General features: G+C 38.1%; 3 protein-coding genes and 1 long non-coding RNA gene across 5 annotated transcripts; 2 read left to right on the top strand and 2 right to left on the bottom strand.

Annotated features, from left to right (window-relative positions):
- Nucleotides 1-1,688: 1,688 nt before the first annotated feature.
- Nucleotides 1,689-52,831, top strand: pdzd8 (PDZ domain containing 8). Its single transcript, XM_053510163.1, has 5 exons — nt 1,689-2,745; nt 25,660-25,773; nt 28,534-28,636; nt 49,264-49,426; nt 49,665-52,831. The coding sequence occupies exons 1-5, from the start codon at nt 1,925-1,927 to the stop codon at nt 51,932-51,934; spliced, it is 3,471 nt and encodes a 1,156-aa protein (XP_053366138.1). The 5' UTR covers nt 1,689-1,924; the 3' UTR covers nt 51,935-52,831.
- A 7,406-nt stretch (nt 52,832-60,237) lies between these two features.
- Nucleotides 60,238-85,639, bottom strand: slc18a2 (solute carrier family 18 member 2). Of its 2 annotated transcripts, none has more exons than XM_053510141.1 (16): nt 85,552-85,639; nt 84,875-85,085; nt 79,739-80,069; nt 75,436-75,494; nt 74,269-74,352; nt 73,925-74,017; nt 73,656-73,745; nt 72,833-72,876; nt 70,741-70,801; nt 69,335-69,430; nt 68,564-68,642; nt 66,581-66,632; nt 65,791-65,854; nt 63,829-63,948; nt 63,111-63,244; nt 60,238-60,980 (listed from the first exon to the last, which is right to left on the bottom strand). In XM_053510141.1, exons 2-16 carry the CDS (start codon nt 85,005-85,007, stop codon nt 60,876-60,878), a joined length of 1,545 nt encoding a protein of 514 aa, XP_053366116.1. In that variant the 5' UTR covers nt 85,008-85,085; nt 85,552-85,639; the 3' UTR covers nt 60,238-60,875. The 2 variants fall into 2 exon arrangements, with proteins under 2 accessions (XP_053366116.1, XP_053366115.1); XM_053510140.1 differs by having other exon boundaries at nt 84,875-85,060.
- Nucleotides 85,640-86,627: 988 nt separating this feature from the next.
- Nucleotides 86,628-88,394, top strand: LOC128536204 (uncharacterized). Its single transcript, XR_008361882.1, has 3 exons — nt 86,628-87,295; nt 87,674-87,766; nt 87,886-88,394. It is a non-coding gene; the product is annotated as an uncharacterized LOC128536204 (long non-coding RNA).
- A 6,312-nt stretch (nt 88,395-94,706) lies between these two features.
- On the bottom strand, nt 94,707-110,672 carry kcnk18 (potassium channel, subfamily K, member 18). Its single transcript, XM_053510164.1, has 3 exons — nt 110,447-110,672; nt 108,826-108,963; nt 94,707-96,891 (listed from the first exon to the last, which is right to left on the bottom strand). The coding sequence occupies exons 1-3, from the start codon at nt 110,670-110,672 to the stop codon at nt 96,068-96,070; spliced, it is 1,188 nt and encodes a 395-aa protein (XP_053366139.1). The 3' UTR covers nt 94,707-96,067.
- Nucleotides 110,673-120,230: the final 9,558 nt, after the last annotated feature.

Here is a 120,230-nt window from a genome sequence, read left to right as displayed (position 1 = left end):
ACATTATCGCGCAATGCACTCGGGGTAGTGGTTGCCATGTTTTAGGACATTCTTAAAAACAAATCAACATTAGAGAAAAAAATCGGGACGGCACCAGCCGAAAATCAAGTGCAACATTCCTTACAGAACAAACGAGTGTTGCATTTTCAATTTAGCCTTTGTGTTTATATGTATATTTATATACTTTTTTTTTGCCATTTGTATTTTACTTGCTTTTTAATCTCAATTTTCATTACTTAAAGGTTACACTGCCACTTTGCTTCTTTTATGCTCCTGTTTGTATGACAAACTTTACTCACCACTAATCAATATTCCTTTTTTTAAGTAACACAAATTAAGAGCTGAGGTGGTTTTGAAAACCTCATACCTCATACGTTGATATGCAACATATGAATGCCACTATTAATGCAGCATGTAGTGCATCCATCTCTGATCTCCTGCCAGACTGCAGGTTGCAGGTAAAGTGTTGTTCCCTCTGAGAGCTTGTTTTCTTTGTCCCCTAGTTAAACTGCTCGCTGCTTTGACTTGAAGTCAGGATGACACACTTGCATTTAACAGGCTGATTTGCCTAAAACCAGACAAAATTGGCATATTTAGTTATGCAGCTATGCAACCAACTAGTCATGCATAGCTAAGCAGGAGCAAACCTACACCAGGTTTGTGCGGTTACAGATGATGTGGTTGATAGTTAAATGTGTTTAGATTGTTACGCCCATTTTTTCCCTGTGCAACCGGAATTCCACTCTTTTTTCAGCTTTTTAGCTATGAAAATTAGCTATTTAAATCACACTTTAAATGTGATACATCTTCCCTGATTGTGAAAAATGGTAATGGCATTTGATAATATATTAGGGGAAGTGGTGCCTCAAACGTTAAGGCTCTGGGTTACTGATCGGGAGGTTGGGGGGATTCAAGCCCCAGCATTTAAACTTTTAGGCATTTGGCAGATGCTCTTATCCAGAGCAACTTACAAAAGTGCGTTGAAGTTCCCTCTGTCATTGGATTCATCCTTATACTGAGTTACTATGTTACTAACTATAAGTTTTATCAGTCAAACAGTTTTTGTTAACTCAAATATCTGAAAAAAAAAAACAGATAGGTCTTCTGCTGTACGCACATCCAGAGGAGGTTAATTCCACCACCTAGGTGCCAGAACAGAAAACAGTCTAGATGCATGCCTTCCTCAATCCCTTAGAGATGCCATTGTTGAGCCCTTGAGCTGTATTTGTGCTCTGACCCCGGTTTCCTAACGGGGATATGCGAAACTAAATCAATCCAGTGTGTCATGAGGTACATGCAAGAAGAGACAAATTTTCTTCAATAAAAAAAAATGTCATAGAAATGTAGAATGTCCTAAGGTTCAAGAATGCCTTGCATTCTGACGTCACTGTCCTGACAGGAAGTCATGTTCAACTGAAAGAAAACAGTTTTCCTTAATGGATTTTCTCATCCACTTAATAAACATGTTTTGAGTTGGACTTTTATTCATATCATGTTCTAAATATCTTTTTTTTTTTTTTTTCAAATATATCACCTTTAAATTATAACAAAACAAATAACCAAGCATGAAAGGCGCTATCTCGGACGTACCCACGTCCTGACGTCATGTCGATGACGCGTTGTCCGTCTGTCCAATCAGGGCTGGCCCGAGGAGTCCAAAGGCTCAGTTTCGTATCGAGTGCTGCTTCCTACACCAGGGCACTTGTGCACGGCCCTTACAGCCCCTTCGTAGCGCCCTAGGTGTGCTTCTGAGGGCGATTTGTACTCGGGCGCAGGGAAGAGGCAGGCGGATGATATGGCAGCTTTATGAGCGACCAGGTGGAACTCGCTTTGTGTTGGATTCGAATCGACATGACGTCAGTTTAACAAGCGGAGAAAATAAGAATTATAATAATATCAGTCAACAGATCGAGTTGAAATAAAAATGATTTATTTGATCCTGATCTCGGCGTTCGCGGGGGCGGTGGTGACGCTGCTCCTGCAGCTCGCGGTGCTGTACCGGAGGAGCCCGGAGCCCGTGGCGCGGACCGTGCAGTACGTCAAAGCGGTGCCTGATCCGGCACTCAGGGATTACTTTACAAATCCGCAGCCGACGGACGGTGCGTGTGCCGGGCCTCTTCCTTCCCCTCCTCCTTCTTCACCTTCTCCTCCTCATCTTCTTTCTTCATCTTCTGGACAGTCTGAACCGGAGACGTGCGGCTTCCTAAACGCGATCTTCCTGTTCCTGTTCCGCGAGCTGCGCGACACGCCGCTGGTGCGCCACTGGATCACCAAGAAGATCCGCGTGGAGTTCGAGGAGCTGCTGCAGACCAAGACGGCGGGCCGCCTGTTGGAAGGGCTGAGCCTGCGCGACGTGTCGCTCGGGGACTCCGTGCCCGTGTTCAAGACGGCGCGCCTGGTCCGGCCCGTGCGCCTGGACGACGGCGGCATGCCCGACGAGCTCGGCTTCGAGGTGGACCTGGAGTACGCCGGCGGCTTCCACCTGGCCGTCGACGTCGACCTGGTGTTCGGCAAGTCCGCCTACCTGTTCGTGAAGATGCGGCGCGTGGCCGGGCGCCTGCGCCTGCGCTTCAGCCGGCTGCCCTTCACGCACTGGTCGTTCGCCTTCGTCGAGGACCCGCTGGTCGACTTCGAGGTCAAGTCGCAGTTCGAGGGCCGGCCGCTGCCTCAGCTCACCTCCATCATCGTCAACCAGCTCAAGAGGGTCATCAAGAAGAAGCACACGCTGCCCAACTACAAGATCAGGTCCTTAAACATGCTCACTTTCCTCTTTTATCCCCAGCACTGTAACGGTAACATCAGGGTTACAATGTATCCAAGTAAAAGGTACATCAGAAGACAAGAACAGTTACAGTATAGCACTTTCTGTGTGTATATATTTAATTCATCATCATTATCATCATCATCTTGCAGGGGGCCTGGAGAGTTAGGGCACGAGGTGGGGTACACCCTTTTTAGGGGCCAAATCCATCACAGGACACACGCACTCATTCATTCGCTACAGGCAATTTGGGAACAGAAATGCATGTCTTTGGAGTGCGGGAGGAAACCGGAGTACCAAGGGGAAACCCTCCAAGCATGGCTAGAACATGCAAACTTCAGGCACACAGATCCCAAGGCGGGAACTGAACTCAGACCCTTAAGGTGCAAGGAGACAGTGCTAACCAATAATGCCAAGCCACCATGCTGCAATAGAATATAGTGTAATATAGCATAATGATGTTGTTAATCTTTCGGCTGCTCCCGTTGGGTGGTTGCACCAGCAGACCTACCGATCTACTTGGGACAGGTTTTATGCCATATGCTTTTCCTGATGCAACCCTTGTGTAGTGTAGTATTGTGTATTATAATGTAAAATAATATAATACAATATAATATCGTTTAGTATAGTGTAATATAATATAGTGTAGTACTGTTTAGTGTAGTTTAGTACAATATAGTATAGTAGGGGCACTGGTAGCTCAGTGGTAGGTGTTTCGCCTGCCATGCGGAAAGCAGTGCCCAATCCCCCAGCCACTGGATGCAGTGCGGGTCCCAAGCCTGGATGAAATGGGAGGGTTGCGTCAGGAAGGGCATCCGGCGGAAAACCTGTGCCAAGTTGCTGTGCGGACCGGATTGACCTCCGTGTCAACGCTTTGCCGGGAGCAGCCGAAAGACCAACAACAATACAATATAGTATAGTGTATATACAGTATAGTGTGTGTATATGTATGTGTATAGAGAGAGAGATAGTGTAGTTTAGTATGATATAATTTAATATAGTGTAGTATAATACATTATAAAGTATTGTTTAATAGCGTTTAGTATAATATAGTATAGTGAAGTATAATATACTGTACCAAAATATAATATAGTATAATACCATATAGTATTTTACCATACCATAGTGTTTTAAATTTTTTTTTTTTTAAATAAATACCATGCGTCCATTTTCCATGTGAAGGATAGACATTAACGATACAAAAGACAAAGCAAATGCCTAAAAAAATTTGTGTGTGTACATTTGCATAGGCATACCACAACTTCCTTATTACATAACACATAACTTAAAAACTGCTACACAGAAGAAGAAAAACGAAAAAATATTTTTGTAGTTCTAGGTCCAATCCACACTCCTACTGTATACACTCGTTACAACATTCATTAGGATTAAGATTACACAAATGCTCTTCAGGGGCTCCCTTTCCTCTCCTTTCTTTATGGCATGGAGTCAATAAGATGCTGAAAACATTCCTGTCCATGTTGACATGAGTGCACGACACAGTTCCTATGGTGCCTGGAAAGCCCACTGAATAATGCTGAACTTGCTGTCATGTTCATGAAACCAGTTTGAGACAACATTTGCTTTGTGACATTGTGTTATTTTGCCTGAAGTAGCAATTAGAATACAGGAAATTGTGGCTATGAAGGATGCAACAGTATTCAAATAGGCTGCGGCATTCAAGTACTGACTGATGTGGTATTAACGTAACCAAAGTGCTGCCAAGAAAGCCTTCCCTACACCAGTACACCACCTCCACCTGTCAGAACTGTTCACGCAAAGCAGGTTGTGTTCATGGATTCATGCTGTTGCTCATCTGTGTGCTTCAGTAGGAATCGAGATTGGAAAAACTTAACCTAGTTTGATCTGACTTCTCCAGCCTCAGCACCCTTGGGTACCAATCATTGTAGGATGGAGATGATCTTTAATGTGTGTCCTTCACCTAGGAAAATGCATGTAGGGTGTAGCTTTAATCGGCACCTTAATTGTTTAAATTATGGTACGAACTAATTGACAAAGAAAGTGCTAATTTTTTGCATTTTTTTTCCTGGCAAAGGGAAAAGTTTTTTTTTTTTTTTCAATAGAAACAAACACTACACTCTGAAAACAAATAGTTCCTGGAAGTTATCTCAGCTGTTCTCTGGAAAGCCTGCCTGGCAGCCTTCAGTGTTCTTGACACATAAGTGTTTATTGAAAAACTAAAGGCTTGAATAAGAACCTAGCGAAACCTTTATTTTCATAATGTTGTATTTAAACTGGGTTTTGCTTCCAATGACTGGGTTATATATAGAAGAAGCAAGTTAGAGAGTTAGTACTGGTCTCTACATTGAGCTTTGTCTAAATGGGTAACCCCTTCCCATACGAGTTCAAGAGAATTAAAAGAAATTCTTAAAAGAACAAGAGGGTTCTTCACACACTGTGAAATAAGCACTATTAGACATCAGCACTACCATGATGATGACATCATAGCCATGATGTCATCGTGCTGATGTCATAGTGCTTGGGCTCTAATAAAGATTGTAACCTTAATGGATGTGCCGCCATCGTGCTCTTGAGAACCTAGTGGATATAGATTTATGACATACCATAAGATTGCTTTAGGGTTCTGGCTTTCTAAACTGGTTCTAACTGGAACTGTAAATATAGGTTTTTTTTTGGTCTGGGGAACCCCTGTTAGGGCCTGTGTGGCTTAACTTTAAAGGAATCATTACAGCATTCTTCTCAAAAGGCAAATTCTCATGCATATTTCACAGTGTCCTCCTAATGTAGTGGCGGAAAGCATTCAGTGACACACCCTTGGGTTATTCTGCAACAAAAACATTAGCATAATAGTCATTCTATTATAATATCTCATCAGTGCACAAACTGTATATTAAAAGTTTCAAAGTAAAATAACTTTAAATGTCCTATAAACTTTTTTGTTTATGATTAGTCAGGTGTTTTTGGAGCCTTAGGACTTGCCAAACTGTGCTGATTAACAACTTTTCGAACTTTTCCTCCATGTTTTAGCTGAGAATGAGATCTTCCGAGACCCGCCGTCTGTTTTAGAGCCGGTCACTCCAGATCTTAATAAGCATCTGAGAAGTTACACTTTAGCTGAGGTTTTAAAACAAAAAGTTTCTGTTGATAATCAAGTTGTACATGTTGCCTGGAAGTTGCAGTGTCTCAGGGTCACACCTCGTCAGAAGAGTTGAGTTTTAGTATGGCTTTCGGAAATTGTGAAAATAAGGTTATTACAGGTCGTGGTTTCTTACTCGGTTCCTTATGACTGATACAAATATGATTGGTATACTTCACACCAACACTATATGAAGTCTTTTATTACTTCTTACGCCACAGCAATTTTCCAGTTTTTATTTATAAGGAGTGTTCAAGCCAAACCAGGACTTTTGATAGTGTAGAAGACAGTTTTGGGAGTAAAAACTCCCTTTATTTCTCTATATAATCAATCTCCTGCTACACTAATGCACTTATCCCAGTGATTCACTGGTGCCTGGATTTTTCTGAAAGTTATCTCAGAACACATGTTTGGCGTGACACATGTCTATGTCTGAAATGACGGCCTCCCAGGAACCCAAAATATGTGGAAACGGTTTGTATAGGAGTGCATGTGAGATGTTCACGGGAACAACTGCAGCGGGCTCCGAGCCACTTTAACCGGGATGGACATTAACAGACATATGGCTTTCTTTAAAAAGTTTGCATTATTTAGATCTTTTCCTGCGCCTAAGAGTCTCTTCTCCGTTCTGTCCTCTAAGTCTTTAGTACATGTTCGATGAGAAATTGCATCACAAGTCCCGGTTTGACTTGAACGCCCCCTGTGAAAACAGTGCTGTCTGGTCCACAATTTAGAATATATATATGGTTAGATGTTTTCTTTGTTAGATAAAAGCATTTAAATATAAATTCCATTGTTAAAAAAAACTATAGCATATTAGAAGGTACATTATTATACATATGTGCATTATTATTGTAGATAAGCACTGTCAGAGCTTAATGCAGGTGTTACGCCTCACACGCCAGACGTAAATCGTCTTAAAGCTTAAACCATGCCATCACATCCAAGTCCTGCATAACTTTGCGGCAGAAGCCTGGTGAGATGAGGACAGTATCGGATCATCGCCGTCATCTGATAGTCAGCTCTGATATGAGTATTGTAATAAAGTGGTTGAAATGGGATCATCACGATAGAGGTGTATGGTCGTCTTGATTCCTTTGCAGGTGTACATGCACGTGCATGCATATATACAGTGCATTCCCTATAAACAAGGAGACTACAGGAATGTAAAGGAAAATAGGCCATGCAAGAGATGCATAGCTGGACCCAGATGATTTGCTTCATCGTCCCCCCACAGGCTAGGACGCATTTCAAACAGCTGTGCGTGTCCGAAGATGCATTGTCATTTTTCATCTTATAAAATGTTAAAGATATTTATCACCCTGATGGAAGAAGACCAAATATGTCCAGCCTCACTGCTTTTAGTGTCAGCATATACGCTCTTTCTTTGTAGCCAACTGGGATATTTTTGTGTTTGCCCTTTGCGATGGATAAACCACAGTCTAGGAGAGACTTTTTGTTGTGTCTGCATAGAAGTGGCCAAAAGTATGGAGACAAAAGTGAAATTCAGTCATTTATTACGTTCTCCAAATGGTTTAAACAATGACAAGATTAATGACAGCCTGGGAGCTCGGAGAGAGCTCATTGGCCGAGCTCACTTAGCGGGGTTGGATCGGAGGCACATAGCGCTCTCGCATTAATCACGGCTCTACAGCCAATCATGGGCGTCTGTGAGCTCACACAAGCAGAAGGAGCCGATAGCGCTGTCCTCCGAGTGTGTTCCGCTGTCCCCAACAAAAAAAATCTCTCCCATCCAAAAAAATAAAAATTTTATCAATTACAAAATGGTAAGAATAATTTATTTTCTGCAATAAAATCGCTATACACCTTGTTAGTCCTTTGGCTGCTCCTATTGAGAGGTCGCCACAGCAGACCATTCGATCTGTACACAGCTTGGCATGGGTTTTACACTGGATACTTTTTCTGATGCAACCCTCCCAGTTAATCCAGGCTTGGGACCGGCACTGTATCCAGTGGCTGGGGTTTGGGGCATTGGGTGGGAATCGAACCAAAACTGAAAACACAATAAATTTGGTATTTTGTTTCTGAATATGTTGTGTTTTTAGTTTTGTTATTCTGTTTTCGGATTTATTTTCTTGCGCACTTCTCGGCCGCCCGTACTTGACTCCATGGCAGGCAAGAAACCTACTGCTGAGCCACCAACAATCAATATTCAGTCCTTTATTCATTAAAACCTGCTGGATCCGACTGGACATGGAGTCAAAAAGACGTCTGCAGTACTTGATTGCTTCCTGAAGATCATGGAGGCCAGGGGTGGCTCAGGGGTTAAGGCATTGGACTGCGGTTCGGAAGATCCCAGGTTTAAACCCCACAACCACCAAGTTGCCACTGTTGGGCCCTTGAGCAAGGCCCTTAACCCTCAACTGATCAGATGTATAATGAGATAAAAATGTAAGTCGCTCTGGATAAGAGCGTCTGCCAAATGCCTAAATGTCAATGTGTAGAAGATGGTTTCTTGATCGCTCCTGCGTTCTTCACCATTGTCCAAACGTTTTCATGACCCAGGCTATGGCTCCAGAAGCTAAATACCATTGTTTTTCACTAGATTTCAGTTAATTAGCACAACTCTCCAGCAGGTTGGCTCGAACTAATCGGTAAAATCAGCTGTTGTGTTTTACAGAAACAGCTGTAACACATGGCATGTGCTGTCCTAATATTTTTGGCCTCCACTATAGAGCTTCATAGTGTGGAAGGACTTGGTTTTGGCGTCGTTTACAGTTTGTCAGGCTGTTTTTCTGATGATTGTGTTTTCTCGGCAGTCCGCTGCAGGTCTGTGTCAGGGGTCACTGGGTTTGTTTGTGTTACACACTGGGCTCACACTGAGTTAGGATTAAAAGTGTGGTCTGTGTGGGTCAGTGGTCAGTCTGAAATCACTGGGACGGTGGATCCTGGGAACACTGGCAGAAGATTGGATGCTAGGTGATCACAAGACATCATGCAAACACCAAACACTCCCTGACGTCTAGAAGCAGTTTAGTGTGAAGAATACACCTCCCTGCAGGGTTTGGGAATGTGAGAGGCAACTGGAGGAAGCCCTCAAGGACACTTGATGTAGAGTCGAACTGAAAACCGTGGAGCTTGGAGCTGGCAAGAGTGAAAACGAAACTTCCCTATTGCCGAGGTGGAGTTATTGTTCCAGTAAATTCCACGAGCTCATTTATAGAATTATTGAACTGGGATAGAGAAATATCCACCCTGGGGACATGTTTGCTATTCTATCTCCTTCCTCTCGCCGTTCGCCCCTGTATTGACTTTGCTTGAGTGTGTTAAGGGCATCAGCGGGGCACTAGAACAGTACTTTTCCACCGAGATGGTGCCGGTCCTGGACCGAGACACAGAGGTCCAGATAACTTAAAAATCTCTGTAGGAAGCTGTTTCTTTTTGTTTGATGGTCAGGTTTAGGTTTCCCTATAAAAAAAACAAGTTGAACAGGTTCTGATTTTGGGAACATACAGGATTTTACTATTCAATATTTAATTATTCCGTACAGATCGGTGACATTATACTATATTGTAGGAAGTACACGCAATATCATATATCCAATACGTTTCTCATGTTAAGTGTTTAAGTATGGATTGTTGAGTCACATTTGGGATATTTCACATAAACGTGCAAATTTCATGCAGAATTTCGGCTAAAAAAAAGAATAATATTGAGCTTGAACTCATTTAGCTTTGATTACAATGTGGTGTCCTGTGTGAAAATGATTCCTCATATCTTTAACAATTTGAGTCCTGGATTATACCCGTCCCAGGACTAAAAGCTCCATAGATGTGATAACCTGGTCATTTATTACATTCAGGTCATCAGCTGATTTCATTGTATTGCTCCATAATGTTACGTAGCCTAGACCTGAGCAACTGAAGCAACCCCAGATCATAACGCTGCATGACGAGTACATCGCTTCATGCGCTGACCTTCTTAACCTGATGCACACATCACTCTGGAATGGGCTCAATCTAAACTCTTTAGATCACATGACCTTTTTCCATTCTAACCCCCATGCTCCATGGGTTAAGATGGGTTTAAGTGATCTCGGAACGTTTACGAATCTGTTCGGCCACTTAATGGTTCCTGCTATCGCCTTGCACCTCCAGGATCCGGGTTTGATTCCTGCCTTGGGTCTTTGTGCATGAAGTTTGCATGTTCTCCCCGTGCATGGTGAATTTCCTGCTCAGGCTAATTGACATTTCCAAAATTACTCAAAAGTACGAAAATGTATGAGGCTTGTATGTGTGCCCTTGGATGGATTGGCACCGCGTCCAACCCAGCGCCTCGTGCCCAAGTTGTAAGGGATAGGCTCCAGTCCCTCCATGACCCTGTATAGGATAAACAGTTGAATGAATGAATAAAGATGTTTTCATAGAGGCAATGTTAATACAGTGCTTTTTGGAAGGAGTCTCCAGTGTCGGTGGTGTGTTCTATAACAGCGAAGTTTTTCAGTACTTTCAAGTTTTGAAGGCGGAGTATATTGTAGTTTTTCGCTCACACGCAACATTGTTTTCTCTTGCAATTTAACGATTTATACAGTAAATGAGTGAAAAATATGAAGTGCAAGTCTTTATAAGTTTTTAATGATATGGAAAATAATTAATACCAGGGCGGTAAGAGAACTACCAAGCTTTTATGAATTTCTTGAGTTGAATGCTGAAGAACTCCAGTTTCTCAGATTATCATCACACTTCCATCCTAACTGCTGACTCCGCCCCCTCAGTATTATTTCACTGCTATTTCTTATCCATCTGAATGTATTTTCAAGGACATGTTTTTTTTTTTCCTCAACACGCTGAACGCATATCGCATAGAAAATCGAAGCTCTTCATCATGTTCAGCCTCTTCAGAGTTTATTATTAGTGCCGCGGGAGCTTGAAGAGGTCTTTAACAGGACTGACCTTTGCTAATGGTTATCTATGTGGCCAGACTGCAGGCTGCACCAGAGTGTAGTAAAATGCAGGCATTACGAGAGGGACAAAAGCGACAGTTTTATATCGAAGGTCTTGAGGTCTTCATGCATATTTTTTTTTTTTTACGGTCTGATAATTTCACTTCTTCTCTGATGACGTGAACACTCAGGGTGGACACCTGCAGTCCCAAAGCATTTTTATAGGCTTTATTTTTTATTTTTTTTTACTTTATAGGCGGAGAAGGACTCCGAGCGAACATATAGGTTTGTAGTAAGGTGTGGCCATGTACAGGTTAAACGGTGTAACAGGATAAGAAAGTCGTCGCACGGACGTCGGAAATGTACTGCTACACCAGTTTAACAGACTTGTCAATGATTCCATACTTTAAAATTTAAAATCAAATCTGATCCCCTAAAGAACTCTTCGATTCTACTGCGGGAAAAGAACAGGACAGCTTTTTAACTTTAGCAAAAACATGACTTGCCCAAAAAGAGGTATAATGTAAAAAAAAAAGAAGAAAAAACGAGGGTTGTTCAAGTCAAACCGGGACCTTTTGTTTGTGTTTCTCTATATAATCTCCTGCTACACTAATGCACTTATCCTAGTGTTTCACTAGTGCTTGGACACCATCAAGGTAGAAAGTTTCCTCAATACGCCGGAGCTTTGATCTGACCAGTCTGCTTCACGTCTGAAACTCTGGCCTCCCAGGAACTCCTGACAGATTGCTCTGACATATGAAGAATGAAACAATTCCCTTTACATGGAAGTGTTTTAGTTCTTGCCCAAGACTCCACTATATACAATACATACAGTATATACATGTACACTATATACATACTCCACTATGTACATTTGGCTGATCCTTTTATCCAAAGTGACCTACATTTTGAAAAGGAATTGAACTGAGTGGTGAAGGTAAAGTGTCTTTCTCCGTGGCAGCCTGGCAGAGCTGAGATTTGAGCTGATCTGTGATCACATGCAGGTTTAACCACTGAGCCGCCACTTCCCTCGGCTTTAATAAGACTTTCTCTCGTGACTTCTTTAAACAACACGTCAGTGTTCTGGTTGTAGTTTCGAAGTAGAAAAAGAAAAAAAAAAGTTTTTTACATAGTTTGATTGTTTTCATCACATTTCATCTTGGGTATTCATTTGTCTCTTTCTGCTCTTCAAGTTCTGCTTAACAACTAGCATTAGAAATGAGTTTGGAGTAAAAAAGCGGATATCTTCTCCGAGCAAGGAAACGTGTTGAAATCTTGTGGTGATCACATGCATGTTTCAGAGGTAATAGAGACGCAAGGTTCAAAATACAGTTATGTTTTAATACATTATGTCATTAAAGTTAAGTGTGTGTGTGTGTGTGTGTATAGGTGTGTATGTGTGCGTGTATATACAGTGGGGCAAAAAGTATTCAGTTAGCCACCAATTATGCCAGTTCTCCCACTTAAAGAGATGAGCGAGGCCTGTGATTTTCATCATAGGTATACCTCAACTATGAGAGACAAAATAATAATAATAAAAAAAAATCACATTGTTAATGAATTAATTGGTTAATTTTCTCTGTAAAATAAGTATTTGGTCACCTACAAACAAGCAAGATTTCTGGCTCTCACAGACCTGTAACAACTTCTTTAAGAGGCTCCTCTGTCCTCCACTCGTTACCCGTATTAATGGCATCTATTATCAGTATAAAAGACACCTGGCCACAACCTCAAACAGTCACACTCCAAACTCCACTATGGCCAAGACCAAAGAGCTGTCAAAATTGTAGACCTGCACCAGGCTGGGAAGACTGAATCTGCAATAGGTAAGGAGCAATTATTAGAAAGTGGAAGACGTACAAGACCACTGATAATCTCCCTCCATCTGGGGCTCCACGCAAGATCTCACACAGTAGGGTCAAAAAGATCACAAGAACTGTGCGCAAAAATCCCAGAACCACACGGGGGGACCTAGTGAATGACCTGCAGAGAGCTGGGACCAAAGTAACAAAGGCTACCATCAGTAACACACTGCACCGCCAGCTTCCATCTAAAGTTTCCTAGAGAGCATTTGGATGATCCAGAAGGAGAATGTCATATGGTCAGATGAAACCAAAATAGAACTTTTTGGTAAAAACACAACTTGTCGTGTCTGGAGGTGAAAGAATGCTGAGTTGCATCCAAAGAACACCATGCCTACTGTGAAGCATGGGGGTGGAAACATCATGCTTTGGGGACCAGGACGACTGATCGGTGTAAAGGGAAGAGTGAATATGGCCGTGTATCGTGAGATTATGAGTGAAAACCTCCTTCCATCAGCAAGGGCATTGAAGATGAAACGTGGCTGGGTCTTTCAGACCAACGCCAACGTAAAAAGCATTTCAAGGTCCTGGAGTGTCCTAGCCAGTCTCCAGATCTCAACCCTCATAGTTAAGGTATACCTATGAAGAAAATTACAGGCCTCTTTCATCTTTTTAAGTGGGAGAACTCACACAATTGCGATCTTGAGTGTTAAAGCATTAAGATATAATTCGGCTCAATTCAAATACAATAATTTCCATAGAAAAACGTCTGCTATTACATCAGCTGTTCAATATTTAACATGTATCTTGTTAAGAAGAGAGCACATTAACCATGCATCTGTTTTAGTTATCCCCAGCATGGCAGCATCACGTTTCCTTTCTGTATGCTGAGCTTTATTCAAGCATTGACATTCCATGTGCATTTCCATTCAGTTTTCTTTCTCTCTATCTGACCTTGCGTATGAGATCAGCGCTCGCTCGCTCCAGATAATATAAGCTTAGTGTAGCCGCAACCTCCTCCCATCTCTGATAACACACACACACACACACACACACACACACACACACACACACACACACACACACACACTCTGATTCAGCATTTAACTTCTGACTTTAAATATACAGAACACTGACCTAATGCCGCTTAAAAGTTTTGGAGGACGCGGACACACACACACACACACACACACAGTTTTGCAGCCATCAGCTCACTGACGCTGCAAAGATTTATCAACTTGTCATGAGATCAGTTTCACTGCTACTACCCTCTTCGAGCTTTAACATTCACACAAACAGAACACACTCGTGATCATCATAGCCCGGTAGCACAGAGTCGCATTGATTTAGTGTCTAGAGGTTTTTTTTTTTTTTTCGTCTTTTTTTTAAGTTAACTCTAAGACAGCCTGTGACATTTTTGACCTGAAAACAATGAAGAGTCCTGAACAGCAGTTGTTTCGGCAGTCTGGACCAGAAAGCAATACACACACACACACACACACACACACAATCAGCACCGAGGTGATCCCAGGCTTACGACTGAGAGCTTTAAGACAACAGACCTTTCTCAGAGTGTGTTTGGCAGAACTCGTAATGACTCGAGTGTCTCCAGTGAGTTAATTAATTACAAAGAGACGGAAAGGCGTTTTGTGTTCTTTGATAAAAAAAAATGCTGTCAGTGTGCAAGTTTATACTAGTGTCTTAATTATACACACTTAGGGGAAAGAAAGGTTATTTTCTTCCGTTCTCAGTGAGCGAGTGTGTGTGTGTGTGTATAGCTCTCTGCAGGAAACCCAAAGCCGCTTTCACACCTTTTAGTCCAGTTGCCGAGTCCAAATCAGAGCGCCATGTGTTCGCTGTTCGCTTTGTTTTCTCACTGCACATTATTTAGTGAGTAAAAACAAAAATGCTAAAGGCTGAGAATCCGCTTTTAAAATGCGCATAGAATCCAAAACCTCCAGAACCCGCCACATTTCTTCTCGTTCTTTTGGCTCAGTTGGAGATCAAAGCTCCAGCTTGGAGCTTCTGGAATCTACAGAAAAATGTCACCTGCGAGCCAAAAAGCTCAGCATGTTGTTTTTTTTTTTTTTTTTTTTTTTGCAGTAACATTTAAAGCTGCTTTCACGCTAGAGGATCAGAGTCCAGTACATTGTAGTGTAGTGTGAACACTCCATATTAGAGTATCACTATAGATGGGTGTACTGTACCATGCGTGAGTCCACCTGTAAAGCTGGTCTCCACATATCTCATCTTGCTCATGAATCCGATTCATTTTCCAGATCGAAAGCCTACTATAACAAAATACAGAAGTTTAGAACGCGTTCTCATTAAGGCCACCAGCTTTCTCTCCAGTCTGCATCAGCACCGATCTTATCCTCTGACCTGCACAGTCATAGCTGATAAAGTAAGAAGGCATGCGGGCGCAACGTTAAAGTGAAACCTGGCAACCTAAAACCTTTTTCTTTTAAGCCACACAGGGTTTTATGTAGACAAGTAGCAACTGTCGGTTTTCCAAAGGACTCTTTTGTTCTAGAGTTAGAAGGCAACAATATAGTGTTTAAAAAGACACAGCTGGGTCCATAAATTTTGGAACAAATGTTTTTTTGGGGGCAAAATTCTGCAAAACAAGCGTCATTTGACTTCCTATAATCATGGGTTCATCTTGTCCCGCCCCGTTAGGTCTCTTATTTAAGAAAAACAAAGCATGCATGGACTGACTTGAGATGATTGACACCTCTGAGATAGATGATTGCTGGCTTTGCTAATCCAACTGTGTGTTTTGTGGTTAGTAGAAAGCCTGCAAAGGAAAAACAAGACACATTTTACAGTAAAGTGAAGTGAAGTGAACCTTATGGCTGTTTATTTATTAATTTTATTATGGTGTCCGCTCCATAACCTCTAGAGATGTCTCTTAATTTCCTGAGTGGAGTTATGCAGTTGGGAATGTATACAGGTTCACAAACCAAGGTACTGATGGTTCTTGATTTGATTTGCTTTGCCGTGCCGTGTTTTGCGGTCTCGTAGGAAAAGTGGTCTTTAGGCGGCCGTTGGATTAGATCTCGTTGCACTGAGCACTTCCTCAATTACTGCAAATCGCCCCAATCCATGCATGCACCCTGGCTTCAAACATTCATCGCCTTATCTTATAGATACATCCTTCTTATTCTTACAGATGCATTATTTTTAGAGATCTTCTGCTGTATAAAAGTGCTGCATAAATTAAGTCCCTCATTAAATAATACGTGCAAAAATAATAAGTTTTCTAGTCAAGACCGTCTCGCATCGAGAGGAAATTTCGAAGAGGCTCCGCAGTTTCATTTTCCGATCAGATAAGGAGCGCGCTTATGTTGTAAGGAAACACAGACGTGCAAACAAAACAGGACACCAAGATAAGATAAGAGGAACGACAGATGGATGGAGACGTAACCCTCGTTTGTTCGTTGCGGTCGTCGCGGTTATTTCGAGGCCTGGCTTTCATCCTCGCTTCGGGGCACGAGCATCGTTTCTTTGTTTCTGCAGCTAAATTAGTAGATAATAACAGAACCCTACACTGGACATTAATAAATAATTAAAGCAGGGAGGTGTGTGAGGGAGATAAAAGCTGGTTCTCACTAGAAGGGTGGAGCAGCTCGGTTTCCAGTTGATGAGGTCATGTCTGGTGTGTGTGTGTGCGCGAGTGTATATGAGGGAGAGGGAGAGCTTAAAGAACACGGTGATGGAGTGTCATTAGGGTAAAGGAGGCTAAGGCAGCCTAAACCAACAAGATCGTGGTGTCAGATTTATCGACGCGAGTGCTTTTGTTCTTAGGTCTTATGTGTCCTACTTCTGAATGCAATCTTGTGATTTCTGAGCCATAGGATGGTGTAATGTCCTGATCAGCCACGCCGGCTTGTTGAGCTGTTCTACTGGTTGGTTTAAAATGTAATTTTGTGCTATTATCCAGGCTTAATACTTTCCTGGAACCTGAAAGTTCACTTTATGCTTCCAGTATTACAATATAAAGGTTTGTAGCCTGACCTCCCTGGTGTCCTCCCACAGTCCAAAGACGCGCTGTAAGCCGATGGGCGTGCCCGAATTGCCCGTAGTGAGCAGATCGTATTTTGTAAACTCTCTCTTCGGTTTCCAAATAGGGGCGTGATTGTGTGAACCATCAACACCACCGTACCCGTGTTCATCACTAGACCTCGAATCGGTTGTGCCCCATCTTCTTAATGACACATTTATCACGTTAATGTATTTTTATTGGGAATTTATTTGGTAGACCAACACACAAAGTGGCACGTAATTGTAAAGTAGAAAGAAAATGATAAATGGGTTTCCAAAATCTTTCCGATATAAAAATGTCCCACTTTACTCTGATACCCCTAACTAAAATCCAGTGAAACCGAATTAGTAAAAAGAATCGACCTCTGTTTGTACATTAATCTAGCTATAAATACCGCTGTCCTGTGAAGCCCTCAAAGGTTTGTTAGAGAACATTAGTGAAGAAACAGCATCATAAAGCCCAAGTAACACACCTGAAAGATTAGGGATAAAGTTCTGGAGAGGTTTAAAGTTGTGTCATGTTATAAAAAAATATCCCTTTGAACATCTCACAGAGCACTGTTCAATCCATCATCCAAAAATGGAAAGAGTATGGCACAACTGTAAACCTACCAAGAACATGGACGTCCACCTAAACTAACAGGCCGGGCAAGAGGCCCATGGTAACTCTAGAGGAGCTTCAGAGATCCACGGCTCAGGTGGGAGAATCTGTTTCCAGGACAACGATTAGTCATACACTCCACAAATCTGGTGTTTATCGCATAAGGAAATCCATTGTTGAAAGAAAGCCATGTTTGCAGTTTGCGACAAGCCTTGTGGGGACACAGCTAATGTGTGGAACAAGGTGCTCTGGTCAGATGAGACCAAAATTGAACTTTTTTTTGGGCCCTAAATGCAAAACACTATGTGGCAGAAATCTAACATGGCACATCACCCTAAAAACACCATTCCCACTGTGAAACATGGTGGTGGCAGCATCATCATGTTAAGCTGGTCTGAGTTGATAAGAAGATGGATGGAGCCAGATACAGGGCAGTCTTCCAAGAAAACCTGAAAAATCTTAAGGCATGGGTGGAGATTCATTTTCTAGCAGGACAACCATACACACAGCCAGAGCTACAATGGAATGGTTTAGATCAACGTCCATGCCTAAATCCAAATGAGAACCCGTAGCAAGACTTGAAGGTTTGCTGTTCACAGGCGTTCTCCATCCAATCTGACTGAACGCGAGCTATTTTGCAAAAGAAGAAGACTGGGCCAAAATCTCACTCTCTAGATGTCATGACTGTGGTGGAGGGAGTTTATCAGAGAGGAGTGTAAAAGAAAGATGATGTGGATGGATGTGGGAGTATTGGTGAGGTGTTGGTGTGCGTGCGTGTGGGTGGGTGGTTGTTAGCAAGTTGGCCAGCAGGCTTGGGATAGCAGTTTAAAGCTCTTCAGCTTCCATTAGAGTTGTCATGGCTTTGTAGATCTGTGTGTTTTAGTATTTAAACGTCATCCAGTGTAGAGGAGTGTGTAATAACGCAGCACCTGCTAATATCACATAGACCATGGAGTTGTATCGCACTAGATCATTCCTGTACACACACACACAAACACAGTGGCAGTTGGGGCGGTGGTGGGACTGTGTGTTAAGGCTTTGAGTTACTGATCGGAAGGTCATCGGGTCGAGTCCCAGCTCCGCCCGGTTGCAGCTTTCGGGCCCTTGAGCAAGACCCTTAACCCTGACTGCTCCAGGAGGCTGTATAATGGCTGACCCTGGGCTCTGACCTCAGCATACTAACAAGAAGCTGGGATATGTGAAAAATAAAGGCTGAAATTAAAACACACACACACACTTATTTACTGCTCACTACTTAGATATACACTGCATATTTCTTCCTTTTTTCTTTTTCCTCCGTTTTCTTTAATTCTTTTTCAATCTAGTTGCTGTATTTTATTCTTTGTTGCTGTTTCTTTATTTCTGAGCGACGCATCACAGTGTATTTTCTTTCTTTAATTCTTTTTCTTTGCTTCTGTTGCTGTTTTTCTTTCTGTTCCTGTTTTTTTTTTCTTTCTTTCATTTTCATTCACTGTTGTACTCTCGTCTTTGGTTTGTAATCTTTTTGTCCACATGATACCCACAGATGAATAGATACAGTATGTTTCCTTTTTTTTTTCCCTTTTCCTCCTCTTGTTAAAGAAGTGACACACACACACACACACACACACACACACACACACACCACTCGCTGTGTCTGGTACATGTACAATCCCCATACCTCATTCCAAAAATCATCCTTCCAGCTGCTCGGCTTTCCTGCTTCCCATAACAGTGGGATCAGATCTAATGGCTCAGTGTTGAATAGACAGACGCAGAGACTGATAGTGATACCCTTAGCATAGGGAGGGCAAGTTCGGGTCAGAGTTCTCTTTCACTTCCTCTCTGTCTTTGTGCGTTCTGTAAGGATATGTCTGCATATTGTTCGTTTCTTATGTTTTATTCACCAAAATCGATTATGTGGCTGAATCTCAGCAAGATGATGAATTTATAAGTTATTTATTACTAGAAATGATGTTGTTTATATTAAAATCTATATCTAAGATGTTATAATATCTGATAATAGTAAGAGTATAATAATATCATAATATAATAAAAACATAATAGATCTATATTTGTTTTTTAAATAGGAAAAAATCTATATAATTTTGTTAAGCTATTTATAAACAGATTTTAATCACAGTTTAAAAACATGGATGATATTTGAGGAAAGTGTATTGTAACTGATATTAAATACACTGATCAGCTCTTATATACAGTATAGCGATGAATGAATAAGCAGTATAAATGAGAGAGAGTGCTGTTGTACTGAATATCGGCACATGTCATGCTTATAATCAGCACAACAGCACTACCTCGAGTGGGATATTTCTTTTATTTAACAGTTCCACAAACAGATCATTATTATTATTATTGTTATTGTTGTTGTTAATAATAATAATAATAATAATATTGTTGTTATTATTATTTTGTTTAAATTTACCCAGTTAGTTAGCTTCTCCGACTACCTGTGAAACATATGATTATTACCCGAGCTCTCTCAGGGGGGAGGGATGAGAGGTACTTGCGCTCCCACATTAATTACGGCTCTACATCCATCAGGGGCGTCTGTGAGCTCGCGCACGCGGAAGGAGCGGCTAGCGCTTTCCTCCGAGTGTGTTACTCCGTCCCTAACGGTACATGAGCGAGCAGTTAGAAAAGATACGGGGCGGTTGACGTCACACAGTTCGGAGAAAACACGTGATAGTCTTCGCCCTCCCGGCTGAATGGTAGTAGCAGCCTTAATGTGGGAGCCCCCTAGTGACGGGGAGGAATTGGCCACGACTAAATTGGGGAGAAAATTGGAGAAAAAAAAACACAAAAATGAAAAAATAAATAAAAAACAGAAAGCTGATGTTCCACACACCAAGTAGTGCACTTGATTAGGGGTTAGAGAGGGATTAGGGATTCAACATTGCTTTTGCAGGTAGCTAGGCGGTATACCTCGTGTTAGCCATGAACAAAGCAACACGAGCGGTTCAGAGGTGATTCGGAACGACTTAGAAGGTGTGTAGTTTAAGAAATGTTTTCTTGTTGAAAGTGCTTCTGTGAATGGTTTTAAATGTGAGTTTTGGCAGGCAGCTGCTCTCCCTTCAGTACCGGGGATTGTACAGACCTACTTTCACCCATGCTGTGACCGAAAGTTAGCGTAATTACCGTTTGGTAGAACAGCTGGGGCGCAGGTTGTTGCGGAGAGTTAAACGTCCCAGTGCTGTTATCGGCTGTTATCACCACTCGTCCCGTCCCGTCAGATTACTTTGTCAGTACTAAATGTTATATTATTTTATTGTTTCTCTCTTTGTCTAAAGCAGAAGAGCTAAATGGAGTTTTTGAAATTTCCAACAGTCGTGAACGGGAACTTGACGTAATATAATAGAGATATGCAATGCCGGAATGTTCAGAGAAAGACTGCACTTAAAACTACCGCCGTGACTTCACACAAGTCCTCATTGTGTTGCGTTAGAAAATCCTCTGCGGCCTCATGTGTCCGTGTCCAACAGCTTCTGTGCTCATGTAGAATATGTGCTGATCTGGGGTCAGGGATTAGGGTCCAGAGTTGTGAGAGGTGGTGTTGTAGAGAGAGGTAGATATTTGTGACTATGCAGGATGCAAGCTGATCTCTGTGTCTGGATCGAATATCCGTGTATTCGCTTGCATGCGACGCCTGTAATCCGATTGCATCAAATACGCGCTGCTATTGTTGCTGCTGTTCTGATGAGACGCACTAGCAGACAAAAGGTCCACAGAGTGATTCATGCCCTCATTAAATCAACCCTGAATACGTTTTGCATGTCCTTTGCTAGGCTTTATCTTAGCACTACTTTTTAGATAAGCAAATTAAGCTAACCGTACTAGCTAACGCTCAAATGAGACACCAGCTACTGTATCGTTCTCCAAGCTCGTGAATGTCTTTAAAGAGAAGTACAGGCAGGCGTGAAGGATCTGAACTAGCTGATCTGAGGTCAGGTCATCATCTCCAGATAGAAACTGACCTCAGGGGTTTGCTCTGTGGAACATGTGCTAATCTGAGGTCAGACCTTGGGCTAGGGAAGATCTTCTGCATGCGTATGCGGAGGTCCTGTGGGATAGACCTGTTGTGTTGAGGTATATTTGTGGTTTGGATGGATGTCAAGCGAGAGGAGGATGTGAGCACGCTGGCCATAAGGCTGCTGTTCCCGGTGTTCTATACATGATCGAGATTGAGTTTATTTCTTAATACTGTAAGAGCAGATCATACTGAGGTTTGGGACAACATAAAGCTAAATAAATAGAGGTGTGAAAAAAGAATTACAACCGTATAGCTTTCACCTGCGGATGTAGTACTATTAATCAATAATTCATTAATTAGGAGTTTAACTGATGATAAATCGGCTAAGTGATGATGCTTTATGCTTTATCTTGATTTCTTTCTACCTTCTGTTCTAAAATCTTTTTTTTCTGCTAATCTTTTTTGTTCTTCCTTTTTCTGCTGTTTTCTTTTAGCTGATCTTTTTCTTTCTTTCTTTTTTTAGCTGTTTTTTTTTCTTTCTTTTTGTTAATGCACATTTTTTCTTTTTTGGACTTTTCTTTTTTTGTTCCTTTCTATCTGCTGGTTTTTCTCTGTCTTTCTTTCTCACTTTCTTTTTTTAGATGTCCACTTGAACATTACAGATTTCAATACAGAATCAAGATCTTCTTTCTTTCTTTCTTTCTTTCTTTCTTTCTTTCTTTCTTTCTTCTATCTCTCTATATAGCTTTTACTTGTTAAAATAATATTCAGTTATCTTTAATATTAAGAATTATTATTCATCATTATTATAAATTGTTAAGAATTTAACTGACTATCAATGGATTAACCAATAATGATATTTGCTTAATATGTTTTGCGTTATATTTCTCCGTAGCTCCTGTTTCTATTAAAATAATCTATTAACCAGAAGAGAGTGCTATTGCAGTTCGGGTGATTGTTTTTTTTTTTTTATGTGCCTCATTAATTAGTATTTCAGCATTTGTGCTGCTAGAATAGTTTGAACAAAACTTAAACTTAGGAAAAAATGTACAGGTTGTTAACATTACTAATTAATGATTAATTGATTATAGATTGTCGACGAGTTCAGCCCAGCTTTACCGAACGTCAAAGTACAAACCCTGGACTTGATCTGCGTTATTGTGTGGCCCGTATCCTGAATGCGTTCTGATTTAACGTTAGTCCCCTACAAATAGTCCTCTGATTTTTAAGTAGACTGTAACGAGCACCAAGGACGTTGTTTCTAGGCAACATGGGACACTCCGTACCCAATTACGAGTCTTTCGGCAAATCTGCAAACGTGGCTTGTGTCATAATAAGGTCTTAATGAAGAATGAAAGAAATTCCTTTTTTAAAGCCTTGGGGAGACAAAAAAAAAAGTTGCAGTGATTTTCTTTTTAAAATGAAGAACTGCAGTTTAGATTTCTGCTTTCTGTTTTACCCAAGTGTATTTTACTCCTGGAGCTTTTTAAACCACTTTATGTAACGTGAACCATGAACGCCTGCACTTAACAGGACAGACACACACTCACTACTGTACTGTATACTGTATGCTTTATCTTTAGTCTTTATCTATATTTAGTTTGCGTTATAAAGCGTGAGTGTGGGCGCGCGCGTGCCAACCATATGCCTAACCTGGTTTCGTCTGATGTCTCATATTGGCATGTGGTACACAGGGCCACTGATCCTCACAGCTCTCTGCTGCCCAAACTACATCCCTCTCTTTCTCTCTAATCAAGACTCATGCGTCTGTCCTCCTGTCCTCCTGTGCTCTTGTCCTCCTGTCCTCATCTGAAAGACTTGCAGCTAGAGTAGACTTCACCCCCGAAGTACACTTGTTTGGATCGCAGCCATGCCATGTGGCAGACCCGGTTAGGGGTTGCTCTGGACGATTAGTCACTGTAGTGTGAGAAGCCTGAGACACACACGTGGTGCATTACTAGGAGGAGGAGTACAGTGTGTTTCTGGAGTTCTAGACATCATCGATTTTGGGGTGGATGATACGACACAAATCCATCATATCCGGCGGAGAACACGGTTCACTCATTAAACTCGGTGTGTTTAGATTTTTTGAAGAGCTGAATTAGTGAGATTTTAGCCAGAGCACATCAGTATAATATCGAATGAGAATTGGTTAATCTGGCAAGCAGTGTTATATCTGTGATTTGTTAATGGTGAGTACAGGAAAGTTAACCCTTTAAAGGTGTGTGTTTGGGTTTTTCATGTGGGCTTGGGTTTGTGTAAGCGGTGGCATGGATGTATCCATCCATCTGTCCCTCTCTCCCCATGGTGTGCCCTCATCCCCCTTTTTCTCCTCTCTATCTGTTTCTTTTTCTGACTTTCTCTCTCTCTCTTCATTTCTTTCTCTCTCTGTCTCTCTCATTCTTGCTTTCTTTCAGGCAGCCTGTCTCTCCCTCTCTCTCACCCTCTTTTAGTCTATGTCAAAGACTGTATCTGTCTGTTTTTTGTTCTTCTGCATCTATCTCATTCTTGCTCTCTTCCAGCTTTTCTGTCTTTTCGTGGTCTCTCTCTCTTTTTCTCTCTCCCTCTCTCTCTCTCTCTCTCTCTCTCTCTCTCTCCCGGGTTTATAAATGTCTTTTTTTTTTTTTTTAACACAGCCAGTGTCTTTTCTTCTGAAATCGCAGATCTCCAAGTGTGACTCACACAGCTCCCATAATGCTTTGAGAGCAGCGAGTCTCCGGGTTTCAGACTTTAAAACCCCAGGGATGAGCAGAAGCAGACAAAAACCCAAATCATGAAGCTCTCAGACACAGTGCGTCGTAACACAAAATGCATCTGACTGTAAAATCTGATCAAATTATGCTCTGAATACATTCATATAATTTTATTCAATAAATCTTTTTTTACTCAAAAAATCAAACAATGTCTTGTGCACGCCTTTTCAAATTTCTGTCGGCAGATGTAATAAAATATAATCACAAGTTAAACACGACACTAAATGCATTCCGGGGTTTACATAGAGAATCTGTTTATTTGCTGCTTGAGTTTGATGAGCAAAAGTGCGTTTTATATTGTACAATCAATCAGACAAGCGCTGTATAATAAAAGCTCCGACTCTGAATAGAAACGAGTGCTCTGGTGTTTAAAAGTGACCGCTTTGATTGACAGAACAATACACACTGGAATGTGGCATTTTGGGTGTAACTTTAAGGTTTGCAGAGAGAAGGTGTGTATTTCAGGGGATGGTTATTTTAGAGTGAAGCTGTAGCGCTCACCAGACGGCACGGGGTCTGGAAGTGTGCAGTGAGTAGTCCAAAGATCCCCCCCGAGTTTCTCCCTAATTTAGTCGTGTCCAATTCCTCCCTGTCACTAGGGGGCTCCCACATTAAGGCTACTACTACCACTCAGTCAGGAGGGCCGAAGACTATTTCTTGTTTCCTCCGAACCACGTGACGGCAGTTTTGGAGCTGCTCGCTCACACACCATTGGGGGCGGCGTAACACACTCGGAGGACAGCGCTATCCACTCCTTCTCCTGAGCTCCGTGAGCTCACAGACGCCCCTGATTGGCTGTAGAGCCATGATTAATGTGGGAGCACTGAGTGTACCTCTCAGCCCTCCCCCGAGGTGGGAATCGAACCCAGACCCTGGAGGTGCCAGACTGTCGTTCTAACCACTAAGCCACCGTGGCACTTTATTAGTTTTTTTTAGTCATGCAAATTCTTTTGTAGATGCGTTAATTGTGCTTTTGTTCTCTCGAACACACTCTAGGATGGCCACTGGGTTGCCAGATGACGAAGACAAAATCCTACTGAGCAGCGCTAAAACTTCCTCCACTCTGATAAAACCGATGCTAAATATCTGTATTAGAACTCATAATGTAGCTCAATTATATATGAAAATTCTGATTTGATGATGATGATGATGAGATTATTATTATTATTATTATTATTATTATTATTATAAGTCATGTATTATTATTTTTATTATATGAAACATTTTTAAAAGGAAGGTCAATGATTTTTTTCTGAACAATTGTGAAAAAAAAGTTTTAAATAAAAAAATAAATCATGCTTTTCGTTATCATTATCATTAAACAATATTTGTTAATCATAACTTTAACAAGTATTTAATATATTTTTAATGGATTTTTTTAAAACACTGGACATCTTGATTGTTCTTTAGTGGTCAAGAGTTCCCTGCTTTAAGTGTTCTTTAAGTTCTATAAATAATGCATGAAAAGCGATATTAATTGTCAATCTTTTTTCTTCCCCCCCCTGATCTGTAAAATGATCGCCTGGCGCACCGAGCTAGCTCTAGGACGGAGGATGATTAATGTTGTTACATTTAGTACTGAATGAACTCTAGTTTAACATGTATAATGAAAATAATTGGTATTTTGAGCAATGGAGTTTTTCCTCATCATTATGAATCATATCGTGCCACGGAAATGACTTTGATTTGTGATTTCTGTTTACTTAACAGGTACAAGCCGTTCTTTCCGTTCCAAGTGCAGCCGATGCCTGAGCCAGACTTCTCAGTCCAAGACGAGCGGTTGGTGGAGGGACGCCTCCGTGTGACACTTGTTGAATGTAGCAGGTAAGTGTGTGTGTGGGGGGGTCAGGGGGTGTGTGTCACAATGTACACCGAGATCAGGCTGGAGCATGCTTATTACAGTCTATTTCTAATGTCGCCTGGGCGTTCGAATTAAACCGGGACTTGTGCAAAGTAGCAACGCAGTTGAGAGTAAAAACTAGTGCTCACTAGTGCTTTAAAACCGTCAAGGTAGAAAGTTTTCTCAGTAAGCAGGAGCCCTGATTGGACTGGCTGCTTCACGTCTGAAACCCCGGCCTCCCAGGAACTCCTTTAATGGCCATGAGGAAATGGCTTGGAGCGAGGTCAGGACTGTACGGGGGATGTGGCAATAATTTAAGTGATCATGATAACAGGATGTGAGTTTGTTGAGGATGAGGATTTGATGCAGGAAGCACACACAGCTTCTGAAGAGTGCTAACTAGATTTATCACGTATCACTCAGTCCAGAAGAACCAGCGTGAGATCAGTGACTCAGTCATGACGAGGCTTGTTGAGTGTGTAGGGTTGATATTTCTCCACTGAGTCAAGAGAAGAAAAAAAAAAAACCCAATACACTTAGGGTCCTGGTGTTCAAAGAAAATAATCGATGCCAATGAAACATTAGTCATACTTTTATATTCAGTTTATATTCGGCTTCACTATTTTTCCTTTCCCATGAGAGAAAGAGAGAGAGAGAGCTTGTTTTTTTGGTTGTTTGAGAAACTAGGAAATCCTGTCTTGGAAGATTTTCCCATGGTGGAGGAGCGCTGACCTCGGCCACTCCCTTACAAACTAAATCCTGTTGGTTTTGCTTTACTTCTATATCCTTTTATGTTTTTTGTAAATTTTCCTTCATCTTTTTCTCTTCGTCTTCAGTGATGATTTTTTATGTAGTGAAATTTTATTTCTAGAGTACAATTTTTCCCCATGTTCAGTTCATGCAACATAAATTTTTAGTTCTAAACAAGTTCTTTATTTACATACTGCTGACTTTAGACTAAATAAAATTTAACTTTACGTAAATGCAAATCTCGATATCTCAGAAGAGCTTATTTCATGTTTTATAAGGTCAAACATGACCCAGTCAGGATTCCCGGAAAGAACTAAACCGATCACTCCTGAGTGGCGTCACAAACGCGTTCGCCCGTACCGTCCTGAAATATGACCTAGGAGTTCGGTTCCTGGGTGATGCCACGCCCATCCGTACCCAGGAATCTCAAAAACGGATTGGCCGTGCTCTCTCTCTCTCTCTCTCTCTCTCTCTCTCTCTCTTTCTCTCTCTCATCAATCACTAAACATCTGTAAGCTCATGCAAGTGGAAGGGGCGGATAGCCCCCCCCCCCAGTGTGTTACACAAAATAAATGATTTCCAACAATTAAGTAAAATGTTAATATATTACATTTATTTTTGCTTTTTATTTTATATTTTAGTTTTTCAATATTAAATAAATCTGTGTAATAATGATGTGTGCATGATGGACCTGTCCATAGTTCATATTCAGATCCAGCTCTGTAAAATGACACAAAAGATACTTATTCTTTATTATTGTTTTTTTAAGAGTGAAGCGAAATGATATAAATGCAAAATGTTTGCCATGCTTTACATATTCTTAAAAACGTGCATGTTCAATTTTTACTGAACCTCAATAAAACCTTCCTCGTTCAGACTCCTTCAGACCTGAGCCAAACATTTACACGTCTGTTCAACTGTGTAGAAAATATCAAATAAATGTACATTATTGGGTCTTTTATAGTATTTCATAGGATTTAAAACCTGTACAAAAAACTTCACTGTAATACACGGCATATTGTCATTGTTTTATATAGAGAAGTGATTTAAAGCGCCCGTATTTATTCCCCAGGCCTGATTCTCAGAGCAGCTCGTTTTCTCTGGACATCCGGGGCTCGAACCTCGTCTCTGTCTCTGTTGTGTTTCGGTATTGAGGTCGGCTCAGGGCCACACCTGGGCTTTCTAAGTTTCAGCAAGTTCATTTAGTGTCTGTAGCTCAGCCATAACACACACGCACACGCACGCACGCACGCACGCACCACTCGCTGTGTCTGGTGTATGTAATTGGCCATTTATAGACCTGCTTGTGATTAATGCAGTTAGTTGAGCTATTAGGAGCCTGACCTAAATCTGATACACACGCTGTGATGCCAGGGATCGTGTGTGTCTGTGTTCTGTTTGTGCGTTTGTCTTTTCGTGTTCTTTTTTGTGTGTGTGTGTTAAGAAAGTGAGTTAGATGGGTCACAGTGCATTTTCGAGCATACATGAATCAAATAATTCAACAGCAATAATATTTTATTTAACAAAATTGGTACAATAATAAAAAAAAATAATAAAAAATAAAAATATCACTTATTAATAGCTGCAACAATATCAGTAACTGCAATATCAGCAAACTACCAGGAAATCTGCGCTGAGGTGTTCTTTCCACTAGAGGGCGCCAGCTGCCCAACATGTCCTAGTGAGAGCTGTCACTGCTGCTTTTAAAAACACAAGGCGTTGAAGCTCCAACAAGACAATCACTTTAATTTGTGTGAGTGGAGGAAAAGTGCTTCTTGGAACGCCTTTAAAAAAAAGTGTCGACTCGATTCGAGACAGATCCGATTTAAATCCCACACGTCAGGCTTTCAGACCTCGTTCCGGTCCTCTGTAGTTCATTACCTCATTTGTCTTGGAGATTTATTTACGTTAGATCAGTGGTGTTGTGTTCGTTCTTTAAGGGATTTGCTTAATAGATGTTTAATCACGTTGCGCTTCTCGTTCTGTCTCTTCAGGCTCTTTATTCTGGGCTCGTACGAGCGCGAGACCTACATCCACTGCACTATTGAGCTCAGCAGCCACGAGTGGCAGGAAAAACCTCGCAGCTCCATCAAGAAGGTATGCATCTGTCTTACTGTATACACACACACACACACACACACACACACACACACACACACAAAAAAAAAAAAACACATTTAAAGACATAAATAAAAAAAAGAGTTTTAAATTGATCAGAATTTTTATACGGTATGTATATTGTGAAAAAGTATTTGCCCCCCTCCTTTTTTTCTTCTTTTGCATGTGTGTCACACTAAAATGATTCAGATAATCAAACTCATTTAAATATTACGCAATGATAACCAGAGTACATAAGAAGTACAGTTTTTAAATGATGGTTTCATTTATTAAGGGAAAAAAGCTGCTCGGCCCTTTGTGAAAAAGTAATTGCACCCTTAACCTAATAACTGGTTGTGCCGCGCTCGACGACAACAACTGCAATCAAGTGTTTGTGAGGTCTAGCAATGAGTCTTTCACATCACTGTAGAGGAATGTTGGCCCAATATTCTGCAGAATTGTTTTAATTCACCCACATCCGAGGGTTTTCAAGCATGAACGGCCTGTTTAAGGTTATCTCAGTCGGATTTTCCAAAACCCTCTAATGTTTGTTTATTTGTGAGTCGTTCAGAGGTGGACCCGCTGGTGTGTTTCGCATCTTTGTCCTGCTGAATAATAAATGAATAAATTAAATCATCTTTTAAAAAACTGCATTTTGTATTTACTCGGGTTATTTTTGTGTAATATTATATTATTTCATCCGAATTATTTAAGTCTGGCAAATATGCAAAAAAAAAAGAAAATCAGCAAGTGTGTGTGTATCTATATATGTGTGGGATATGTATATCCCCTTCATATTTTTATTGGCCACATACACAACCAGACACAGTATGATATTCATTGAAATGCTTACACGACTGTTTGTGACCTAGAAAAAAAAAAGGGGCAAAATACCAATAGAAAAGAATTTTAATCATAAAATCTACAATATATAGTAATTTGTTATAATGAAATAAAATAAAGTAAAAATGTGTAAAAAAGGTAAAAAGTATAAACTGTATAAATAAACTGTATAAAGTATATGGCATGTGCATTGTGTGCAACATATCTGTAGGCCAGAAAAAAGCAGCACATTATATAAAAGGGACTTTTCTTCAGAAAACAAAAAGGAAAGCCTCTGGGTTTTGCTGCATAAAAAATGCAGCAGGTGCGTCAAAGTCCTGAGAGGGACCGCGTCTGGTCAGGTGGGATGATTAGTAAAACTCAACAGATCATTTCATTATAAACTGCACACACACACACACACTGCACATGGGAATGTATTTTAAAGCATCTTTAAAAAGATCCTGTGATTTAGTGAAAGAGGGGATGTCATAATATCGTCAATTTTTTTATTATTATTTATATATATATATATATATATATATATATATATTCTTTTTTTTTATTAAAAAATATATATATTTATTATTTTTTTATCACTCCATGCCTAGATCTAGAGCCAACACAGAGCCAGGGATTTTAAAGGTTTGTACGGGTGTAAGTTTGATTACAGTTACAACTCGGATGTTCGCTGCCAAACAGCAAATCAATAGCCTGGTGTTTTACAGCAGCGCTCTCTTTTCAGGGACTTTTTCTTTCTTTTAAAGAGCAACGGGAAACTTTTACTAATTATTGCAATTTAGAGGAATTAACATTCCCCCTCTTTTTCTTTCTCTCAGCCAATACGCGTTTGAGAATTAAAATGTCATCTTTAATGGCGTAATTCTTTCCGCCATTTGTTGAGCCGCTGTTAAATACGCCTTACTTATTAAACAAGTTAAATATCAATGATCATTGATCAAACATTTTGTTTTGTCTCAACCACCTGCTTTTTTTTTTTTTTTTACACACAAGTGATTTTCAAGTTTCTAATCGATTCAAGTTCCTCAAACTTAGTTAGGATGTGATGTGACGGATCCATATCTGAATGCCCGGCTCCCAGTTACCAGACCAGTGTTGTGGCCAATATATTAAGCACAGAGCCTAGTGAGTGTATCGTGCTACAGTATGATGTACTTCTGCTTGATGTGCGGCAGGCTTGCGCTGTCAATCAGGTGTGCTTAGTAAAATATTAATTATTTATTTATTTTTTGTAAATCATGATTAGGATTCTTACAAGATTGTTGTTGAATATTTCTTTTTGCATAATGCTTTTTTTTAATGTATATTTTGACCAGGATAAAAATGTAGATTACTCTTAATGGCTCGAGCTGTAATATTTTTTTACAGCAACAAGTATTTTCAATCACTTGTTGCATAGAGATTGTCTGTGATGTGCCTGCAGAACCTTTTCTGTCCACCAGGGGGCAGAAGAAGCATTACTGAAATGTGTGGTGAAAGTTGTCCTGTGTGTCTATAATGAGATGAGATGTTTAGGTTAGAATGTGAGAGGGCGCGCACACACACACACACACACACACACACACACACAAAACCAGATGCTTAATTAAAACCATCACAATGGGTTTTGTGTATATTACAGATCGTGTGTGTGTGTGTTTTTCCATGGGCTCTTCAGGTAACAACGAGAACATAGAACATAATAGGCCAGTGTTATCACTCTGACGTTGAGGTGTGTGATGTGTGAGACATCAGTGTATAGCTGCACATCACACATGGAGTAGACTGATCCAAACTCATAACATGGCATGTACAGTACAGTACATGTGGATGCAGGTGTGTGAAAGCTGCGGCTTTGATGCGTAGATGCATACGATGTGTGTGTTTGTGTGTGTTTTATCACACACCTATAGAGTGGAGGAATCAGACTTCTCAGCAGGGCCTCAAACACAGGATTACAATATGCACCATCTGGAAAAGGTCATTCTCTCTCTCCCTCTCTCTCTCCTCATCTCTGTCTCTTTTCTGTCTTTACGTCTCATCTGCATTTATTCCTTCCTTCTCTCTCTCCCTCCCCTTTTTCCCCTTTATCTTTTCTTCATCTTTTATCTTTCTGTCCTTACACAATGCATTCATTCTCTCTCTCTCTCTCTTTCTTGCACACTCATTTTACCTGTGTTTTGATGTCTCTCTCCTTTATCACTCTGTTTTGCTTTCTCTCCATCTCACTGTTTCTTGCTGTCTGTCCATTTCAATTTTTTTTCGTTTTATAAGTTTTCCTTGTCCCCGCCTTCCAAAATTTTTTTTTTTTGCCAGTTCTTTATAAGTAACTTATTGTGCAGCGCTCTGAAATAATTCTCTCTCTCTCTCTCTCTCTCTCTCTCTCTCTCTCTCTTTCTCTGTCTGGTCTTTATACCGTATGTGTAATGAGCATTTTTCTTTTGCTTTCTTTGTCCCATTAATATTTTTCCTTCACTTCTATCTTTCTCATCGTCCCTCTGTCATTTTTTTTTTCTATTCCGTCTTTGATCACCACTTTCTTTTCTTTTTTTCCCTTATTCTGTCCTGTCGTGACTTATTCACAGTCAGCGTGCATTAAAAAATATGTTGTTCTTCAGGTTGGTTATCTGTGCGTCATCATCGTCTACCTGGACGCCTGCCTGAGCTTTTTTCCTCTCTCGTCACTGATCTTTCCTTCCTTTTATCACAGGTTTAAAAACGCTGCCTGAAACTCATATGTGCTTTATACATATGACCTTTGACCTTTGCTAAACCAGCTTGATGACGCGCGTCGTTTCCGTGCACATCAGTCATCACCCCGAATGTGTGGAATTGTTGGAGTTTATAGTTACAGATCTAACGCAGTAATGTTACTTAGTTACTAATAAAACATTCGTCCATCAACATTGATTCATCCATCATGAAGGAAGCACATGTATACAATACAAAAGTATTTCCAATAAAATAGTCCGAACATATTTTTATTAATTTTTTAAAACGGCAAAAAAACACAAAAAATTAACATTTAAATGTTTTAAAATCTCATGCTTTACCATATGCATGTGTTAGTTACGGTATTATTAATGATCTAATTGAATAGAAATTAATCAATAATATGAAATTAGACAGCATGTAAGTGAGGAATTGTTCGTTACCCTAATCAGTGTGTGTAGAGATTATATTATATATTATATTTATATTATTATGTTATATTATATTTTATTTATGTTAAATTGTTTTCTTCTTCTTATTATTATTATTGTTATTATTACCAATCCTATATGGATCTTAGATGGTGAGGGGGGAGTCTAATGAAAATAATAATAATTATTATTATTATTATTTTATGTTGCCAAGATTCTGTTTATTTACTTATGTTTGTCTACCTATCTATCTATCTATCTATCTATCTATCTATCTATCTATCTATCTATCTATCTATCTATCTATCTATCTATCTATCTATCAATGCTTGTTTATCTATCTATTTATTTATTTTTGTTTATTTATCTATTTGTTTGTCTGTCTGATCAACTTGTATTTTTTTTTTATTATTATTATTGTTTTTTTTAATAATCTCTATTTTGTTCTGTACGAGCGTTCCTGCCCTGCCCAGTAACCACTGCCCTGATTTTTCTAGAGATTAAAAAACAACAGCAAAAGAATTAAAAAGAAATAAAAAACAAATCTAATCTTGGTGAAGAAAGCACGTACACACACACGTACATATGCGCACACCCTCCCTTCTTTCAACATATTGCACTATTAGCAACACACACTCCAGATCACACATGTGCTGCACACATGCACTTATTCTGGTGCTGTAATTCAACGGTCTTAAAATTAGTTCTTTCTACTAAAGCATTGATGAGGCTTGTATCACACACACACACACACACACACACACACACACACACACACATACGGGGTATATATTTACACAGCTGCTCTAATGACTGACTGATGCTCTGTCTCATTACAACTGCTCATAGACTACGGCATGAAACAGACCAGCACAGACAGTGTGAGCAAGATGAATTACGCACAAAAATTTGAACATTTACATACGTTTCTATTTCTTTAATGAGTAATCACGGGTCTCGGAGCTCCCCCTGAAGTGCATCTTAAGGCTCCAGCTGAAATACCTCTCAGATAATGCATTATTTTTTGTACCTAAATCTCCCTTTACTTCACTCCTCCCTAAAGCATAGAGCGTTTAAGCGTTTAAGAGCTACTGCTGAGCCACGCCCGTCCTGAGAGTAGCAGAGCTGAGTACCAGGCTGGGCGAGGGGACCTTCTTATATAAAATCCCAAAAGCCCATACCAAAAGCGCTGAATTGTTTCTTCTTCTTCTTCCTTGTTTGGACACATCTGAATAACTAAAAAGTGAATTTTACATACTCTTATTTAAAAGTTTGATTTTGCAGGAGAATATGATTATTAGAGATGGGGAGAAAATCAATTCAGTTATATATTAAATTTTTCTGTGGCAATTCTTACATGAGCACACTGACCTCAGAGTCCTTAATTTTTTAAGGCATTTTTTACATTTTGCATTTAAGGCAGTAAAATTTTGCAACTCTTCTATGATCCTGCAGGTGGTGCTCTAGATGCTCTATAAACTTCACAAAGCACAGCATTCTATGTAATAGGAGCAAAATATTTGCTAAGTTTGTTTAGAATTGTAACAATCTGAAGAAGGAAAACTTTTTTATTTATATTTTTTACATAAAATACATCTAATCACAATACAAATCAAATAATACTGTATCGGTATACATCCCAAAAGGTAATTATTCAACTATATTGACAAATACTATCCTTAAATACTTGTATACAAGTATAATATATTAATATCTATTAATAATAGTAACTTGAATAGTAAATATTAATGTCAGACACTGCATGAATGTAAAAGCCTTAGCCTCAGGTTAAGGTTATGTCCTGTATGTGTGAATCAAGTATACACTGTTTCAGTATGCTAAATGTGATTAGCTAATTATTTGAACTGTATATGGTCTTTTTATAGCCATTTACTAACACGCGTTCTTATTTCCTCTTCCTCATGGCCTAGCATTAACTAACAGAACAGTTAGCTTCATTCACCAGCTAGCTTATGCTCAGTGTCCGTGTATATCTGTTGCCTAGCAACAGTGCTATTAGATCATCCATAGATTTTATACCATTCGTCTGTTTTTGTTTGTTTGTTTGTTTGCGTCTTGGAGCTGTGGTTGTGGTTTACTTGTTTATTCGTCTCTTTAATTCTTGATCTTGGTTCATGTGCTTGTTTCACTCCTCCGTACTTTAGAGTTCCGGAAGAGTTTGTTTTGAGTTGTGCTGGTTTATTTGTTACTCTTCTGTAGTGGAACATTCTAGAAAGGTCTGTTTTGACCACCCAGAGCAAAATGTTGTTACTCAGAATGAGCTTTTCCTTGTCTCATGAGCTGTCTCATTACAAGCTCGACTTTGCCTTTTCTATTTCTCCTAAACCCGACTTAGGAGAAACAAAGAGACATAACTGAGACACAAAGCGAGACATATCTTTGGAAAACATTTGAGAAATCTAAGATGTACATGAAAAACAGAACTGCATTTGAATGAGAAACAAATGAGCCATATTTAAGACCATAATGAGATTAAAGTCAGATATAAATGAGATGCATGAAAGTTACAGAAAGGCCACAGTATTGTGACAATCGTCCAGTGGAAAGAATCGGTCAAAAAGAACGGGTCAGTGCCAGGAAACGTTCGCTTACCGGCTACATCAGTCTTCTCTTGTGGTGGACGTCCAACAAGTTTGTCCAAAGTCTGCAACTCCTGGAGTTGCTTAGTATCTAATAGAACAAAAAATATATATATTAAAACATTTGAGATTTACCTAAACACCATTCATCTCCTCCATTCCCAACTTTCTGAAGGTTGAGAGTTGGGCTTGAGCTTACTCATGGGCTGGTGCCTACCTGACTGATGATGTGCTGATGGAGACACCGGAACATTCTCCTGCTGTTTCTTTGTTGAGATTCTTGGTCTCCTAAGGTGGCATGCTTCTGAAAAGAACCCAGTTAAAGTTAAATGTATATAATTACCAAGATAACCTTTCCACAAACAAACAAACTGGTCTTTATTTATAGAATATAATTAACCCATCTCTTCAAAGGTACATGTTCAGGTAACTACTGATAAACACTGAACACTCTATAATAAATAAGCTGGTCTTCAAAAATTGATCATGCAGTAACATTACCATAAAAAAAAAATGAACAAGCAAGATTTCGAAATAAATCATTTATATATTGGTTTTTGTAGTATTTGTAATTGACTTAAGTTGTTACTAATCTACATATCTTCATTTTAGAGATCCAACCTACGACCCCCCCCCCCCCTCCATCTACCTGAACATGAAGAGTAAGATGAAGTATAAAAAAGTGCTAAACACATTTTAGTGTAAATGGCACTGTTATTCATATTTCGGAGAATTAGAGGTAATGAGCCATATTTGAGACACATTTGAGAAGATTGAGAAAACAGCTAAAATCTCATTCAAGTCTCAAAGACGGATCATTTCTTCATATGCGCCTCGCACACAAGACAAATATGAACCATCTTTGAGATTTAAAATTAATGAGCCACATTTGAGACACCTTTTGAGAAGAGGCAGAAAACGCCTAAATCTTATTCAAGTCTTAAAGACGGCTCTTTTCTGTTTAGGAGACAAAGAGGAGATTAACATGAGATCTCAGCTAGGAGTTTCTTTGCTATGGGCATGGTTGTGGTTTGTACGTTTACCTTTTATGATCAGAGTTCTCCAGTTAAAATCTTTAATATTGACATCAAGATTTGTGCTCCTCATTTATTTGTTTATCTTTTCTTTAATGGAATTCTTAAACACGTATTTTTGGAGATCTGTGGTTCTAGTTTGATTTTTAAACTCTTCCAGAAAGATTTTTTTTGTTTTGTTTATAGTTCTGGAACTATGGTTTATTATTATTTTTGTTTGTTTTGTGTTCCAGAACTGTGGCTGGTTGATTCGTTAGTTGAGCTTTCTGACTCCAAGTTCTCGAATTATTTTGTGTAAGTTGTGTGTACGTATGAATTCTCTCTTTGAAATCTTTGACTTTTTTTCTGTAGTGGAGAGAACTGTTTGTTTGTTTATTTGCTTGTTTTGGGTTCCATAACTCTGGTTCTGGTTAATTTGTTCAGCTCTTCCAGAGTGGAGGGTTCTAGAGTTCTGCAGGTTTTTAATGCTTCCTAAATGAAACACGGCTGTTATCTGGTTTGTGTGAATGTTCCTTCATTGCAGATGTAGAACATTTACGGAGTGTACAGTATGTCTGTGTGAGGTCTTTAAGGGCAAATCACCACCCGTGAGAACATCCTGGATGGACTCCAGGAAGTCTGTGTGTGTGTGTTTGAGATGAGAACGTAGGGCTCTGTGCATGACTGTGATGTGGGAACCCAGCTCTGTGGTGGCGATCTTTTCACCTTTCATGTTGGACATTTCGTCCTTTTGATTGATACCCTGTACGCTCACACACGTGCAGAAACAAGAGTGTATAAGAAAAATGCTTGATGCTGAAACCAAAAAAGTCTTAGTGTTCGTGCGAGAGCAGCCTGAAGTGTGTGTCTTTGTAGGTCTTGCTGCTTGGACCCTGTTGCTGCCTGCCTCTGCTGTGTGTTTTACTTTAATGTGTGTGTGTGTGTGTGTGTCCTGCTGCGTATCGATTCCCTCTTACAATCTTTTTACAGCCGATATAACAGGTACATGATAGGACACATGATGTCTTTGTTACTCACGTTCCCTGATTTACAGGCCGCCTCGATCTTTAACCACAGCGTGCGATGGTTAAAACTAAATTAAGAAGTTAATATCAAGCAGAATTAATAGTTAATGTCCAGCATTCCCAGGATTTCAGCAAGGTCAGCTGCAGGATGTTGATAGAGCTTTAAATTAGATTAAGAACATTTAAATGTTTTCTAAATCCTATAAAACATATTTCACTCTATTTGTTAGGAATTTGATTAAATCAGCCGTGTGTATGACCGATGCTGTGTGTGGTTCCAGTGTGGCGGAGCTGAAAGCACGGCTAGCGCTACAGGCTGAATGTCAGGTTGAGTGAGCTTTATGTACGTCTGAGTGGCTGAAGATGGATCCGTTCATCCCAAACGCCCGGCTCGGTTAACGTCACTCCTGACGTAACACGCACAGCAACCTAATCAGGACTGGAAACACATCTGTACACTGCCTACCAACTGAATCGAGGTGGAACACCTACAAATCAAATCATCCGTGCAATCAAAAATAAATTCGCCAATCAGTACACAAACCCGACCTTTACCGTTCAATCTCGGAGAGAAATAATATATCTTTATAAAAATCAAGGCAAAAAAAAAAAGACTACTTTCCAAAATATATCGAATATTGTTACCATCAGACAATACATTAATCTACCAGACGCTAATACTAATTGAGAATCAGAGTCCAATTGGGAATCTACATCATGACAAAGTGCCAACCAGCAACACATACGGTATACAGTTTGGTACTGCATAGATCATAGTCACTTCACTGGATGGAAATTGTTTAAAATGGGATTCATTCCAGAAATGTGTCCAGGTTAGAAGCAAAACAACCCAGACACACATCTCCACGCCATCTGGCCTTGCAGTCCAATTAAAGAATTTTGGGGACACTAACTTTCCAAAGTTTTGGGGTGTCGCACCCAGTGTCCCCCTCCCCCTGTATACTTGGTGAGGTACAGTGCAAAAGTCTTAGCCTTAAAGTCTTAAATTGTACCCGAGACCAACTGGGCCAATTGGCCCTTACACAAAATATTGACTTTTCCATTAATTATTGTTCACTGGGCTTTATATATTTTGGTATTATTTATTTCGAAGGCGTCCTCAACATGAAGGGATCTATTATTATTATTATTATTATTATTTTCTCCTTTTCACCCCCCAAAACCTTATTATTCTTAATGGAAAAAAAAGAACCTTCCAAAGAAAACACCAGCACAAAACTCCAGAGAGGCGCAAGGCTTTATCTCACCGACCTTTCTCTCACACAACATGCATGTTTGAGACTGTGCAAATGGACTTTTCCGACAATGAAGGTGATTTTAAACCAAGAATGATTCATTTTATCTGTGATCTAGTTATTTAAACCCAACAACAGGTCTTATTTTATGTCGGTTCTTTTAACTGTGCTTTATTACGTCTTTTGCAATCCTTGCTACACGCCCAGATGCGAGTAGACTGTGTATCGAGGCATAATAAGTACTTGATATAAACTTGTACACTTAAGTTATGCTTATGGCTCCTGTCAGAATCCTGTGTTTCCACCAGCTGTGTAAGGCAATGAAGGCAGTATAACTGAGTTTGAGGAGCGCGTAAGGAGCAGGTTGTATTTTTAGCTGATTGCTGTTTATGGCCGATTTCTCCGACAGGCAGCTGGTCTCTCTCTGCCCTCTTATTGTTTGATCCAGGCTGAAGTGTGCTGAGACTAAATCTCATTTTTATGCACTTTATTGCTTTTTGCTTGAGTGGAAGCGGGGGGCCTTGGATCTGCTGCTGGAATGGAGAGGAAGATGGGGAGGCGAAAGGGAAACGGGAAGAAGATGGAGCTTCGTGTTCTTTTGACTGTGATTGACAGATGATGCTGATGATCCGATCATGGATGTGGAATGTTATCCGTGGTGAAATTCTGTGGTTTTTGATTGAGGCTGTGGTTATCTGTGAGGGTGGGATTTGATGTGTTATAAGAGCCAAAGCCTGTTTCTCCTACTCTTTGCAGTTCTATCAGCTTCAAATCTTCTGGGAAGGCTTTCCACAAGCTTAAGGAGTGTGTTTTATGGGAATTTTTGACCATTCTTCCAGAAGCGCATTCGTGAGGTCGGACACTGATGTTGGATGAGAAGGCCTGGCTCACAGCCTCCACTCTAATTCATCCCAAAGGTGTTCTATCGGATTGAGGTCAGGACTTTGTGCAGGCCAGTCAAGTTCTTCCACACCAAACTTGCTCGGCCCCTTACTTCCTGTGAAAGGAACTCTTGATGCTTCAGTATACCAGGACATTTTGGACAAGTTCATGCTCCCAACTTTGTGGGAACAGTTTGAAGATGGCCACTTCCTGTTCCAACATGACTGCGCACCAATCTTCTTCTCAAACTTTCCATAGCCATAAGAGTCACATCTTCGTTTAGGAAGAATCTTTGAATCGAATACCCAAAACTTTTTTTTGCAAATTAGGCCACAGGTGTGTTAACTTATCTTCGTCACCACCACAATCTTCACCAAGTTCACGATTGTACTGTAGTCGTGGTGGTGGTTGTCCGTTCCCAGCGTTGCAGGTGTTGCAGGTGCTTCCATGATATTGCTCATTGCTGATTCTACTGTAATGATGACGCAGGCCTTCAGTGCTTGGCCCGTGATGGTAAACCTGTTTTTTTGCCAACCTGTCCTGAGTCAAAGGTTGGGTTTTCCCAAGTTTTCAAAGTTAACCCCAAGTTAATCCAACCGTTCCAGTGCATTTTCCTGAGTCTCAAGTTAGGTTTTTCCAAGGTTTCTTATCAAAGACAGTGAAATTGCAGAAATAAAACATTGTAAGGTATTTGCACGTTTCTTACGCTGCCAAGCATTTCCTGAAGATAAATGTCACCCCTTGATTAGACTCCGCTTTAGAACAAGACCAAGATTTGCCTCTTGTTGTGAAGGTACGCAAGTGACAAGCAAGAGGGAGCTTAAGACGCCCCGAAATGGACAAATTAAATGTCACAGCGATAAGGAGATGGAGCATCTCTTTGCTGTCCTTTTCTCAGGAAAGTGAAGTGCTCAGGATAGCTGATAGCGGGAGCTCTAATATTCCACCTACACACCTCTCTGCCTTCCCCTCCTCCTCTTCTTCCCCTTGTTTGCTCCACCAACCGTATGCAGATGAACGCTCGACTCTTTTACCTGGCGAACAACAATGAGGACACTAAAAATGGATCGGTGGCTAAAGGAGCTCTCCAACCTCCAAATGTAAATTAGAGGGGGGTGTTTTTTAATATTCCCGTCTCCATAACGACCCCTGCTTTTGTGCGACGATCAGTGAAAAGAGTTCTCTCCCGTCACAAAGCGGAGCACCAACATGAAAATTCAATTGGTGCGCAATGAGACCTGCGTTCTTGCCTTTGAATTGGTTCTATTGGCTCTTCTTCTTCTCGTGAAACGAGGCTGCTCATGAAAAGAAATTAGAGAACAAGCACAGCTCAAAGTATAATATATGTGATATGTTTGGTTTTGTTTTCTTGAAATATCAAATGTAATTATAGGACGTGAGGTCCATTTGGATTATATGAAATGCATCAGTGGCTGTGAACGCACTCGTGTGAATACTGTACTTTACGTGTGTTTTTTGGAGAGCAGGATGAGATGGAGGAGAGGACCATGTGATTGAATTAAGCACCGAAAAGGAAAAGGCAGCACTGACATCAGTCAATTTGGCACGTCTGACTCGGACCAGACACCTGAAATATGACGCGTATTAATCCACTTCCTGCTTGTGCAAACTTCACTTCCTTCACATGGATAGTTTCAAGGTTTATTTAGTTAGTCTTTAGGATTAAACTTGGATTTATGTCTTTCCTGCCAGTTATCTAATTTACAGTTAGGGATGGGAATCAACAAGGGCTCTTTCGATACGATGTTATCATGATACCTATTCCACTTGTATTGCAATTCTATAAGTATCACAATTTTTTTTATATTTAAATTCCCCCACAATTTTTTTTTTTTTTACTGACTTTGTTACGATTATAAACAAACGTAGCAGGTAATTTAAAAATAACACACAGGACACTGTGTTGCCTGGCAACATGTAAATAGTTTAGAGTGCACAACCTGGGATTAGAGGATTATAGAGGACCTGCAACATTTTTCCACTGCAAATGAAAACGTATAAAAAGCAAATGAAAACGTTTAAAAAAAATTTTATATTTTGGAGTATTGGTGCTAAAAAAAAGTCTCACCTAGATGAAAAAGTCCATTTTCAGGTAAAATCATACACTTTGCATAATACTTAATGCTTCTCATCTCCCGATCCATACTTCTTTTTTTTCATTTTGTAAATATGCACACATTTATATTTTTATCAGATAAAAAGAAACACATTTGCTAAATACAATTTCATGCCCATTTATGTCCGTAGTGTCTGTAACTTTTTTTTTTTTTTTTTTTATTCTAATCTTTCAATGATCTTAATTGGCCTTCAGATGAAATTTGGCCAGTTAGGATTTCACATGAAAAGACATAAACCTGAAAAAGTGTGTTATTTTTCAAATGCTAAATCGTTACGATATTGCAACATGAATTTGACATGGTTACGGACACTACAGATTTTTTGCTTTTTAACCTTTATTAAAAACTAGAATGCTTTAAGCAAAAATCTTTACACGTCATATGTCTAGAAGCTTATAACAATAAGGGATCAAAAGAAACATGTAAGCAATTTGGATTTTAAATTATTGTTTGTAACGGGACATTATAACGCTGAAAAATGGCCATTCTGGGGGGGCGGGGGGTGCATATAAAATCATTTAAAAAGATGAAAATTTTTTACGGAACCAATATTGGTTTCTTCATATACCTTTTACCTTGACGGGTTTTATTGGAAAGTTGTCAAAACAAATGTATTTTTTTGTACGTTAAGCATCTAGGGAAAAAATATCGACTAATTAAGTGCATGTAAACAGAGTTTGACAAAATCAGATTTTGAGAGAGCTGTGTTTTTTTTTTTTTTTATTGCACAAGGAGAAATTGGAAGCAATAGCGGAAAAAAGTATTTGTCTTTGTTCATTTCCTTTTTATGTGGGCAGCAAACATTTGTGCCTGTATTTGATGTATAAAGCTTTTAACATGATGTCTGCTTTAGGAACGTCTATTTAAACGGATAATACGTTATATATTGTTTTGCGTGTTTCTTTTCATGTAACGTCTGTGGGTATGTATTTGTTTGAGTGTATGTGTGTGTGTGTGTGTGTGTGTGTGTGTGTGCGCGCGCGCCCCAGGGGGACTGCTACCCTATACCAAAACACTAATCTCTTTGACATGTGCCAGATGATTAGATTAAGTCCAGCGCACTGAGAAAGCACAAGAGACGTTTTTTTCTGTCCTGCACTGCCCTGCTACATTCGTCCAATCAACCTGACCGTGTGTGTGTGTGTGTGTTCGTGTATTTTCCGGACAGTCTCCAGACTTACCCAAACCTGTCTGAGTTACTCTCATAAACATCACTGCCATAAGTAATTGCCAAATTTGTGTTTAAAAAATAATATATATATATAGGTGTGTGTAGACGATTGGACTGTAGCTTTGTGTTTTGTTTCTTGGGCCGCTCCTGCCTCCCAGTATCTCCTGAACTGAAGCTGGGTGTAGCTCGAAAATCTATTGCTCTTTTTTTTTTATTATTATCTTTTTTTAATATAGTTAATTTGTTCATGCAAAACGTATAACAATTTCTGCGATGAAGTTCAAGCCAGTGCACTGCTCTTTTGTCTCTTTTGTGTCGGTGTGGTTTCTCATCAACACCCGAACAAGTGAGCAAGGCATGTGTGTTCCTGCGATCGATTTTAAACCGGTTAGTTTGTCTCTTTAGCTCAGACCTCAGATAAACCCTGCTGCAAATAAAGGAATAAATGGACAGATTTGGAGGCCGAGCGAATAGAACAGGAGAATTACGGGAAGCCATGGAGAGCTGTGCGCTTTCATTGTATTACAGCTGAATAAAAATGTTCAAGCTAAAAAAACTTTTTTTTTATTTTTTTGGTGCTCTTTGTTTTTCTTCATTTGTACCTTCTTTGCTTTTTAGACATTTCTTGTGAATAGGTTTCTTGTATGTAATTTATCAGAAGAGATTCATTAATCTTCTGTAACAGTACGTCTGACAGTCAGGCAGAATAAGGCTCATTGTTTCGTTGTTTAAAACATTGTAAATCACCTCCAAGTCACCGAAGAATTACTGAACAATAATGTATGTTCATTAACAGTAATGCTATTTGTTCTTCTTGATCTTTTCAATCTTCTGCATTAGATAAAATTATAAAGAAAATATGTATTAATTGTCTTACTAATATACATTGTTTTAGTAATTATAATATAATGTATATATAATATAATGTATGTTCCAGATTCTAATAATTTGCTTAGAGTTATAAAAACCTGTAATAAACCGATCTTCAACTTTATGAACCTTAATTTTGCTGAGATAATATTTCTAATATTTTGTCTTCATTTTTGGACTTAAACGTTAAATCTTTTGGATTAATAATGATGATGATGATTATCATCATCATCATCATCATCATTATCATAATAATAATATGAAAGATGATGATGATGATCATTATCATCATCATCATCATTATTATTATTATTATTATTCCAGTATCCGCTGAAACCAACCAGAATATACCTGAAGTAGTAGTAGTAGTAATAATAATTATAATAATAATAATATTATTATTATTATTACTACTACTAGTTCAAGTCTATTGGAGCGTAAGATGTTCACTTTATGTAACACAACAGTTAAAACACTCAAAACTAATTTCAATTTCAAAAACACTCAAAGTAATTTAATTATAATTTTTTAAATGCGGGGCGTTCGAGTCAAACCAAGACTTTTGATTGAGTAGAATACCAGAACATAAATCTGAGAGTTTCTCTATATAATCTCCTCCTACACTAACATACTTATCCCAGCACTACATTAGCACTTGGATAGCATGAATTATTCCTCAGTACACCAGAGCCATGATCGGACTGCCTGCTTCAATTCTGAAACGCCGGCCTCCCAGGAACTCACTGAACCACCACTGGCCCACTGCCCTCTTGTAAACTGTTGATTTTTAAAGATCAGCCGTTCCACTTGCTTAATGTTCACAGGAACGACTGCAGGGATCATCATTTAGGATGTACGACCTTCTCTAAGATGTTTTTACCATTCAGATGTTTTATAGTACCTGCGGCTAAGAGTCTCATCACCGTACTGTGCTTGGAGTCTTCTGTACACGTCAATCACTTTTACGCCACCAGAAATTTCATTAGGGTTTAATGCTTTATAACCTGTAAGAAATACAGTAGAATCGCTTTAAAAAATCGATTCCGACCTAAAATCCAATGAAATAGACAGTCTACGTATGATTCACAGCTGTTCCGCTTTATTACAGCAGCGCTCCCAGGTAGAATAAAAAGAAATTTAGGTTATAAAATTAATCGGCAGAATGTCAGTTTGATCATTTAAAAAAAAAATTAAGCATCAGTGGGGTTTCCTCTCATTTTATGTATCTTTTCTCATAGCCTTTTAATTTCTGACATGAAATTAAAAGAGAATTTGAGAATAATGTTTCCTCAAGCCGCTGTTTGTTCAGTCGGGAGCGCTGCTGCTTGTTATCCAAGACTCATTTCCATCCTTGTTTAAACTGATCAAGCGGCTGATTCGCTCTAATGTTGACACCCGTTTATCAGATGAAGGGCTGCCTTTTGTGCTTCTGACTTTATCGAAACTGTCAGATTGAAACGGTCTAATCTCTCCTCCACTGTGCTCACAAACACACACGTTGCCTTTGTACCAGGTTTGGTATTTGTATGTCTTTCTGTTTTTTTATATTGATTGAGATTATCACTCGACCCCAAAAATGACACTCCCATATCCTAATCTCTGTGTGTGTGTGTGTGTGTGAGAGAGAGAGGAGAGAGAGAGAGAGGAAAAGAGCAACAGGTGTACACACAAGACAACTGTCATCTGCATACAATGGCTTCAATGGCTTTCTGTCACCATGCACAGCGGAGCGTGGGCTTTACGCAGAAACGCTCCGCACACGCCTGGCCCTGGTGCGCACAGCTGGCACGGGCGCTGGCAGGAACCGTTCCGTGACGTTGGTACTGTATGTTTTCCTAGGTTTAGAGAGAGGGAGAGAGGGAGAGGATGGCTTGCTTGGGCTGTCTTGAGGGTAATTTGTCAGTCACCTCACTCTTCCTGTCGGTCTGAGTGCACAGGGACAATTGATGCTTCTGCATTCGGTTTCGAGGCAGTGTTCGTCCAACCAAGCATGCACTGTGTGTGGTGTTTTAGAGTTTTGTGTGCGAGAGAGAAAGGGACACAACAAAATGTTACTGCTTGTGAAGTGCGAGACGAATAAACGACGTGGTTCTACATGATGTCTCACAGCTCGACATGATGTACACTTTAAAAAAAAAAACATTTTTTTTTATTGTTATTGTGGTGTGTGTTTGTGCTCCTTTTACTGGAATTATGCTTCTACTTTATATCTTAGTCAGGAACAAATGTCTCCACTAATATGGGAGTGTTGACATCATGGGGTAATTTTGTGTGTGTGTGTGTGTGTGTGTGTGTCTGAGTGAAAACAGACCATTTTAGCATCATTTCTGTGTTTATGGATTTGCTAAAAACAACCTCCTTATTTTCAAGGTGTGTGTGTGTGTGCACATTTAACTCCGTCACCAGGGGTTTTTCATTTTGTTAAAAGCACATGACCGGGGTCAATATTCAGTTTTTTTTTTATTGATATATTGTTTTGTCATGTGGGCAAGTGGTGTGTGTGTGTGTGTGTGTGTGTGTCTAAATTGACACATGGGTCACATCATCATGAACCAGCCAGAGCAATGTCAACATCCGTTTACCTGCACTGACACACTCACACACACACACACACACACACGCACACACAGACAGATACACTCACGCACACAGCCACCTTTGTTGTCGTGTGATTATCCTGGAGCGACTCAGTCTCCCAAATCATCCGTAATTGCCACTCAGTGTCTCTGACTTGTTCTTGTGCCAGGGAAAAATATCTGTCGATTCATTTTTCCCTCTCACAGGCAGCATAGAGAGAGTGTGTGTGTGTGTGTGTGTGTGTGTTGGGGAAAAATAATAAGTGTTCTTATTTTCACTTTGTTTTTCACATTTCCGTAGGTTTTCATGGGATACTCTTTTCTTCTATCAGAGAAACAAAAGGTTCTGCTTCGTTCACAAACCTGACTTTGATCTTGTAGTCGTGATGCAATAAAAAAAAAAGCTCGCTGTAGATGGTAAAAGGCAGCTTCAGATGTAATGCGCTCCCTAGTTTACGCCTTTTCTAGTCGACACAGGATACAAGAAGTGTTTGCAGTAGTACAACGAGTCATGATCACAAACAAAAAAAGTCATTCAATCTTCCATTTCTTTTTATCGCTCGTACACAAGCTGGGACCCAACCCATAACTAGGACTTTTAAGAGTAATTATTTATACTTTTATGTAACACACCTTTTATTTCTCTAAATAATCGCCTGCTACACTAGTGCACTTATCCCAGCATCTCACTAGTGCTTGGACACCATCAAGGTAGAAAGTTTACTCAGAAAGCAGGAGCCGTGATTGGACTGGCTGTTTTACGTCTGAAACCCCGGCCTCCCAGGAACTCCTTCAATGGCCCAACCATGTGGAAATGGCTTGGAGCGAGATTAGGACTGTAAGTGGGATGTGGCAATAACTCCCAGCCGAGTTCCTGTAATGTGCAAGTAGTGTTGGTGACTGACTGTGTGTACAGATGCGTCTCCTCCACGATTTGGCGACGAATCATCTGGTGATTTTTCAAGGATCAGGCGTTCCACATGAACGACTGCAGTGAGCTTCAAGCCACCTCGGCCAGGATCGTCCTTCATGGATGTAGTTGAAAACGTTTACACTGTTTAAGTGTTCTACTGCAGCTAAGAGTCTCATCCCCGTACTGTACTTGAAGTATACTCTTAGTGCTAATCGGCTTAACAGCATCATTCACCAGAAATTTTCAGAAACCAGAATCACTGGTTTGACTTGTGCACCCCGTGTAAAATATTTGGTGATTAGTGATTTTTGTAATCAGTAAAAAGGAGAATAATGCAGTTGAACACAAGAAGATCTGGATGAAGGAGCACGCCAATGCTAAAGTTCTTACCAATGCAATGTAGCCCCCCATTGTTTTTGCTTTTGCAAAGTAAAAAAGTTAAAAATTGGGTTTTAGGAATTATAATTAAGTCAATGTGTCTTTAACGTGGGCATTCACTAAGAACTTTGTTTGCCTATGGTATGAGTTTTGGTATAGAGGCAGAAGATCATGAGCTCTAGGACTGAAACATGAAAAGGTAACAGAATATTCTACCCTTCTCCACAGTACTGTATATGCATGTCACTGATATTTCAGTAGTGACATTGAGTGCAACTTGTAGCTCATGGGTTTTATATATATTTTTATTTTTTCATCTGTTGTGTTTCAAAAACCCAAGATTCACTCAGGTTCTTCTGGGCATTCATCAGTGGCTGGCCGTTCTTCTCGCTGCTTGCCAGCATGCATAGATTGCCTGCTTTTTCATTCCCTGTTTAACTTGATCAGTGCCCTTCTCAAGATTATAACAAATGACAGCAACAAAATTACAGTCATCCATCTCCAAGCAGGCGTCAAGGAAGTGTTTTTATTCCCACCCACCAAAGGTAGAGGAAGGAAACTTACAGCAGGAGTAAGAGATAGCGGTAGCAAAATCGGACGAAATATTTTTGTTTAAACATAAGGGTTTATTATAAATATAAAAAAATACAGGGTATCCAAAGTATGGAAGCACCAGATCGAGAGGTACATACATTTGAATCTCAGATATGGTTAGCAGGAACATCTGCAGGTGCACCATGGGCTCTCTGACAAACACACTGCCTCAAGCCCACACAAGGATTTGTTGTAATTGTAGAGCTCCTTTCTGTAACTCCTGCTTTCATTGTTTTATCGCCATGATAGGTTTAGTACTTGGTGAAAAAAAAACAAAAAACTGCTTTACATTGAGGGGCGAGTGCCTTTCACGGTTTGGATCTTCCCACCATAATTATTATTCAGTATTTGCTGTTTGAGAGAAAGAAACGTGTCCACCCGCCCGTGGGCTTGTGACTACTGGGGCTGTCATGTGGGTCTGCTGTGATGTCTTAAGACAAGAACTGTCACTGTGTTCAGGCAGCGGGCAGAATGCACTTTCAAGTTGAGTTTTATATCCAGTTCATGATTTAAAAAAAACACGTCAAATCAAAGGATTTTTTTTCGGCTTTCACAGATTCTCAGAATCCCTGTTTTGGGCAAAATTTTATCATCATACGTCAGCGTCTGTAAATATAAACATACATGTTTTAATAATGACTTTCATTTAAATTGTCATGCTTATTGTGTCAGTAAGAATTAACTGTTCAGTTATAATACAATCAGTTATAGCAAAACATGGAGCCAACTGTACTGTAGTTTTAGGGAAAGTAAAATTTACAAGGGGTTGTAACTCTGGCTAGTTTGAATTGTAAACTTTTAAACTTCCCTTCAAAGTATCTTATTCTTGTCGCAAAGCAGCTTTACACAATCAAAATAATTATTATAGTTTGTATGGAATGTGAATGTGTATGAATCAAAATGGTCAGATAGTCCCGAGGGCGACAGTGGCAAGGAAAAACTCCCTGAGATGGCAATAGGAAGAAACCTTGAGAGGAACCAGACTCAACAGGGAACCCATCCTCATCTGGGTGATAACGGATAGCAGGGATTGATCTGCATTCATACTGTGTGTTAGGACGCTGGAAGTTTAGTATAACAGTTGATGTTAATTGATGTTAATATGGAGTCCAGGTAATTACTGGGGGCTCAGGTAGACTCGTCCTAAATTTGACACTGGTATGTCTGATAAATATTTAAAATGTGTTTAGAAAGTACTAATAAACTACTTATTGAACTAACTCTTCCCCCACTCTCTATTTTCTAGACTGAGGTCATTAAGGGTCCAAATGGTAGCGTGGGAATGACGTTTCGACACGTCCCAGCAACTGAAGGTGATGTGGTACATGTAAGCATTGAGACGGTGACTCCCAACTCCCCTGCTGCCCAGGCTGACCTGCAAAAAGGAGATCGCTTAATTGCAATCGGAGGTTGGTGTCTTATTGTCAGAATTTGTTTTACAATGCTCTATGTGCCAGAGCAGTGTAAGTTTAATGCATTCAAAACTGTGTACCGTATCTATAATTATTTTGGGTTAAGCGGTCATTGCTAGAGAACTAATGCAGCTTGTTTTCTGTCCTTATAAAATGACTGTAATCAGCAAACTTTGATTTAAAGGTCATGTTTTCTAATGAATGACAACATATTTCTTTTTTTATGTTTGTGTAGGAGTCAAAGTGACATCTTCCGTCCAAGTGCCAAAGCTGCTAAAGCAAGCTGGAGATCGAGTGGTTGTCTTGTATGAAAGACCAGTTAGACACCAGGTGCCTACCATGAGCTTGGGACCCCTCCAAGACACCTTGGGACCCCTAGAAGAACCTGCATACGCTGTGGCTGGGGGTTTTGAGGAGGACCCAGCCCACATTACCACCATGGACATAACTGATGGCAAAGACAATGACTCAGAATTTGAGGAACTGATAGTGGAGCCCAAATCAGCTGGAGCTCCAGTCATTGCAGAAGCTAAAGAGGATAATTTACTCTCTGTAAACCAAAGTCCTAAAAAAACTGTGGCCAATCTAGCCTCCAAGCCCCTGGGTACAATCTCCCCAATTCTCAATCGCAAGCTCAACTTAGCTGGTCTGCAATCGCCGCTAAAACCCCAGCCAAAAGAGTCACCAAAGCCCTCACCAATCAAAAGTGCAGAAGCTTCAGAACCACCGCAGAGGCCAACAGTGCCCCCTCCTCCTCCACCTGTGCGCCCGCCTGTTCCACCTAGGCCCCATATAAAAGTAACATCTCCTCCCACATCCTGTGAATCCCAAAATGTGGACGTCACTGACTCTATAGTCGAAAAAGCACCAGAAAAATGTCCTCCATCTGCAGGCAATGGAGACAAACCTGCATCTGAAAGAAGTCCAACAAAAAATCCTGAGCCAAAGCCTGTTAGCAAACCTGTAGACCCCATCGAAGAACTCCCAACTAACCCACTTAGCAGTAAGCAAGATTTGGTCAAAGACAAAATTGTTGAGAGTGCATCTAACCTAAAAGACAGTATGGATGAGCATGGTCTCTGGGAGTCATCTGAAGCTATGTTCCGAAACAGATATGGACGTTGGAGCAAGTCCTCAGTGGTCTTTGATGTGGAAAGCAACCATAAATACCTTAATGTAGCACTTTGGTGCAAGGACCCCTTTAAGCTAGGTAGTCTCATATGCTTGGGGCATGTTAGCTTGCATTTGGAGCATATAGCCCTGGAGTGTTTGTGTATTTCATCTGCGGAATATCAGAGCACCTTTCGTTTGTGTGCCCCAGAGCCGCGGGCCAGCGTTAGCCGAACGGCACTTCGTAGTCTTAGCACACACAAAGGCTTCAATGAGAAGCTATGCTATGGAGACATCACTCTAAACTTCACCTATCTGGGAGAGGGAGACGCAGACCTATCCAGTAGTGTTATTGAAAGAGACGGGAGTTTACAAGAGGAAGAGCTAAAGGAACGTGATCGAGAAAGGGACCATGTACCGACAGTTACCCGAGATGATCTAAATTACAGCTCAATGCAGCTCGAGGTTCGACACAACTTTCAGGACACGCAGTTTCAGAATCCCACCTGGTGCGATTACTGCAAAAAGAAGGTTTGGACCAAGGCTGCTTCACAGTGCATCACCTGTGCCTACGTCTGCCACAAAAAGTGCCAGGAGAAGTGTCTTGCTGAGCATCCTTTCTGCCTGGCAATTACAGACCGGCGAAGCGCAGACCCTGAAGCAAAGTCCACCATCAACCGGGCAACCACTGGTCTCACACGGCACATCATCAACACCAGCTCTCGTCTGCTCAACCTGAGGCAGGTTCCCAAAGCCAGACTGGTAGAACAAGCAGCAGAGGTTGGTCCTGGAGTGGCAGAACCTTCCCCAAAACATACACCCAACACCTCAGACAATGAGAGCAGTGACACCGAGACATACACAGGGGCAAGTCCTTCCAAACAGCCACCAAGTGGCGGTGGCACAAAGCTTGCACGGAAAGAGGGAGGTTTAGATGATAGCGTATTTATTGCAGTGAAGGAGATTGGGCGGGACCTCTACCGTGGCCTCCCTACAGATGAGCGATCGCAAAAGCTGGAACTGATGCTGGATAAGTTGCAGCAGGAGATTGACCAAGAGCTGGAACACAACAACTCGTTGATGACTGAAGAGAGGGAAGCAACTGATGCACGCCGCAAAACCCTGATCACTTCGGCTCTGGCCAAGTCAGGTGAACGGCTTCAAGCTTTGACTCTGCTGATGATTCACTACCGTGCTGGCATAGAAGACCTAGAATCCTTGGAGAGCACCTCGCCGTCTGAACAGCATGGCTTCCCAAAGTCAAAAGTGGAGGTTCTGGAAGAGGATCTGATGGGTGCAGAAGTATACGATAGTGACGTTTGTAGCCCAGTAGATGTAGGGAGTCTAAATGATATTAGTGAGGAACAGATCTGTGTGGAAGCATTGCCACGTTAGGTAACAGAAATGCAAAAGGAAATTCAGACTGTGGGGTTTCTGGGGACTATATGTGACTGTTTGGCACTGGGATCAACTATAAATGTGAGGTTTGCAAAATAAGTTATTTTACAAGATATCCAGAAATGTATGAAAATGGTCATTTGGGGGAATTTTTTTGTTGAGGTTGTCAGATAATTTTTTTCCCTTATTTTTCCTTTTTTCTTAACATGTCTCAACTGTGGTTCCAATCCAGTCAGTATGGTGTATCAATGCAATGTTTCGACTATACTTTTCAGTCAGTATTGGAGTTTTTCCGTATTGATGTTGATCCGACCAATCTTTCTTGCCTTGGCTGAAAGGAGAAGCACCACTTTGTGTAGTAATAAAGACCCTTTCAAGGGTAGACTCCATTTTGTAGCATCAGTGTTATTAGTAAGATTTAAGGTTGAAGAATCCCAGGACACCCTGCTTTCTTGTGAGCTTTGCACCTCTTTCGTTTTGACTGTTCGCTTCTAACCAGTGGGATTTCGGCAAGTACTAGAATGTAAACCTTTTTATTGGTTCCATGTGGAGCTCCACCCGACCTCCTGAAGTTTTGTATTTTCCTTTTCAAAATTTTATGTCCTCCAAACTTGAGCACTTTGTATTGTACTAAATTTCTTGAATTATTCAATTATTCTAAATAACTGAGTAGTTTATTTAACTGCCATTTCCTTTCATACGTCTGTCTATGTTAAATTACAAGGGAATTATTATAGAAAAAAGGTAATCATACCTTATTTGGGGACCATGGTAATTTTCTTTTTTCTTTCCCCTAATTTTGTTGTATTCTAATGCCAAACAAATGTGACAAATCACCACTGTTTTACATCTTATGTTGGATATCACAAGTAATAATATATTTTGATGAATTTTTTTTTCTTCGTGTCTTTTCAGGACGTCCGTACAATAGTTTGTTTGCACCTTTAAAAATAGGAACATGAAGGTAGACTTTTGCACAAAGTGGCATTTAAAACCATTTTTACTTTTGAAGTTGATTTCATACTTTGCTAATGAATGTATGTCCAAATGATCTGAAGAACATATTTGCAGGTAAAGCATTACTTCAGTCTTCAGTTCAGTAGTGGTAGACTAAGGATTAAAAAACACTGAATTAATCACACTGAAGGCAACTCTTGGCTATTGTTGTAGTTTTAACAGCAAATTCTTTACTGTTGTACAATTCTGTATAATGTGTCCTGGTTGAATTGCCATACTACTGAGCCCAGTGATGTTTCACTAAAGCCTCAAACAAACAGCGTAGAGAGAGTAACCATGTTAAAATACACAAAGTAAGAATGATAAAAACATGATATATATTGTATACACAAATCAGCCATAACATTAATGTTTTAACATTATCAATAATATACTAGTAAACTGGTGTCAGGATCTTAGACACCCAATGCTCACCCATGCCCTCTGGGATCAGCAGCCAGTCCATCTGGTCTGATCCCACAGAAAAGTTAATGCAGCACAAATAGTCAATGTCAAAAAAAAAAGGCAATGAAAGAAAGGCACCAAAACACCCAGTGGCCCATTGGTACCAGGGGCCCGTCAGGCAAAGAACCCAAGGCCACCGACCAGTCTCCAAACTTCTCACATGCTTAAAGGGGGGACACAGTGAAAGAATCCATTGCCAAGGTCATGGTGCCACACATTATAGCATGCCGGCCTGCCCCAAGGGGCCATAGCACAATACAGGGCATAGTCTGTTTTTATGTTATGGCTGATCAGTGTATTTAAAAAAAAAAAAAAATCGTACTTAAATTTTTTTTTGCCATTTGTGGAACTGATGTACATGGTGGTCTGGGAAAACTCTTTGCAAAACCACTGAAAAACCTTTTCATATCATTTTTAAATATATTTATGCTTTCTTTAAGTTGTGAAACCAAACCAAAACCAGATCTCTAGTTGAGACTCTCTCTCTCTCTCTCTCTCTCTCTCTCCCCCTGGCTGTAACACCTCATGGGTTTTCTTAGACCACCAAACTCTTCAGATGAGTAAAATTAACTGGAGGTTCGAAAACCTTTTGTGGATATAATTTTAAATACTTAAATGAAGCACATACGGACTGAGGGGAACACCTTTTGGGGGACTTAAAGCACTGTAGGTATACTTGTGTATGTGGAGAGCACTCCCACCACCCTTTCAGGCCTTTTTACCCTTTATGCTTCAAGCTTTCACTCAATATTTTCATTGGTCAATCTCACTATCAGTCAAAACAGAGAGAATTTTGTGCTGTTTCATCTCTCAACCACTCGCTCTTGCTCTCTCAAAATACAGCGCACACACACACAGTAACGGTCCCTGTTTTAGCCCAAGGCTAAAGCATCACTGGCAAACGTTCCTGGAAGCTTTGTGATTCTTGTTTTTGTTTGTCTCGCGTAGCAATTGGCTGTAACAATGACTATGTGCTCCTTAAACACACCAGAGACTATATTTCTTACATTTTCTTTAGTGTTTCTTTTCAGTAATGATCATACGTGGCTACGCTAGTTGTGGTGAAACATTTTTGCAAGCGCTGCCATCAGTGGCCGAGTCATGTTTCTTAAGCAGCCAGTTTTAATCCGATTTCTTGTTCCTGCCTGTTTCTTCAAACCTGATTTGTGTGTACACAAGCTTCTGCCTGCGAATATGGGTTCAATTAAAAAAACAAAAAAAACAAAAAACAAAACTGGATTTAATATGCAGAAAAGGTTAAAGGTTCTCTATAAAGATAGCCTTAGCGCTATTGTAAATAGCTTGACGTGAACGTCGATGGTCGCTGCTAAGTCAACCCTAGCTTAACCCTCTCTGATAATACACAGTATGCTGGTTTATTTTCATTATTATTATTGTTGACGTATTTGCTTCAGAAAAAAAGAAAAAAAAAGTTTTGTGTTTTAAATGTGGTTTTGAGGACAGCTGCTGAAGTACTGCACAGCTTTGTATCGTGATGCAGGAACTTTACACACTGACATATCATATTTGCTTATGCACTTCAGATACAAAAATAAATTATAAAAAAAAAGAAGTTAGTTTGTTCCTCATGTCCTGTTCCTTATATAAATGAATTATATGGACAACACTGGCAGTGTGGCTAGCATGTTGGGATTAGCCCTAGCATAAAAATAAATGCTAACTGCTGTCAGTTATTATAATGCTAATTGGAGACTAGCTATGTTATCGGGTTTTGATAGATAATTTATCATGATTTTACAGTGTGATCACATACATGAAGCTAGACAAGATTGAGCCAATTAGCATGCTAAGGACCGCTTGCTTCCAAGCTATCTTCAATCTATTTTAAACTATTTTCCAAGCTTTTATTAAATGCTAGCCATGACACGGGTTAAACAGTGTTCATATTGAAGCCCAAATGGTCAGTAGTTTACCTTTAAATTTTTATAGACTTGTTTAAATACATTATAATATATTTGTTACTGAATAAAGAATTTCTGTAAAAAGATTTTTTTTACATTTATGGAAGGAGTCTCCGTTGTCAGTCTTCAAGGAGGCAGAATTTAAGCTTTCGGGTTTCTTCGCAACATGTCTTCAAGAGAGAGAAAAGCAGGGCTGGTGAGTAAATGTCAAGCGTTTATGGCTGCTATCACTTCAGTAACAACAGGAATTAAAGTGTAGATATTCCTTGACTCACCCCTCACTTCTTTATATTAAATTAAGGTAAATTATTTGAAAGATGTAGATTATATTAAAGAAATAGGAACACATGTTTTACTGCGACAAACTGTAAAAAAGTGCCTACAATTAAAAAATTGGTTATGTAAGAACCTCAGCAGCAACCTCATTTCCTCTCTCGTCTGTTCCAACCACTCATCATTCAGCATCAGCAGTATACTAATTCTCCGCCTGATCATCTGTCATCATCTGCACCTGTTTCTTACTGGTTCGTCCCTTCAGTTAGATGCTTTTTTTTAATGCTTGAATGATTCATAGGTCACTGTGAGGTGTTAAAAAAAAAAAAAATTACTGAGAAGCCTGGATTATTATTCCTCATGACTATAATAAATATACAAGAAAGTCTGACTCTTTGGAAGCAAAATATGATAAAATGATAGGTAGCTCAAGACTTTTGTACAATACTGTACCTCTAAACAGTTAATTCATCAGTTAATTTACAAGAATAATTTGTAAAAAACGTCTTAATTTAGTAGAAATTCATAATTTTACCAGTAACTCTGCTTTGTATAAGGCTGCATGATACCACCACATCACTGATAGTTTTCCTATACCGGGACTCTATTATTATTATTATTTTATTAATTTTTTTACATATGTGATATTTATTCCAGAAATGTATTGTTTGTTCATGGAAAAATTCATGGTTGTTTTTTTGCCTGTCACGCAAATCTTCAAGCAGGCGAAAATCAGTTGTATCAATCGACATTGACTAGATTTAAATGCATAATGAGTCATTTTTCAAATGCTGTGAAAGTGATAAGTGTTGGCCAAAAACAAAATCATCACATGTATTGATCTGTGAGCAGATGGCAACCGGTGCACTTATTGAGTTCTAAATATGACTGGCGTGTTGATCAATCATCAGAAATGCAACTCTTCCAGCCTCTGGCCCGATTAATAAAGAAAATAAACTGTGTTCATTTTCAAATCAATGTAACTTGAGCACTGAACACATCAGAAATATTAATGCCTGTATGTTAAAGATGCTCGTCCCATTATTACAGGGCATCAGATAAACACACTGAATCCATGTGTCTTAACACATATGGCACAAGCCCATGCACGTTAAAGTCTACAGAGAATCGGTGACATTTATTCTGTGGTTAAGACATTGGACTGGTCATCGTAAGGTCAGAGGTTCAATCCCCAGCACAACCAAGCTGCCACGGTCGGGCCCTTGAGCAATTCCCTCAACTGCTCAAACATATAACGAGATAGGTATAAGTTGCTGTAGATAAGGGTGTCTGACAAATGCTGTAAATGTAGTTAAGTGAAAAGCAAGAACAACATGCACAAATGTATTCAATATTCAACATTTATTTATTTTAATTTTTCCCGTACTCCCAACAACTATGTACACACCCTATAGTGTTACAGCCTTATATGATCATGACTACCAAACCTTCTACAGGATACAAAACTGTCTTCTCCATGGCCTTAAGGAGATATTTTACACATACAGAAAACACATGAATAAAGGCACACACTGACATTGGTACATACACACGCAATGTCAAGCACGCAACAATCTCCGGACAAGAAAATCAAGTGCACAAATTTTTTTATTCTTATCGGTCAGGAATGTTGTGGTGGAAATATATGATGTATATAAACAGAAAAAAAAAATTACTCTAATCAGCAGAATCTTGGGTGTCGGTTTCCATTCAGTGTGCGGGCTAAATTTAATAAAACTGTAAACTTGTAATTAATTTTGTAAGTGTAAATTGTAAGTAAAATAGAATATGTGGGAACAGTTTGTTAAAACTTGCTATATACTGTACTGTAGCTTACATAAGGCGTGTTCGATCACAAATGCATTACTGCCCAATTATGCAAATATGATATGAGTTTATAATGTAACCAAACTATTTTGTGTATATTTTTGTATATATCCATGTTTATTTTGTAAAATGCTAGATAGATTATCGATACTGTACTGACTACCAAGACAGGAAACAAATGCATTGACCCAAAATAGACTTTAACCAGAAATTCCAAGCATCTTCAATACTGTATACAGTACATACGTCCTGGTGTTTGAGTATACTTGGATCCTTATCCTGACCACACATGCCCAATTCCCTTATAAATTACACTTACAGATCTGTAACAGTGTTCTTTGCTAGAATATACAGCAAAGCTCTATTGTTTGTGCAAGCAAATCCCAGGTCTGTGGGGAAATAAGCACAGGGGGTTTGAACAAGATGAGTATGGATCTTTACACTTCAAGAAGATTATATCACCTTAATGATACAATTGGATAGTTTGATAGCTCAGTGTTTCATAGCCAGCTTATACTGTTAGAAGATAGAATTAAACAATCTCCAGCACAAGCGATGCACTTTCTCTCAAACATGCACAACTCTCAAATCCCATATGATGCTCCAAAACTGTGTGATTTGTCATGAATGCTAGTTATCCCTTCTTTAAACAACAACTTCCATTTGTACACATCGCTCTTGTCAATTGTGCCGTCTCCTTAAATACTCTTTAGTGCTAAAGCATTTGGGTTAAACAATGGAGCAAATGCATCGATAATAATGATTATATATATATATATATATATATATATATATATATATCATTATTATTATTATTATTATTATTATCTCACATAGGTCATTACATTTAAGCGATGCATTTGCTCCATTGTTGAACCCAAATAGCCATTTTAATGGCCTAACCTTTGCATTACTTTTGGTACAGCCATCATATTTTTAAATAAAAATTTTTATATAAGTAAATCTGATATTTGCTTGAAATCATATAGGCTATAACATTTTACATGGAAGTGTTCCAGGGTCAGCTCAGTAATATATATTTAAACAAATATAAAAGGTAAAGGCTAGCACTATTTTTAAAAAATTATAATAACCTAAGAATCAGTTAGAATAAAGTTGCATTGTTGTATGATTTAACTGTGTTTCGTAGAAGCTTGAATTGTCAGTGAGTATGGCAACCCTGCACACACACTTTAACCATACATGCTTCATACCAATTCAGATCTAATTAAGAGATGTTAGATGTGCTCTATAAGGCATAAACATATAACAGATTCTGCTTCTCCAGACCTCCCGTTTTAGAGCTCCTTCCATCACAAAAACAGAAAGCAAACCTGAAATGAAATAATGGAACAGCTAAAGTCTAGAAGAACAATTGTCACATGGCTTTTATGACAATTTATGCATTAATATAAGGTTCCTATTTGTCATAAAAACAGTAGACATAAAAAAAATAGCACAACTAACAGTAGACATCTTTAAGAAACGATTTCACATGTGCTTACTAAAATATAGATATATATACTATATACACTTTTAAAATCAGAATAGAATCTAATTAAACTTAGGCACTATAACAAGATCTTCTACAGCAGTGTGTTTACTTTTGGACTGAACTAAAAGTGAGCAAATGATCTCTCATCACTGCATACAAGATGTTAACATCATACATCATTTATTGGACATAGTGGAATTCGTACCCGAAGGGAGGACACGCTTACAAACACAACCTATATTCATAATAATGACGAGCTATATTGTGCCTTTTTGTGTCATTTTATGATCTAAATATTTTACTGAGTAAATTTCTATTTGTCACGATAATAAATAATATGACATAGACATCTTAAAATCGTTCGTTCACGTATAAGGCCTGAACAGACAGCAACAGGTAATGAGCCCACAAACAAGTTGAGCTTGAAGGCAACACTGAATGTAAACATCACATGAACTTCAGTTTGACTACGAATGTTTCTTCTCTTCCTCTCTTTCTACACTTTACTCAGTTTATGCTCGTTTTAGCATTTCGTATTACAAAATGAAACCTGACATGTGGTCTTTGTAAAACAGTCACCCCTCGGTATATAAAGAAAACATTGTAAGGCCATTTCGAGGTAAAATATAATTCGTTTTAGCCGAACATTTCCTCATTCCTTAACTTCCCCTTCCACAAAAAAACAGAGACAGAAATCAACCACTTTTGTGCCATGTGTAGCTGCGTTGCCTCCAAATAGTGCATTGTTCAAAATGTAACTCCTGTTGGATCTTTTTAAAATAGCTTCTTTATCTTTGAGGTTTTTAAGTGTATTTCATGGTGACCCTCAATTTTAAGGACATCATAGGTTCAATTTAAATTTAAAGCCACCATAGGGAATTTACTACAAAATAATGAATTCTCTCAGTTGATGGAAGGAAATGTAAAATAATATTCGAAGGAATTTTAAAATGGCAGCTGTTTCCATAATGTGGTGCCTTTTAAACAAGTTGTCTTTGTAAATGAAGAACATACAATCATGCTTGTAAGTGTTTAGGCATGTATTTTTGCCTCTGTACACCATTAAAATGGATTTCCCATGAAGCAATTAAGATTTGATTAAAGTACAGACTTTTACCTTCATTTCAAGGGATTTAATGAAATATTGCCTAAACAATTTTAGAATACAGCCATTTATTACCTGGCCTCAACTTTTCATTTCCTGAAGCTGACACTGAAGACAGAATGCAGAAAAGATTTGCATCCAGGTATAACATTTTTTTATGATTATATTGGTTTGTCCGATTACTTTTAAACCTGGAAAATGGAGGGATGTTAAAAAAAAGGCTGTCATTTTTTTATGCCTAGGTATAGCATTATTTAGTTAAACTCCTTGAATTTAAGCACAGAGACAAAACTATCCAAATTGTGTTGCTGTTTAAATACTTATGGACATGATTGTTTAACGTATATAAATCGAACCACTGGTCCTGGAGGTGTAAGGCCACAGTGCCAACCACTAAAAAGAAGATATTTTGATGGTAATGTGATGTTTTAATGAACTTGGGGTGGGGAAAAATATTGATCTGATAACCTTAAAACTTATTCACTAAACTATTTTTTTTCCTTATCTTACCATACTGCACACCGTCCCACCCCAATGTTTTTTTACTCGTTTCCTTCCCGACTTTAAAGACCCTGTTTCCGAATGTTTGACCCCACTGAGCATGTAGCTAAGGCTGTTGGTTTGATTCGATGTGCCACTTTCACTCTAATTTTAAAGGACAATGACAACGGCTTTGGTTTGAGCAGAAGAAACAACACTAAGTGTTAGGGACATATCCTCACAAGGTTCAGCCACATGGTTCTATTAAAAGTCCCTATACCTTCCTTTTAATACAGCAAAATAAACTCTAGAAAGACACATACAGTATACACAGCTAGGAGTTATGGGGTCAAAGGTCAGAGAGCGTAAAGGCATCTACTCTGGACTGTCCATGTCCATGTCATCTCCCATCTGATAGCTGGAGCCCTGGGTGGAGTAGGAACGTGTCCTCATCGAACAATTGACATCCATCAGGATGGCCTGAGAAAGAGACAAAAAACATGGAGAAGAAGAAAACAGTTATTTGATAATTCTATTAATTTATAGGTTCTTGTTGTTTCAGATCATAAAAAAACACACAACAGAAGTGCTACAGACTAATCAATCAAATCATCAATCAAAATTCTGTTGAGCAAAATTGCATTTAAAAATAAAGATGCAAAACGTTTATCCATACACATGAGTTACCACTGAATTTAATTTTAAACAGTAAAACCACTTTAAATTTAATCAAAATAAATTTGTATTTAAAACTGCATCAATTCTCTCATCCTCTGTCATATAATTTTTCTATATTTCATATAATCAGGTTCAAGTTTCTAGGAGAACTCTACTACTTTTTTTTTTTTTTAATTAAAAATCACACAATTTAAATTAACTTTTTTAAGTTAAATCCCTGCCAGCTTCAGTTATGTTTTCATCATTTTCATCCTGGAAAACACTGTTTCTTAAGAGTAGTTTCTTAAGATTTCTGAATTGTAGACACAATATATGTATATATACATAAAATCCTCTTCAGAGCCAATGTGGAGCCCTTGTTGAAAAAGAACACACGCCATGAAGCTTTGATCACGGCATGTATTTGAGAGCAAATGTGCGTGTCTGTTCCAATCAGCATCACTCTTTGATCTTTGCTGAAGGGCTTTCTGGGCAATCTTTTCGCTCGTATCTATTATGCAACATCATTTTCCATTTTGATCATATTTGATTATGTCAAAGGCTTTAAATCAGACAAAATAAAGACACTGGTAAAGTAACTTATTGCCTTTTGAAAGATTTGATTATTAAGATCAATTCACTTAGGATTAATATTAGCATGGTACTTACAGGAAAAAAAGCAAAAATGAATAAATGTTCTGTCCTTAAACCCTGTAAACCCTTTAAACACATCACTGTAAAAGGTCAAACTTTATAAAAAGTCAGCCCGTCACATGGAGCGCTGCCCTTCTCATTACCCATCTGATTCTACAGTACATGGCGAAATTTGTCTCCATTTCATTGTCTTTTAGTCAATTTATTTAAAATGCTTAGCAAATATCCTGTTCTGAAACCTATCATATTTAATTAGAATTGTGTACAGTAGCATTCTCTTACATGCTCTCTTGAATAACTATTCCAGTCTAGCTACAGTTTCAAATGAAAAAACTATTTGTGAATAGCTAATTCAAACCACTAGCTAGGTTTGCTAGCAACTAACACGCATTAATTTGTTTGAAATTAGTAATTATAACATCACAAATGTTGAAGAAAATATATTATTTATAAAAGTATCCAATGTGGCTGCCAAGCTATTTAAAAGTAGGGAAACATTTTTACATTTAAAACCAATACTGTGGGTGTGAAGAACAAAAATGACAGTTGCTAGCAATCTAGCTTCTTAAATTTTATACAGTTAAAACCATAATCTCGAATTGCTAGCAAACTAGTTAACATTGTTAAAAACAAGAGGTCACTGACTGTTTTGTAAATAAAAAAAAAAAATTTTGGCAGATTTTCCAAACTTATATGTATCTGTAATGCTAGAATTGCTACTTATAAAGATTTGCTAGCAAAGGTTAGCCACTGTGCCTCCAGGTAGAAGCTGTGATGTGATAAGATGGTGACATGGCTAGTGGCGATATGCCACTACAATATAATGTGGAAAATATGAAAAAAAATTTATTTCTATTTTTTTCATTAAAAATGGCCTAATATACAAATGTGTGCAAAATGCCCTAATAATTTGCTGTAAAGATTTCTACAACTACAAGTGACATAGGATTCTGCTTAAAACAAACTGGTCTCTTATTTCTTCATTGGATTAAATGACTTCATAAAACATACTTCATGCACACAGATACATTTACCCATATTTTCCACATGTACACATTTGAAGCCAAATACATTGTACAGTACATATGTTTGCACAACCATAGTCTAACATAAATAATCATTTAGGTCTACTCGTCTACTGTAAAAACCTCTATGCTATGTGTCACAGTTAATAGAAATTAATAGGAAAACTGTTTGTTTTTAAATATTTCTCTAAAAGATCAATATGGATTAATAAAATAACTGTACAGTAGAATAAACAATATTTTAACACAATACCACACCGTAAAAGGCTCTCACCATTTTTTCCTCGTTGGCTGGAGGGTTGCGGAGGAAGAAGCAAAGTGGAGCGAACAGGATGTCCACCACGCCAATGATAGTCATGAGCCAAGGGAACCCAATACTGCGTGCGATAGCTCCGCCGGCTGATGGGCCTGCACCATAAAAAATAATAATAACTCAATTACTTTCTTGAAACAATATATCCTGTGTTAATTCCTCATACACCAAATCAAATTTGTATATTCTATATTTAAACATTTTTACAGCAATATCAAATATATATCTACTATATATCCAACTATATTTTATTTATAGGGAAAAAAAAAAACTTTGGAACGTGAGTTTTGGGTGGGGTAAAAAAAAAAAAATCTCACAACTGCCAAAATAGACATCTCTTTTTGCTGTCAAAAAACATATCTTTTTATATTTCATTTTATGTTGTAGAATGTCAGCTACAAACAGCCATTCCCTTAAAAGCCACTTTTATTTTTGCTCTCTTAAAGTTATTTTAAGAAAATGTAGCTTGAAGCTGCAAAGCTAACAGCGGGGTCCCTAAAACTGGAGACTCCTTCCTAAAATGGCAAAACCTCAGAAAATGTCAGTATAGCAAGTGTTATTACAATAGAAATAATAATGTATAAGAAAGGGCATTGTAATTTGAACCTGTGATGTCTAGTTGTGTTTAAAGTCATTTTCCTACAATTCCTACTGTTTTTAGTTGAAATCGGCTTCTCACCAAAGGCAAAGCCCATGCAGAAGGCCACATCAGCAATGGCATACACGCTGCCGTATACAGAGACATGTCTCAGGTCCACCAAGTAGCCCATGATTGGCATCATAGAGGAGTCCACCATGCCTAGCACACACAGCAGAAGAATAGTAGTGAATTAGTGTGTCAAACTAATCGGTATAACACATGACCTAACAAATCTGACAAATTTAAATGTAGAATGAACAAGGTTAATGCTCCATGCTCCAATTTGGTCATTAATCACAAACACTTTTGCAATCAGCTGAGACAAACCTGTTGTAACTGGTATAAATGATTTTGTGTATGTATTAATTTAACTTGTATTAATGTTTATAATTATCTATCATAAAAAGTATCTATACATTAGTTAAATATAATATACGAGACTGGCTTACTGGACAGGAATTCTTATGAAGTATAATTTAAAAATGCTTGGGAGATAATCAGTGACACAAGGATGTGAAGCAGCCCAACATACACTCTTTTTAGAGTTTTAACATTGTTACCACCCAGAATGTAATTTATCTATACATATAATAAAACTGCATAGTTTATATTTTTGAAGAAATAACTTGCTTGGCTGTAATATAAGTAATAGAACATTGGATTTTTTTTTGTCTGTCTGTTTATTTGTGCATGCATCTCGTAAGAACTACAAAATGAATCTTAATGGGGTTTTCACAGTTGTATTTGGCTGAGCTTGTAGTAAAATACAGGCTTTGTTTTATCGCACTCGGCCCACATGAAGAGAAGATATGCTATCTGAATTTTAAATCAAAAATGCCCCCTTGTACCATAAAAAAATCTTCCTTGAAAAAATCATTAGTTCATCTCAAAATTCAACAGATGGCGCTGTACATTTTTAATATGTGCTTATGAGTGTGCAACTGAAACCTGCTCAATAAAAGCCATCTCATACATTCCTTCCGCGCACTTCATGGTAACGTGAAAATCTTAGTTCATTCCAAAATTCAACAGATGGCGGTGTGTATTTTTCAAAACGCACTTATGAGTGTGCAATGAAATTTAACGCAAACAAAGTCCCGGGCACATAATTAAAATCATGTCTTGAAGTGTTTTATTTATCTTATTCCACAACAGTTTGTTAATACCAAACTTTTTAATTTATTAAGGAATTGCAGTTTGCTAAACTGTGTTTAATGTTTCCCCTGCACCAGTGACTGTCTTATTTAGTTAAAAACTGTTTTAGGACCAAAAAAAAAAAAAAAACCTGCACACAAAATGCCTGTCATGTTATTAAGAAACTCCTTCCTGTGTTATAGCTTTATGTTCAACTGTAACTAAGGGCTGATACTGATCTTCTTTTGAAATTACTTAAACAAAAATTTTTTGACTGATTGATTTTACAAAAGTTCTACAAAAGTGATCTACAATCACAATCATTAAAAAAAACCATTTTGCTCTTGAAAATGAAGGGTCACCATTATCCTGACTCTAACTCACTCACTCATCATCTATCTATATCGCTTTATCCTGTATTCAGGGTCGCAGGGGACCTGTAGTCTATCCCAGGAGGCTTAGGGCACATCCTGGACAGGGGGCCAATCCATCGCAGACCATTATTTTTCCAGTTTTTAATAATGCGAATTTAAAAAAATATATTGAATGTCAGATTTAAAGAAACATTCGCTAGAGGGAGCATGTGATTGTTTCGGAATGCCCAGGGTTTCCTCCATTTTAAACCAAATATTAGGAATTCCAGCAATCTTAAATTAAATTTTACTTGATGCAGGACAATAATTTGATCCTTCTAAAACAAAGAAACATCTTTGTCATCCTTGCCAATCACATTGCTTTCATGTGGTCTGAACCGTAAAAAAAATATGGCAAGAAATTCCCTGAGAATTTTTGAAAAAGTGCCTTAATATAAAAAAGGAACAACTTAAATACAGAGCTATAAAGAAAATAAATCAATGTCCAGCTCACCAATCGCAAAACCGACCCCGAAGTTTGGCAGTATAAGTCCGTAGATGTCTTTCGCAAAAGGCACCTGTGAAGTTACAAATACAGAACGAATCCCAAATAAACAAGGTGAAAACAGATTTAGCCATAATAATAATAATGTAATCCTGGAGTGATGCAAACAGAGAGAAAGAAAGAGAAAGAGAGAGAGAGAGAGAGAGAGAGAGAGAGAACGAGAGATACAATGTCCTCTATAACCCCGTTGTTTTTTCCCAGGCCTTTTTAAGTCACTGTTCCCGACACCACACACACGATTATGCAGGGGTTAATCCAATAAACAATTTTAATGGAAAGGTCTGACGTCTTATCTGACAGGAAGTGGCCTGGGCAGAGAGTGAGAGAGAGTGAGAGAGAGTGAGAGAGAGAGAGAGAGAGAGAGTGATCCAGAGAGTCAGATCGCGTTTATGGACCCATTCCTTCTCTCTATCTCTATTCTCAAACCTCACTGCCTGTTTCTCCATTAATGACTAAATAATGTTTATGTTATGGTGAGTGGAGACTAATGCTAGTTTCCTGTGTTAAAGAGGTATTATGGGAAGGAAATAAAAATGACATACAGGTACATTAGGTCAAGCTTCTTTCTCCGCTCATTCTTCTGGTTGCTTAGAAAGTTCTAATGGAACATGCCTTTCTAAACCTTCCCAGTCGGAACAGTTTTATAAGATCAAGGCTGGTGATGAAAATGATTCCCCAAAAATGTAAATAAACAAACTATCCTAAATTATGTTTTTTTGTTAGTTTGTTTTTAACTTACACAGATAATGCTGATCCCAACCAGCAGCATTCCTATGAGCGAGCACAGCCATCTAAAGAATAAAAGAGAAGTAAGGAGAATAAAGAACATGACTGAAGTAAATAAATAGAGATAAAAACAATAATCAGAAATAAATTGCAAGGAACAGAAACTTATTTTTGTAAAAGCAATGCCAAACAGGAACATATATACAACCAAAGAGGATGCAGTCGAAGATAATATCTTCCATTCGAAAGCTTGTGTTATGTCTAACCTCAGGGGGCTAAAACTTTACCACGCACACATTTACATTTACATTTACATTTAGGCATTTGGCAGACGCTCTTATCCAGAGCGACTTACAAAAAGTGCTTTAAAGTCTACATCATTGGATACATACTTACATGCACACACACACACACACACACAGTTCGGACATATCTATGGAAAAGGAGGACAAAATGCCAGAGGGCAAACTAGCAAAGACATCAGAACAGAATGAATGTCAAGAGAAAACTACAAAATTTTGGATCTAATTTATTAATTCATTAATTACTTTAGAGCAAATTAATTCAATTGTGGTTTTAATTACCTTTCTCTACCTATTATCACATACAGTATGGCTGTACCATCAGAAAGACTGTATTACTGTATTTTATTTATTTATTTATTTTATTTTTAAAAAGCTTTTGGCTATCTATTTGCTAGTCATCTTTTTGCTACTTACTCTTTGTCTGTTAAATTCCCTATGTTGCGCAACATCCACATAGAACAAACCATCTTCATATAACATAGTCACTGTACATGCTCATACATAGAACAAGTCACACACCCCAAGGGTTCATTGACGGCCTTAAGCGTTGATTACGGTATGACCAGTGTCATGGTGAATTCATCTGTGAAAATGATTCCTTATGCTTATAGAAACACACTTTCACCATCTAAATGCTGGAATATTCCCGCTGCATTAGGAAAGACAAGATGTGATAACCATTTAGTACATTCAGGTTGTCAGCAGGCATCATTTTATTGCCGAGACCTAACAAAACTCAAGTTGTTTTCTTATGACGACATAGCTGTTTAATCCCAAACCTGTGCCTGACCATTTTGCATGTGGAAATGCTCTTACTTTAATAAACATAGTTGTGATTTCTACTGCCTTTTTTTTTTTTTTACCATGCATCTTTGTTATGTGTTTAAGTAATCTCCATTCATGATTTTTTTCAGACCACAGTTCTTCAACACTGTCCTTACAGGTTTTAATCATGTGTTGCACAGCTCTTAACCCAATTCCAGTCATTTCAAATCTCCTTCATTGTTTTTGGTGCTTGTTGCAGGCCTATAATTTGACCGTTCTGAAATGTTTTTTTGGGCCAGGCATATATAGGCGTATATAATGATATAATGAAGAGATAACGTTACAAAGCAAAACATATGCCCAGTATTGTTTTGTATTGTATGGGTTCTTCTTTTGTCTTGGAGCAGGGCTCCCAATGACTCTGGAGGTCTGGCACCAGGACATTGGCAGCGGTACCTTTGGGTGCTGTGGGTTGCAGGGTGGGGTCTCCATGGTTTGGAATTAAAAAATTATGGGAATACTTAGTCCCGGTTTGATGTTGACCATTCATATGCACACAAGGGGTGTTCACATCAAACCAGGACTAACTGTCCACTTAATTTTTTTGACAAGTTATACTTTATATAATTATATTGTGATTATATATTTTACATAAACACATTATGATTTCCAGTATCAGATTGTATGTGACCAGTCATGTGACCCACCACACTCATTCAGAAAGGTGCCACATACTACAGTACATGTAAAATGCAAAGCAAAATATGACATTGTCAATACAGATTTGCACTGTTGGTGGGTCTTTATTAAAAAGCAAATCTCGAAAAAGCTGAGGCGAAACTCATTTCAACTGCTGAATGGCTGTGGAAACAGATAGCAGGACGCAGAAGATAAGACGAGAAGAGAAAGATTCATTTCCTCCATACCTCCCCATTTTGTTAGCCAGAACAGCGAAGATATTCGTCCCGATCAGGTAAGAGATGCTGGCTGGCAAAAAGGCGACTCCTGAGAGAGAGGGAGAGACAGAGAGAGAGAGAAAGAGAGAGAGAGAGAGAGAGAGAGAGAGAGATGAGTGATCAGAACACATACAGACTAGGAGGAAGAGAAACAGAGAGGATGCAGGTTGTGATAAGACGGTGCCTTATCAGTCCGATCTCAGACCTGTTGGCCGTCTCTCAGGCGCAGTAATGAAGCTCCTCTCTCTCTTCCTCGCTCACGTTCTCTCTTTCCTCCTCTCTCTCTCTCTCTTCTTCCCTGCTCTCTGCTAGTGGCACTTCAATATCCTGCTATGCTTCTGATACCCCACAACCCTATAAACAACCACCACCCATTCTCTCTGCCACCTTCGTCTCCCCTATCTCCCCCTGTATCTCTTCCTAATATCTATCTCACACACACACACACACACACACACACTCAGAAGCACTCATACACACACCCAAATGATTGCCACAGAACAACACACAAATAATAATAAAAAATATATGGATTGTCATATGTCTTTTAATGACCTGAACAGTTTTGTGGTATTCATAAACTGAAATATGAAAATGAAAACTTTATATGTTTACTGATTGAAGCTATAAATTTGATATCTTCCATTGTTCATTTTGCACATCCCCTTTTTTGTGTCTTGTCAAAAAGCCACTCATGTTTGTGTGTGTGTGTTTGTGTGTGTGTGTGCATTTGCTCTCTACCTAGCTGCCATTTTCTGGCACACATAGTTTCCATCATCCAGATCGGCAGGGCGGGCTCCAGCATTGCGATGGCCATGTTAGCGAAACAAATAGACCCTGAAAGACACACATACACACACAGAGTGAGACACTTGTCTTCTGAAGACACATCCTTCTTTTGTCTTCCTGCCCTCCTCCCTTCTCCCTTATTTCTTTCGCCACACATAATACCCAGTATTAGCCGGCCCTCGACTCACGAGAGCTGCAATTCAAGTGGAGGATAGAGAGTGTGACACAGATGTGTTTCTCTGCCACTTCACTCTCTCTCTCTCTCTCTCTCTCTCTCTCACACACACTCACAGAGGTCCTTCGGCCTCTGTCCCTCTCACATGCATGCCGTCATACACTTGTCCACCCATCATTCCTCAATCGCTCAGTGATGACCCTTTTTATCATGCATCACCCCCCAACTCACAACACAATCTCACACACTCCACTGCGGTAATATCCTGCCTTGACCTTTCACATTTATTCAGTCCTCACAGAGAAGGTTGTGTTAAACTATATGACTCAGATATGGACTTGTGATGCAGGAATTGTTACAGTTCCTAATGTAGCATCACACACACGACATAATCATGTGTCTGATCCGTGAAACGTTACGCCAAAACGTAGCCCGATTTACATAAACCACACCCTGATTTAGCCTAATTTACATAAACCACACCCCAATTTACCCTAATTTACATAAACCACACCCTAATTTACTCTCATACAGTATAAATACACTGTATTTGATGGTCATGAGCCAATACGGTCTTTTAAGACTGTAGCATGTTAACCTGGGAGGGAAACATATATTTCATTGACTTAATGGTGCTTTTGTCAAAGTGGCTAAAATATTTTTTTTAATTGGTGTCTTTCACATAAAATAGCAAAAAAATTCTGTACAAAAGATGAACCACTTTCCAAGCTCATGCAGGTTTATAACTAGGCTTTTACTTTCACTGTAGAACTCGACTAGCTCAGATGTGAATGAATTGGGTCTTGATTTTTTTTTATTGCTGAGCCGAGTTTCCATCAAAAATGAATTATTACCTTTTTATCAAAGGCAGCATTAACTTTTCCAGCAATCTGGTATCAGATCAAACCTCCGGAGCCTTAGGAGCCAATGACCCTGTGACTGGTTTACACCACTTATGGGAGGTAATAGCCACTGCATAATCTGACCTGATCATCTATCTGACCTGATCATCTAGACATCGCAGTTTCGCCCTGGTCCACGCAAGCCAGATTATACTTCGAGACCTGCCTCAAAACTAATTAATATTGCCTACCCTTTGGAAAATGCAATTGTAATGACGTTGTTAATCACTTTACCCATGGGTGGTTTTAATGTAATGGCTGTATGTTAATATTGTACTGACCTGCTGCGATGAGGATATAAGGATCTCTCATGAGTGTCATCAGCGACGTGCCCTTTTGACTCTGAAATTGAAAGTAAAAAAAAAAAGATCATCTTAAAAAATTGTACATAGAGAAATTCGATTGATTTATTTTCATTGAATGTAAATCAAATTATTTATTGAAAATGATTATTTCCTGTTGAAACCCTCATGTTTTGCAACCGGGTTTGGCACCAACTCTCCATGCAGTGGCTGTTATACTGACTGTATGGTAAAGTGTCTTGCTGAAGGACCCAAGAGTGGCGGGGCTTGAACACCCGACCCTCCGATTAGCAACCCAGAGCCTCAACCACCTGATCCACAATTGCCCTGAAGTGTTGATAGGTAATATTCTTTGGAAATGTCATACACTTCAAATTCTCAGTTATTTGATTGAGTGATTTTATTTCATTAACTATAAAAAAAATTACAAAACGTTTGAGAGTCAACAGGGATGCAGTGCCAATTTTGCAGAAATTGCTTTACAAAACTATTTGTTCCCATCAGCAATGCAATCATTGCTCATAAACGGGTAATTTATTCAATTTGATTCATTTTATTGCAAGTTTCATCATCCAAGTAGCGTGCTTTGTAAATGCCACTGTGACAGCATCACCTGGCGACCAGAGATAATTACCCAGCCTGTTCTTATTACCCCGGCCCCCCTTTATTACACACACTGCTTATCTATGGACATATGCCATCACAAATTACACTCTGTCATTGTCTGCCACACGCTGTGACGGTTCACACCACACTAACGAAAGCCAAAAGTGATTGTACTAATGGATGAGCCGAGAGTTCACTGTGCCCTCCTCTTTTGTCTATCTCAGATCTTGATCTAGTCAGAAGAAGCATCTGGTGTATGTGTGGGAGGTCTGTCTCTCTGTACTACAGTAAAAAAAAAAAATCAATGGCTTTCAAACTGACTGGTGGAAATCCTGATGTTTATATGAAGTATAGGATATAAAAGTACAATTCCTCCCATCCTTTCTAGTTCTCAGTGTAGTAATAAAAACAAGAAGAATGCATTTCTGGCTTCTTGTAAATCAAAATGCTTGATCCAATGCTGAACAAACACAAGGCCAAGAAGTCCCAGTGGTCTTAAAGACAACTCATCCTCCTACGGTGATGGACAAGTGTATTAGAGAGAGAACTGGAGGATGCTGGAACTGGCATAACAATTAAAAAAGACAAATTCACAGCAGTAACATCTCTAATCTTTGGGGTTAAAGCTTTGTAATTGGAAACCAATCAGTGAAATTAATCTCTGACTCATCTCTATTACCCATTAAGACCCCTAAACCTAAAATCCAATAATGTAAACTTCAAAGCATTTTTGTAAGTCGGTCCGGATAAGAGCGTCTGCCAAATGCCTAAATGTGAATGTAAAATACGATCACTATGAAATACAAACATACACAGCACAAACAATACAAAATGTAAAACTTTGTCTTATAACATGAGCACTAATTACCCTAGTTAGGACAAAAAGTGTCAAACCTTGTGTATGTGACCTTACAATCGTCTTTTAAACTATGTACCATTATATCCATTGATTTGACTTTACCCCCCCCCCCCCAAAATAAATAAATAAATAAATAAATAAATTAAAAAAATAATAACCAACACTGATTCCCTGCAGGTCCAGTATTGCCAATGAATATGTGTTTATTATGTTTATGTTATTCTATTGGCTGCTGGCCCACAATATTTGCACCGAATTTCTTCTCAAGACATACACCTCCGCTTCACAATTATGCATACTAATTTATTTTTGTATGTGCATATACACGTAGTACTTCTGTATATTTGGTTCATTTTATTGCATACCCCCCCACCCAAACCCTAAATACTTGTGTTTGTTTCAGCTTCACTACTGTTTATTGTCTGTTGTCTGTTACTGTGTAATTCAATGCTGCTGCAGAGCTGCAATCTCCCTCAGGATTAATAAAGATGTATCTTATCTTCTTCTTACATCAAGATAAAGTTTAGTCCATTACCTAGGGACTTTCAGCTCAGATGCAGAGTGTTCTAAACAACAACAACAACAACAATAATGTTCATTACTCACCTCTGGTTCAACTTTAGAAGGCTGAAGCACAAACAGCTGCAGAGCTGAGTGTAAAAAAAACAAAAACATATGATGTAATATTAAATTATATGAACAAATCCATTTTGCCCTGAGCACCTCCTAAAAGCTGTAGTTAGGAGGTTAGGAAAGTTATTATTATTTTTCAATTCAGTTTTAAATAGTGATCCATGCAGACAATATTTTAAAGGAAAAGAATAAGAAATTTATCTGGGATTTAATTCATTCATTTTTCAGTTAGGCCTTTTGTCATGTCTACATATGTTAATCCATCATCCCATGCATCTAGGAACCTCTGTAGTCCAACTAAGGACTGTGGAGGCCCAATGGTGATTACTGTTGTTTTTATTCCTGTTTTATGACCGTTTAGGACCTCCAGTCAACATGCACACAGGCTTTCACACACTACGCCCAATTTGAGAATGTCAGTTAGCCTAATCTGCATGTCTTTGGACTGTGGGAGGAAACCCGGAGGAAACCCACCAAGCACACAGAGTATATGCAAACTCTATGCACAAAGAACCAAGGCAGGGATCGAACTCGTAAACTGGAGGTCCAAGGCAACAGGGCTAAGCATTATGTGGCCGTGCTGCCATATACATTACAGTATGTTGATGAATATGATTAATATATAATGTAATGTAGCTTTGCTTGATTCTGGTGCATTGTTAAATGTTAAATAATAATAATAATGCTTGGTAGATTATTTACATTTCTAATTTGTGAATCAGAAATAGTAAACATCATCATTCAGAACAATTTTTGATAATTAACAATAAAAACCTTTAACTGAGTTTTAACTCACCTCCATCCAGCACTGCAAGAACAGCCAGTACGAGGAAAGGAGCTGTTTTACCTACAAACTCGTACATCACACTGCCAAATGGTGGGCCAACTGTCTCACACACACACACACACACACACACACACACACACACACACACACACATAATTATTATTCTCTCATAGATCGTGAGAAGTCCTGATTCACTTTGTCTAAACACACACACACACACACACACACACACACACACACACACACACACACTATTAATGTTAAATGTTAATACAAACCAAGTACTCCCATAGCAAGTCCTCCCAGAGCTATACCAATTGCATTTCCTCTCTGCTCATCGTCTGTATACACGCTTGCCAGCATTCCCATACCTGCACACACACACACACACACACACACGCACACACACACACACAGATAAATTTATGGCCCCAATTTCCAGAGTGACTTACAGAAGTTTCTATCAATAAAAATGTCCTGAGATTGATTCTCTGGGTCACGTACCAAACATACTGACAGTCTTAAAACTCTGATAGGAGGTAAAAAACACCCCCCAAAAATTACATTAAACTTAAATTTAAGTACTATACATATGCATATGTGGTTTTAAATGTTCACGTACCTGCCACCGAGGAGCATGAAGAGCCGACACCCTGCATGGACCTGGCCACAAACAGCAGCGCGTAGCTCGACGAGAAGGCAAACACTAAACAATGATTATGATTATTTAATCATTATAATATATAAGATATTATATTACTACAGGATCACTACCTTCCATATATTGTGTGTATAAAGAAAAGTGATGAAATAAAGGGGAAAAAACAACATTAAGTGTGTTAAGTGAAGACAGAAATGATTTACTTTGTTTTTTTTTAATCTTCATTAAACTATTTAGCTTAACTGGAACAAAAAGTGAGTCAATCCTCATTGAGCCCCCAAGTTAAACAGAAATTAACATCTTTGTAGCCTGTACAAAGAACGGTTTTGGTCTTTATAGCCAGATTTTCCCTCCATGACAACTGTACATGTGTGTGAATTTTTATGTAATTCATGATTAAGACCATATGTCTGTATGCCACACTGTATGTCAGCATGGCAGATTTGAGCGACAGCTTCATGGCAGGTGTCAAACCGCTAGTTGTCTGCTTTGCGTCACTTTAGCTAACCAGCTAACTGTTATTATAGCTTAACCTACCACAAGGAATATAAGAGTGGACAAGGGATGACATGTAGGGTATGGATGATGGAGTTCAATCAAATGCAAAGTAACGCTAGCATATGAATTAACATTAGCTACCTTAGCATTTTAGCTAAGCTAGCAAGCTCGTTGCAACTGAAGTTAGTAGGTGTGTTCTAATCATAGCTGGGCCCTGTTCATTCCACCCATTTACCCATTTATGGATAAACTGGTGTTTAGGTGTCAGCTCATGTCAAATGGCAACAACCAGAGCTCCCACAGTTGAGCTTCAAAACTGCCCTTCAGATAACCTATGAATGATGTCACCAAGGGTTTATACAATCCATTTATAAAGTCTGTGGTCAGAAGTACTGTATTAACCATGCCAGGAATATAAGGAAATGTCCCCCTTAGCATAACAGAACCATTGAATTGTTTTTGAATTTGTCATCTGTCTGTCTGGTAATCTTTTTAGACTTCACATGCAAAGTGCTCTTTTCAAAAGATGATGTATATGATATGATATGATATGATATGTAAGTTATGATTTATGTTTATTAACATTACCTTGTGATAGATCAGTTTGGTGAAAAGTCGTCAAGCACTTACCGATTGTTGAGAGGAACATGATGCAGAATCCAGCAAACATTGGGATCTGGTAGCCTATTCTGCAAAACATTGTTCATGTGAGTGTTCATAGGAATACCAATATTGTCGAAATGTGACAACTTAACAGTGCCATAACAGCATCACAGCCAGACTATTCACAAAAACATATTTAAATAGACAAAACACTACATTAATAACACTTAGAATGGACACTGGTGTTGCAGGACTGCTAAAATAGGTTTCTACCCATGAAATAGGACATTTAACAAATACCTGTTCGTTGTAGAAAACAGATAATATTTAACACAATAATTCAAGCTCAAATGTTATCTAAAATCTGGGTGTCTAGACCCGTAACTCGCTGGGTACTCAAAACTATATTTATGGTGTGCAGAATATCTAACTTTATAAAATGAAGTTTGTTTAAATATGCTAATGGTATACTTCTTTTAAACAAAAAAATAAGTATGTACAGTATGTATGCTTTTAGTTTATGATTTATGTACTTATTGGAGATACTTAAGTATAAAATCTGTTGTTTTTCTTATGCAATTTATTTTAAAACAACAACAAAAAATCCCCCACGAGAAAAATGCAGCAGCTCCTCTCGAAAATTAGTTCCAACATCCCTGAATCTGAACAACAATACAGATGAGCTAAAGGCTGCTACTAAATCAACCTGGTCTTCAACAATAACACCTCAGTGTGACATGTTGATCGCCTTCATAGCATGCTGTATTGTGATAAAGGAGCCCTGGCCAAGTATTGAGTGCATAAATGAATGTACTTTTCAGGACATTTTTATATTCTAAATCCTTTTTTGATTGACCTTAGGAAGTATTCTAATACAGTGGAACCTCGGATTACGAGTAATGCGGTTTATGAGTGTTCCGCAAGATAAGCAAAGATTTTTAATAAAATTTGACTTGCAAAACGAGCATTGTCTTGGTTTACGAGGCCCGAGGTTACATGTTTCACGCATGCGCTTCTTGTTTTGACGCCGAGCGTCACGTGATCACAACTCAGCCAACGTTTTTTCTCTCTCTTGCGCTGCGGAATCGTCTCCCCTGCTGGGTCTTAGTGCTCGTCTCTTACTGGTATAATCAACATCCATGCACGCGTATACTGTTTACTATAACACGATGACCCTGTGTGTGTGTAAAACATATTTTATTTTGTTTTCGGAAGTGCATGTGTACAGTGTGTGTACTGTTTCTTATAACACACGTGTGTGTGCGCGAGTAAAGCAAAAGAAATTCTCAATACAGAGGTTAAAAATCTATTATCTTCCTCGCGGTGTGCGCGCGCGCGCGAGCGTGATTTGACACTGTGCTGGCTGTGTGTGTGTGGGTGTGTGTGAAACCCCTATTCACAAACACACACACAAGCGCGCACAGAAATAAAGGCAAGAGACACACACTCTGCTCTCCGAAGAAACTCTGTCGCAAATCTTTTCAGAGGTAAGGTGCTGGTTCATTTGTTTGTTTGTTTTACTTTACAGCAGTGATTCTGTTAGTTTGCGCTCACACGAGTGTCATTAGCGATGTTTATTGCTAATTTCAGATAAAACAGTGTAGAAGAGACACTTTGAGAGAGACATTGATTTATGACCGCTGTTTACGGGAGTGTAATCCAGTGTGGGAGATGCATTGTGGGTAATCCAGTCCGGTGTGTGTGAACGCGAATGCGAGATTTAAGTTAGGATATTGAGCCTGAGTTTTGTTCTTCAGTAGTTTTTTTGTTGGATTTAAGAGTAGGATCCACCCGAAAGTTTGTACTATAACCTGACAATGCAGAAAATAAAAGAACAGGCATCAAGCAGTTTGTCCATCTCATCATTACACGAGCATGGATTAACGAGCTGTTACGCTGTCGCGAGCAACATAAAAAAAAAAAAGCAGAGAAGCTTTAATAATTTAGAGGAGAACAACAGTCTTTCCGTTAATGTGCGTGTGTGTTTAAACGAGAGAAGAAAGTTTTAATGTGTAAGATGAGGAGGGGGAGACAGGAGGGCCTGAAAACAAGAGTCTGTTGTTTGCTTTTGTTTGTTTTCCAGACGCTCCAGTGTAACGCTTTAAATGCTGTTTTCTCCTAAATGACTGCAATAATGCACAGGATAGATTAAACTGCATTGTATTAATAAATAGTACGCAGTAACTGCAATAAATTAAATGTTGTACACGGACATATTTACTCGTTGGAATTTCAGCTGAGAAGACACGGCCCGGTACACTAATGAGTAGAAGAGGTTTAAATGTGATTTATGTTACTCTAAGTGGACTCATTTCCTCTTGGGTGTATCCATCAAGCAAAGTAGGTTTATTTACGTTTGTAACATGTAGAGAGGTACACCCTATTTATGGGCAGTAAGGAATTGATTTTGAAGAGAATGCATGACACACAATTCTAATATCAATCTTCATGGTCAAGATTGTGTTCATACTACAGTATGTGTTTTGTTTGAACTGCAGTATCAATCTAAGTTGTTATAATTTAGCTGCTGTGCAACATTTGTTTGAAAATTGCATTTTTAAGAAAATAAATATATTCTTAATAGTCAATATAGCTTGTAAATTTTTATATGCATTATCAATGGTAATGTTTATTAGTTATACTTAAAGTACAGTTACAGGAATATTTTAAATATAGAAAGTTATAGCTAAATAGAAACCACATTCTATACTTTAAATAACAAAGATTTAGCTGCAAGTATGTATGATGTTTATCTAAAGAAAATTTGGAATGACTGTGCATTATTGCAGTCATTTTTTTGTGCAACTTCAAGCATGCAACTAGTTCACATTCAGGTACATTTTTACCCACTTTTTAGTTTATAAAAGTATACTTTGACGTATCCTCTCAGTAAGCTACTAATTTAGCAGTTTTATACTGTATACTTGCAGTATAAAACTACTGAGAGGATAAATCAAAGTATACTTTTATAAGCTAAAAAGTGGGCTAGAAGTACATACAGTAACTTGTACCTATCCAAGTTTAGTTATAGTATACTTCATAGTATAGTTGCAGTACAAAATGTACCTAAATGTAAACTAATTGCATGCTTGAGGTTCCCCCCTTGACGTTGCACAAAAGAATAAAAGAAAAAATATATACTTAAAAAGTATACTTTTTATAAACTAAATATTTCCACTTACTACATAAAGTATACCTGGAAAATGTGCTTAAATTTTATTTAATTTTACTTAATGAAATTTAAGTATACGTCTGGGAAGGGTAAATCACTAAAAAAAAATTTATAATGCCTTTTAGTGAATTTCTGTCGAAGTGTTGATATTCAAAGTCTGGTTTTGAGATAAACTAAACATAATAGAACTATCCTGGTATTAGATGGGTCTGTTTTTGAGCGCTGATGTGTCATGTATAATTTACAGTGTTGATACAGGCAGTGAAACAGATAAGCAAACTGTTACAACACTACAACAATAAGTTACAGCTTCATTGCATGGCTGTTTCCATTATAATTCATTTGGACAAAGCTTATTTGATGCATAAAGTTCCTTAATGGTATATGGATAGTTTTAGGAAGGGAGGGAAACATGAGATAAAAAAAGGAACATTTTGCTAATTTTTTTTATTCTTTCTAAATTTTCTTTTAATGTTTTTTTTCTTTAAAAAATGAATGTGTGATTATCTGCATTGTGTTTACTTGAATTTCACTAGTCTATATTTCCATCAATGCAACTTTAACTTAAAACTAAAAGTTAAAAAATAAAATTTACAAGAGGCAAGATTTTAGATGTTTTAAAAGATCAAACACCCTTAAACCTTATATCAGTTATTATTATTATTATTATTATTATTATTATTATCATCAGTGATCCTTATTATATACCCATACAAAGATCATGATTGTGACTCTGGAATGCAAGGTAAGTCATCTGTCAATTTTGCAGAAAGCATACACATGTATGAAGTCAAACTCTGAGTTTAAATGGACCGAACAGCAAACATTATGACAAAATGAAAAAACATGTAAAAATAAATAAGCTTGCTTTCCCCCCCAATTAAACTATATATTTTTTATCATTGTTTAGATATGTTTATCCAAACTATAATAATCCTGTTGTTGTATTTATCAATCCTAACTAGTAATGATAAGTTAATCAAAAATCTTACTGTACATACAGTACCCCTTACAAATTTAACAAACAAGGAGTTGGCTAGTCACTTCTTGGGGGTCCTGGTAATATTTAAGTTTCTGGGTTGCACACCGATTGTGAGATGTCTTAAGTGTGATGTGTCTTTGTGTCTGAGTAAGTGTGTGAGTTTCTGGATTGCTCACTTGTTGGTAAGAGGTCCTATAAATGGGTTGGTGATGAGCTGCACGGTGGCCTTTGAGGCAAACAGAAGACCCACTTTCACATTCTCATTTAAGAGCTGCTTGTCCGCTCTCGGGCAGTCAGAGGCATTGGAAGCTGGGGTCGGGGTCGGAGGCAAGGTCACGCCTGGGGTGCTGACCTGCGGGACGAGGTTGGTCAGCCGAGTGGTGTTGTCGTAAAGAGAGACGATGGTTTGGAAGGTTCCAGATGGAGACTGAGAGGAGACGGAGTGGTTCCTAAGTGCAGTGGAAGCCTCATCGTCTACGGTGTACAGGTAGCTGGGGATGATGGGTACTGTCAGGTGAGAGAGGTGTGTGAGTGGCAAGACAGAAACGTCCATGTCAGCAAATCTGTCGTTAACTATAAATGTTATTTATTGGAACGATTAGTTTAAATGTAATAGATTTAGACTAACCAATGATAACTTTGTGAATATAAAACGTTAATGCTGTACAGTATTTTCACACCAAAAACAAGCAAGATAGGAAACTACAGTTTCACAAGTGTTGTGTAAACATAAGAAAAGTTGAAGCTCAGCTTTATTTGTGGTCATAAAAGAGCCATCACAGAGGAACTACACAATACCTGGCGTAGATGAAGTAATGAACAGCATTGCACAATGTACAGTTTCAGTCTGAACTTGACATACACTCATCATGATCTAATACCATATCATGACAATTTGGGGCTTGCAATTGGTTATTGAAGTGGTCTTCTCTGGGGCAGAATGATTGCACAACAAATATATTTTCATAGAAGTATCCCAGACAAATTTGGTGCATATGTTTTATTTTATTTATTATTATTATTATTTTTTTTAGATCAACACTGTAAAAATTTTACATATAAAAACATGCATACAGAATAACTAGTATTACCTTAAGCATGTTTTACCTTAAGCAGATGCTTTTGGTAGCCACTGATGTGTGTTTGGGCTCACTGTCTTGTTGGAACTCTCCATTTTGTCTTAGTTTTAAACTTCTAGCTGATAATTTGATGTTATGCTGAAGAAGTAGTCCTCCTTCTTTATTATTAGATACACTTTCTTCAATCCCAGTTCCACTGGCAGCTAAAAAGTCCCAAAGCATAATGCTACCACCACCACTAGTCTTAGCAGCTGTTATAATGTTTTTTGGGGTTGAACACCTTGTTTAAATTTGCCTCTGGTCAAAATCGTCCTCCAGATGGCTTTTGTTTTGTCCAGTTGGTCATCTACAATCTGTATCTTGGCTCGAGTGTAGACACGGACACTGGTGTTCTAGCAGCTTCCAGTTGATGTTGGCACAGAGAAGCTACCAGCTGTAGTCAATCATGATCACTAACAGGAAGTTGAGAGAGCCTTGGGCTTGGGAAATTGGAAAACATTTTTGGACTTTCCTTATACTGATCTCCAAGTTGCACACTGGTCTACACATTTTTGGAAATTATTGACCTCTATGCTAGAAATCTATGCTAGAACTGTGCTAATTCTTACATATTTTGATTAAATGAATTAGAAAACAGGTGAGGAAGGTGCTGGTTGGCTAAAGTTTTCAAGTTATTTTATAATAAAGATTTATACAGATCTGTATATTTGCCTACAAGGGAGGGGAACGTCTGATGTCCATGATGCCTCATAATTTCCCGAGGAAGAACAGTAGCACAATGAAGTTTAACAATTAACACATGGTGTGTTTATGCATTTATTTTCACTTTCAGACTAAAGATTATTACCGAACTGTAATTTATTTGTCTTTTATTGCAGAGAACATTTGTCTTGGCCAGACCTTCACATCTTACAGTCACATCTTCCGGCTTGTGAAAGTGTCAACGCCCAACATTTCCAAGGAGCAGTTGTGGGATATTTTCCCTCAGAAACCAAAATGTCTCGAAAGTGTTTCAACAACGCTGATAACTTTTGCTACATTTGTGCCAAGGTTACATTTGCAAGAGATGCATTACATGTGCAACTTATGATTGGCTTAATGGCTAAACCTTAAGCAGTGTGACGTCAGGATCTCTATTTTCCGTGATTGGCAAAAATATAATTGAATAATTTTGTATATTAAATAAAAAAATATATTTTGAGATTTTATCTTAATAGTCTGTCTATAAATATAAATATATATATCGATCGGTGTGGCGTTTCAGTATTCTCATTGCTATGTCACATTCTGCAGAAAAGTTATAATCGCGCACCCTCTTGTCATTTAGAATTATTTTGATCTGAAGCTATATCTTGGAACCTGGAGCCGATTAACACTCAGGTTTTAATTTTTTACTTAAATAGTGCCCCAATTCTGGTAAAATTGACCTATTCTCATTTCCGTCTAATCTTGACACTATTTTGATTTAAGTCCCAAAATGCATTAAAACTTGTGGTCCAAATTCTTGAACTTTTTATGTATTAAATATAAATGTTAATATAAATGTATTTTATATAAATGTATTATTGTAATTATTCTGCCCCAGAAAAAGACCAGAAATCTTTAAAACATTTTACAGTACATTATGTTGAGATGACATTTATGTTCATAAGGACTGTATGTAAACTTCTAACCACATCTATATATGATAAATAATGGCTTTTTCTTCTTTTAATATTCTGTTAACATTTACAGTACATAAAACAAAATATGCGCTTTAAGGACTATGAGCCTTGCCTAAATCCTAAGCTTTGAACCTGCTATTATCCATACATTAGAATAGACCACTAACTGCTCAGCTACCACTAGCCATACATACACTATCGTTCCAAAGTCTGGGGTCACTCGCAAATTTCTTTGTTTTTGTTTAGTGATTTATTTTTTTAAATTCTACAACAATACTGGGGATTTCAAAACTATAAAATAACACATATGGAATTAGGTAATTACGTTTAATAATTAGAGGCGTTATGAAGTCTTTACAGAGCAGAAGTAGCAGAAACATCTCAATATCAACTGTTCAAAGGAGATTAATGCATTTTTTGGACGCCTTCATCATTCCTTTACAATGAAGTTAGAAAGTGAACCCAAGATTTTAAACAGTATCCTCCATATGTCTGATATCCAGACATTTTATACGTAGGATAAGAGGAAAAAACAGGCTCTGTTTTGTTCTTATCCACTTGCCCCAAGCTGCTTTAAAAATATGATTTAAAGCTGTTTCGTTTGTAATTCCTGGAGAATATTTGCAGGTTTGGGGCGATGTCATGATTTTCATGAACATCCTGTGTCTCTGATACACATGCATGAATTTAAATACTTTTAATGGCAGTTATGATACAGAAGCAGACATGATAAAATCAGTTTGGTGATTAATGTTCTGTGCTTTAAGCCAAGCAACAAAAGCAGTGTAATGTTTCACGTAATATAATGCTCTGTTGGCATTCCATTAAAAAAGTAATAGCTTACATAATAAACTTCTAGTCAGTATGGTCTGCCTTAATCAGTTTATTAGTGCAGAATATACAGTTCTATCGGACAGTTAATAGCTGAAAACCTACAGTGACTTAAATTATTATTTTATAAACCAGCTACTTTATGCAGAAACATGCAGACAGGTAATGAACATAAAGTGTAAGACGTTCAGCCACAGTGAACCACCAGAATACCTTCATTGCGCATTGACATTGATTCTAAAATGTCTGGAACTGTATTGGAAAATTAGACACAGTGCTATGTTCTTGGTAGTGAAAAGCACTTTCTAAAATATCACTCTAAAATCTCTTTTAAGTCTTCACATGGGTTTAAATCTGGTAAATGTGAATGTTATAGTATGTGATTTACATAAATGCTCTTTCACGTCAAACCCTGGCGGTGGAGTCTTCCTGGAACAGATCACACCCATTAGGATAGATATGTCCCATCAAAGAATAAAGATAATCCGCCAGAAGAACCTTATATTTAATAAGATTGAATTTAGACTTTGTGTTTTACGTTTAAATGGCCTTCTTTCTAGTAATAGATTTTGAAAAGAGCAATAAAATCAAGGCCATTAAAACAGCTACTAACAACATACTCTATTTTCAATATTTTATTATTTATTATCAAGTTATGACACTGTTTTACTCACTTATTCATCGTCTATACCGTTTAATGCTATTCACAGTGCGTGGTACACCCTGGACAAAGTGCCAATTTATTGGAGTGCACACACACTACAGGCAATTTGGGGGAGAACATGCAAACTTCATATACACAGAGGTAGGAATCGAACCTGCGCAGGAATTGAACCTGGACGTGCAAAGTGACAGTGCACCAAGCCACTAAGCCATTGTGCCGCCCTTAATATCATTTTAGTTCATATTTTTACTTGCTAATAACATATTTAGTTGGTAGTTCAGTTCAATGTGTTTGTGTTTTTTATAGATGATACAGTACAATGTTTAATCCTTTTGTTCATTTACGACAAGCTTTTCAAATGCAGACAAATTAACACATTTAAGTGGTGCTGTTGATTGGTGTGATTGGTCATGTAACTGAATTATTTAGTCCAAGCCACTACAGTATATCGAGTTTGACACCATTGTTTTAAGGGTACAAGTAGATGCCAGTAAACTTAATACACCTCCCATAAACCAAATACACCTCCCATAAACCCAAACCTCACTATGCTACAGCATAATTGCCACTGGTTTCCTTCAATCTGTCAGATTTTTAACAATGCAAGATCATAATAATCATAATTCTTTAAAATATTATTGATTGATTCTGTGTGATTTGAGTGTCATTAATAAAACCTTAATCATAGGTAAAGAAACATTATTTTATAGCCAATATCATCTTACAATTATAGTCCAGGTGGAATTTTTTTGTATCCGTTTCATAATTATAATTATAATTATTGCCAACTTTTCCGTCATCAAATCAGCAAGCGTTTTTTTTAGTTTTTTTTTTAGAAACAGATTACAGACTAGGCTGTGTAAATATAACCCAGCTGATTAACTGTGAGACTCATCATGAAATGACATGTCTCTGGAGGACTGAAACCTGCTTGTGTGCCTTACTGTCTTGCCCACTCCCCAGGACATTAACGAGATTAACACATCCCTAGATAGTTTTTCACAGTCTAAATAGTTTCCCCCCAGAGCAAAGCGTTTATCTCCATGATACAGGTGGACATACAGGTTTACTCACCAACCACCGTCAACAGCATGTTATCCAATAGCAAAGCAATAAAAACGATGAGCAGGATAAGCCTCCTGGACTGTCTCTCTTCCCTCAGCCATGTCAGTAAACTGAAATCTCTAAGAGCATCAAGTAGTCCCATCGTAATGACATCCAAAAGAGCGGAGAGGGCAAAAAAGGAGAGGGAGACGTGCCCTGTGAGGAATAAGCAGTGCAGTCACTATGGATAAATAATAATAATAATTAAATAATAATAATAATAATAATAATAATAATAATTAAAAGAATTGATGCATTTTATGTTGTGTATTTTGGTTTCAGATGGAGGTGGATTTGATAAAAAGTAAGAATGGAAGTAAGAAATTGCTAAATAGGTTAAGAAAGTATTCGGATAAATCTAGTAAAATCTAGTCTAAACATTAAGGTTAAAACATGTTATTATTATTATTAAAAATAATAATAATAATTAATTAGGCTAGATTTAACAAAAAGTAAAAACTAAAATGACAAATTTGTGAAAATAGATTAATTCAGAAAAACCAATAATCTGACTTAAATCTAATCTACATATAAAACATGATGTGAAAGCATAATATTAATAATAATAATAATAATAATAGTAATAATATTAGGAGCAGTCTGTCTCTGAATCGCTCTCTCCTCAGATCACACTGCACTAATCTCACCTTAGATGCTCATTTATCCCGCAGTCAGCCGGTGCGGTGTCTCGCGGTGAAGAGCGGCGGGGTACAGAGCGCTGCACGCAGAGCGCTTTACTCACCGGACTGCCGCCGCCGCCGCCGTCGCTGCTGCTGTGGCCGCTCGTGACGTCACGCCCAAGAAAAGCGGGTGTGCGCGCCGGTCCCGAAATCTGCGCGCGTGCGTGCAAGTAAATAAGAAGGACCAATGCGAAATGTTCAGACGCGTGTCGAGGCGCTCATTGGATACGCGCGCGCAATAAAATCAATAAAATAATACTCTTTATATAGAACGTGTTATTTGGCCAGATTAAACACCGTGCTTCTCTGAAATCCTCAGTGATTACTAACTACCGTGTTTGTCATGTTTTTGATTATTTAAATCTTAAAAATGTTAATGTTTATAGGCTCAACATTCGTGCATGAATTTAACTAACTTTTTAAAGAGAGAGAGCGATAGAGAGAGAGAGAGAGAGAGTTTCGTAAGATCAAGAGCAGAGATGGCAAAAAAGCAGAACGAGACACGTGCCCTGTGGGGAATAAACAGGGCTGTCACTATGGATATATATAAGCAATAATAATAAGAAGCAGAAGTAGGGATGCATTATATGTTGGTGTAGTTTGGTTGGAGGTAGATTTGCTAAAAATTAAGAATGAAAGTGAGGAATTACTAAATTTTATAACAGTTAATCTAATAATCAGACTATTAACTAATCTGAACATAGTGAGGTTACAAGAACAACAACAACATTTTATTATTATTATTATTATTATTATTATTATTATTATTATTATTACTATTATTATTAACAACAACAATAAAAATCTAACAACAACAAATATATAGTATAACAACAAAAATATATATATCAGTAGCTAATTTATTTATTTGCCTAAGCAAATGCATATAATATATAATATATGATATATAACATATAATACTTACCTTATTTTTTTTTTGGTGGTGTCAGCTTTTGGTTTGATGCTACCCAGCGGGCACAACACATGTAATCCACGTGGATTTTTGGTGGATATTTGGTGAAGTGGTGGATCCACCAATTTTCACCTGATATCCACGTTGATTCCACGTGGTTTTAGGCACGTGGAAAACCTGTTCTAAATTAATGTGGAATCCACATGGAGTTTTAGTTCTACATTATTCTTCGTGCATTTCCACGTGGATATCACGTGGAAAATAATTTCGTACCACCTATTGATGGTTGCTTGATCTAATTTTGAATGCATATTTTGTATGTTTTTACATAAATGTGACAATCATTAATTAACATTAAACACACTCTAAAATAAAATGACGCATATGACGCGTCCAATGTGTTCTAAAGTTGAACACATGAGCCAAAATGTGTTCTAAAATGGCATTTTCAAAATGTGTTACTGATCGCCTAAATGCCACATCTGACTACAACGTACACTGGATTTGCAAACTAAAAAGAAGTTTAGAACACCGATGTGCTATCAGAGGCGACACATAGGCGTCGCTGCGCAGAGTGACTTTGCAGCCTAGCGAGTGGTACTGAGCATGCGCAGTGATCAGCCTTTCCTGGATACCGTTTTTTTAAGTGGAAGCGCGAAACATTTATAGCTAATAAAAAGAAATTAGAAACTTCGAAATTTGTTTAAATTTGTGGTCTGCTGAAGTTACAAAGTACCCGTGGCAATTGTGTTTCATACAGAGAACATTTGTGTGTGATGTTACAGGGTGAGCACTGAGGTAAGCAGTAATATTCTAGTATGTTCTGTGGCAGTTAGTGTAGGTTCTAACCGACGCGGTTAGCTTGATTGTGAATCTATGTATGTAGCTAACGTAGGATTCGAAGCATAACAGGCAATTGCAAACGTTAATTTGTCAAAAATCATAAAAACAGGCTAGTATTTGATGAACAGGTATAATTTGTCATAAATGCAGCACCATCACCATGTATAATATATATGCACTGAGGAGTTCTGGCAGTGAACACTAACATTCACTTGCAGAATATATGTTCCATTGAATTTCTAAGAATAGAAGTAGGAACTTTTCAGTGTAACTTATGTGGTTACTCTACCCATTTATTTCTTTGAAGATAAATAGATAAGTTTTTTTTTTTAGATTCCTTACCAATTCACTTATGTTTCAACTAAACATGAAGGGATCACGAGGGGATAAAACATCATTTGACAGCGCTGTGCAAATTAATAACTGGTAAGTAATTGAACAGTGCCTTGTGGTCGTGTCTTTTTTTTTTAATTAAAACAATGATTGTATTGATAAATTGCAGTCCATGCATCTAAATTATACTAAACATTTTTGTCCTTTGACAGACAGTGTAGTAAAGGCGCATGATGTTACAGAAGCCTTTGCCCTCAGCACCATTGTCAATCGGTTACGAAATGCACCTAAGAGAAAAGAAAGGCTGGATGCAGTGTCATTTATTAAGTGTTAAGTAAATGTTTTTGTAATTTTGTTTCTTTTGCTGTTTGAGACAGTTTTCTATCTTCTCTTAGATGTTTTGTTGGTTTAATTAGTCTTTTAGTATTCACATTTTTATGGTATTTTAGTATTATGCACTACACCCAGTTTTTATGTGCATTTTGTATTGTTTGTTTTGAAATATGAATAAATTATTGGTTATTACAACTTTTATGTAATTTGTGTCTGCTTTACACTTGATGTTGTAGACATTTTAAACTTTGCAGAATTTACGTTGAACACAACACGTATTTTCCATGGGCTTATATCCATGTCTTTTCCAAGTGGTAAAAAACACGTGGATTCCATGTGTCAAATCCACGTGGAATTGGACTTGCCTTTTACGCCTAAATTACCTGTCTTTTCCACGTGGTGAAAACTCGTCTTCTTTACGTGGCTTCCACGAGTTTGTGCCCACTGGGTAACTACACCGGCTTGTATAATAAATTAGGCCATATTATTTCTTTTTTCCAAAGCTGTTCCACTAAATGCCGGATAACACATCTTTACACTTTCATTCATGAGGCAACAAAACAATTCACATTATGCTGTTCCAACTGACCCAATTCATTACTTACTTTATTATTATTGTTTTATTTTTTTTTACTTCTGTGCAGTTCTACTGGAGTTTCAAGGTGCTTAGTGTAATCCATTTGTCAGACAATAATCAGCTAAAGTAATCTATGGAAAACAAAAACAGCTTTGTTGAACCATCTTTGTGAGTTAAACCAGAGAGAGCTTTGGATTATGTATAATATATAAAATTGTTGATTTTTTCCCCACAAATTTGAAATGAAAGCTTTTGCTAAAAAGTAGGATATTACCCTGCATAAGCCTACATCAACAATGTCAATAGGTTATTTATGCAATAAATTATATAAATTTTCACTCAAGTGTAGACAAAAGGATTGTATGTAATAAAAAAATAATAAAAAAAATGCATTCATAGCATATATAAACAAGCGTTTTGGGGGAAAGAAAATGATTGTGGTAGACACTTCTACAATAACTCCACCTAGTGTCCAAATTATGCACTCGCGTTATTTGACATCCAAACCGTGAACGAGGAGGATACTTTTGCTTCTTCTTCTTAATATTATTATTTACAACAACAATTCCTCCTCCTCCTCCTCCTACTATTATTATTATTATTATTATTAGTACATGGTTTTAAGACATTTATTTGTACATCTGTAACAAAAAAAGGAGTATTCTGTAACAAATAAAAAATATATTATTTTTAAGTACATTTCCTTTTTATTCCTTATTATTATTATTATTATTATTATTATTATATTTTATTTTATATTTATATTTATATAGCGCTTTTACCAATGGTCATTGTCTCAAAGCAGCTTCACAAAAATGAAAGAAATTCATTTAAAAAAAAATAATAAACTGTTTATTTGTGAGAAAAATGTGTCTAGATAATATGAGATGAATGAATGAAATGTCTCTGATGAGCAATATAATAATAATAAACACAACAATAACCATTACCGTTATTATTATTATTATTATTATTATTAGTAGTAGTAGTAGTAGTAGCAGTAGTAGTAGTAGTTGTTGTTGTATAATAGTAGTAGTACATGGTTTTAAGGCATTTATTTGTACATCTGTAAAAAAATATATGATTTTTTGTACATTTTCTTCTTCTTCTTCTTCTTATTATTATTATTAATAAACACAACAATATCTACTACCGTTATTATTATTATTATTATTATTATTAATATAAATTGTGCTTGGTGGGTTTCCTCCGGGTTTCCTCTGCGTACGCTGGTTTCCGCCCACAGACCAAAGACATGCAGATTAGGATAATTGACATTACCAAATTGCCCATAGTGTGTGCTCTGTGATTGATTGGCACCCATTTTTAGGGTGTACCCCGCCTCATGCCGTAAGTCTCCTGGGATAGGCTGCAGGCTCCCCGTGACCCTGAATACAGGATAAAGTATACAAACACACACACACACACACAACAGGAAATTTTGAAACACCAATTAGCCTAATTTGCATGTCATTTGGACTGTTGCATTGTATTCGGACTGTGGGAGGAAAACAGAGTACCCGGAAGAAACTCACCAAGCACGGGGAGAACATGTAAACTCCATGCACACAGACCCAAGGCAGTAATCCAACCTTCGCATCTACTGTATCGGTTTGTCTTGTTTATGACAAAAGTAACTCTTCAGGATGTAAGCTTTTATTGTTTCTTTGTGTGTAAGTAAGAAGAAAAAGAGGCTGGCAAGATGACGGATATTTTTAGCTCCTATAACAGAAGTGATAAAAGGAACAAGTAGGGTGGTACGATGGCATAGTGATTCCTTTTGTCACTTAGCAGCTAAAAATAGATGTTATCTTGCAAGACTCTTTTTCTTAATGTTTGTTCGACAGAAAAGGAATCTTGTCACAGAGAGACAATAAAAACTTCCATTCTGAAGAGTTACTTTTGTTATAAACTTTAAACAAATGGCTTTAGATTCAACAGCTGCAACACAGTTACACTGGAGACTCCTTCCAAAAATGCATCATTTTATTTATAAACACATTTTTAAAAGTAGCCCATAAGAACCCATGGTGTCACAAACTGTCTAAATGTGCTGAAATGTTTCCTATTTAACTTTATATTTGGCATTAACTCATGAACTCGATAAACTGACATATATTAAACATCCTGGTGCAGTCATGTGACGAGCTGAGAATTCTGTACCCACGACATCATTTCCAAAATGTTGTTGGTGTGAATGGGTAGCACATGTGACAGAACTAGATCATTTTAAAAAGCTAGCTTTTTGTTACTGAAATAACTAAAGTTTCATTTTATTTTAAGATTTCTAATGATTTAATAGCATATCAGATTTTATATTTAATCTGTTCTGACTGTAATTCAAATTGTGACATATATATGGCTTTTAACCTTAAAACTGCAGGTACATGAAGCACAGGACCAAGCCTTTTTTATATTTAACAGAACTAGGTAAATCCCCGTCACCAGCAGCCTTCGCCTAAATTCGACACCAAAATGTGGCATACACCGCATTTCAGCGGTTGGTTAAAAAAGCTGCATGGCCTTTTTTTCTACAGCTGTGGCTAAAGTTGTTTTTTTGATTCTAGAGCCTTACCGGGTAAAGCTTGGGCTTACAGGCAATCAAAAGTGTTAACTCGCGTGCAAGATATAGTCTGAACATCTCAGTGTGTGGGCTGACAAGAACGTGTGCTAGGAATAAAGGTTGAGCTAACTTACAGTATCTTAAAATAAAAAAATAAAAAAATAAAATAGGAATAAACACAGCCAGAGGTCAGCTGCAGAGTCTAAGGTTTCTTCTTGAACTTGGGTTTTGTGGGCTTTCCCTCCATATTACAGATTGTTTCCTGTTACTTTTGCATTGGTGGTCAATGCGTAAAAGAATTTAACATTATTTAACATAATGGTCAGCACTGTCACCTTGCACCTCCAGGTCCTTGAGTTCTACTCCCACTTCAGAGACTGTGTGGTCGAGTTTGCAGGTTCTCCCCGTGCTTGGTGGGTTTCCTCCAGGTACCCCGGTTTCCTCCCACAGTCCAAAGACATGCAGGTTAGGCTGATTGGCGTTTCCAAATTGCCTGTAATGTCTTACTATGTGTATGTGTTTGTGCCCTGCAATGGATTGGCACCCTGTCCTGGGTGTACCCTGCCTCATGCCCCAAGTCTCCAGGGATAGGCTCCAGTCCCCCTGTATACAGGATAAAGACGTATAGACAATGTGTGAGAAACTTGATTTACAAATAAGGTCGATAAAGAAACACACAGTCTCCTCTTTTGTTTTTATTTATTTAAAGCATTTATATTACAGATGTCACTCTACCTGAGAAAAGTCTGTTTGTTCACCATTTTGAAAAGCTAATGGAAGTCACATTGAAACACACAACATATAAATAAATAAAGATTTCTCATGCTCTGGTTTATTATCTTCACATCAAGACCTGGAGTAAAAAAAAAGATCAATAATCAATAATAAATAAATATAAAAAAATAAATTGATCTTTTTAACTTGCTAAATACGTCTTATAACACAAAGTAAAAATATAATAAAAGGAAATGTCAGGCCTTTGCTACCCCTTATGCATATGAAAAAAGAAATATTGAAATGTTTAATTTTTTGGGTTTAAATTTATAACATTTATTCACAAGCAGCCATCTCGGTCAGATTAAGGCAGAACATTTATTTGATTGCATGAAGCAGGATACGTGCAATCTGCTGCAAGTGGAACAATAACACAAAAATACTTTCATTTTCAGTCATGCCATGTGATTTAGAAAAAAGTTACTTGTTTGTTGAAAATGAAAACGCACTTTCAACACAGAGTTGGCTGATATGCAAATCAAACGTTTATAAAGAAAAATCATTAAGGGAGAAATGACTTGCAGGCAAGGAAACATAACCAAAGTTGATCTATGTGAGATATGATTAGTGGAAATACTGTGCCATTTTATAAACCATATCCTCAACTTGGAGCTATGAGTGCGCTAGTCATATAACATTAACACTTACGACCTATTGAGTTCTCTTCATGTGAATAAATAGCAGAAACAAACAGACTGTGACAATAAGCTAGGGTGGTTCTTGTACTATCAGTTTGTGAGCTTCACTCATAAAGCATATAACATGTCCAAAGCTACATTACTAAGGGGTTAATTATTATGCTCCAGATGAACTCAATCTCCCTGAGTTTCTATACTCAGCAAAAAAAGAAACGTCCCTTTTTCAGGACTGTGTATTTCAACAATAATGTTGTAAAAATCCAAATAACTTTACAGATGTTCATTGTAAAGGGTTTAAACAATGTTTTCCATGCATGTTTAATTAACCATAATCAATTAATTAACATGCACCTGTGGAATGGTCGTTAAGATCTTAACAGCTTACAGAAAATAGGCATTTAAGGTCACAGTTCTAAAAACGCAGGACACTAAAGAGACTTGTCTACCGACTGTGAAAAACACCCAAAGAAAGATGCCCAGGGTCCCTGCTCATCTGCGTGAACGTTCATTAGGCATGCTGCAGGGAGGCATGAGGACTGCTGATGTGGCTAGGGCGATAAATCGCCATGTCCGCACTGTGAGACGCCTAAGACAGCGCTACAGGGAGACAGGAAGGACAGCTGATCATCCTCGCAGTGGAAGACCACGTGTAACAACACCTGCACAGGATGGGTACATCCGAATATCACACCTGCGTGACAGGTACAGGATGGCCACAACAACTGCCCGAGTCACACCAGGAACACACAATCCCTCCATCAGTGCTCAGACTGTCCGCAATAGGCAGTCCATGAGGAGGAGATGCACTGCAGTACTTCAAGCAGCTGGTGGCCACACCAGATACTGACTGGTACTTTTGATTTTGAGCCTCCCTTCATTCAGGGACACATTGTGAAACATTTTTAGTTTATGTCTTATCAAATCAAATATTTACACATTAAGTTCACTAAGAGTAAAGAACGGAGGACGTTTCTTTTTTGCTGAGTATATATCATGCATTGCAATTCTTTGCAAATCTGTTAGCTTGAGAATTTCATTTGGTTGCTGGTAAGGCATTGTTTGTGTGGTGGCTTACTGTAGTGGTTAGCACTGTTGCCTTGCACCTCCAGGATTCTCAACTTGCTTGGTGGGTTTCCTTCATGTACTCTGGTTTCCTCCCACACTCTAAAGACATGCAGATTAGGCTAACTGGCGTTCCCAAATTGTCCGTAGTATGTGAATGTGTGTTTTAATGTGGACTATAGGTAAAAATGGGAAATAAATACAATGGTCATCATTGGCCTCCACGGTCCCTAGTTGGACTTAGAGGTTTCTAAATGGATGGGGGATGCATGGAGGTAGTGTATAAAGGCTGTACTAAACGTAATGCAAAAAGTGATGCATTTCCGCTATTCTTGAACCCAACTATTGAAATCCCCTTTGTCACAATTGATGGTCTCACACTGCATGGTTTATCTTCATTGATGCTCTCCCCTTCTGTTATCTTCTCCATCCATTTAGTGTCATCTCCATGAACATTCTGTAGCACAGGACGCGACCATCAACTGTGACAGAGACTATGTTGAGTATATATAAGCTTTGCATACAGGAAGAGTTACTGTACCAACATGTGCATGACCTATATCATGTGAATGACCTATATCAGTTAATAAAAAAGCCAATCTTTGCATTATTTTCAATACCTTACTCACATACAGTATATAAATATATAATAATTATATATATAAAATAATATATATATATATATATATATATATATATATATATATATATATATATATATATATATATATAATAAAATTGCTTGCATTCCCAATTTCTTTAATTAAAAATGTCCCATTTAATCTGTTGGATTACAAAAAGCTCCTTCTAAAAAAAAAAAAAAAAGAACCTCTGTAAATGTGGAATAATATTAATCAAGCCTCTATATATCCATAAATCTCACACAAGCAGGGAAAAGATATATTTCTCAACTTAAATAAATCTCAAGATGCACAACCCAGAGCAGTTATAACAGCATTCTTTTATTTATAGATTTACTTCTAAGTACAAAAACAAGTATGCAATAATACTGTACAAAAAAAGTTTTTTTTTTTATTTAAGGTTTTAATTTTTTTTAAATTTTTTATTATACTTTTTAGATGTCACCATACCATTTGAGACCACATGATTCATACACTTAGTCTCGGAAAGCCAAGCTTTGTACATTGCACTGCTAATCATCACGCTGTTATGTCTGAAAAGCATTTTAATTTATTTGGCACATGCAAAGTGACCTCCACGTCAGAAAACATGCAATGTAGTCTGGTACCTGCAATTTTTAAATACTATGCTGTTTAAAAAAATATATCAGGGTCCCAACAATGAACGTTTTAAATAAAATAATCAAGCACTTTACAATGGCTGTGTTTGGTCTAAAACATTGTTGGTCATGATCACACAACAAGAACAAGAATAATTCAGAACATTATGTTATATATTCTCTGTACTTCTGTGACCATCAGCACAAGTGATAAAATTTTAGAAACAGGCTTTGGTGAAAATGAGTATTTTAAATTGTATTGAAACAGTATTTGGTATTTATAGGTGACTCATCATGTCAAGTCAGGTATTCGAGTCATCAAACAGGTTAGTTTTGCGCTATGGTCAATAGTGTGCAGTAGGTGAAGTTGATCAAATCTTTATTTTTGGGAAAAAAAAATCAGTTGATAAATACCTTCTCTTCAACAGAGCTGAAAAGGTTTTCATCCTAAACATTAATTTAAAGCACTGTAATGAACACCATCCAAGCTGGTTACTCCAAACTTTTGTTGTTGCTATATCTCTGATGCTGGGAAGTTATTTTTAGGGTTAGCAGGGAAATCCTGGAGTCAAAATGAGTCCTTCTTTCTTACTATGTCACAGAATGCTCATTTAGATATTCTAAAACTAGAATTTTTGTTTTTTTCCCCCTGAGGCACTCCTTATAAACAAATTCTTACTGACCATATCCCAGCAACTTTACTGATACAGTAATAAACATGTAATAAACAATTTGATGTGAGAAGTCACATCTTAAAGTGAGGTGATTTAGAAAGTGTAGATCAACATAACTAAGTTATAAGATATGGAACTTACTGGGGAAAAAAATGTTTATGCTAAGACAGACTGGTAATACAGTAAAAAAAAAAAAAAGTTAAAACCAAAAAAATTGCTTGTGACCAAACACAATACAGCAATGTTTTGGTCTATTTTAACTCATTGGCAAATCTCATAGTTAAACAATCTCCAGTATTCCATACAGAGAAATGTAAAAAGCTGAAATGGAAACCAACTCTCATGCATCATGAATACTTATAATAAATCCACTGTCTATCACATCTATCTACAACTTTCCGTGGAGCTTGTGGAAAGTTCAGTAATATCGTTTAAATGAACAAAAAGTAAACAAAACTTAAAGAAATCTTTGGTTAATAACGTCTGTTGACTTTACCCATGAACCCTCCACATTTTTAGCATCTTGCCCCTTTTCAATTGTCCTGAACCTTGTACTTGCGCTTCTTTCCCACGCCAAGGCAACTGAGGCAGCGGATACAGCGGTGGTAACTGCTGATGATGTGTGACTGGCCCAGTTTGAAAGCCATGCTCATGATGGCCATGCCTGTGATGATGAAGAGGAAGGTCAGCATGAAAAACTTGGGGTGCTTAGGCACAATGTCACCAAAACCAATGGTTGTAAGTGTTATGAAGCAGAAGTAGAAAGCATCGAACCATCTCAGATCTGTCTCCCACAGCGGTAGGATCAGTGCCCAACTCAGTATATAAGCAAAGACTAGCAGCAGGATCAGCGTGAAAGGCACATTCAAGCTCTCCATTTCTTGGCCAATAGAACCAAAGTCCCACATTTTAAACCCCGAAGGTACAGGTGGCATCTGATTAAGCTGGGGGCAAGAGCATGTGCGCGTTAAAGGTCCGTTCTGACCAAATCTCTCCCTTGCAATCATGTTTTCAAAGATTGCAACATTTTTAATAAACTGGGTGGACTTTTTCTTAACGGATGACTGGGTGAGCATCACCTCCCGGATGTCCAGTGGTTTGCTCACAGCTATGTCCTGACAGGGAGTATAGGTGCTGTTTTGGATTGTGCCACTTTCTCGACTTCTGCGGAGACTCCACAGCTGAAAGTGAAGGCGTTTGAAGGAAGTGTGTAACCTTTGGTAAGCATTGGAGACAAGCATTGCCAGAATGTCTCCAACATCTGAAATGACTAGCAGCATGAGTGGAATTCCCACCATGGCATAGATAATACACGCTGCCCTTCCAATCCCTGTCACTGGGTAGATCTCTCCATAGCCTGAGACAGAAAGAGGGTGGTTATTATAAACAGCAAAAGTCTTACACGCTTTTTAAAGAAATTCTGTAAAGCAAATATGCCTTTAAAAATAAAAATAAAATGTTTACATAAAATACTATAAAATTTACAAAAACAACCTTAAATGAACAAAACAAATCAAAACAAAAACAAACAAGGATATTTGAAATTACTGGAATTAGGTTAAGAACTATTCAACACATTAATAAAGGCATAGTCCCATTTTTACAGGTGGCATGATGACGTGGTGGTTCGTGGCACTATCGCCTTACACCTGGGGCCAGGGGTAGCTCAGTGGTTAAGGCATTGAACTACGGTTCGGAAGATCCCAGGTTCAAACCCCACAACCACCAAGTTTCCACTGTTGGGCCCTTGAGCAAGGCCCTTAACCCTCAACTGCTCAGATGTATAATGAGATAAAAATGTAAGTCGCTCTGGATAAGAGCGTCTGCCAAATGACTAAATGTAAATGTAAATGTACACCTCGGCTTGGTGGATTTCCTCCCGAGGTCCAAAGACAAACAGATTAGGCTAATTGGCGTTCACAAAGTTGCTTGTAGTTTGTGAGTGAGTGTGTCCTACAATAGATTGGCACAAACTCCAGGGTGTGTCATGGGATAGGCTCCATGCCCCCCGTGACACTGTATACAGGATAAAAGGTATACACAATGAGAGAGTTCAGCTCCTTTTAAGTATTTTAAATCAAATTTGAGGTGCATATGAGTACATACATGTATATCTTTTCCTTCCTAGCCTTATTGTGAAAGAAAAAGAATAAGCTATTTGTGCTAATAATTGTGCTTAATAAGCTATAACTTTAAATGATCTCAGCACCCCTCATTCCGCACTTTAATGAAGTATTCCATGATTGCGTCTATGTTAGTGATTCAGGTGTAAACAGATATAGATGAGCGAGAGAGTTGGTATGAATAAAGCAAAGTTACCCAAGCAGAAGGAGAGAAAAAGTTTGTAGCAAACCTTACAACCACTCTTGACTCTTGACAATGCCTATCATATCATTGCAAATTAAACATATTGCTTTTGTGCTTTCCTCATAAATTACTGATATTTTTCAGTTCACTCAGTCGTACACACAGTATAAACTTTTCTTGCTGTTGGCCAGTTTTGAGTATGGCATTTTTACACTTGCGGTATGAACACTTAACTTCTTTACTGCGAATGCCTATATCTGTGCATCCACCTACAGTATGAACCCACGGCCTATAGATTTGTTATCTGGCTTGAGTGAGACAGTAACATTGCCACTGTGATGCTGTTACAGCTGCTGTGATTATACCTAATAGTAAAGGATGAGAAGAGGATGAGTAGAGCTGCATGACTTTGCTGTTGAAAACTTGTCCAGTAGACCGGAGACTACCTACTGAGTAGTTGCAATATAGACATACAGTACCACAACATCAATCTTCTGATTGTTCTTGATGCAACAACACGAGATTCCCATCATATGCTCAATGCCCCAGTTCAGAAAGCTAAGTTCCGAAAGAGAAACGAAGGTGAATTCATCAAATGTAAATAAAATGAAAATAGAAACATTTAGTGAACAGCGAGAAAAAACAGCAAGGACTTCATAATAAAGCTCCTATTGGCTTATATGTTATCTTCTCTCTTTAGTGAAACAAGATAGTAGACAGAGGCCCATCATTTACGTCTATCAGAGATCCTGCTGGAAAGTAATCAAAATAATCGATGACAACCAATGACAGTAGATTCCATGTGAACGGACAATAAACATATTTTTGCACAGAGATCAAAGATTTATTTTATAAAAGTAAAAAATTTAAGTGGGTGCATATGTTAAAAAGAAAAACAAACATATTTACAGTTTAACAGATGTAGTCCCTGACATCTGGACATCATTGCTGTGTGAAGAAGACCAGTGAAGAAAAGAAATTGCAAGTAAGACTTGCAATAAGGATTGAAAAGGTGAGCAATAAATGCAGAGGACCCCTGCATATGGGCCCCCAAATTGCTAAAGCTATAAAACAGTGCTAAACTGTCAACTTTATGGAAGAAATGTTATCTGACAAACATAATAAATGGAAATCAATTATAACATTTGTCATAAGTCAGCTGTCTACCTGAATGTAATGAATGACCAGGTTATCGCATATATGCATTGTTTTTGTTTCTTTCCTGATGGTCATTTCTGCCAGAACCAAATTTCAACGGAACAGTTCCGGTGGTATGAAGAATCATTTTCACATATGAACTCATCACATAGTACAAAGTTGCATCTTTTTTTGTCCAGGTAGTGTATCTTGCTTACTTTACCGAGAAACCAATGCTTTTTTCTGGTTAAGTAATGTTTGGAAATATAAAACGTTTTTGCACTGCCTCAGTAATGTAGGAGTCATTAAATAAATTCACATAGAGCTGAAATACTGTAGGAGGATGTATATTATGGAGAACTGTGACTTTATAAAGGCTACGTTTTTTATTGCATTGATTTTAAGATGTCTTTAGGTCATCTTTATGAAAATAACATTTCAATATCTACTCTGTGAGGATGCTTTTTAGGGCTGTACTGGGTGAAGATGTTCCCAGTAGATCTCTAGTTTGTATGATCCTGAACACATCCTGTATCCCTATTCATGCCTACTGGGAAAGGAATGAAATGAAACAAAAAAATAAAAAAAAGAAAACAAGAAGGAAGAAAAGAAGAGAAAAGGGCATAGCACAACTCAATAAATCCATCAAAGGAGATTCTCTTCCCCTTTAAATTTCAAACTTGCAAAATTTTGTGACCTTGCCATTAACCTGTGGTGTGGCCTGCTCCAGGAAAGAGCTAATGAATTAACAAAGAAGAGTTACTGGCTTTCAGTTGTACTCTTCTCATACTTCTGAGACTTCTGTTGCTCATAAACTAAGCTGTTATGAGCTCTTAGTGACAGTGGTGGTCTGCTAATGCTATAAGATCAGTTGGCAGATTTGTTGTAGACTGGGGAAAATCCTGTATGGTGCTATTCTGTCGGGACAGTGACGAGAGCATTCCCAGTTCTTAAGTGCTCACTTCAACAGCTACAGTGGGGCAAAAAGTATTTAGTCAGCCACCAATTGTGCAAGTTCTCCCACTTAAAAAGATGAAGGAGGCCTGTGATTCTTCATAGGTATACCTCAACTATGAGAGACAAAAGAAAAGAAAAAAATCCAGATAATCACATTAAGAATTTATTTGCAAATTATGGTGGAAAATAAGTATTTGGTCAATAACAAAATTTCATCTCAATACTTTGTTATAAACCCTTTGTTGGCAGTGACAGAGGTCAAACATTTTCTGTAAGTCTTCACCAGCTTTTCACACACTTTTGCTGGTATTTTGGCCCGTTCCTCCATGCAGATCTCCTCTAGAGCAGTGATGTTTGGGGCTGTCGCTGGGCAACACACACTTTCAACTCCCTCCAAAGATTTTCCATGGGGTTAAGTTCTGGAGACTTAGCATTATTTCTCCTCCAAACATAAAGTTCTCTTTTGGTTTCATCTCACCATATGGCATTCTCCCAATCCTCTTCTGGATCATCCAAATGCTCTCTAGCAAACTTCAGACGGGTCTGAACATGTACTAGTTTAACACTAGAAGCGCCGAGCAGCGGTCATTTGACCGCAAGGGGGTAAAAAAAAAAATAATACTTCACACTCGATCAATTTCCAGGACCCTCCTTTCATGACTTTTCCTAGTTCTGTGAGCTTAATCACCCTGTATGCTTAAATTTTTAAAATCGCACCAGTAAAAGCCAGTATAAAGCTATTTTGCTCTTATTTATGTGAAATCGCTGACAGCTGCGCGGCGGCATGACGTTTCCTGTCTTTTCCAACCCGCGATTCTCATTTCTGAGAAAAAAAAGCTGTATGTTGTTTGTTTATATGTAGAATGTTTATAAAAGTACAAGAAGTAGGCGCGCGCGCGCACAGACACACACACACACACACACACACACCTCCCCTGAGCCCTCGGTCAACATCTAATGACCGTCGATATGCAAATGAGTCAAGACGTAGCCTAACGTGGTGTCGTGTCGGATTTCAGCGGTCAAAGAAAGTGGAAAGACTTTGAAACAGTTTCAGCGTTTTTTTCAGTTACAACAAGCACAGCGATGAGTCCACGTTGTTTCACTGGTTATGACATAGTGACACTAAACAGCTGAACAACTTCACTTTTCTGTTTACCTCTGAGAAAAAAAAGCTGTATTTAGTTTGTTTATATTCAGAGTAACACCTTCCAACCACCTCTCATAGTCTATTGTTAGTTTTAATGATTTGGCTGAAACTAATTATCACTACATAAGTACCCCAACACCCCTGATCATGAGTTTCAGCTGAAACTAATTCTATACATGCAACAGAAAATGTAGATGCAGATTCCAAATGTATAAAGATACATGCTATATATATATATATATATATATATATATATATATATATATATATATATTCCGCTTCAGCGTGTTTCTTAATCTTTCCCTATATATATATATAATAATATATATATATACTTTTCAAATAAAATCGCTATTACTTGACCCTGAAGTTTAGTTTAGCACACAAAAACTGAAAAGTCCTTTCTGGTAAATCAACTGCATATGTAGTTTATTCACAGCAATTCATTAATAAAATGAATATACATTGTACAGTACAAGGTAAACACGAGAAAGATTACAAAATAAAAAAACAAAGAGTGTCTTCTTTACAAACAGCTTCTACTGTGCGTCGAGATGCTGAAATCCCTTGCATGTTGCCCCTCAATTTTGTGCTTCCATTTCAAGTGGAGAGATATTTGACCAACAGCTTAGAACAAAAGAACTGTAGGTGTGATCACAACCCCCTCCGAACGACCGTGCCATCAATCACTGACCACCTCAGAAGTTCCCTCCAATGTATGCTGATGTTTTGCAAGTATTTTTGCAAAACTATGGCACTCTTTTGAGAGGTGGTTGGAATGTGTTATTCATTCATTTATTCTATTCTGTAGGGCACTAACTACACAGACCAAACTGATACCTTATTTTATTCTTATACTCATCGCTGTGCTTGTTGTAACTGATATATACTGTATACTATATATATATATATCTTTATACATTTGGAATCTGCATCTACATTTTCTGTTGCATGTATAGAATTAGTTTCAGCTGAAACTCATGATCAGGGGTGTTGGGGTACTTATGTAGTGATAATTAGTTTCAGCCAAATCATTAAAACTAACAATAGACTATGAGAGGTGGTTGGAAGGTGTTACTCTGAATATAAACAAACTAAATACAGCTTTTTTTCTCAGAGGTAAACAGAAAAGTGAAGTTGTTCAGCTGTTTAGTGTCACTATGTCATAACCAGTGAAACAACGTGGACTCATCGCTGTGCTTGTTGTAACTGAAAAAAACGCTGCAACTGTTTCAAAGTCTTTCCACTTTCTTTGACCGCTGAAATCCGACACGACACCACGTTAGGCTACGTCTTGACTCATTTGCATATCGACGGTCAATAGATGTTGATCGAGGGCTCAGGGGAGGTGTGTGTGTGTGTGTGCGCGCGCGCGCGCGCCTACTTCGTGTACTTTTATAAACATATAAACAAACAACATACAGCTTTTTTTTTCTCAGAGGTAAACGGGAAAGTGAAGTTGTTCAGCTGTTTAGTGTCACTATGCAGATGTTACACTCAGTGTAGTTACTGAAATCTTTGGTTTAGTTCTCATTCAGTGGCCACACATCACTTCCACATTTCCCTCGCTTTTATTACATGAACATAAGCAGTGAAACAATTCGCAGGTTTATAATACACCGCGGCCAAGTGAACCGATTAGGCGCGTGGTCCGTTGCCTAGCAACACTGAACGAAACGAGACATATTCGTTGTGTTTGCTTCGGTTATGACATAGCATAGTTTATTATCTGCTGTGGTAGATCTGATTTATTCAAATTTAATATTGTTTTAGCGATAATTTCACGGAAGCGAGTTCAGAACTAAATCGCTGCTCCGAGACGTTCAGAAGCTTCAAATAGAATGAACAAACTAATAACATTTTCTCCATACGATATAAAATTAAGTAGAGCTTTCCTTTTTGTTATAGTACGAAGCCCCTAGATGGACAAAGGAGGAGAAAAAACGGCAGAAAAAAGTCAAAAACTTTGGGTTATAATTCCAAACATGACTTGTTTTTTCCCTCTGACTTGTTTTTCCCCTCTTCGTTTGTCCCCTTAGAGACTCTGTAGTAGGTTTTCTCAGTTGAATATGTAAAAAGATACCGCTTATTATCAACGCGGGAATGAATGGCGCATTGTCCAAGTGCAAGTTGATCTTGGAGCTAAACTATTTGCTTTGGGTGAAAGCGCCATCTAGCGATCATTGTGTGTCAGCAGCAGCATCCCATTCAAAACAATAGGCGGTCAAATGACCGCTGAACCGTGCTTTTAGTAGGTGACACTGGCGCGGCGCTTCTAGTGTTAAGCAGGGGGACACGTCTGGCACTGCAGGATTTGAGCCCCTGGCGGTGCAGTGTGTTACTGATGGTAGCCTTTGTTACTTTGGTCCCAGCTCTCTGCAGGTCATTCACTAGGTCCCCCCTTGTGGTTCCGTGAATTTGGCTCACAGTTTTTGTGATCATTATGACCCCACGGGATGAGATCTTGCGTGGACCCCAGATCGAGGGAGATTATCAGTGGCCTTGTATGTCTTCCATTTTCTAATAATTGCTCCCACTCTCTTTGTTCTTGGCCATAGTGGAGTTTGGAGTGTGACTGTTTGAGGTTGTGGCCAGGTGTCTTTTATACTGATAATAAATTCAAACAGATGCCATTAATACAGGTACCGAGTGGAGGACAGAGTAGCCTCTTAAAGAAGTTGTTACAGGTCTGTGAGAGCCAGAAATCTTGCTTGTTTGTAGGTGACCAAATACTTATTTTTCACCATAATTTGCAAATAGATTCTTTAAAAATCCTACAATGTGATTTTCAGGATTTTTCCCCCCGATTATTTTGTCTCTCATAGTTGAGGTATACCTATGAAGAAAATTACAGACCTCTTTCAACTTTTTAAGTAGCAGAACTTGTACATTTGGTGGATGACTAAATACTTTTTTTACCCCAATGTACAACTGTATGCAGACTAATTATTATCCTGTGTAGGTGTAAAATGTGAGATACAGATAGCTTACTCATTGCTTCCCCAAATTTACAGCATCATAAAGTTCTCCTGTAATGAAATTTATGCAATACAGTATTTTACAGAATTAAGGTTCCTGACTTTGTTTTACTGTCTATGTGAAGGTTCTGTGCATATTCTCAGCATAGGGTTTAATCCAGGTTCTCTGGTTTTCTCTCACCTCCCAAATCTGAACTGGCCAAATTGCCCCTAGCTGTATATGAGCATGTGAATGTGTGTGAATGGTTCCCTGCCCTGGCCTTTAATAAATAAATGTATGATATTTTGAATTAGCAACTATATAACTGCAAATAAATATTGTTAGGATCAACTAGAGTTAATGTGAATATCACCGGTACCTGTAAACACAAGCATTTCCAAGAAATATTACATTGACAATCTTTTGGACTTTACCAGTTTATATATCTATAGTGGTTGTTGGACACAGCTTTGGAAAAGGAGAGTTCTAGAGTGTCTAGAAAGTGTATAGTCTTTGTTAATGCTTCTAGCTTTATCTCCTCTCAGTCAGCTGGGATTTGTAGTGTCCAAGCTCAGAAGCTCTGCCCAGGCAATGCACTATGTTGTCATCACCATGTGATTCAGGTGATTGACTTTTCCCAATCAGCTCCAGTTGCTGTTTATAGTGAGCAGACAAATTTTCTAACACTTACAGAAGAACAGGAACTTCAGCTCAGGTTTAGAATTATTGTTGTGAAGGCTGTTACAGATGTTCAAACACTCCAGATCCTGGTATTTGAAGGCTTAATTTTAGTGGGGGGAAAATGCAGTTTGAGTCGAGATAGACAGACAAAACAGATACTCCAAAGAACTTTAGGCTGTTCACACTTCCCACTGCCTCACCACTAATATGCAGGGTTTGGTAGTCTGTCTCCATTGTTCACCTTTCAAGCTGTCCCCCTTTGTTTTACACGTACTACATAACAAGTTACAACCTTACACTCCTCAACCAAACGGTCCATCTTGTGCTTGGAGTCTTGTAATCTCCTTACTGTCTGAAATCTACCTGACTATTGTGTTGTGTTCAGTGAATTTCTTTTTGAACTTGGAGGTGTGAATGGGGATGCAATCATAGTTAAAAAGCATGACAAGCACAGTGCTCAGCCCCGAACCCTGTGGGGTTCCTGTATTTACTGTAGGATAATTGTGGAGGAGGTGTTGTTTTCAGTGCTAACCTGCTGTGGTTGGTTAGAAGGCTACAACCAGGCTTTGGTTTATCTAGTTTCATCTGCTTGTTGATCACCTAAACAACTGAGACTTTAAATTTATCTGCTTGCTAGCAGACCTACATTTATATACCCAAATGCAAAATTCAGTCAGAGCAATCAGAAAGAACAGTTTATGCAAGGCATGTGTGTATTACAGTGTCACAGCACTGCCGGTGTATTCCCGCTCACACCCAGTGTTCTGTGAGCCTAATCAGGATAAGCAGATATTGAAAGTAAGTGAGTGAATAATGGCTCTTTTCCTTCTCGATAACCACTTAAAGATTGTTATGATTGTTAACAAAACCTAGCCATAATGGACATCTGCAGCACATGGCTAATGGATGAGGACATAACATCCTGACTTAACTCAACCAGTGCATTTTCTGTGCCTGACCACAACAACTGCATTATGTGCATTAGTCATATTGATGTACTTTTTTGGAACTTCTTGTTTGATGTCATTAGCCTTATATATTATTGGAATTTCTATTCAAAAGCACAGTGTAAAATTTATTTAAACCCCGTTAAAACTTTTTATGCTTTCGCTACAATGGTGTGTGTTTTTTCCATAATAGGGACGTGCTATGGAGAAATGGCCTGCCTATAAGATTTCTCTGATTGTTGTAAATTTGTTTAATTATTGGCTACGGCCCAACTGCGGCTGTGTCAGTGGTATTGTATAGTGTTTCTCGTCCACTGATGGATGGTCTCTACAAATCTATCTTATCTACATCTAATATTCAGTTGGTGTTAATGATTTGTTTCAGTTGGATTATGGCTGAAATAGCATCATAGCTAAGTCTTGTTGGCTAAAGCTATTAAGACAAGCATGATCATCATGAGACAAAAAATACACAGACCCAGTAAGAGGCGAATAAATGTAGATGGAGAGAGACACATGCATGAAAAAGTAGAAAAAAAGGGAAAAAAAACCCAGACAGAGGCGACTGTTGTTGTGTTTACGATATATGAAGATCTAATCTGTACACAAGCTCATGTAAAATGGTAGAGATGAAGGATGTCTAGATGTAAAGACAGCGTGACCTTGGTGCTGTAACATAAGATCAAGCTGTTTACAGAATAGAGAGCAAATGCAATAACACAGTCCTCCTTATAAATAATAAATCTTCCTTTATAAATAATCTGGGACTATTTTATTTATCTGTGGCCATTTGAACATGTTGAATAGTAGAGTGATGTACATTTGTTCTGTAAATGTAAAGAGAACGGAAAGATTTCACTTCACTGATGCTGCAGTCTAACCACACACACCTTTTCTTGAAGCTTTCCTTTGAGAAGCACATGACATTTCCATTTACTCTTAACTAAGTGCTTTAAACAAAACATTAAAACCAATTTTAAAGAAATTCTGATAGTCATATTGTAGTCTTTGAGATATTAAATCTATAAAACTGTTTATTATGAACATATATTAGACTCACACTCTGTGTAGACTCACTGATTTTAAAATCAACTTCAACAATTTAAACCAAGGATGCTTTAAACTGTTGGGTTTTCTCATGTGAGACTTAACAAATACTATTATGCAAAAAAAAGAAAGTACACCCTCTTATTCACCCTCTTTCAATTCACTGATTTTATTTATCAGGACTTAAATGACTATTATGTGGTCCTCATTAATGTCTATATATGAACAAATAATCTTACACGGCAACAAAAAACATTAATATGAAACCAACATTTAAAAAGTTGATATAGAAAAAAAATATTTTAATGAGAGTGTTTTTTTCTTTTCCTGTGATGCTTCTTAAATCATCTTAAGAAACATTTTTGTAATAATAGTTAGAAAACACCCTGCAACTGACTGCCATTTCTTCCAGTGTGTGTTCTGACCACCGCGACAAGAATTAAGCGCTTACTTAATATGAATGTAAAAAAATAAATAAATAATTGAAATTTTTAAGCGTATACCCTTCCTGAACATTTATAGGAAAAATAATCTGAGACGTATATGAACATCCAAACCACACACTTTGGCTTATATGAGCAGATGATGGTCTGTGCTTGCTCTGACTGATAGTCCTGATAGATTATTCCATCCCTTTTATGAAGGAATGAAAGCATAGATGTAAAATTGACCCCTACAACAGGACATTTCTACACATTTCTATTGCATTACTCTGGCAACCTTTAAAGCAATTCCGTGTTTTATTATAACTTCATCAATATCAATTATTCATGGCTTTATTTGACTGGTTCAAATCCTTTTTTTTTTTTTTTTTTCACCACACAATTGATGATTCTTCAGAGCAAATTTAATGAATGAGCCAGGTTAGTAATGGTCACAAAAACAATACCGTTTCTGTTTTTCTGTTAGGAAATATAAATGTGTTGTCTTTCTGATGTGAAAACGGGGTGTGGTTGGCCTGGTTACGGTAAGTAGTCCTGCTTAGGCTGTGTGTGCTCATGATAGGCGATTATAACCTAAGCACACAATATAGAGTGCAAATAAATCAGAGAGAGAGAGACAGACAGTGAGCAAGCGGAGTTCAGACTGATCTTAAGAAGCCTGGTGTGAAACTCGGGGTGTTTTCCCCTACCTTATGCTCTAACTGTGCAAGTTTCCTTTGTGTTTTGTGTTTGCTGTACTCCTTCACAACACAATACAACCATTCTTCTAAATGATGCATCATAAATTTTTTGTCAAAACTGTGCAGAATTCATTCCATAATAATAAAAAAAAGCTTAAAAAAGTTTTATAAATTCTTTTTTTATATCAGATTTAGGACATGGATCAGAAACGATCGCTCTAGCTTCAATAAATCAATCAACCACAGATGAACTAAACATTTCGCTTTGTAGATGATGTTAAGCTGGTTCTGTCTGTGCCTCTATGTGTGACATTTGATGTGCCCTCAAGGAAATTGATCAAGTTTTTCTGGATAGTTTTGCCCTGCAATTTTGCAAAACACTTTTATTATCCCTTTACTGGGATTTCATGCCAGGAATCAGGGACTGATTAAAAGTCTGTCTGCAAAGTGTCATGATATTGGGGACACCACTAGGACTGATTGTAAACTTATTATTATTTTGTGTTTGTTCGCACCAAAAATACTGTACTGTTTTTGATCTTACACATACTGTATAGAAGTGTTTTTCATCTTGTTTCTATTTTTAAGAATAGAAGTCATATATTATGTGCATTGGCCAGATGTTTGTCAAAACATGTAGGCCAGGGGTAGCTCAGTGGTTAAGGCATTGGACTGCAGTTCGGAAGATCCCAGGTTTAAACCCCACAACCACCAAGTTGCCACTGTTGGGCCCTTGAGCAAGGCCCTTAACCCTCAACTGCTCAGATGTGTAATGAGATAAAAAAAAAAAAGTAAGTTGCTCTGGATAAGAGTGTCTGCCAAATGCCTAAATGTGAAAATAGGGCAGTTTACCTGACATTAAAATACCATTTTAATTCTTAGTTAGATTAGACATAACGTGATAAAGCCAGTGAAACAGAAAGTCCCAAAAAGTGTATGTAAGAGAGAGAGAGAGAGAGAGAAAGAGAGAGAGAGTTCCCTCACCCACGCTAGTGAAGACGGTGCAGCAGAAGAAGAGCGAGCCATAAAAGGTCCACTTTGTGTAACTCTGTGACCACACGGCTTGGTAGTCTGTTCTGATCTTCTCTTCTATAGCACCCACAAGAACCTCCTCAGACTGATCTGAACATCCAACAAAAGCTCAGTGTCATAAAAACATACTTTTAGCATTCCACCAAAGAAACAAACATTGGTCCGACGGCAATGGGGCGGCATAAATTGTTAAAAAGATGTGAGACAGAACATTTTCTAAAAATGCATTCAGATATGTTGCATGTATAGCTGCTACTTTGACTTTTAACTAAGTGTTGTTCAATATATCCCTTCCCAGCAAACATTTGGGCATTTGATGACCTGAGAATCAGATAACGTCAAAGAAGTCCGTTCAACTTTTCATTTTAAAACAATTTTTCAACCATGACTGGACGTGTCGGAGGGACGTCATTTCAGCATTGTCATCAAACGTCCAAATGTTTGCAGGGTAATCTTTAGCACCAGAAGTGATCACAGAAATGCAACAGCAATATGATCACCGAAGGATGATATACTGTACCAGTCAAAAATTCAGACACTAATTCTGTTTTTTATTTAGTTTCTCCATTCTAGAACAATAGTGGAGAACTTCAGACTATGAAATAACACATAAGGCTGCACTGAGACAATGAACATTGGTACTATACAAATAAAATAAAATTGAAAATGTATGTATGTATTTGTAATTAATGTATGTAACAACGCGGGTCACGCGAGGGGCAGAGTTCTGAACAGGACAGGGGCGTGGCCATTTATCCCCGCGGTTGCCAGGCGATCAGCCTGAACGAGCCGCACCTGGCAGCGTGTTTACTGTATATAAAGGGTCCTGATACCTCGGCACTTCGTGTGATCATTAGGTAGCACTGGTGAGAAAGAGAGAGCGCGAGGGAGAGCGACACGCATCAGTTTAGCGCGCGCTCTCAGGTTAAAGTGCACGAAACACTAACTCTACTCTCTCTATAGATTAAATCCTCGGTAAGGGCATAAGCCCCGAGAGGGTCTTTAGTTTTTTTTGTTCTCGTTCTCGCGTAGACGGCGGAGCTCTGTTTGTTTTGTCTTATCAGTTTTCTTTTGTTTCCTTTTAAGTTTTCCAACTAATAACCCAACGCCATCTCCTAACGGGAAGGTCTTCATGTGCCTGTCATAGGCACTCTCACAACACCTATTTTATTGACCCCCTCTAAAGCCCTGCGTTAGGGCTCTTATCAATAAATCATTTCGTGGTGCGGCTCTCCATACCCCACCACGTAACAATGTAATTATGTAATGGAGTAACAACAACAACAACCACCAAAGGTGGGGTGTGCGAAAAATAAAGAATTTCACTGTGCAGTAAATTTAAGGCTGAACTTAATTCCCCTGAAACTGCTTGAGACATGATCATTAGTGTGTTCTTTAGTAACTGATCTTAGTAGACTACTGTATTATGAGTTTATATCAGGAGAAAAAATAAATAACATTCTTTCAAACACCTCGGCACACGATAGAAGGACAGATAACAAAACAGAGACAGCAGCTGTCTGTTTAATCATTTTAATAAATTAAGTCAAATGATTAAATTGCACGCTCTTACCGGAGTGGTTGCGCACGGTCGCCACGACATTGCGCACGAAGTTTCGGTAATCTTCCGTGTCGTTTCTCGGGTTCCCCTCGATCAGCTGAAAGACGAGAGCACCGAGCACGGCGTACGCGATGAGAGAGAGGATGAGCACGACATGAGGGAAAAGCGACCACAAGAATTTCACCGCTGTCCGTCTGGCTGCCGGGCGCGCGCGACCCTCTGCCATGGGCACGGACATCTTCTCGCGCTCGGCGTCTACGTCCTCTACATGTCCGCGTGCCGGCGAGTGACTGGTGCCGGGTTGCCAGATTGATCGATTGATCGTGTGCGTCCCACCCGAATGCATACACCCATTACTGTAAAGGCTTTTGGGCGTCGCAAATCGGCGCCACCTCTAGAAAAAAAGTAGTCGTCTAAATTAACCAATCTCGAGCTTTATTCAATACTTATGTCATTATAAATCATGGATGATATAAAGTACCAGTCAAAAGTTTAGACACATATTTTATTTTTGTTTATTAATTTTTCTATATTTAATTATAAATATTTAATTTAAATAATATTTTAAGTGATTTTTTTTCCACATTCTAGATTTTCAGGCAATTTAGAATTATGTAATTAAGAAACAACATCAGGCGGCATGTTCTGCTTTGGGGGTTTCCGGCATGTACCCCGGTTTCCTCCCACATTGTAAAGATGTGTTCCTAAATTAGCTATTGTGTAAGTGTGTGTATGTGTGTTCCCTGTGATGGATTGACACCCTGTCCAGGGTGTAACCTGTTTTGTGCACTAAGTCTCCAGGCGCCAGGCCCCCTGCAAAACAGTATGGTTTAAGCAGTTTAGAAGATGAGTGAGTGAGCGAGTGTAATGCAAAAAAAATGGATGACACAGTACCTGTTAGAAAACATCTTCTAATTTCCTTTTTTTTTTGTCTAGTTATTTATTTTCTAAGCACTGGTTAGCACTGTCACCTCACACCTTCAGGACCTTGGTCTGATTCCTGCCTCTGGGCTGTGTGCATGGAGTTTGCATGTTCCCTCCATTTACATTACATTTACACATTTGGCAACTTAAATTTTTTTATTATCTCATTACACATCTGAGCAGTTGAGGGCTCAAGGGCCCAAAAGTGGCAACTTGGTGGTTGTGGGGTTTGAACCTGGGATCTTCCGAACTGTAGCCAAAGCCTTAACCACTGAGCTACCCCTCCATGCTCAGTGAGTTTTCTCCGGTTTCCTTATACAGTCCAAAGACATGCAGATTAGTCTAATTGCCATTCACCCCCATTCAGGGTGTATCCCGCCTCATGCCCTAAGTCTCTTGGGATGGGTTCCAGGCTCCCCGCGACCCTACACACAGACTAAAGTGGTATATACTATAAGAAAGTGATTGAGTGTAATTTGCCAGTTGTGCCAAATTCTTCCACTTAAATCAATCCATGACATCAAACTTTGGCTGCCACAAAATTGTCTCTGTGTGAATGAGAGTAAAATAGAATGTATTCTATTTGGCACCTCAGATTTTCCTGGTTTTGTTACCGCTGGTCTTGATTCCCCGGACTCTCATTTTAGCAAAGAAGTCAAAAACTTGGGAGTGACTTTAGATACTGTAGCAGTTTAAACTTTCAGACACACATTGATTCTGTTGTCAAGGCAGGCTTTTTCCATTTTTGCCTCCTCACAAAGGTCAAGTCCTTTTTAAATCATAGTGACCTGGAGAAAGCAATTCATGCTTTTATTATTTTGCGACTAGACTACTGCAATACTCTTTATGTTGGAGTCACTTAGGCTTGTTTATATCGCCTGCAACTTGGGCAGAATGCTGTGGCTCGCATGCTAACTAATACTCATAAATATGATTACATCACACCAATCCTGTATTTCTTCCACATTTTCTGTTTGTTTTTAGTGCAAATAATGGTTTGGCACCTTCTTACTTGTATGAGACAGTGGGCTTTTATCAACAATGTAGAGTTTTTTTTCTGCTGACCAAAACTGGTGGTCATTCGGTCAAGGTACAAACAGTGGGGCGATGGCTCTTTTGCAGTGGCTGGTTCTAAACTCTAGAACACCATTCCGCCTGAGCTCAGGTATATTACTGACCTGCCTCTGTTTAAAGAAAAACTTAAGACTCTTTTATTCAGGATGGCTTTTGATATTTTATAACAGTATATGTCTTTACATTAAAAAAAAAAATATATTGTTGTGTTATACAATTATTATTATCAATATTTATTTTTCTTACTTTTATTAAATTGTATTTTTTTGATACACCTATTTAGAATGGCTTTTAATATTTTTAGTTTCATATGGTTTTCATTTATTTATTTATTTTATATAATTTTGTGTGTTATTTTGTTTTAACGCTGTGAAGCACCTTGGTTCAACTTGATGATCTATAGTACAAGTCAAAAGTTTGGACACATCTTCTGATCTTCATCTTTTTTTGTGCAGTGATTTTTTTTTCTACATTCAAGAACAATACTGGAGATTTCCAGACTATCTAATAACATATAAAATTATGTAAATAAGTAACAACAAAACAATAACAGTCAGTTTTTATTTTAAGACAAGAAGGTCAGCTGTCCAGGAACGGTTCTTACAAGAACACTATTGTCAAGTGCATTTGCAAATAAGAAGAGGGCAAATCTATATATTCTAAATCCAAATGTTAACTAAATCTAAATATTACCTGTTTAAAGGAGATTATTGCACATTATAAACACCTAACTTTTGATTGGTAGTGTATTTTATTGAAAGCATTTGTATTACAAGTGGCAAACAAGCCAAATGCAAAAAAGCAGTGCTCTTCCAGTTGGTAGTAGATGCGCTTCTGCTGTCCTGGCATTGGTCTTGGGGTCTTAATCTGCATTCGGATTTAAAATTGAGAGGGACCTTTTAAAAAAAAATTAGTCTGATCCACTATGGCTTCAAAACACTAGGTGAAGTGGAAATGTAAGCAGGGTGTGTGAGTTGATAATTTGTCTCAACTTAGCTGAGATGAGATGAACACACAATTATATATTTATTGTGGCCTTGTTAATCAGCCTTGTTGCTTATAGGAGTGACAATGAGGTGAGTAAACCACCACTTGACAAATGTTTAACACCAATATTCCCACTTCCATGACAGTGTCTTTGCTTTGCCAGGAAAAATCTACTACCCAAATAATATCTTGGCAGGGGTGGTTTCACGGTGATCCATTTCCATTTAAGGATGTACTTGATGGAGCATGCATACTGTGCAGTAAAAAAAAACAAAAACATGTAGGCTACTAGGCTACTATCCATAATCTCATACCTGGAAAGTGCTCATATATGCTAGAAGCTTCTGATAAAAAGTAAATGAAATTTTTCCTATGCGTAATGAAAATAACATAATCCATCCAAACATCAAGCATATCAATTTCATTCCATATGCACATGGCATGTGTGCACACACAATTCCTTCATATATTTATAGCCGAGCTGACTAATACAGGCTGCTCAGGTCACAACTGTTGACCTGATAGGGTCAGAGTGACCAGACTGTATTGTACACTATATTCAGCCTGTGCTTTGCCACAACAATAAACAGTGAGCTAAATTGCATACAAAACTTAAAATGAATATAAGTGTAACAGTTTCCTAACTTTTGAGACATTTAAGCGAAAAACTTAATTTTTTTTTTATCTATACAAGAGCTACAAAGCAAGGAGGATGAGGACTAACACATGCTTTCTCTGAGACACATGACGCCAGCCACTTGGAAAAAAATGAATAAAAAAGTCTAAATACTGCAAATATATTTTTAAATAGATTTTTTTAAAATTAAATTATTAAAATATAGCATTTCATTAATGTTTTCAAAAGTTCTGTCAACTAACATAATGCTTTCCTGTAACTCATAAGTGATTTGCCCTAGTTCCATTGACCAGCATCAAATTATGCCCTTCTTTCCTGTGACATGCATTTAAGCACACTGTGGTTAGCCTGTGTGCTAACCAGAAGTGTGCTAACCAGAAGCGGGGCACCAGGACGAGTCAGACAGGTCCGCAGGGCAGAGGAGGTCTGGATTACTTCCTGGATCACGGAAGCGCCATCTGCAGCTCAACAGAGACAGACAGGGAGAGACAGAAAGAGAGAGAGAGACAGGGGGAGAGAGAGAGAGAGACAGGGAGAGACAGGAAGAGAGAGAGAGAGAGACAGAAGAGTGATAACAGGTAGGTATCGTCGCAGTCACACATATTTAGTGCGGAGTGCAAGCAGGGACTCTGACTAACTATGACTGTATAATTAAAAAGGAGAGCCAGAAGGAAACCTGGGAAGTAAAGCAACCAGTCACTGTCAACAAACCTGAGAGATCAATAAGAGTGAGAAACACAGCATCCTAACATACAGTACCAGTTCACAATAATACTCTACGTCCACGACTCCCCCTGATCTGCAGTCACTAGCCCTACAGTATCACTGCTTTGCTGCTAGCATTGCTGGGAAATTAGAAATCCACAGCGTATACAGTGATGTAATGAGGTGACTCTCTAGCCCATGGAAAAAAACGAAGCAAGTTGTTCAGAGAGCTGCTATCAAACCGGCTCTGAAACGGCACTAGCACCAGAAATGAACTAGCACCTGAAACACCTTAACACCAAAGGAGCTTATAATACACTAAATGCAACAATCTGGCCATAGAAATAGGTGTGGAGTTTGTCTCCAGTTTGCCTCCACTGTGTCCCTAAATGAAACTAAATAAGTAAATAAACAAACACTTTTCACATTTTCCACTTTCCCTTTTTTACAATATGAAGAAAAATCCATGTTCTCTATTAAAAACCTGATCCCTTTTTGGTTTGTAAGTGCCACATCTTTGTGAATGTGTGTTGTGTCTTGCACAGTGGATTGGAGGTACTGTTGTCAAACAGAGATTTAATTCTAAACCTCAGCTAATGCAAAGCAACCCTGGTCATTACCTGCACACATTGCTTTTTCTACTGTAGACATTACATTTTTATGCAGGCATGGCCAGCCCAGCAGTGATTGTCTAACCCCAGTGATTATGCATGTGAACTCAACATTTGTTCAAAAGGCATAACAAACTAGTTAACAGTGTTATCAATGCACATCTCTTTAATCTGGCATACACGTAACCCATCCCATAACCTCATACTCTAGTACATATATATCCTGAATGGCAACTACGCTAATTCTCTCCGTCTGTTTATCTGTTTACTGTGTATTTTTCTACCCATCCCGAGGCATCTGGAGATCGTGCCAGCTTCAGTAGAGAAAGGCCAACCCTGCGAGAATACTGAGGCATCCAGAGAAGGACCAGCTCCAGCTGGATTCTGCTTTATAATGGTTGGAGCTACACATGCTGCTCCTGTGCTTCCAGTGAGCCAGACCCCATCTGCCCTCTGCACCTACTGACGCGTCCCTATGCTGAACTGGACTTCATGTTAATTAAAAGAACTTCTGTTATATTAAACTTTCACCTGCACAACACACGATGTTATTTCTATCTGTAATCACCCAAATGGAATGGGTTCCCTGTTGAGTCTGGTTCCTCTCAAGGTTTCTTCCTATTGCCATCTCAGGGAGTTTTTCCTTGCCACTGTCGCCATTACCTTTGGCTTGCTCATCAGAGACATTTCATTCATCATCCATTCATTCATCTCATTATTATCTAGACACATTTTTTTTCATACATACACACAAAAAACATATTTAAAAAAAGTCTTTCATTTTTGTGAAGCTGCTTTGAGACAATGGCCATTTTTAAAAGCGCTATATAAATAAAATTGAATAAAATTAAAATTAAATTATGTTGTCTCTCAATTAAGACAGATGCCAAGCTCTAGCAATCCAACCAAAAAGGCCAACTTGGTATGGAACTGTACAATCTGGCAACTTTGGTAGATTTCCGCTGCTGATGGATTCATTGGACACCACTTTTGCCTATCATCACTATATCTACAGTATAAGCCACACAGTCAAATACATATGGGATTTTTGGATATTTGCTTGTAGCTAGGTAATAATGCCACTGGAGAGGTCTGAACAGATGGGCCATTATTTTAACCATAAACATTACCCAGAGTAGGGCTGTAAATATTACTGTTACAGAACATTAACATGGTCAATATTAATTATATACATATTTTGTGTATGCTAAATACTGCTATACTGTGTATAACTAGTGACTTAAATATTTTGGCTGTGTTTGGCTAAATCATGATAATCATGCAATTCAGCAAACATTGAAATTTTGGTCAAAATCAAATAGAAATTAACAATTAACCCCATAATATCCTGTTGTATTTTGTTTTACGTTTGTTACTTAAAAGTTCACCCCAGACCTCTTAATCTCTAGCCAAGTTCATCCTGATTTATCCCCAGATATTCCTAAGCCAACTGGAAATTATTCCTTCAAGCAGGTCCTAGGTCTGTCCTATGCATCATTTAAAGATAACTGAATCTCTTAATATTATAGTACCTATAAATATTAAGAAAAATGTATAAATCCTAAACAAACATATGTTTTCCTTTAAATAAATTGATACAGCCAAATAATTCAAATACCAAACAATCAACATTTTCTCATTATTGCAATACCATGGCTGGGAAATGATATTAAATTGTTCTTTAATATGTTTTAGTACATCTCTATTTATATTTCATGAGGCAGTGGTGTTCAGTAGTTAAGTCGTTAGACCTCAGGTCAGAAGATTGCATCTTCCCTAAAATTGCTGGGGCCTTGAGCAAGGGCTCCTAATCCATAACTGCTCAGTAGTAAATATGAAATGAATGTAAATGAGTCATTAGAGGACATGAAATGCCTGAGTAGCTTTTGCAAAGAAGCAGTCTCATATCATGATGCTCCCACCTCCATGCTTCACTGGTGTTCTGGGAATCCTTGTACATAAAGTGACAACTAAGTTTAAATGATTATACTGAATGGATTAAAAATATAAAAATAAGGCACATAAAAAAAAAATATATATATATAATTTTGTATCATATTGCTATACTATTACCAGTTATTTTCCTTTAACAGTATGTCCCAATGTATTTACTCAACTTTTACTATTACAGTTTGGGGCATTGCTGGCTCAGTGGTAAGTATCTTATCTGTTGTGCCAATGTCTGATTCTTAGCCAATGTGCAAAGTTAGCCACTGGATGTACAGTATCCTTAGTGCTGATTCTAAGAGCTACCAGTGTAAAACTTGTGCCAAGTTGTGTTTGTGGATTGCATTGGCTGCTGTGGTGACCCCATAATGGTCATCAACATTTATAGCAATTTGCCAACAATTTCATTTTCATTTGTTAATTAATGAAACGTTAAAAATATGCACTTAAAATATTTATATACAGAAAAACTGCTTGTCATGTTCACACACTTGAAAATGCTCCAGTTCTAAAAACTAGCTGTCTATGATTAATATTACTTGCTTCTTGTGAAGGAGTTAAAAAAGAAATCTTGTTCATGAATAATGTTTAAAAAAGAAAGCAAGATTGCCTTTTGTTTTAGATCAAATTCCATGCCAAATATATTAATGTCATTAGTTGAAATACATCTTCATAATGGTCTGTGGTTGAGGACATTTCACTAAACACCAGGACTTCCTCTAAACACACAAAGCCCATACTAGGAGAGGCGTTTTTCGGAGTTGCTGCTGCTTTGGCACTTTACAGACCTATTTCTAATCTTGGCTATTAGGACGCTCTCCTAGTCAAAGCTGATTTGCCGATGGGAGAGTTGCCTGCTTAGCGTCCAGAGTGTAAATATTTATCTGAACTCCCCCAAGGCATTCGAGTCATGCTTTTTGGAACAAGTGTGATGTCATAATTTTCGGCTTGAGACAAATAAGGGAACCTTTTTAAGCTAAAGAATCACTAAAGAATTATATCTTGTTTATAGAAAGTTCTTGGTGTTTGGCTTGTGCAAAATGTCTACGATATGTGTGGGATATAATGTGATATAGGTCAGTGACTTCCAATCCTGCTTTTAAGTCACCCTGCTCGTATTATTGTTTTCCCTTTACTAGTACACCTGACTCACGTCTACAGTACACACCATATGGTACATGTCCTGCTTATGTAGAATGTAAACTGGAGCACACTGAGAGCAGTAAAAATGTACAGACACAAAGTTTGGTCTAAAATGAGATTTATTGATTTGGTTATAGTGGGTTAATATGGAGCAGTGTTTAGAGGAGCCCCTTACTCAGCTATAAAATGTTTATATTTAGTATAGAAGGTTAAAGTATCTTTTTAACAGTGCAGTATATCATATCACGTACAGTATTTCCATATTGCAGATGCAGAATGCTAACTTGAGTACTATAAGTCTATAATATATAAAATGTTTATTTAAGATCATTTTTTTTTAGCTGTGCAACCTAATTAAGCACATAATAAATATATAAGAGACTAAATAGTGGCTTTTAAAAATATACTCAGCAAAAAAAGAAACGTCCTCTGACTTTCAACTGTTTTTACTTTCAGTAAACTTAATGTGTAAATATTTGTATGAACACTAAAAGAGTCAACACCATAAGACATAAACTAAAAATGTTTCCCAATGTGTCCCTGAATGAAGGGAGGCTCAAAAGTAAAAGTACCAGTCAGTATCTGGTGTGGCCACCAGCTGCTTGAAGTACTGCAGTGCATCTCCTCCTCATGGACTGCCTATTGCGGACAGTCTGAGCACTGATGGAGGGATTGTGTGTTCCTGGTGTGACTCGGGCAGTTGTTGTGGCCATCCTGTACCTGTCACGCAGGTGTGATATTCGGCCCTAGCCACATCAGCGGTCCTCATGCCTCCCTGCAGCATGCCTAATGCACGTTCACGCAGATGAGCAGGGACCCTGGGCATCTTTCTTTGGGTGTTTTTCACAGTCGGTAGACAAGTAGTCAAATGCCTACTTTCTGTAAGCTGTTATGGTCTTAACGACCATTCCACAGGTGCATGTTAATTAATTGATTATGGTTAATTGAACATGCATGGAAAACATTGTTTAAAACCTTTACAATGAAGATCTGTAAAGTTATTTGGATTTTTACAACATTATTGTTGAAATACACAGACCTGAAAAAGGGACGTTTCTTTTTTTGCTCAGTATATATATATATGTTAACAGGATCACATGTTCAAAGGCATGCTTACAAAAGGCTTTACAAGGCAATTAAAAGTGACTAAAATACAAAGAGATAAAGCAAAGAAAAATAATGCATATGATGCAATATGTTAACATCCACCTTGAAGATTTATCCAGAAAAGAACATGCAAAATTTCTTTATTGCTCCAGTACCAAAACAACCTTTCAACATTAATTTGATTAATAATTAGAAAGAAAAACACCTTATGTATGTTTTTTTAATCTTTGTAACATTTTACAGTTATGTAAAATATACATCAAAAGGTTCTGGTTATCACTTTGATTATAGCAGCTTTTACCACCTACTAACTACCTTCACCTGTTCCCCCCCCCCCCTCTTTTTAAATGTAATGAAACAAAAAATGCAGCTTTTTAAAGTGTACCTAAATGTCACAGATCTTGAAAATACAAATTTATAAAGGATTCATGAAAACAACTTCACCATATCTATATTACCCACATAAAAAAATTCATATACTGTATGATGTCCACCCACCATGCTAAATCTTGGTCTGAATTGTTTCTCTAACTAAACATACCAATCAACACCATCTGAGCAGTGATAATTGATCATTTAATGTGGTCTAAAGCATATTTTTAAATGCAATCATCAGTCTTTATGTAATAAAAAGGAGTAAAATGAAAGTAAACATAATTTG

The sequence above is a fragment of the Clarias gariepinus genome, chromosome 13, assembly GCF_024256425.1.
Source record: "Clarias gariepinus isolate MV-2021 ecotype Netherlands chromosome 13, CGAR_prim_01v2, whole genome shotgun sequence".
Classification (NCBI taxonomy): domain Eukaryota; kingdom Metazoa; phylum Chordata; class Actinopteri; order Siluriformes; family Clariidae; genus Clarias; species Clarias gariepinus.
The sequence above is the reverse complement of the archived record's forward strand: the minus strand, read 5'-3'. Positions and strand labels throughout refer to the sequence as shown.

Bases quoted from the DNA above. Each gene is read 5' to 3' on its own strand.
- pdzd8 (XM_053510163.1), top strand. From the start codon at position 1,925: ATGATTTATTTGATCCTGATCTCGGCGTTCGCGGGGGCGGTGGTGACG. The intron at 28,637-49,263 runs GTATGCATCTGT...TCTATTTTCTAG, and splicing joins CTCGCAGCTCCATCAAGAAG to ACTGAGGTCATTAAGGGTCC. The intron at 49,427-49,664 runs GTTGGTGTCTTA...ATGTTTGTGTAG, and splicing joins TCGCTTAATTGCAATCGGAG to GAGTCAAAGTGACATCTTCC.
- slc18a2 (XM_053510141.1), bottom strand. From the start codon at position 85,007: ATGGGACTACTTGATGCTCTTAGAGATTTCAGTTTACTGACATGGCTG. The intron at 72,877-73,655 runs GTGAGTTAAAAC...TTTTACACTCAG, and splicing joins TCTTGCAGTGCTGGATGGAG to CTCTGCAGCTGTTTGTGCTT. The intron at 63,245-63,828 runs GTGAGAAGCCGA...TTTATGGTGCAG, and splicing joins CTGCATGGGCTTTGCCTTTG to GCCCATCAGCCGGCGGAGCT.
- kcnk18 (XM_053510164.1), bottom strand. From the start codon at position 110,672: ATGTCCGTGCCCATGGCAGAGGGTCGCGCGCGCCCGGCAGCCAGACGG. The intron at 108,964-110,446 runs GTAAGAGCGTGC...TTGGATGTTCAG, and splicing joins GACCGTGCGCAACCACTCCG to ATCAGTCTGAGGAGGTTCTT. The intron at 96,892-108,825 runs GTGAGGGAACTC...TTTCTGTCTCAG, and splicing joins CACCGTCTTCACTAGCGTGG to GCTATGGAGAGATCTACCCA.